This window comes from Cyanistes caeruleus, chromosome 12 (assembly GCF_971803275.1).
Source record: "Cyanistes caeruleus chromosome 12, bCyaCae1.hap1.1, whole genome shotgun sequence".
Lineage (NCBI taxonomy): Eukaryota > Metazoa > Chordata > Aves > Passeriformes > Paridae > Cyanistes > Cyanistes caeruleus.
In genome coordinates, this window is record NC_141712.1 from 2,319,115 (window position 1) to 2,458,946 (window position 139,832).

Consider the following 139,832-nt stretch of genomic DNA (forward strand, 5'->3'; position numbering starts at 1 on the left):
TGCTCGGTTGTTATTTTATTCCCAATGGCATCAAGGGCGCTGTCGGAACTTTGCAATAGCTCAGAACATTCGGCCTGTAATGACCTCTTCCATGCCCCCTCCCATGCAAGATATTCTGATGGGGTAAGGAGGCACGAAAATAAATCATGGAGGTCATACGGGACCGAGAGATTGGAGGAGAGAGTGGCCTTTAAAAGGCCCTTAAAATATTTGCTTCCCTTTCCAAACTCTTTCTGGGCTTTGCAGAGTTCTCTTTTGTTTTGAAATGAGAATGGCTCCCATTCCTGAAGCACATTCCCACATAATTGAACATAATTGGAGTGGCAAGAGGAAGGGTCTCCTGTTCTGGGTTCCAGTTCCTGGGCTCGGCACTTGTGGCTCGCGGGGTGTGGGAACCAGAAGGAGGGGTGTGGGATCTGAAAGTCAGAAGAGGGTTGGCGGTGCTGCAGGGGAAAGAGGAGGGCTCAGAGGAGGGGCCATTGTGAAAGGAAGGGGTGGGGAACTTTTCAGGAGGAGGAGCCCAAGTGGAGAAGGAGGGGTCCGAGGGGACAGGAAGGGGAGGGACAACTGGAGGAGGAGAGATAACAGGGGGAGGAGCATGAGGGAAGAAGGGGGTGGAAGTAGGAAGAAGGAAAGGATTTTGGGGAGGAGAAGTCCAAGGGAGGGGCCTGGCCATGCGGTCCCCACCATCTTGTGCTCTCCAGGAGCCATTCTGGGTACACCAGGGAGGAGAGGGTGAACAGAGTAACTGGAGACAGCTGGGGGGAACCTCAGAATGTACTAACTTGGGGGTTTGAACTGGGGTAGTGGGGTTTAAGGAAAGATCTCTGGCACCATGGCTAACAGTTAACAACTTATTAGCAAGTGTTTATTTACAGTTAACTGAAACTTAAGTTATTTAACAAATTAACAAACAATTATTTAATTAACAAAATTAATTAAAAGATGATGATGGCTGGAGCTGGGAAGGGCAGCTGCAGAGGTCGCATGTAAAGGGTGGGACACCATCAGCAGTAGGAAACAAGATGTTGCTGGCTCCTGCTGGATGCTCCAGCTGACACAAATGCTGTCACTGTGGTGTTGGTTGCCAGTGCAGCTGCTTCTTGTGTCCCTGGCCTTCCTCTGTCTGCTGTAAGGCAGAGCATTTCGGTTTTTCAAAACGCTTCCACTGCCGGGCTCTGCCTTTCAGAACCACCTGCACCGTCCTGTGAGTCTGCTCCAGGTTAGGAATGCTGGGGAGAAAGGGACTGGTATTAGCCAGAGAAACATTTCCAGCCAGACGCTTTTCTGCCTCCTTGCAGAGCACACAGCATTGCATCCTCCCTCTGTGCAAGCAGTGAGCAGCTCTGTGCCAGAAGCAGAGCTAGGGACTGGCTGGTCCCTGGGTCTCTCATTCAAGATCTTGCAACCCTCCAGGAGCTTAATGTTTCATACAGTGTCTTTTGCCAGTGTCTCCCTACCAAGGCCAGATGATCCCTCTGCGCTCCTGTGGGAGCTGCTGCCTCTCTGGGGCTGCTTGTCTCCAGGCCCACCTCCCCATCCCGGTCAGAGGGACTGAAGGGAGGGTGTTAGGGGATGAACCAGGCTGTGCTTTGGTGATGCCCAGCAATAGCACAAGAGGCAACGGGCAGAACCTGAACAGGAAATTGCACCTGAACCTGAGGAAGAACTTCTTCCCTTTGCGGGTGACAGGCTGCCCAGAGAGGGTGTGGAGTGTCCCTCACTGGAATTATTGCAGAGCCCTCTGGACACTGCTCTGTGCCATGTGCTCTGGGATGACCCGCTTGAGTAGGGAAGTGGGACCAGATGACCTCCTGTGGTCCCTTCCACCCTGTCCCACCCTGTGATTCAGTGATAGCCATCAGAAGTGTGAGTTGGCAAGTGTGTCCATGTTTCCCACCTGCACAGCATGGTGGTCTCAAAGTTCCCCACATCCTTTGGGGAGAAGAGCACATGAAAGGTCTTCTTCTGGCCAGGAGCGATGGTGCCGAAGTTGGGGTTGATGGAGAACAGTGACTGGTCATGGGTGACATCTGGGAGGACTTCCAGGGAGGAAGTGGCACGCTGCGGGGAGAGATTCCATTCCTTGGAGCGGCACCGCTTCTTGGAACGCTGCTTCTGCTTGGCATCCAGCTGCTCTTCCTCAGAAAGCTGCTCCTGGTCAGAATCTTGCTGTTCCTGCTCGGAATCCTGCAGCTGTTCCTGCTCGGAATCTTGCTGCTCCTCGGCAAGCCACTGTAGGTGCCGCAGCTCAGAAGGATGCGTCTCAAAAGGATGGTCCTGCTCCCCCCGGAAAAGAAGCACCAGCTTTCTGCGCTGCCTTACAACAGGAGCAGAGATGAGCCCACCTGCAGAGAGGAAGAGGACACCATTCAAAGACAAAATCTGTGTTGCCAGCAACGCTGCCTCCTGCAGCAGCACATAGGTGGAAGAGAGCTGGGATGCACTCGGAGCATCTCTGGCCAAGTTCCCAGCAGGGAACAGAGCTTCTGGGAGCAGGGTCTCTGCTGCAGCACACACTCCTGTGCCAAAGCAGGAGCTGGTTTTAGACAGTGACTTTGCAGCTGCCCTGGAGTGGGGAACTGCACACAGACAGTGGCTGCAGGGCAGCTCACTCGTTACACCATTGCTCTCCCCAGTCTCAGACTTCTCAAAGCAATGACCTGATGTCCCCCCTCCCAGTCCTGACCCAGCACGTGGCTCTCCCCAGAGCCTGGCTCAGCTCCTTTGCAGAGCTGAAGTGGCAGAGCAAGAACAAAAGGGGCTGAAAGGCAGAGGGGGCAAGGAGAAAACTCTCCAGCTGCAGCTGGGAAGATGCTGATGAAAGTGAACGTGTGGACAAGGAGGAAAAAGGAATTCAAGTTTTGGGGTGAAGGGGCAGGGTCTTCTCCCCAGGCCCTCAGCTACCAAGTGAAATGCCCTTACCCATCAGAGAGGTTGAATATGGCATCCTCACTGCTTCACTATCTGCAGGAGCAGCTTCCTCCCAGAAGTATTCCAGGGCCACCTTCCCTGTGTTGTGCATCCTGAAACTGAAAAGCAAGAAGGAGGAATTAAAAAAAAAGTCCAATAAATAGAAAGCAAATAGTACAGTAACATTGTCTGAGGGACTCCTGCTACCACTTTCTGCTGAGGAGCATCTTCTTCCCCAGGCAACCCTGCCATGCTCAGACTGCTGTCCTTCCTGGGTGGCCCAGAAAAGTATTTCAAAGTCTGGAAGTTGAAGAGGAAAGGGCCAACATGGTGCCCAGGACATTGAAGCTAAGGGGCTTACTTTGGACTTTCTTTAGGTCTTGCTTTGACTGCAAACTTATTCTTGAGCAGATGAGGACAGGTGACACGCAGTGAAAGCAAACCTGTGGCTGTTCTCAGCAGAAAATGGCAGCATTGAGCCTCTCCTGACCACCCTCTCCTGCTTGGCTTGGCATGCATGTGAACAAGCCTGTGCTGGTTTTGGCTGGGGTGGAGTTCTGGGAAGCAGGCACTGGGTCAGCCCTGGGCAAAGGTGTCACAGCATTGTCACAGTACAGCTGGTCTGGACTGGACACAGTGAATGTGGCCATAACACAAATCCAATTCTGCTGGCCTAGTTCATGCCTGAACGTGTTCCCAGGTAAGTTACAGGGGACCCTTGGCCAGCCCCATCCAAGCTGAGAAGTGAGCACAGCACTGGCCAGGAAGTTGGGCAGGAGAGAGATCTCAGCCAATGGCTGTCTAGCCCAGGAGATTTGCATTGGGTATTTCAGTGAGCTCTGAATAATGAACGAGGCTGTTTTGTCTCCTGAGCACCTGGAGCTCGAGTTGTGAGTTTTGTCTCCCCAGCCACGGCCAGCACAAAGTTCCACAAAGGCAGCTCCCGCTGGCAGGGCCCTGCCTGGCCTCAGCACTCACGTGGCTGTCCTTGTCTGGAAGGGCAAGGTGTCCTTGAGCTGAACCACGACTGTGTCCAGTTTGAACTGGGCGTAGGCAACCAAGGCACTGAGGCACAGCTCGGCCTCCTGGCCGCTCTTCTTCAGCACAGTGTGAGCCGGTTCCGGGACTGTCTCCACTGTCTGCAAAAGAGGAGAAAAGAATCGCTGAGCAGAGCCCAGAAAGTCAGGCTGAGAAGGGAATCTTTGGGCCTCCAACATCAGCCTCATAGAGGGACTAGAAAGGACCATTCACTTTTACTTCCCTGGAAAGATGACAGAATTGGGCCTGTTGTGCTGCAGTAGTTGTTTCTGCCCACTGATCAAAGCAGTCCTAGCACAGCTGTTAATGTACCCATGGAGACTACAGCGGCGTTCCAATCCCTGTACTTCAACCTTGGAGAGGGACTGACTTTTTCTCTGGTCCCCTAGAAATCCAGCAGGTCTCAAAATTAGGGTTAAGTTCCCCTGCTGGAGCTCTGTGGGTGGAGAACCCCGTGACTGCAGACTTCTAGGAAGCACCTTTTTCTTCTTGTCTTAGGAGAAAGTGCTCTCCAGATGTCACCTGTGGAGCAACAGCCACACTGCTGGCAGCTGGGGATGGGCATTTTGGGACGTGAAAGATCTCACTAGGAAAGTGTCCAACTGCAGATGTTCTGATAGAAAAGAGGATGGTTTAGAGGCCTTAAAATGGTCCAGAAACTTGGAAAGAGCCTTCACCCAAGCTGAGTGTGTTTGGCAATAATGACAATAAAAGCAAGAGTCTCCAGAGATGATCCTTCTTCAGACTCCTCCATACGGTCACACAGTGCCTGGGCTACTCCATGATGAGATAACCCTCCCAATACAGAGACCACAACCAAAATCTCTGGTATCCATGGAGACAAACCTTGGCGTTCACCCGCAGGTGCAGTAGAAGTGTATTTGTCTCCACTTCTAAAGAAGAGACAGAGTGCAGCAGACTTAACTCCTTGTTGGTGAAAAGGCACCAAATCATATGGAGAGATTTCAAACACCATAAAATGAGATAATCATAAAACATTGTCTCCCATTCAACATGGGCTGCAGCACTTGTGCTTGTGGCCCAGACTGATAGTGTGTGGCTAATGGTCTCGTCTAAAGGCTTCCCCTCTTGTGTGAGGGTCATGTGCATCCACCTCTCCCCTAGAATGCCCTGCTGGTGAACCTCAGGGCTGTCCAGTGTCCAGAGGAAGCAGGAGCTGCTCAGCCAGCAGTGATGGTGTTATGGTGGTTCTTTTTGGAAAAGCTGTGGTGGCTTTGTTTGCCATTTTGCTTCTTACCTTCTCTTTTTCAGGCCATTGGGCTGCTGGCTCCTGGTTCCCGGTGATGTCCTTCCACATGACAGTGCACATTTCGTCGTCCCAGTCCGGAACATTCCATAGTGGCAGCTCAAATTTGATCTTGGTCACCTTACATTTCACAAGGTGCCTCCTGAAGGTGGCTGGGACATCTGATTTCAAGGTCACTGTGATGGCCTTGGTGCAGCCAGGGTGGAGATGTCCCACCTAGGGAGAATCAGGGAATCAAGACCAAACTGGAAGCACTGCCAAGGGCAGGACTGATATAGCAAAGGGGACTGATGTGGTGAGCAGCTGTGCCAGGAACCTGCACCTCAGTGTGGATTTCTGTGAAGTTTGATAGACAAAAGTATGAAGAGAAGGTACCACCTCCCATAACGCGAAGCCTTTTCTGCAAGGCTGGCAGCCTTGGCCCAGCCAAGCCAGGGAGTGCATCTCCTGTGTGGCACTGGAATGGGCTAGCACTGGCATGTGAGGTCTCCCTGCCAGCTCCCAGGAACGCCAGGGCAGGGCTTGAGCAATGGGGAAAGGCAGAGCAGCCCCCACTCACCCTGGGGGAGAACTGGAATGGGACGTCTGCCTCCCACTCGAAGCGCATGAACATCATGCCGGTGTGGTTGGTGATGGTGAAGATCCTGTGGCAGGGCTTCCCAACAGGACAGTCCCCAAACTGGATGTGGTTCAGTCTGACAGCTGTTAAGGAGGAAAGCAAGGGATCTCAGCATGCAGGGAGTTCCACCCCACCCCCCTCACATGCACAGACTCCTGTATGTTCAATGCTTCCTTGCTCCAAGCCTTCCTCCCTCTGGCAGGGAGCTCCCCAGGCAGTTCCCCATCCCACCACTTTCAGGGAAACACCCTGGCACACCCCTGAGCCAGCGCCATGCAGCACAGCACACACTGCTCTGCATGCATGGCTGCCACACCCACAGGCCTCCATGTCCAGGGGTGACAGCCCAGGCCTGCCTAGAGAGAGGACACACATGATCAGATATTTTCTTCTTCCTTGTTCCACCTTGGCAGCCTCTCCTCTCTTACCATCAATGATGTCTTTGTTCAAACTGCTCTTATCATTCCTCAACTGTGGGTCTTCCTCTAGACAGTCGAAGCTGAATTCATCCTTGTGGCCTTCACCCACCAGCTCTATCAGGGTCTTGTCAGAGTAGGTGTCCCCCACTAAAACGCGGATCTTCCCTTCCACACGTTGAGCCAGGGTGGGATTGAAAATGACATCAAACTCTGCCGATTGTCCACGATGCAGAAGCAGGAGAGGCTTCCCTGGGGGCTTGCTCTCTGCACAGCAATGGAAATCAGAATTAAGTGATACAGTTGTACAGAGGAAATATTTCCATATATGAGGAACAGAAGGTTGAAACCAGCTGCCTTCTGAGCACAGGTTGTTCTACCCGCAGTGGTTCCCGACCCTCTTCCTGTGTTCACAAGACTGCCATCTCCAGACACATCACCACTTAAGCAGCTTAACCTCAGGTTGATGCCCAGCCCTCATTCCATCGCTTCCAGACAGCTCCAGCCACATGGAAAGCTGAGCCAAAGAGCACTTTGGGCTTCTGCTGGCTGCCTGTGTGCTCAAGGGCTGTGTCCGTTCAGGCTGGGACCTTGCCACATGCTGCAAATACCTCAGAGGCTGCACTGAGGCAGTGAGAGTCCCCCAGAACCCAGCCCACCACGTCTAGAAGAACACAAGAACTTCCTACTCCTTGCTAGGAGGAAACCCTGCAAAAGGTCCCCATGAAAAGCTCGGGGGACAGAGAGCCCAAGGAAAGAAAGTGTGTCCAACATCTGGCTGCAGCTCAGAGAAGCCAAGAGCAGGACACACGTTTTCCCTCTGTGCACCATCGCACTTCATGGTTAACGAATTTACCATTTTCAACAGAGTCCTCTCCCACATCTTCAGTGTGGAATCTCTCCAGTGTGGAGCGCCTGGCTTTCAAGAAGAATGCTCCATGCTCATCCTCCAGGTGTAACATAAACTGAGAAAAGGGAACACAGAGCACAGTGATACTGGTGTGAGTACAGGATGGCACAGGGACTGACACCACAGTGCTGCTGGTCCTGCATAGGAACCCAGCACCTCTCCCACTGCAAACAGCACTGAGCACAAAAGTTAAGTCAAACCAGCTGGGAAAAAGGGCTCTTTAGAGCCATTTGGATTGAACCAACACGGAACCAAACAGGACAGAAAGCAATAAGCAGAATATAATTAAACCACAACTAAGTTTGCTTAAAATATAGTAAACTGGGGAATACAACCTAATGGAACTGGAAAATCACACATTCCTTGAGAACAAACCTGAAAGATGGGGGGAAATACTCCACCACCTTCCTTGTGTTCAACTTAAAGAAGAAAGACTGGATGGAAAATTTTCAAGAACTCCCTTCTTAGAGAACAGATGTCAGTCCCTTGCTTAAAAAGAATTTGTGACACCTCTTGCCAGGTCTGCCATGGTTTTTGGGACCCTCCCCCTGTGCCACAAGCACTTATTCCCAAACCAGACCATTCCTTGAGCAGGTCCTCACCTTGACAGGTACGATGCCGTTGTTACGGACGACCAGGGGGAGCATCTCTAAATCCCCCAGCTGGAGCCTCTGGAAGCGCAGCACGGCATTTCCTCTCTTGCTGCGAGCTCTCGGGCACACGACTGTCACCTGCGGCTCGTGCCCCCTCCCACTGATGGTGAAGCTCAGGATTTGGGGCTTGATTTTCACAGAGCTGCAGGAGAGGCACACAAACAATTCCAGCTGGCACTAACCCATTTCTCACTGGGCAAGCCAAGCAGCAGGGGCAGTCCACACTGTTTTCCCTGCCTGGTGCTCCTGTAGCCCACAACACAGCCCCCCACCAGCCTCTTCCCAATCCCCTCAGGGCCATTCACAAGAGGAATCTGCTCCAAAGAGCCAGAGCCTTCCACAGTAACAGTTAAAAGTAATTTCACTTAATTCAATCATGCAGTACAGCAGATACATAATGAGGCACCAGATGAGGTATGGCAAATCCCCTGGCTGCAGTGAGATGAGACATAGGCAACAAGCAAAAAAAGCACAGCATGAAAGCAGTACAAAAGCAAGAAGGCAAAAAGAAATCATTGTCACCATCCACCAAGATCATTTCCAAGAACAATAGAAAAGCAATTGCTTATTAGCAATTAGACTTCCCTGGCTCCAATTCAGCCACTAAAGGCTTGAGGAAGGGCAGGTCAAAGCCCCTGTACACAGGTCCCAGTGCAGAGGAACAGGGCTCCTCTTTCATACCAGCTCCCATCACTCACATGAAATAGCTTCATGAATGCAGGGAATCACAGAGGATCACTTAATGTCACAGAAACCAAGAGGAAATTGTGACTGCTGACTTGCTGCCACAGAAACTGATCCATCTAAGCTTCTGTCCTTGGAAATGCCCAGCTCAGCTGTAGCACATCTCAGTAACTTCCAGTTGGCTACCTAATATTTCCCTGTCTTCCTATTTGCTCATACAGGCTAAACCTGTATGACAAATCTGCCTCATTTTTCTGCTCTATCCAACAGTGACTACCTCCCAGATCATCTCATGCCAAGTACTCTGCCTAAGGCTGCTGAGAGCATTAGAGCTAACAAGAGGTCTGTGCCTTCCCAGTGGAGAGGCAGCTGTCAGAGAGGCCTCCCCCAATATTTCTCAGGGTCAATTACCATTTGGGGATGACAAGGGAAGCCTTAAAAGTGCAGTCGTAGTTCTGCTCATCTGGAGGGGTGAAGGTCACTGTAGCAACAGCGTGGGATGAGCCGGGAATGGACATCTGGACTGGATGCAACTTGAAAACAGTGATAGGGCCTTTTTCCTTGGGGGAAGCCAGAGAGCAGTGTTAGGAGAAAACACCTTCCAGCACGACACAGTTTCATTCATAAAGGCATTACTGAAAACAGCATGTCTGTAGTGGTTTAGATTTGCTAATTGGAGTTTCTCAGTCAATGCACTAAATAATGTGGTGGGGTTTAGCACTGGCTAAAATCACCAGGGCACTTACGCATTTTTTGTTGTGAACTATGGATTAGGAGAAGGGTAAAACAGGTTTAAAACTTAAAAGGAATAAAGAAACTTTATCAACAGGACTACAGGAATAAGAAACATCAGAATAAAACCTCCAGAACACTTTTTCTCCCCCTACCCAACTTTTTCTTTTCCCACTTTTGACCACTGGGAGACAAAACCTGGGATGGTAAAGCAGTATCAACTCTACAATAGTCTTTGATCAGTCCTTGTAAGAAGAAGAGTTTTTTTCTTGTCATGCTATGGAGACTTTTCTACAAGAAGCAGTTTTCTCCTGGCTTCTCTTTTCCATGAATAGCAGCCAGCCAGGCAAAAATCTTTCATTGTGACAGCTCTTCCCATTTTCACAGCCCTCCTAGAGGTGTGTTTATGGGCTGTGAACTCAGGGGCTGTTGTTTTAAGGATGAGTTGTTCAAGCAGGGAATGCTGACCTTGTGCTAAAGCATTGTGTGTTCTGAGTGCTGGCAGCTGCCCTGCCATATGTGGGAGGTGGTCACTGCATGGAAAACCCTGCAAATAACCTACAACTGGCCTTCAAAGAGAGGAAAAGCCAGGGAGCCTGAGGAGATGCTCTGCTTTGAGCCCTGGCATGTCAGTTGATAACAGCCCCTCTCTGAGTGTGCTTCCAAGAGAGGTTCAGAAGGATTCACTTCTCCCACCAAAGACCCAGAGGTGTGAGCCAAAACCTTGCCCAAGACATGAGAATTCAACACAACTGTTCCCTGGCTCTGCTGCTCTGCCCTGAAGTTTGACCTACACTGAGCTAGTGTGGGCCACAGAAAGCAATCTGGAGAACAAAACAGCTTTCACACGGCCCTTAGAGGGCAACCATCTCCTTGGCCTCCTGTTCTTACCTGTCCTGGCAGGGGGCTGATGGAGAGGACCACGTCACACGGCAGAGCACTTGTGTTGTAGATGTTGAAGTGGGCTTCAGCCTCTTGCCCAACCAGAATCTTGTTGAAGATGAACTTGTTTTCATCTCTCACAAACAGGCCCACACCGTGCACAGAGAGCAGCTTGTGGCTGAGGTCAGTGCTGCTGCAGATCGGGTATTCTTCAAAGATTAACATCGCATCCTCAGCAAATGCTGTGGACAGACCAGAGGGATGAGCATGAAGAAGCCTCCATTCATCTGGGCCTTGCTGGCCTCTGAGAAGGCTTGGTAAGCTCTTTCTGCCCAGGTAAGTGCTAAACCCAGCTTTGGGTGGGGGAGCTGGCTATGAGCATGGAGCTCAGTCAACCTGAGTCTTAAAGAGCATTGCTTTCCTTTTATCCTTCCATGCATCCCTCTCAGCTGGGGAGGGATGAATCCACCAGTGGACTTAAGAGGGCTGGAAACTCTGAGGATTTCAAGGGGGGACACCAGGGCTAGCATGCCTCCCTATCCAAGCAGCAAGTTGAGGTGCTGATCAGCAGCAGGTCTGGCCAAGGGAACCTGTGGAGAGCACGTACCTGGCAGGCAGGACTCGGCAGTCAGGGTAAAGGGAATGCCGAGGGGATTGTCCCTGGGGTCTCTGCCCACGATGTCAATGTACAGCTGCTCCTCACAAGTCCCCTCCTGCCCTGCCAGGCACTCCACTGTGATCTGCTGCTGGCCCCACGGAGCGATGGAGCCGGAGCAAGGGGACACCGTGAACATGCCCACGTTGAGCTGACCCTGCAGAAGAAGTTCCAGGAGAGGCTGAAGGGTAATAGCTGTGCCTTGAGCACCCCAGCAAAGAGTATGTCCTGCCTTGGCCTCCAGCTGGGCCCAAGCAGCCAGTCCCAGGGCAGGGAAAGATGACTCCATGGCCCAAAGGCAGCTCCAGGTTGAGCCCAACAAGCCAAGAGGAGCTGCAAGCCTGTCTCAAGTGGCAGAGAGAAAGGAGATTGAGTGTAAAGAATGAAGGTGGTAGCTGTGATCCTCAGCCTCCAGAGGTAACAGGAGAGCAGAAACAGCTGTGAGAAATGATGGGAGAGAGGTAGGGCACTGGGAAGAAGAAAAAGAAGAAAAAAAAATGTGGACCGGGAGTTCAGGGGGGATGTTTTTGCTTCTGTGGTGTTCACAGACACATGCTGGCCAGCAGCTATCACACACAGGACCTGCTCCCCTCTGCTGAGCCCACAACTGCAGGTCAGAACCAGAGTACAGGACTGTCAATGGGACTGAGCAGATCCTGGACTCCATCCTGCAGACCACGTCCCACCCAATGGAGATGAGCCCCCAGCCTGGGCACAGCAGCATCTTCTCACATCCCCTGCAGCAGCTGCATTGTTGGGGAGCAGGAGTCACCCACCTGTGTCAAGCTTGATTTCCTTCCCGCTGAGCACTTCCTAGCTGATGGAACAGATTCCCCTTGCTTTGAACTGAGAGGAGAAAGCAGAGGTATCTGTCATGCTGAGCTCCCCTGCCTTTCTCTGAGGCCAAAGCTGGCCTTCCTCCTCACAGAGGAAAGCCTTCCTGCTCCAGATGGTTCCCAGAGAGCAGCCTGCAGCACCCATTGCTGGACAGAGCAGCTCGAGCACCAGCTTCCTACTACACATGGGGACACTGAGGCGTGTTTTGCTCCCTCTCCCCAAGGCAGGGATGCAAATGGGCGATAGCCCAGGTCTGGCTGCCTGCCACATCTCAGCCGTGGGCTGGTGCCTCCTCAGGCAGGAAGGGTGGTGCAGGGCTTCTCGTACCTTTTGCTTTCCAGTGAAGATGCATCCTCGGTTGCTGGCTGGATGTGGAATTTGAAGCTGATCGTGCCTGTGTTCTCCAGCACGACAGTCTGGGTCTTCTTGCTGCCCTTCATCATGGCACCGAAATTGATGGGTGAGGCGGGCTCAATACTGAACTTGCTGTACGCAGCTCTGGCCGACACCCTCACTGGGATGTTGGCGACAGTCTGGCCTCCTTCCCCTGCGATGGCATCTATCACCTGTGTCCACAGGAAGGGGTGGTAAACAAAGCAAAGAGGCCAGCCAGCCTCTACTCCAGTCCCCAGCCTCCACCCCAGGCCTCCATCAGTTCACCCACCCAGTTAAAGCACCTCCTCCAGAGTCAGATTCTCAGCTCCCTTAGGAAGCCTCCCAAATGGTTTTGAAGACTTTGTTTGTGTACGTAGGAGAGAGGATTCTCCAGTTAAAGCCCTCCTTCCATTAGACACCTGTCCTGTTTATGCTCCCAAAACACCGTGTGGTAACAGCCTGGCCCAGGCAGCTCACCTGGCAGTACAGGATGGGGCTGTTCTTGAGGAGCATTTCCCTTGTGGGGTGGAAGAATATCTCAATATTCACACCAGGCTGGGAGGCGATCAGCTTGCCCGACTGAGGCTTGACAGTGAAGTGGGATGCCAAGTCTCGCATCCTGGGACCTGCACCCTTCAGCATCAATCTGGGGAGAAAGGGAAGGAATGGAGATCTCTGCAGTTACAAGTAGAGGTGCTGCCAGCACAGCCAGGACTTTGCATAGGACCAGAAAAAGAAGAAAAGGGAGAGTGCAGCTCTGCTCAGGGAATCCTGGATGCTGACAGAGAGCACAGACAGTCATGAGGTTATTGCAAGAAGCCTTGACACTGAAATTTTTCATTCACTCTTTTACAGAGTCTCAGAAGGAGAAAGGAGGTGACCATCAAAGAAAGGCAATGAATCTCAGCATTTCAGTGCCTGAAATTCTTGGGGCTCTCCTTTGGGTTCCCTGCTGAACTGTGGAGAACTGCTAGTTTGTGGCTGGAATCTCTGGTGAAATAGCTGAGGGAGCCCAGGTTTTGTGTTTATTGTGAGGTAGCCAGCATGGAAACAGGTTCTAACCATTGACAGAGGGAGACTGCAGGCCTGGGAACCCAGGGAAATGCTCACCACCAGGCAGCTGGACTCACCTGTACTCAATGTTGTACAACCCTTTGTTCTTTAGAGTCAGGACGGTCTTCACATTATCCAGGACATGGATGGTTCCAAAATCCAAGGTTTCATCTGCAGACAACGCGCAGAGCGAGATCAGACATGGTATTTGTGAGCTGCTGCAGAATACACCAGGTCCCAAGCTACATGGAGGTCCCAGCACAAAACCCTTTTCAGCAAGTTGCTGTTCTTGGAAGGGTTTTCCAGCTACTTGTCTGCCCTTTCTCTTCTTACTCAAAATATCTGCAGGCTTAGTAGCTAAGGAGCTCGGCTTCCATTTCCTCGCTTCCAAGCACAAATCCCATCACTTTACATGCTGTGCTGTGCCTGTGGGAATTGCCAACTGCCTGTTCACGTCACTGGTGTTTCAAAGCCCCCAAATCCAACCTGCATGTGAAGCTGCACACTTCAAAGTTCAGAGGGGAGAGATTTTAGGCTGCCAGTGCCCTGACAGTGCTTTATTCCATGCAGCTTGCAGGGTATGTGCTTTATGTATCCATGCCATCCTTGCATCCCATCCCATCCCAAGTGCTTTGGTCACCCACCACCCAAGGTCAGGCAGTGCAGCTGGACTGCTGTGTTTGGGAGACATCCACTGACCTTCAGGCAGGACCATGCTCAGGAGAACATCATACACCTCTGCAGACAGTTTGATGTTTTCAACCTGAACAATCCCCAGGATGTTTTCTGTATCTGAAACCTGAGGAAGCAAGAAACAAACACTGTTCAGATTATTCTTTTGCTAGACAGCCTCTAAGTCCTTGTCTCTGCTGGCTGCTTCCCCTATGGCCTCCCCAGCTTCACAAGTGTTGGTGGACACCCAAGCTTTCCTAACCCGTTCATCTCATGGGCTGTCCCAGTGGGATTCTGCTGCAGTAAAAAACCCCATCAGCCCAACTCTGCATTCCTACAGCAGGGAATGCTGCTGCTAAAGCTTCCTTGAGAGGCACAGGGATGTAAGAACAACCACAGGAAGTGTAGGGTGTCTCAGAGCAGGTGGCATTGACAACCCTTTGCAATCACCTAGCACCCTCTCTGAAATGCAGCCCCTAAACCATGGGGAACAAAATGCCAGGGGCAGAGTTTGTTGCACGATGCCAGAGGTTTGGACAAGCTCCAGGAGAAATGTAGAGATCATGCTGCAGTCTGTACAACCAAACAACAACCTTCAACCATTCACAGGGCCAAGGTGCTTGTGCTACAGGCTCAGGGTGCAGTGTCTGCTTATCTGGGGGATGTGGATGCACTGCACGTTCTGGCAAACGCTGTGTAGAGGCACAAGTTGGGGTCACAGCACCCTTGTGTCTGTCAGGGGCAGCTCTTCCTGACTCTGTCCCTAAGAGCACGTGGCTGCTCACTGTGCCAGGCAGGGCACAGTCCCTCTCACCTCTAGTCGAAGGGTCTTCTCAATGGTGCCAATCTGCTGGGCCTTGAAATTCACTGTCACTTCAAACTCTGAGCGGGGATCAATGGTGCCGTTATCTTGTGACAGTGAGAAGTCCTCAGCAAGGTCATCCAGCCCACTGAGCTGCCAGGCCATGGGCAGTAGGGTGTTGTTTTTCAGGACCAAGGTCCTGCTGTCAGTCCTGCAGAGACAGGAGGCACTTGGCATCAGCTGCTGGCTGGTCACACCAGCCTCGCCACTGAATGCAACCTGGAGCAGCTCCATCCGAGCCCTGGAAAGCAGAGTCAAATGTTTTGTCTTTGTCACAAGTCTTGGAGTGCTTGTGGGATGACTGACCTGTGCAGAAGCAGCTTGTCAAAAGACAGCTCCAGGGGGCTGACCTCCAGCTTCACGTGCACCCCGTGGCAGCACACGCTGAAGACCACTGGCTCTGGGTTCTTGTCAATGCAGCAGATGAGTTTGTCTTCCAGGAAGCCAGGGGAAGTGGGGTATGCCCAAATGGTCAGCTCCTGGACCCGGCCCCACGGAAAGAAATAGAAAGAGCTCTGTGTGTGAGCAGGAGCAGCAGCTCCTGGGCACTTCTACGGTGCCTGCTCTACCTGCCCCTCTCCTACCTGCTTCTTCTTTGGTTTCAGGGTCATGCTGGGAGGGTCCAGAAGGAACGTCTCTGCTTTTCCATCATCCTCAAAGAAGAACTGGACCTCTACGTCCATGGGGGAGTTGTTGAGGATGGTTATATTCTCCGAGTTGGCAGGACAGTTCTGGGCCTTGTACCTGTCCACAAAAGGGGAAAAGGCTGCAGAGGAGACTGTTGCCTTTGCCACGCATCGAGGAAAGCACCGTGTGCAGCCGAGGAAGCGGTGCTGGAGGACCCTGCTCTAACAAACAAGTGAGGGAAGTGGATCCCAGCCAGGGGCGTGGGCATGTGCTCATCCTTGCCTGACTTTGATGCCTTCCCCTGTACTTGGGGCCTCCACCCCAGAAGCCTGATGATGCTCAGGCCACTTCAAGTGTTTTTAATACAATGTAAATTCAAAGGTGCCTAGAAAAATAACAGTACACCAGGCCCATGGGTTCTTTCCCCTTCTTTCTTGGGGTGCCTTCCCTGCAGGGTATAAAGAAAGGCTTTTGGAAAAAGAGTTTAGCTGATCTCTTTCCAAAAAGTCATGAAACTGCTTTGGATTTCATGGCTTATCACAAAATCTGAGAAAGAAATATAAAGCATCATTTCCCAAGATGAATGCAAAAAGATAACAAGTGACCCTTCTCTCAGGTGTGGAAATGACTTTGGAGTGAAAGGGTTAAAGAGGCAAACAGAAATCCCAGACCATCCCATAAACCTGGCTAAAGATTGTCTGGTTTTTGAAACTGTGTTGTCAAAATAGATTTAGCCCTCCAGAGCTCCCATGGAGACAAGAACTTAATGTTAAATACTATTTTTTAAAAAGTGACAGTAAAAGTAGAAATGCACAATGGCTTCAATGACAACGTTTTCAGGCAGACTTTATCCAGCAGTGATGATGCAATGTCATTACAGGCAAATGTAGTTCCTGCTGTACATACCCCCTGACACCCACTGGCAGGTCAGCCATAAAATCTTATTAATAATTACAGATCAATGATAGCTTTACAAAACCACCTACAGAATAATTGCTCACTCAGGCTAACTGCCGAGCTCAAAGCACTTCAAAAACCACCATACATTTCCTAAGGGGTGAAGCTGAGATGTGGAGGCAGACAAAAGTTGCCCCAAGTCCCCTCTGGACTGGCAGCAGCCTGGGGCTCTGGCCAAGGCACCCAGCAGGCAGGCAGAGCGGCACCCCCAAGGCTCATTTGCCTCTTGTATGCTCAGGTTCACACATCTGTGCTCCTTCAAACCCACGTGTGTGCCAGGACTCTGCCAGGGACTGCCCTGGATTGTGTCCATGTCCCCAAGCGTGTCCAGGAAAGTACAACACCCAGCAGGGAGCACATACCACTCTCTTGATTTCCCACACAGCAGCGGTCCAAAGTGGAATTGCTTGGTGCTCTCAACATATTCCTTGAAGATGATTTCACCTTCCTTCATGGTCCTCCTCCACTGTGGAAACACCAGCCTGGGCAGAGAAAGCAGGGAAGGAGGAGCTATGAGATGCTGCAGGTAGGAAATGCAGTCAGAAAGCCATAACCCATCCTGGTGGCTCAGGGACCATCTGCCTTCCCAGCTCCCAGCACAGAAAGAGATGCTGGGTGACGTCAGGCAGCACCATGTGCCCAGGCCAGAATGCCCAAGGAGCAGCCTGGCTGTGAGCTCGGGGGCAGCAGTGTGGGAGGCTGCCAGGGGCCAGCCTTACCGTGGGTTCTGGCTGATGCTGGGGTACAGGCCGGTGCCACTGCAGGGCAGCTCGTACTGCCGCTTTGTCCCCACCAGCTCAAACCTCAGCGTCTGCTCAAACTCCCCTGGCTTTTTGGTGGAGAAGTGGACCTTCAGTTCCACCTCACCGAGGGCAGGCACTATCCAGCGGTACCGTTTCAGCCTGGCAATTAAAGAGGAGGCTTCAGACATGGCTGAGGAGCAAATGAAACAAGGAGGGTGCACTGGCCATCCCATGGAGGCCCCGGCACAGGGTTCCTGTGCAGCTGGGGACGATGGACCTTGTTTGGCAAGAGGACCAAGAAGCAGAGGCATCACCTCCTCCTGTGCAGCTCACCTGAGGAATTCTGTGGGGACTGAGGCACTTTCCAGTGTACATTTGGACCTTGTGCTGGAGGATTCCCAGGGACTTTCTGTTCTCTGTGTAGATATTTGGCTCCCCTTTGGAAACTTGTCTCTGCTGGCTGCTTTACCCTTCTTTGGCTGGCCCTCAGCAGAACTGCCCATCTCATCTGGGGTCTTGGCCTAAAGGGAGAGAGAAAAGGGAGAGAGGGGTGAGCCCTGAGACATTCCCATCCTGGAAAGAAAAATGGGCCTTCGTTCACCAATGGAAGAGAGAATAAATAAGTGCACCTGCCCAGGAACTTGGTCTTCCTTACTGGGGTTTGTTTTGTCTAGGACACCCCTTCTAACTCAGGATCCTCTCCTCAAAGGAAGTTGGTGGTTTTAAGTGATTTTTCCCCTCTTACAGAACTGCTCTGTCTCCAGCAAAGCTGTCTCTTTTGCCCCATCCCTGACAGAAAGGAGACCTGCAGACGTGGGGCCCCATCACATCTTCACTACCTCTCCACAATGATCCTTTTCCATCCACCTGTCCCTCATGCCCCCATCTAGCCTGGTCCCTGCCCTGGCACCTTCAGTGCCAGCACCACTGCAGTACCCACCAGATTGTCTTCAGGTGTAACAATGGTGAAGGGCTTCACATGCTCTGCAGAGCCCAGCTGCTCCTCTGGGCTGTCAACTCTGGAGAGGACAGCAGCAGGGGGAAGGGGAGGCCCTTGGGGATGCAGTCCCAGATGCCTCAGCATCTAAAAGACGAGAGAAAATCCTGTTTATACTTCTGTCACCTTCATCCTCACAACTCCTTCTTTGAAGGCACTGAGCTTTTGGCAATGGGCTTTTTGATTTCCATCAAGTACAAGTATTTTGTTATGCCCAGTGGGGTGAGCAGGCTCCAGAGCAGAGGCAAGAGCTACAAGCAGGACTGGGAGAGAAACCCCTCCCAAGTGACTCATCTGAAGAAAACAATGACCATGAGCTGCTCACTGCCTGCAGCCACACTAGCCACACTAGCCAGGACTGCACTCTGCCAGCAAAGCCCTGAGAACCAGTGGAGTTTTCTGCCAGAGCACATGCCCAGCCCAAGTCATGCCCAGCCTGCCAGCAGGGAAGAGAAACCATATGCAAGATTCCTTTTCTCACCTTTCATCCCACAGATGCAATAAACCCATTTTCTGTCTCCTCCCTTCCTCCCAACAACACAAACTCTTTAAATCCTCCCACAGCACATCAGCAGAGCTGGCTTTGCCCTGGGCATTGCCTCCATCTCCCTGACACAAGCCTGGGAAGATTGGAGTGCTGTGAAGCTTGGGCAGCATGTACACGGGGACCAGACCTGCCTTCTCACCTTCTCCTCCTCCAGGTACTGCTCATCAAAATCCAGGGAGTAAAACTCGATGGGGAATTTGCATGGGTTCTTCACCACCACTGTGGCCTCCACCCCATTGCTGTCCACCAGCCCCCATCCCATCTTTAGTGCTGGGGGACTGAACTCCAACCGTGGCTCCAGACCTTGCCCCAAGAGGTGCAGACTTAAGTGATTGCTGCTCCCATGAATGTTAAGTTTCAGTTCATACTTGTAAGACCTCTGAAAAGAGAAAAGTGCAGAAAACTTATCCATGAAGCCCCAGGACCCCAAATACAGCGCTTGCCCCAAGGCCAGGGTGTTATCAGTCCCTCCAAGGTGAACAGAAACCAGATATTCACTTCTGCAAGGGACTACAGCGCCTGTGTCTGGGTGTGAGTAACTGGGATGAGTCCTGGTGTGCACTGTCACTGGGTATTGGGTACCAGATGGATGGACAGTGGACTGCCAGGCGTTTTCACCCAGGCATGCAGGAGTGCAGTGCTCAAGAGAAGGGCCCTTGGGGTTACAGTGTCCACACCCAGTCCTGGCACTGCTGCATCAGGCAAACGCCAGCTCCAGGAGAGAGGCAAATGAGCTCTGGGTGGCCAGAAATAAGGGTCACCATCTCTCCTTGGTGTTTGGCTCTGATCAAAGCCAGACACAAGATGTTTACATCTCTTGAGCAATTAAAAGGTCCCTGGGATTGTCTGTGGGCACAGAAGCACTTGTGTCCATACTGCTACACACTGTCAGTTTCCAAGACCCAGCGGCCCCAGGCAAAGTACTTTTGGGAATGCTGCATCCTTTTAAGTTGAATCCCCAGCTGTGTGGGAATGTGCAGGCAGGCCAGAGCCCCAGGGACTGACAGCTGGCAGCACACCACGACAGGTGACTGTCCTGCCATGCTCAGGAAGGTGTCTGGTGGCTGTTTTGCCAGTCAGTTGTGCAGCAGGATGGGCCTAGAGCGGCCATTCCAGGATTATCCTCTGCGAGTGTGCAGCTGCTCTGCACCGAGTGTCGCAGCTGCAAACAGGGCCAGGCAAGGGGGAAGCTGAGGGGAGCTGGGCACATCCCTCCCCTGTGCCGAGAGGCAGCCACAGAGCCCTGATGCTCTCTGTGCAAGCTCCCTGTGGGCATTTCAGAGCACATCTCCCGGGAGTGCTCTGTGGGCTGAACTGAGCCACGCTGAGCACGGCGCTTGCAGAAAGCCCCCTGTGAAGGCAGAGCTCGTCCCACACTCTCTGCACCAGGCCCTCATTTCCAGATAGCCCTGACAGGCCTCCTGGGCTGACAGCTGCCAATCTCACCTCCTCCTTGGGTGCAAACTGGATTTGCAAGTTCTGCCACGCTCCTGCATCAAGGGTTCCTTTGGAGGGCGTCACTTCAAAGGGACAGCGCCTTTCCTCCAGTGCCTGCTGCTTCTGACCTTGGGCTGGTGTCATGTATCTGAGTTGATTGCTCTGGACACAGAAACCAATGGGGTGAGGTCTCCTCAGCCTGTGAGGACAGAGCCTCAGTTCCTGTAGTGCTCTGAGACACTGATACAGCGCTGACAGCACCCACAGCCAAACCAAGTGTGGCCCCAAAGCCTAGAGCTGGAGGGAAAACCTGTAGACAGGGCAGGCTGAGGGAACTGCTGTCCTCAGAGGAGGAGGAATGGCTGAAGATGGCACAAAAGCAAAGCAGCAGCTAATGGAACAGGTCTAGGAAAACCAGCCTTGATCTACACCCTCAGAAACTTCTTCAAACACGCCATAGACCCAAGTGCTTGGGCAGCCACAGGAGCAGAAAGGGCAGGAGACACAAAGAAAACCCAGCCAGAAGTTGTGTGTTCAGTGCTGCCTGTGCTTTACCTTCGTAACAGGCTTGATGGCAGTGATGAACCATTTGCAGGGCACTTGGAACCCGTTGTAGAGCTGGACTGTCTCAACCTGGCACTGCCCAACGAGGATATTGGGGAACTGCAGTGTGTTCTGGGAGAGGTCGAGCGACAGTTCCAAGACAGTGGCACGGAGGCGGATGTGAGACGTGGGGCCTTTTGTTACCTGTAGAAGGACAGAGAATTCAGCAGAGGGTGCAGGTGACATCTGCTGCTGTGCCCAGCCTGCTGCCTGCCCCAAGAGCTGTGGTACCTGTATGGGCAGCAGCACATCCACGTCACCCTGTGGTTGCTGGGCACTTTCAAAGCACACATCAAACTTCAGGGTGTGCATGTGGGGCAGACTCTTCATCTGGCCCAGGTCCACGCTGAAACCTTGAACAGATGAAAACAAAGCAGCTGAGATACACAGGAAACACAAGCAATGTGTCAGAAGCACGTTAAGGCCTTACAGCTGTCCTGGTGAGAGGTCTGGGAAAAACCCCAGGCTGTGCTGTGACCTGGACAAAAACTCAGAGTGCACCTGAACGCCCCTCGACACAGCGAGCCACTGTGTGATGCAAGTGCAGCCTTGCCTCAAGGCCTCTTCTGGAAGCCTCTTTTGATCCACCAGAGGATCTCACAGGCTGTTTCCTCAAGAAAGGCTGAATACAAGTGCTGTGACAGTGTGAACTCCAAACAAAGCACTTCCAAAACACAGCAGACACCACTGGTTCACAAAACAAGGCCACAGAGTGCCCAAAGAAACTTGATGCTCGTGGGAGCCAAGGGCAGAAGATGCTGAGAGGTGACCAGGGTGATGAGCCCATCTGGCCCCACACTGGAGTGTCAGGGCACTTGTAGGCAGGCCAGGTCCCTGGGCATGGCTGGACAGGAGGATTCTGCCTCTGAAGCTCCCAGCAGGGGCAGGGAGAAGAAAAAGCTGAAAAACCTCCCCAAGTTCAGTGGCTTCAGCTAATCTGGGTGAGACACCTCCTCCATGCCCACAGGAAGTGTCTCCAGCACTGCTTACCTGTGTCCTGCAGGACAGATGCATCGACCCAGAAGGACACTGGGATCTGCCCAGGGTTGGTGATCTCCAGAGTGCGTCTCTCAGTGAAACCCTTCAGGACAGTGCCCATGTCCAGGACATACTCGGGCAGCTCAACTCTGCAAGGAGGAGTAAGGACAGTCCTTAAACCACAGCCTGCCTCCATGTCCAGGTGGATGGAGGATACAAATCAAGTGGCTATTTCTTTATTCACTGCTGCAAAAACTCAGCTCAAGCCCGTGAAACCCATGGCCTGACCACCTGGCAATGACTTTGGGAAGTCAGGAGGATTGCAGGTCCGAGGTTTTATCAGCTACTAATGGTACCTGGAAATAAAATTAGTTTAAAATGGAAACTGTCCACAGCTCCTCTGCCATGAAAAGCCAGTAGAGGTGAGTCCACTGGGCCTCCACTGGACTAAATGAAACTACTTAGGCTGGTGTACAGCCTGAGCCTGAAATTGCTTTGGGGCCTAGCAATAAGATTTGCCTGCACAGGAAATCTTCACTGCTCTGCAGCCAGATCACCTGATCTGTTCTGCAGAGCATCTTCCTGAATTGAAGCCTCCCTTGCTTGTGCTGCATCATGATGGTGCAAAGGGACAGACCAAGTTAATTAGATAAGCCCTGCCACCCCACCAGGATTCAAGCCATCTGATTTTGGGCTTTCAAGGGTTTGCTGACATGTGCAGTTCCCTCCTCCTTTTGTTTAGTGTGCTCTGTTAGTTGGAACCAAGACATCAGCCGGGAATTGTCTCTTTCAGAGCTAGTCAGCAGGGACAGAATTGATGCTGTCTGGAAGGGCTTGAAGGTCTGCAGTGGGTCCCCTCAGCTCTAGGGACAGAACCCCACAGCTGTGGGGAGCTGAGTCCAAAGCTCAGCGTGGTGCTGGGGAAGGGAGGGCACTCAGCTGCTCACACGCAGCGTGTCACAGCCACCGGGACAAGAGCCTCGCTGCAGTCCAGGCTATTCCCAGCTCTGCAGAAACAAGGAGCTCTCAGGAGAAGGGGACATTGCTGGCTGTTCCCCACGGGGCACCTGGAGATGGGGATGGGAGTCCCTACTCACTTGACAAGGCTCTGGCACAGCTTTTTGTCAGGGAACTCGGTCTTTGGGGGATGGCACGTGAGCTTCTTCTGCAGCTCCAGAGCAGCCTTCTCGATCATCTTTATCTGCAGCCGAGTGTTTGCCTGAGGAAACGGAAGACAGACAGTGTCTGGTTAGCAAAGGTCTTTCCCGAGGTTTGCACCTGAGAAAGGATCCCACCCTGCTCTTGTTGAGAGGGGTGTGGGGTTCTCCTGTCTGGCTGCTCGGTGTCTGACAAGCTGGTGCAAGCCAACCCCCAGAGAGACCATGGCCAGAGTGGCAGCCCTAGGGGCAATGCTGAGGTGACACATGGTTCTAAGTGGGCAGGGAGGTCCCAAGTGCCATCAGGGCACCGGGAAACTGCTGTGGGCTGCAAGGGGCTCAGGCGACATGGACACAGTGGCATGTGCCAAACGGGGCTGCAGCTGTTCTTACTACAATGTCAGAGCCTCCAGGCATGCAGGGCTGCAGCTTCCCAGTCTTCACATCTGGACTTTTTAAGGGCTGAGCTGCTGGGATCTGAATTTTCAGGGTCTCACTGTATTGCTGCCTGTGTTCTGCAAGCCGTAGTGGCTTTCCACGTTTCTCATTTCCTGAAGGAAGAAAACATCCACCAAGAGAAGTGTGAGCAAAGTGCCAATCCCACTTAAATTGGGAAGTCCCTAGCTCCCAAACACTGCTTTCTTCCAGAAAGAAATCCCTCAAGCCATCTATGGAAAGCGGATGCTGCTGCTCCTCTCGGAATGCTCACGTTCGCTCCTACCCATCTTCCTCCCCACAGAGGAACATCTCATCCCCTGCAATGTCACGCAAATCCAACCCTGCCAGAAGCCCTGCCAGCCTCTCTTACAGCTTTCCCAAGCCTTTCAGGCCAGCCATCATCCTTCAGGACCCTGCCAGATGTGCTGGCAAGCTCTGCAGGATGGTTCCTGGGACAAAGGCCACATGGGATCCTCTGCTCAAGACTCACAAAGCAGTCAGATGGCTTGAGTGGCTCTGGGAGTCCTGCAGCCCTCCAGGCTTGGTGCAGGTGGGCATGAGCTGCCCTGTGGGCATTTGGTAGGGAACAAAACCAGAGGGGCCCTTCCTGGGGGCACACAGGCAGTGCCCACCTTTGATGTTCCAGGGCAGGTTGACACTGATCATAGGAAAGGACGCTTCTCCTTTCAGGCAGATCTTTTCCGGCTCCAGGTCACCCACTTTAAGCTGGTATGTCCTGCTAAAGGCTCCTGGTACTCCTGGCATGTAAGAGAATCTCAGCACTTGCTTCCTGCCACATGCAATGGAGCCCTGCAGGAATGGCAGAGGAGGAAGGGAATACATCAGAGTGTTTGATGGGGGATGGCTCAGGGGACAGACAGGCTGACAAGACAGGTTCTCTATCTAGAAGAAACCATCAGACCACATCACCTTTGTGATAAATACATTATAGTGTTGCCTTGCACAGTTGTTAGAGTAAATACTGTGTGTTTTATAATGTTGGCTTTTGTCAAAGAATTTTTGCTAAAGTTTAGAATTTTTTTAAGGCAAATGTTTTGTGGTGATACCAGTGTTGGGGAAGAGTTGCTGTCATATTAACATTTAACCAATGAAGTTAATGGGAACCTGTTGAATGTGTCAAAAAGTACCAAATGACCAGGACTAGGGCAACTGTACATGCTCCAAAAAGGCAGGATGGAGGAGGAACTATGTTAAAATATTTGAATATGTGTAACCATTTGTGAATTTGTATTAGGCTGTTGCAGTACCCAGGGTCTATAATGGATGTGGTTGTGTTGACTGGTGTGCCTCTGGCTATGGCTAAGCACACGAGCCAAGCACCCACCACTGTTCCTTTTGCTTTATTGACTTTCAATAGCACTGGTTTGACTTTCTCTGCCCCCAGAAGAAATTGCTTACAGCCCTCTCTATCTCGTGGCTGAGTTTGGGGTTTTCCCCTCGGACCTTTTTCCCCCTTTTCCCCCTCCCCCTCTTTTGTCCCTTTAACACTCTCCTGGGCCACCTGACAGGGCTGGGGTCAGTCACTCGTGCTACTTACAGTGGTGGGCTTGACCAGAAACACACCAGGCAGGTCTTGGTCTGCAGTGCTGGGTTCTAGCACCCAGTTGAATTTAATCTTGCTGGTGTTTGCCAGGATGACCGTGCTGTGATGAACTTCGTTAAACATCTGCAGAGAAGGCAGAGAGCGGGAAGTTACAGAGCCAGGCCTGCTGCTGGGAATCTCCTTCCTCTCTCCTGGCCTTGAAAGCAGACACATGATGGGAGCAGGGACCAGAGAGGAGATGGGGGCACTTGGGAACCCGGGGAACCCCCAGGCACAGGGCACCTGCACAGGACCAGGGGGCTCTGGCAGCACCCAGAGGTGTGGCAACAACCATGGGAGGGCCAGTAATAAATGAACACATTTCATTGTGGGGACACAGGCCCTCTGAGGGGTCACCAGCAGCCAGGAGAAACAGAGACAGCACGGAGGCACTCCAAAAGAAAAGGCACCTGCATGCAAGTATTGGCAAGCAGCATACAGGCAACAAGGGAGTCACACAGAGCAACACCGACAGGGCCAGCAGCTGGAAATAGCTGTGGGCTTTCAACTGAAAAAGAGTGAAGTGGGGATCATTCTGGGACAGTGTCTCCAGCTATAGTGACTGGAAGCCCAAGATCTTCCCCTGATTATTGCATGGATTAAGAAGAGCGTTCGACAAGAGCATCTCCTTGGAGGTCAGGCTTTTGGAGTGGATCAGCAGAGGGACGTCCAGAGCATCCCCCTGCGGTGCCTCAGGAGGCAGTGTTAAGTCCCCTGAACAAGAGGTATTCCCAGCATTTTGGAGAGGGTTGGAGACGGCCATTTTACAGCTTGGATGCCAGATGTGTCCCACAAAGGTTGTACTTCCAAGCCCCAGAGACAACAAAGGGGCTGGGAAGGGAGCCCTGGAGCGAGGTGGGCAGGAAGGCAGCGAGGCGAGGAGCTGTGCCCGGGGACCCGTGGGGTACCTGGGAGCCGCAGTTGATCTCCCGGGCGCTCAGGGAGAAGCTGACACGTGAGGCCTCCCCGGTCAGCTTCACCTCGTAGGTGGGGCCTCCCTCCACGTGGCACAGCGCTGTGACTTGGGCCATAGTGTTGAGGTGGCCAGTGAAGGTGAAGAAGACCTCCTGTCTCTCTCCCGGCTGCAGCACACCCGACAGCGGCAGGATCCTGAAAACCTGCACGGAGAACAGGAGAGACTGAGGTGCTGAGCATGGAAATGGATGCACAAGAGCACCTTGGAGCAAAGTGCAGCTGTAGCCAGAGGGATCTATTCCTCAAACAACACAGCCAGAATCATCCTGATCTCATCCTGTATCCATGCCACTGACCAGTGGAGGCACCATGAGGAAAATCTTCTCCCATACTCACGGATCAATGCAGTAATACACTACATTGAAGTGAACTGGGATGTCTCCTGGCAGTAGAAATTCTCTCTGACACACAACTTGCCTTTAAAAAGCATTTATGACTGCTTTTAGAAAAGCGGGACACGCAGAGTGAGAGCTCTTGGAGCTCAGGGAAGGACCCCAGCCCAGCTCATCTGACTCCTGAGGCTTTTCCCCTCTCTCTCTCTCTGATTTATCTGCTGCTTTTTCAAGGTGCTGCAGCAAAAGCTCCTGCAAAACTTTCCTACGGACCACCTGATGATGTCCAGGGGGAGCAATGCCCTCCACAGGTGCTGCACAGCGTCCTTGGGCCTCCCTACAGCATGTCCTGCGTGGCCTCTCCAATAACCAGTTGCTTCAGCAGCACTTTGTGATGGGTCTGGAGGGATGCCAGGCCCCTCTGTGGGCAATGCTGAGGGCCACCAGTGGGGCTGGCAGCTACAGCCCTGCTTGCCACACTGAAAATGTGGAAGTGAGACAGATTCCCTCTTACCTTCTCCACTTTGAGGGGAATCCATGGTACATCCACGGAGTGACTGAATCCTGCCAGCCCCACTGGGATGTAATGCCTTCCACGAATATATGTTGGCAGCTGAAAAACAAGCCATTTTCTATGCTGAGAGGAAGAGAGAGACACTTGGCAAAGTCTCATTTTAGAAGACAGCTTCAGGGCCACCACTGCAATACCAGCTCTCAGGTGAAAGCAGACACCTGGAAACAGGTGGTCTGGCAGGGTTGGGAAGAGGGTACATGGAGATCAGGACTCATCACAGCTTGCTCTGGGAAGGAAGCTGGAGGTCTTAGCATCATGATGCAGATGAAAGCCTCATCTTACATTGTGAAGAGAACAAGGCCAAAAAATCCCACGCTCAACACAGATCTGTGTTGAGCTTAGATCTGTAGGATCTGAGCAGGCTTCTCCAAGGAAAACTCTCCTGCTCCTCCCTCCCACACAGCCCATGTCCATCCACAGGCCCCGCTGCCCAGCCCACTCTCAAGGCACAAACCAGCAGGGCAGCAAAAAGGGAGGTCAGCATGAGCATGACTTGGTGGTGGCAAGCTGGGGAGACAACACAGCACTGGGTGTACAACAAAATCTACCTCTGCTCTTGAAGATTGGCCAAGATCCTGTGGTTCTTGCAGGTCTGTGTCTGGCTCCTCCACATTTTTAATACTGCAGTGGCTCCATTGAGATGCTGAGCAATTCAAACAGGTACTCTTCAACTTTGGTGGTGAGGGTCTGAATTTAGGTGGGCAAAGTTCATACCTGGAAAAAAACATAACTGTGAGCAGGGACCTGCAGTGGGAGGGAAGGACACCTGCATGAGGAGCTCCTGGTCAGGATGCAGCCCCTGGCTGGGTGCTGGTGCACTGAACTCAGGAATGGTTTGATCCAGCCCTTCCCAATCCAGGCTGGAGCAGGTCTGTTCTAAACCAGCCCAGGGATGACACTGAGGTAGCAGTGGTGCAGGCAGCTGCAACTGCTTGCATTGAGGAACTACAGAGGACAGGGATTAACACCTTGTGAGGATGCAAAAAGCACAGTGGGAGAGGAAAAGACAGAGAAGGAGGAGAGCAAAAAGTGAGATTTGAGACACCAAGGGCACACCCAGGCAGTGATGAGCCAGCACAGCCCTGCCAATGCCCAATGCCAGAAACTCTGCAGCTCTCCCAGGTATTTATCAGGAATGTTTCCCTGACAGTGCAGGCAGGGGTGGTTGGCATTTCCCAACACTCCCAGCTGGCTCAGGTCACATTCCCCACTTTAGATTGAAGCAGGTGCTCAGGGTAACTCTGCTTGTGTTTCTAATGCCACGTGAGGACACAGTTGGGCTGTGCCTGCCTGTCACCCTGCTGAGCTGCAAGAGCTCCCCTACAGTCAAACACGGCCTGAATGCTCCATTCCCAGACAGGCATTCAGTGCCAATAATGACCTGCTCCCCAAAGAATAACTGTCTTTAGCTTTGTGGCTTCTTATCTAAGGCTGGGTTTCATTTCTGGATGAGAGGATCTCTCATCATAACCCCCAAGAGATCCCATATCATCTATTCCACTGCCTTTAGTTTGAATCAATGGTTTGAGGCAACTTCCCAGGACCATGGTGCCCAGACAATGGCATTTTTCACTCTAAAATAGAAACTCTCTGGGAGGCAGGGACAGGAGATGGTGTGATGAACAAGTCCTGCTGTCCAGCACTACAGAACCCATAAGGGACGTGTTGCAGTGGGGAAAAGTCAGAATGAGTAACAAGTGTCACCAAAAAAGGGAGTGAAGAATCCAAGGTGTCCACCAAGAGTTGAGCCTTGGGAAAGAAATCACCCTGGCACTAAAGGAGTTGTCTCAGAAAAGAAGGAAAGGTAACGAGATGTTCTGCATCAGCCCAGGTGCTGAGTAGCTCTTTCTCTGCTGTTGGGACTTTCTGGGCATCCTCCAGCACAAGGCAAGGGAGGAAGGCAAGGAGCAGAGAGCAGCTCCTGCACAGAGGACCCATCCCAAAGCAGAGGGGCCAAAAGGGCACCCCCAAAAGGGCCTCCAGCAGCACTGTGGGAGCTGGGATTAGGAGCCCTTCATCAAGGTGGACATCGCCTCAGGCCACAGAGCTCTGAGAAAGCAGCTTTGGCCCCAGCTTTCCATCCCAAGGGAAACCACTGTGGGGGCTACACAGCACCAAATTGGTGGAAAACCTATTCCCTGAGCATGCAGCCTGAGCACAGCTGGTCAGTGTTATTTGCACAAGGAGAAGTCAGAGCAGTCTGTCAGATCCTAGACAAACAGCTCTGTTCTTTGCAAAGCACAAACAGGACAGCAGGAAGAAGAGGAGAGGGCAAAGGTGCACATACCTGAACTTGTGCACCTGGCTGTCTGCCTGCAATGCCCAGTGGTACTCCACAGGAAGGGGGCTGCAGTTGCTCATCCTCAGAGAGCGCACTGCTTCCGTGCCAGCCACGATGCAGCCAAACTCCAGGCTGCTGGGCTGGATTCGGAGATTTGGGAAGTGGACTTCTCCCCAAAGCTCGATATACTCCACATAAGGATGGTCCCTAACCATGTCTATCTTCAGAATCTTCTGTTCTTTCCAGCTGTGAAGCTCCAGTTTGTAAGCTGGGTCAAATGCGATGTAGACATGGCAGGTCTCCTCTACACCCACTCTCACAGGCTGCAAGGAGATGGACAGTAATTAATGACATGCCAAGGTCTGACAGCATGAAACAGTAAATGCTCCAAGTGTGGCCCCAGCATGGGCTTCTCAGTTCATCGTTCACTTCTTTATAGCAAGGGTGTGACTGCAGGCACCACAGTCCAGTCCAGGATTCCCTCAGGCTCACGTTTCTGTGCTCAGCAGCAATACAAGGGGATGGCTGCTGGAGAGCTGGGATGCTTTCCAGGAGACACCTTTACTGCATGGCTTGCCCAGACCAAATTGCCTGCTCCCTCCTCCTTGTGCCTTAAAGCCAGGATGGAACTTCTCAATTCAGGTAATCTTTTGATTCCTTCAGCAGCTCTGCTGATGCAGCTCAGGCCAGCCCACTGCTGATGCTACACAATAAACTTGTTGACTCAAGGACCTCCCAAGAGAAAGGCACCAGCACATCCCTCCTCTTCCAGCCCCACTGGAGGAGTCCAGGGCTGCTCACCTGGCCATCTGGGAGGGGCTGCTGGTCCTCATCACACACCAGGAACGGCTGCTCCACGTCCAGCACGAGGTCGAGCGGCAGGGAGCAGGTGTTTGTTAAAGCCAAAGGCTGGTACTGCAGAGTTAGGACATCACTGGGTTTCTATGGAAACAAGGAAAAACAGCCTCAAGTAGCCAGAGACCTCCTCCTGCTTCTGTTGCATCTCACATTTTTCAGCCCCAGAAGTGCACACATGCTATTGATCCTTTCTATTTGTTTCTACTTTCCCAGGAGATGTTTCTTTATAGCAGATGCTTGTCATGTTTAGAAACCACAGCATCCTCTGGGGACAGGGCACCACTCCCATGTACAGATGAGGGAATAGGAGAGGAGGTGGCTGCTTGAACAAGACCTAAAGCAGAAAGTGAATCCAGACCATTTGTGTCCAGTTTTGTCTCTCTATTGGGCAGAACAGCACTGGAACATCTTCACTCACATGCTGTCATTTCTTACAACCTTATTGGCTCTAGCAGCCTCAAAAAAGCAGTTAGTCTGCAACAAGTGTCCTGCAGCTCCTGCTACAGGGACAAGGTGTGTATGGTCTCAAAGCTGTGATCAGCCTAGGCTCTTCCTTCCTGTCTGTGCATTGTGCTGGGCTTCCTGCATGCTTTAGAGAAACCAGAGAGTTTGGGAAACTGCTTCTGGATGTACTGATATCAAACAGGTGCTGTGCCATAGTATGCAATCAATCAGTTGGTGTGTGTGGCATTGAGCAGAACCCAGGCAGAATCAGGGAGAGCTGAAAGGCTTCTAATTACATCTGAACTGCCCATTCCAGGGATTCTGTACTTCAGTGGAAGCCTGGGAGCCAAACGAGAGGCCTGAAAGTACAGAAACCAAATCATGAAACATACTCTCTTTTTCAGACAACTTGCAGGAGAGGGAAAGATGATGCTGGAACTGGGATCCAGAGACTAAAGGGCACCTGCTCTGCCTCAGTGTTATCATCACTGCAGGATGTCTGGGGGTCTTTTGAAGCAGGTGAGGCCTAGGGAAATGCACAGAGCTATACCTTATAGCTATACCCTAAAGCATCCATGCCAACAGCAGAGAAGGCAGAGACACAGGAGATGATGGGTTTTTCCTCGTTAGCCTGAGGAATTCACAGAAATTTCCATTCTTCCCCCCAGCTTGCCTACAGCTTCAGTGTACAGACATCATCGTGCCTTGGAGGATCCTTAAAATCCTCCCTTTACAGTGTGCAGAGAAACTGGCATTTCTCTGCAAGTGGCCATGATCCCCACAGCAGTGCAGCTGTAACTGCAGTTTTACTTTGGGGCAGTTAAATACCAGTCTCATCTCTAAAAGCATCTTCACTCACTTGACCAAGTGCCTCAGGCAGAGCAAAGAGGGGCTTTAACACAAGGACACACCCCCCTCAGCCATGCTGCTAAATGCCAGGATGCAATCCAGAGACTTACCTTCTCCACCCGGAAAGAGAGTTTTCTGGCTGATACTTCTATAGAGGGATCTATGAACTTGCAGTTAATGATGGTTTCTATGATCTTCTTTGTCACCACGCTTGTGCCAACGACAGCTTCACACCTCATGTAATCCCTCACGTCCTGAATGCAAGAGTCACTTGTCACCAGTGGAGGGTGGCAGGGCACCAGCAAATGCCCTGCACTGGCTCAGCACCCAGCACAGCCCCTATTCCTGCCACACAGTTACAGTGGGCACTGCCTCCTTTTCTTGCCGTGATGCAGCTGATTTATTCTGCACTCAGTTGTCTGTAACACTGCACCCCAATGCCCACAAAAGGCACTTGTGAGAACTCCCCTCCCTTCACATGGCTTTTGTTTTATCTGTGCTTACCCCAGATAAACCACTTGGCACTTGTTGAATTCCCTTTCTTTTTGTGCTCCTAGTCTAAGTGTAACTTATTTGTCTGCCCTTCTTTGCCGACTCAGCGTGCAACACCGTTTGCCCCAAAAGAGCATTATTTCCTTCCAGCCCTGCTTTGGGATCAGCACTGGGTTTTGGTAGCTGTGGAATCCCAATAAAGCCTTGGCTGCTCTGATGGTGGCCAGCAAGGAAAGCAACTGGTGCTGCCACAGAAACGTGCGGCCTTAAAGCAGTTTCTTGAAGGGCCTTGCTCATTTCCCCAGGCAAATGTCAAGGCACTGTGGAACAAGGCCAGGGGAGGGGATGTGAGGGCTCCCCAGGCTCAGCCCTTGGTGGGGACCTCACCTGTGGCATGTGGGAGAAGCCTCGCAGCACCATGGCCACAGACTGGCCTGGCTGCAGGTGCCAGGAGCCTGGCTCCAGCCCGAACACGGCGCTCGTACGACTGCGGCTCTCGAAATCATCTTCAGCCTTGGGGCTGCTGAGGGCTGAGACGCTCTGGCCCTTCCTCTTGGCTGGCCTGTAGCATTCCACGCTCCAGAAGAGCCGATGGAAATGGTGGCCCCTGTTTGTTACTTGGAACTGGTGAGTACTGGGAAGGTGGCTACAAGAGAAGCCAGGATGGAAAATGGTGTGGGAGCAGCTGTTTCCCTGCTCATCAGATTGCTCCTGATGAGCCATCTGAGGTGTTCATAACTTGGGGACTGTCTTCATTTCCAGCTCTTAATGTGGGCCAGAAACTGTCTGACAAGCTGCCCTTCTGGTGTCATTATTGCAAAGAGAAATCTGCTTATAATGCTAATGTAGCATTTTCAAGGTGAGACTAACAGGACCTGATGTTTTCCTCCAAAATGTTTGTTCTGGGCTGATTCGTACTGTTACTGTATTTTGCATTGCTCTGTGCCCCACACTGTCCGTGAATCTTTGAGATGCTGCCCTTGAGGACCTTGTGTGTGGGGGATGATTGCAGGCATTTCTAAAAGCCAGCTCAGAGGCAGCTTCTGCACGATCCCAGCAAGCTGGTAAAAATCGTCTGCCTGCTCCAGGAGAGGAAACCAGGGCAGCAGGGCCCCTCTCCTTGGCAGCAGCTTTGGTTTTGCACTGAGAGCCATTTGTAGAACTTCATTTTGCAATTAGAAACTGTTTTGAAGTGAACTTTGCAAACTCTGCTGGCAGCAAAAAAGCCATCGAGGCCCTGGGCACAGCAGGGCAGCAGCAGGGCCCAGGAACAGCAGGAGGAAGCGGCAGTGGCACTGCGGGCCCCACACAAAGCAGCAGTTTCCATCTGGCCCTGGAACTGCTCTGGGGGCTCCTGCCTTCCTGGGGGGGTTGGTGCCCTCCTGTTTCTCTGTTCCCGGGCCCTGCTTGCCTGGGAAGTGCCATTTCAGAAGGGAAGGCTGTGAGGCCATCTGCCCTTGGTCCCTCAGCCCCACGGAGGGACCGCCTCACCCGGGCGCCCTTTTGGGAACCTTTTGTTCTGGGGCAGCTGTGACACCACTGCTTGATCAAGTGAGGACATAAATGTATTACAACTAAAGACAATTCAGTGGCCATTTAGCAACTGGTTTCCCTTCCAGTGGCTTTTGAGGGTATCTAACAACTCTCAACTGGCCACCACACGTTTCTGAAGGAATCTCTGCCTTCAGGGAAGGACTCAAGGATTGGAACACTGAAGAAGATCTTGCCTGAAGGACTACAGCAAAACTGCTCCTTGTTGAGCCAGGAGGAGAGGTGGGAGTGGGGAGATCTCCTACCTGAATTGGTATCCCAAGTTGAGCTCTGGGGCCAGTGGTTTGTCTGTGACAATTGTGGTGCCAGTGCCCATAGCCCTCAGTAAGAAGCTGAAGCAAAAGCTGTTCTCGATGAAGAGCTGGATGGAGTCAGCAAAATGCCCAGTGTCATCCAGGATGGCTGTGACAGTCACAGGAACCTCACCCCTAGCGGGGATCACTCCTTCTTGGGTTTCAAGAACAAAGCACTGGGGTTTATCAGCCTGTAAGACAAGCAGAAGATGCATTTAGGATGGAAACCATGCACCATGATCTCTTGTGGGATATAAGAAAAGGACAGACTGAAGAGGGGAGGATAAAAATCATAAAGGCTTCATTTCCCTAAATTTGAGCTGCAGTCTCAGGCAACAGCAGAGCTCATACAACCTGTATTTTCCTCTCCTTTAATAGACTCACCTAATGAACCCAGCTCTGCCCAACCCAAGGGATGTTTATCCTCAGGAGAGTGTTCCTTCCCCACTCTTGCTCTGGAGTGTGTGCCAAGGAAAGCTGCTTTCTCTCTCTCCTGCCTTCTCACAAAGGCTCAAGGCCAGAGGAAGCCAGGACTGCTCAAATCCCACTCCAGAAACCACACAGCTGGAGGACACTGCTGAGATCCTGAAGAATATCACTGCAATACCAGTTGCAACCCCAACACCAAACTATTCTTGCCCAAGGGGCCATCAGTGCTTCTCAAGATCCCCTGAAAGACTGAAGCCCTCACTTCCCACTGACCATCAGCTGTAGAGAGGTGCCCCAGTGCCCTCTGCTTTGGAAAAGCCACCTCAAAATGGTTACAGCAGAGCAGAAAAGCAAGAAGCAGAAAGGAACTGGATGATGTGTGCTCTGTGCACATGGCCCACTCTTCCTAAGAACTCTTGTCATCTGCTTTCTCATGGACTTCATGGATTGGGCAAGAGAGCTGGAAGCTGCTCAGAGCAGGGAGGAAAGGTCTGGCACCAGCACAGCTGTACAGACACAGCTCTGCAGGCCCAGCCCTGCTAGGAGCATGTGAAACCCATCATTTCCATGCCAGGCCCACCCAGCCAAGATGCACTGCTCCCTGCAAAGGCTGAAAGCAGAATTTCATTGTGGAGTTAGAGAAAGCTGTCCTGGAAAAACCCCTCACTTGAAGGTGGCATTTATCCCCCAAAGAGCTGGAAAAGCAGCAAGTTCAACTTCACAGCCCTCCTCCTTGGCCCACGAGGCTGTGGCTGGACTCTCCCACATGGCCTGATGCTTTAGCCACAAACACAAACAAGGCCATAGGATCAGGTTTGAAGCAGCTCCACAAGTTCAGCACATCCAGCATGAAGAAAAACAAACCTCAAGCCCCTCCCAGATCTCCCCCTCCAGCAGACAACCCAGCCAGCCCCAGCCCCAGCCTACAAGCCCTTCCTGGCTGTGCCAGCCCTGCTCTCCCTGCCAGGGGAGCAGCCCCAGCTCCTTCTGTCCTGTGCAACCTCCACATATGAAAACAGCCTTTCTCTGCAGCTGCTCCCCAAAGATGCTCTTCAACAGCACAAAGATCACAGGCTGGGGGGGTGCACAACCCCCACACATCTTCGTGTGCACAGCCCAACTGGCTTGAGCCACAGGAGCTGTGACAATTGCAGTCTGAGGACAGAGCTCACACCCTGCTCTCCACTACAAACAGCACTTGGGCACAAAGCAAATGCAGCTGGGACAGGGAAACCATAGGGAAATCCAGGCTCTCTGGGGAGCAAAGGAACACAGGTTTCTCTGATCTCAGAGCTCCAAAAATGTCACACGCACATCTGAAGACCTTCCAGAAAGTGAAGGGAGGACCTGTCACCACAATCCAGACTTGTTTCTGCTCCAACATCTCTGCACCTGATTTCACCGAGGGCCCCAGCTAAAACCACTCCAGAGCCAGGATCCTCTTGCCTCGCTCCGATGGAATATTGGAGTATCCTGCCACCTCTCACACCAGATGGGCCAGATGGAAATCTTGCATATCAAAACCAGTCATAAAAAGTCCTGGCTGCTACTGACCAGTCAATTCCCTGGAAAACAGCCCCACAGGTACTTACAATCTTGATCCTGAAGTCTACAGGGACGAGACCTGTGTTGAAGAGGGTAAGAGTTTGTGAGCTCGGCTGTAGCACTGGGATCATGCCAAAGTCTATCTTCTTTGGAGTTCCATAGATTTCTGCCAGCTCTCCAGAGCTCAGGAATTCTGCTCTCTGTTCCAGGAAGAAGCAGGAAAGAAAGATTTTTATAAAAGCCAAAACAAACCACAACAGGGAAACCTAAAAAAGCTTAAACAGCTCAACTCTACTCAAGTTATTTATTATTTATTATTTATTATTTATTATTTATTATTTATTATTTATTATTTAACCACTCTCCAGCTGAAATGCTGGGCTTTTGGGAAAAAAAAAATAAAGTTACATATTCACCTCCAAATTCAAAAGGATCAAGGTAAGAGAAACTTTCAAAATACAAATGATTGGCCCAAGGTAAAAGCTTTGCAAGAAATGTCTAGTTAAGACCAGGCTGACAGGTAAACAATTGGTTATTCTGGTGGGGAGAAACCCTCCTGCTTAAGGTAAGCAGCCTGATAGTTGAAAGCAACTGTTGTGTCAAACTTCAGGCTCCCTGGCACAGCCTGCACTGCCTGTCCTTCCTGCTGACTGATTTACATGCAGTGTCACAATGGCCCAGGGTCAGATACTTGGTGCCATCCAGGGAATTTGCCATCATCACTTCCATGTGTTTTAATGTAAGTTTAAATCCTTGCAACTACTCTTCAAATGCCAGCTTTCCTTTCTTTTCCACAAAGCTCAACCTTCCCAGAAGTCTTCTGACATCCTCTTTTGTGCTTAAAGAGATGACATTTGAAAACAGGTATTTCCAAAGTTACTAGCATTTTAAAGATTAATTTAACTAAAATTATCCTCAATTCCAGCTTAGGAACTACATTCAGAGTCAGACACTGAGATTACCACCTATAAGGCATAAGCTCTTTATGGCACCAGTCCCTTCTGTCCTTCTCCACAGCAGCCTGTGCCTGTTTTTCCCAGAAGAATCCCTGCACACTCTGCACCCTGCCAGGAGGAGCTGCACAAAGGCACACATCTCCCCTTGCACTCACCAGTGGGTTTCTTTCATCCCCAAACACGCCGATCAGAACATTGGTGTGATGATCGCCCAATGTTTGCACTTGGATTGTAACCGGAATCTCTGCAGTGCTGCGAGGCTGGACAATGCCACAGGGTTTGGGGCTGGAGTACAACACAGGAGAGTCCTCCTTGCGTTTCTAGAAGGGACACAATCAAATGCAGCTTCAGAGGGACCTCCAAATTCAGCTTGAAACTCCTTAACATCCACCGCCACAGCAACTCACACACGTTTTTCAAAATCCCCAGGACAAAGGTAAAAGGCCCAAAGAAGATGCAAGAATTGCAGGCTTAGCATTCTCAGGGGGTCCTGCAAGGAGGCTGCCAGCACAGCTGTTGGTGTCTGTGGCTGCAGCAGCTTTTCACAACCCTCTAAGATCTCCCACCAGAGAACACCCTGAAGACTAGAACATAAACTGTTTCCTCAGGAGGTTAAACTGCCTCCTAAAGTTTACATTCAGGTAGGATCCTGCTCTCAGCAGATTTTTAAGGCTGAACAGAAAACAGCAAGGTCTTATCCAAACCCTTTTTTCCCCTAATAATCTCCTCAGCAATATTTGAGAGGAGGAGGTGGATGCAATGACAAACCTGGGGAATGAGCCCGTAGCAGCCAGGAAGGTGAGTTTTATTGGTGATGATGAACTTCTTCTCGTATGGCTCCTTCAGGTGGCACTTATTGCAGTGCATGATTTGGGGGTACACTTGCAGCTCAGGAACCAGACATCTGGGCAAAGAGATGACCCCAAGGGAATCAGAGATACTGAGAGAACAGAGAACATTTACCCCCAAAGATAACCCATTTGTCACTGTCAAACAGACATTTAACAGCCCTGCAGTGAGAAATTGCCTTCAAAGCCTTCCCACTCCAACACGGCTTGTCAAGGAGGGGCAAACCCTGAGAGGCAGCAGCCAGAGGCTGCCAAGTGCCCCAGGCAGAGCACTTACTTTGTCCCACAGCTGCCTCAGCCTCTCCTTTAGCCCAGAAGGCTTGCAAGGACTCCTGTAACAGTCCCGGTGATCCATGAGCTCTGGGGGAGCATTCCCAACACGGATCAGTGCTCACTAAGGCTCAAGGAACACACGACTCCGGTGTCTCAGTAAAAATGACTCCCTTCTCTCCCACGGGGCTGTTGCCCTGCCTGAAAACTCAGCTGTTTGCCCCAGCTTTGGAGGGCATGGGACACCACCTGCCCTACAGAGTGGGTGATCACCCCCTCCCAGTTCCTACAGCTCCCTCGGTCCTTCACTCCACAGCTCCATGCACTGACTGTCCCCATTTGCACTTGCTTGACAAAACTGCAGCCCAGGCACTGACTGCATGGCTCTGCCTGCGAGAGGGAGCAGCACCAGGGAACTGCATCCCTCTCGTCATTAAACTGGCAGGATGGAATTCTGCTGCAGCAAGAGCAACTTTTGGTTTAAGTCTGAAAACATTCAAGCTCAAAATGGGAAGCAGAGGAAAGGAGAAAAACTAGAGCTGACTTGCCACATCAAGGGCTCTTTTCCCCTCGTAAGATCTTGCCCTCACCACTCTGGCTGTGAGCCACTTCCCCACTGTCACGTGCCCTCATGAACAGAACGAGACCCTGACTCTCAGCAGGCTGCTTGGTGTGTCCCAAACCAAAGCAGGGGGGTCTCAACCCAGCACAGCTCCATCTCTTGCAGGAAGAAGGAGAGCAGGTCCTCGGGAAATTTGTTCCAGCTCAAGCACCAAAAACCAGGCCAATAAATGATTTCATTCCTGGTCCCTCTAGAAAAAGGCCCAGGACTGTGCTGGGCTGTGAGCAGGGCTGCTTTTCACCACAGGCTGCTTTCCAAGCACTGCTGTTCTCGTGTCCAGCTGGTCACAACATGAGAACATTAAACAACACTTCCCTTGGGAGCTGCAGCCAGCAAACCCTGTGCCAGGCAGTGTGCTGGGAGAGGCCAGGGAAGTGCTGGTACCTGGCTGTGATGATCACTGATGCCACTTCCTTGCCAACACCCTCCAGGCCCACCAGGTCCACCAGCATTTTCCGGTAGTATTCCATCACCGTGTTGGAGCACAGGGTCACCTGGTGGAAGAGAAGAGCAGTAAATTCTTCCTTATAAAAGCTCATTACCCACACGTGGTATTCTCCAGTTCTTGTTTCATGGGAAGGAAAGGGAGGATTTTGCCTTAATTACTCTGCTGATCCATGTGTAGAGCACAGTCTCTGAGAGTAACAAAAGCCTTCTGGCAATACCAGATTTGTTAAACACACCTTGCTATCATGGCATAGGTCAGCTAAATTCAAACATTAGGCTAAAGCTCTACACACCACTGTACCCAAATTAAGGGGCCAATTTTTCATCTGACTACAATGACACAAATGCAGATGAAATCTGCTGACTTGGACAGAATGAGTTCAGCTTTACAACAGGAAGCTGAGGGCAAATGTGGCCCAGCAGGTGCTGGGCAGTTCATGGCTGCAGAGCTTTTTGTCTCCACTGGAGATCCCTGCAATGAACACAAATCATTCTGCTCCCCAGGAGAGGAGACATGAGACCAAGAAGAAAAGCAAACTGCTTTCTACAATGACACCTCTCATTCTGTCCTCATCCTTCCTCTGCCCACTTGCAATCAAAGAAACTGCTCTCAAAAACACAAGAATGGCTCCAGTACTTTACCATACGGTTTGTGATCTCAGCGTATGATTTTGGGAACAAAACAGTGCTGCTTCAGTTACATCCTGAGTAACCCAGCTAACAGAGGCCTCAGGCCAGTGCAGATCTCTCACTCACATGATCCTCAAAGCTGGCATCAGAGCTAAAGCCCTCGCACACTCCAGTGAAGCTTTAGCCCTGGGGCTGAAGCGTGTGTGGCTGGACTCTTCCCATACCTCGATATCCTGGTGTCCCTGGGGGAGGATGGTCCCTTGGCTGGGATTCATTGTAAACTCCCTTGGTTCCACATAAAAATGAATTCCCTTCCTCCAGGATGGGTCTCCTTCCTTGCAGATTTGATCCAAGCTGCTGACAGCAGGCTGCGTGCCATCGTCCGACATGCGGAGCTTGAATGTCACGGCCAGCGGGGAGGTGTTAGTGAGGCGACAGGTCATGGTGCGGGGAAAACCTGGGAAAAGGACACAAATATCCATTTAGGCACCAACTGTGTCATGACTCCTGGTGTGAACAGCCTGGTAGGATGAAAGGGTGACTGCAGTTTAGCTCTTTACTATGTGAACTACAGCTCACCGAGAAGCTACGTGAGGAATTAATGGAATCTGGAGCTAGAAGGTGATGCAAAGCACCCTAATGCAGTTTCTCTCTGCAGCATCCTTAAGGCATCTCCTGGTTTGGGCCAAACAGACTGAGCAGGTGACAGCTCAGAGCACATTCCACTGGAGGCAAACCTGAGCCTTGCTTCGAGAGCAGTGATTAGGAACCATGTCCCACCTCACCCAACAAAGGGGGCCATCACAGCCCTGCTGCTCCCTGTGATTGCTGCCTGCAAGGGTTTACCCCACTTGAGCTCTGAGATTTGCTTTCCATCCTGGAAAGCCAGAGCTCCAGCCACATATGGTGGGGATGTCCTGCAGAGCCCGGCCACCGGCCACCACTGCTCTGCACTGGACATCTGGCTTGGCTGGCCAGCTCTGTGGGGAGGAGACTTCTCCCAGGCCTGCTCACCAAGAGTCATTTGAACACAGATGGGGGGAAAAAACAACTGCAGGCACAGCCCAGAGCTTCTATTCCTTGGTTCTATTTGATCTGACAAGGGCAAAATGCTACCTGAGGCACCAGCAGCCCTGGAGTTCCCAGCCTGAAGAGGCTGCTGTGGCAGAAGACGAGTGATGGATGTTTTTATGTTCAAGTGGTTCATTGTGGAACGCACAGATCCCTCACGCTGTGCCCAAGCCCAGGGAACACTCACCGAAGGAGATGTCACCGAAGTGGAGCTCATGGAGGTCGAAGTGTAAAGCCGGCCCAGTGACACACCCCCTGCGATGACGAGCACAGAGCAGGAGGAAATGCCTCGGTTAAAGGGAGTCACAAAGCGTGTGGCAGCCCTGGCTCGGGGACATAAAGCCTGGGGTCAGGGGCACCGTGGGCTTCAAATCAACACAGCACCATGTGCTCAGCACAGTGTCCGTGTGGGCAGGAGGCAGCTAAAGCCAAGTGGCCGGCAGCCAACAGCCACTGGTGGGGATTTGGGCACAGGGCAGGCAGGAAAAGCCCCCAGTTGCTGGTGGTGCCATGAAGGACCCTGAACACACACCCAGACATGGCTCCATTGCCTCAGTTTCCCCATCTGTAATGTGATGGACATAAAAGTCCCCACAAACTTCTGTAACCAGCCTTTCCAGCCACGGGCTCCCTGCCTTGCTGCTTCTTAGCTCCAACTGGTGTTCCCATGGAGGAGCTTTCTCAGGAGATTTTGAGCCACACAATCATTACTGACAGACTTTAGAGACATGAAGCCAGGGGAGCCCCAAGCATCCTCTGAAAAGAGCAGCAACAGTTCTGCACAGTGGGCAGATGAATCCTAGAGGAAAGGACCAGCCTGGCACCAGTGCAGCAGCCGGCACAGCCAAGGGCAATGGCTTCAACAACCAAACACGGGTGTCCTGAATCTACCACGCCACCTCACCTGTCCTTGAACTCAGCAGACAGGCTCCAAAAGTCACCAACATCCACTGAAATCAGCACTTGAAGCTGCACAACACTCACGAGTTTATTTTGTGGGTGACACCAATCCATGCCCACTCTGCTTTTTGGTTAAAAATCAAGGACCAGTGAACTGTGCCTTCTCTTGTGTTCCCAGGACTGCCACTGGCTCTGCTCTACACATCTCTACAAGAGACACCTGCCCTTGCCCAAGGAGAAAGCTGCTTATGCAATAATGTCCCAGGAGCAGATTGGGGGGAGACAGAGGAGAATCAATTGATGGTGAAAGGTTCCCTCTTGATTTCCAAAATAACAGAGCAGCACTTTTCCTCCAAAAACAAAGCCAGCATAATTGTTTCTCCAATTATAATAATTGTTCTCCAGCGGGCAGACCTACTCACCACTTTCCTCTTGCTAAGTCCTAATTTTCTTATTCTTTTTTGATCCATCTCCCTTATCTCATTGGTATAATCAAGTGCAGGGTGCATTCATTTCTTTATTGCCTTGATCCAGTGCCTCCCAACAGCAGCAGCCTAGCTGCAAAGCTCCAGAGCAGCCAGCATCAGCTTTCCTGCTTGCAGGACATTATCCTATCAGCACATGGCTCAGGCTGGCAGGGACAATCCCTCGTGCTGCTGTGGAACTGAGGACTGAGCTCTGCCTTCCCTGTTATCACCCCTTCTCCCTTTGCTGGGCCAGGATTATCTCTTGCAGTGGCACCAGCCCATGGGATGATGCCCATGTCCTTGGCACATTCCTGCTGCACAGTTCCCTGTCTCCCAGCCCTTTCCTAGCTGTGGAAAGGAGGGACTGGAGCACTCTCTGCACAGGAGTTGGGAGCACAGCTTGTCCCCCACAGCATGGCCATGAGAGGTGAGGTGAGGCTGCTGCTGCCCATTTGGGATGGATTATGAGCAGAAGTTTTTAAAAACACTGCTGCTGCTGCAGAATCACCCAGGCTGCCCCATCTCCAAAGCCCTGGGAGCTTTGCTGGGTGTTGAGCTGGGACAGCCCAGAGCAGCTACTGCCCAAAGCTGATCCATCCCACTGCCTGCCATGGCCCAAGGCAGAGGGAGATCCCTGCAGGGAGGAGTCATTCCAGCCCCCGGGCACCCTACACTGGGGCAGTGCCAGGATCAGAGCAGAGATGAAGAGCTCAGGAAACTCCTTTTTCCTCTGCTCGACCCCAAAATGAGGGAGGTGGGGGATGTCCCAGAGACAGCTACAGATGTGCCCAGCAAGCTCCCAGAGTCCTTACCAGACTGTCAGGATCACAGGCGTAGGAGATGCAGCCACACGGAACTGGAATTGTTCCTCAAAGCTCCCCAGGACGGTGGCATTGAAGGAGATGTGAATCGTCTGGATCCCACCTGCTGCAATGACGCCCTCCTCGGGGGCAAACTTGAAGCAGCGGCCCACGGTTGTGGCTGAAGGGATGTAGGTGAAGGGAGCATCTATAGCTCCTCGGTTCATCAGTTTCACCTGCAGCAGCAAGAAAGCAAAAGGGAAATTCATGTGCAATCTTCCCTTCTTGTCAGTTATTTTCTAATGATGCAATTCCCACCCAGAAAAGGCAGAAGATGCTTTGTGCTGCTGAAAGGCAGAAGTCCAAAAATACAACAGGACAAGTTCTGCCTTTGGGTTTTCATGCAAAGCAGCAGTAATTGCACATAACCAGAGTCACCCTGGGCTTCTCCCATGGACACAGAGCACTCCAGCTCTGGCCAGCATCACCAAGCTCATTCAGAGCTGGCCCTGAGAGCAACGTGGGGCAGCTGCGTAGTCAATCACCAGAGAGCTGCCACTGCCCCACTTAGCACAGCTCCAACAGTTCCATCTACTCATTCACCTTTTCCCAAATCATGACAACAACACATTGATAACGAGGCATCACCACCAAATACAGAGACAGCACCATCTTTTGGTAAAAAAACCCAGGGTGTTTTTCCTTTCCACAGCCAAGCTTTTGAAAGAGTCTGGCATGATGCAGTGCCTTATTTTCTCCCTCTTTCAGTTGCTCTCTATTTTTTTTGCAAACTTGACACTATTTTGAGGGAGAGGCAAAGAGGTAGAAAGATCCTTAGCTTTATTCCTAGGAACACTTTTGTCTTTCTAGAGTCAGGGATGCAGCAAGGCTGGAGTGTGGTGAGGGAGTGGTCAGCAAAGGAAAGAATCCCAAGCCCTTTGCAAGGGCCAGCACTGAGCCAGGAGGCTGGATGGCTTTCCTGTGACTCCCAGGAATAAGCAGGAGACACTCCACTGAGAATTGTTTGCAGGGTACTGAAGCTCAACACAGCCAGTTTGTTCCAGCTGCTTCTGAACAGTCCAGTGCAAAGGTGCCTTGTGTCTGGGGCTGCCACAAAAGCCTCTGAACGTGCAGCTTTTTGACCCAGTCTGGGTTTCATATGCCAAGGGGTTGTTTTTCAGGAAGCTTCTGAGCTGACCCCCAAGGAAGGCTGCCAAAAATTGGCATTGCCAAGGGACTGGGGCTTCATGAACAGCAGACACACCTTTCTGACCCCACCAGATCTGCCCAGTACGTCCAATATTCCCTGCTCACAACTGCCCGTGTTGTCAGGAATTCCACAGGTCCACCAGGCTTGCTGCTGCCTCAGGAGCCATCAAGATCCATCCCAACCCCTGCTGCTCACCTCATAGACGTGGGAGGTGTTGACAAAAATGTTCCCAAGTTTCAGCATTTGACGGCTGAATTCAACCACGGGTCCTTGGCCTTCCCCTCGGAGGTGCAGGGGCAGCCTGCTCCCACGGCCTGGGGAGAGATGCTCATTTCAGTACAATAATTCCCACTGTTACACTCTATTTTCCAGCCTGCCTGAACGCTGGCCCCTGACTCTGAGCTGGATAAAACCAGCTCCTGATATTGCAAGAGAAGATTTGGACCCTTCTCTTCCCTCAGGACATTTCCCTTGGGGCTGACTTCCAATTTCTAACCCATTCCTTGGGCTGGTTTCCAATTTTAGCCACCAGTTTGCTGAGTTTTAAACATCTCTCATGTCTTGAAGTGACAGCCCAAGGAGTAATGGGTATCAATGGAAAGAAAGGAAATTTAGGTGAGGTATTAGGAAGAAATGTTTTACTGTGAGGCTGGTGAGACACTGGAGCAGGCTCCCCGGGGGAGTTGTGGAGGTTCCAGCCCTGAAAGTGTTCAAAGCCAGGCTGCTTGGGGCTTGGAGCTACCTGCTCTAGTGGGAGGTGTCCCTGCCCAGGGCAGGGCTCTTGGGACTGGACCATCTTTAAGGTCCATTCCATCCCTAACATACCATGATTCTATGGTTTCCTTCCCATGCACCTAGAGGAGCTTTGAAATCCATTCAGTGAAGGCACAAAGCTCATCAAGAGATTGGCAATTGTACCTGGCAGATTGCTGGGCAGCAATTGCCAAGCTACCTGGCCCAGTAGCACAAGACTTTGTTACCCAAGCCCTCAACTTCTGGCACTCAGCATTGTGTTCTATCTCCACAGACTGGGAGCTGCAAGGTGCCAATTCCCACACAGGGAGAGAAGCAGGTGCTGGCCAAGGCTGGTCCCTCTACAAAGACCCTGGGCTCAGTGGGGCTCAGCCACCTCTGGTCTGGTGGTGTGTGGGCAGTGGGAGGTGATCCAGGCTCAGGGAGCACATTTCTAACTCAGCTCCTGCTGCCTGATGATGGATCCATGCCAAATGGACCCATCCTGGAGGTCACTGGTCTAGAGGGGCTTAGTGCTTGTTCTCTCAAGCTGTTCTGCTCTGGCCTTTGAGGAAATGCTGGCAAAGCCGTGCCATGAAAACATCTCCCTGCAGTGCCTGGGTTGTTCTGGGATCAGTAACCCAGACCCAGGATTCTGACCCTGGCCTTGCACAGGAGACTCCCTGGAAGCTGCAGGGGCAGTGGCATGTGCCAGCACTGCCCTGCTGCCCAGGGACTCTTCCCAGCAGTTCCAGGGGAGCTCAGTGGGCTCAGGCTTGCACCATGGCTTCAGTAGGGCTGAGAGAAGCAGGGGAAAGGAGCTGTACCTGAGATGTTGCAGTAAGCCACACTCCGATACTCTCGGGCCTTTAGGGGTTTAAAGGTCACCTTGATTTGGACTGAACTATTTGGCCCGATCTCTCCCTCCTGAAACAGAAAGAGACAGCAAAACATTTCTCTTCAAACTTCCCATTTCTTGTGTACAACCACAGTCCTGCAAGCCTTTATTTAGAGCATCAGTGATGAGTGAACAACACAAGGAGCCCAAGGAAACGCTCCAAACCCAGCTCAATACACCACTGGAAGCTCTCAATGCTCAGCTGATCAGCTCCCACTCTCCACAACATTCCCACTGCTCTGACACAAGCTGTTGGTCACATCATGCTGCTGTCAGCTGCAGTATGTAACTGCCTCTGTGCACTGGTGCACTTGGCAAGAAGAGAACATGATCCCCTTCCCTGGAAATAAAAATATTAGTTTAACCTGTTTGGAAAGAAAGCAGGGGTTGGGATTATTCTGGGGTTTACTCCAAGATGAGAAGGGATTTTGCACTGTGCAGACTCCAGGCATTCATCATCTCTCACAATGCCAATCCTCAGAATCAGGGCTCTGGTTGATGGGAGAACGTGGGGGTTCACTTGCATAAACAGAAGAGGAGGAGGAGGAAAGGGAAGGGGAAGGGGAAGGGGATAGGGAAGAGTTAGAGTGTTAGAGTGTTAGGGAGTTAGAGAGTTAGAGTTAGAGGAAGAAAGTGAGGCTCTCAGCTATCACTTACCAGTGGCTCAAGGGAAAAAGCATCATTGGAGAATAGCATGGGGTCTTCTTTCACCATCATCATCTTCTCCCGGACGCTGCTCTTCAGGATGGCGCGGCGATCTTCACAGGAACCCTTCTTCTTCGCTCTTCTTCTCTCTCCCGTCGTGTTGTCCATGCAGGCCTCTCTCGGTGATCGCAGCAAGTAACACTGCCTGCAGCCACAGGGACAGACAAAGCCAGCAGATGGTTCAATGAGCCCGAGATTTGCAGAGAGAAGTGGAAGTGCAGGAGAGCAAAGCACCTGGGGAGGAGCAGCAGCAGCTCCCAGCAAGGGCTGACCCCAAGCCATGGCAATCCCAAGTGGATCAGAGCATAACTTGTTCACTGGTACAACAGGTAGTTTTACTGCACACTTGCACACACAGGAGAGGTTTGGAAAGCCAGCATCCCTTAAGAGAACCTCCGGCCTCAAAGCCTCTGCCAAAACTGAGGGACAATCCAGCAGCCACCTCAACTGGCTTTTCCTACCACTGAGATGCTCAGGGGAGGAGATAAAGATCATGGAGCAGGACTTCCCTGGGAAGGGGAGATGAAGCTGGGTCACAGCTCTGTGTTACCAGCATCACTCTTGGTTTCTTCTCTTTGGGACCTGCCCTGTTCCCTGCTCTGCCTTTCTCAAGAGCATCCCAGAGCACTTCCAAAGGAAATGGATGAATTCAGGCACTGCATCCCTTCAATGACATTCAAGGTTTTAAATGCATGAAAACAGAGGCTCTGAGAAGGGAAGGGACTTGGTTCTGCAGGAGGGGGACAGCAAACTCCTGGAGAGACCTTTTTGTGATCCAGAGCTTTATGGGTCCCATCCCAGTGCATGGTAGTAGAATCCTGTAGTAGTCCTGAGAAGAAAAGGATCCTACACTATCTCCTCTCATAAAAAAAAGTCTTCTCTGCTCCAAGACCTCAAAAGTTTCTCTGACAGCAGGACAGTGGCCTTGGAGCTAAAACCATCCCTAGGACTGGAAATAAGGAAGAATGAAATGTCATGGTGACAGTCTAGGACTGTCATAAAACTGGTGTGAAAACAGATGCTTTTGGAAAAAAACCCATGAAACCAAAACCAGGCTGAAGTTTCCTTTGGGGAAACCTTGTTGCTTCTGAGGGGAAAGTGGATCACCTGGGGTCCAGGCTGAGGCAGGCAAGTGGGAAAAATGGAAATAAACAGCCCAGGGAAGCAGCCAGAGAAGGTCACAGGATTTTCTTTTAACACACAGAGCTTGTATGAAAGTCAGACATCGTGTAAGCAGATAGAGAACAGTGGAAAACCAAGAAGCCCAGGGCACTAAAGGACCCTCTTGCCAGCCATTCAAGTGGGCCAGTGTTCATCTCCTGGTCCTTTGCAGGCAGCTTAAAATGGCTCTGAGGAGTGCAAATGACCTGGCCCACAGCAAGCAGGGGCTTTCCAGGGCAGTTTTGGCAGGGCAGTTCTGGCAGGGCAGTTTGCACAAGCAGGCTGAGCAGAAAGGATGCAGCCACCCACCCTCCTTCTGTAGTGGGTTGTGTCTTTTGGCTGGTTGTGAGGTGCTTGCCTTTTATTTTCTTTTTGCTTTCTTCCCTTTTTTTCCCCCCCAGCAATGGTTTACAAATGACCAAAAGCCATTGCTGCTGCTGCCCCGTTAGAACTTGAGGAAATCCAGTCATTGCCATCAACCTTTCCTTCCCAAAATGCCATCCCTGGCTGGGGTATAAATGGAACTGGAATGTCAAGTGCTGAGCTCCTGAAGCCCAGGGACACACCCCCTAATGCCAGGGATGCTTTACTTGGCCTGAGCCATTCCAAAGCACCAACACCCTCCTGAGGCCGTACGTTAGTTTTAGTCTTGGCCCATGGATCTCACTGAAATGCATCTTTCAAACCAACCTCCTCTTCTCTTCATTCTCATCTTCCTCACTAGGAAAAGTCTTCCACTGGAACTGGGCTCTGATGTTACTCCTGTTCTCGATGAACATTGCTGTGTGGCTTGACGTGGTGATGAAAGTCTTCTTCAGCTCCACAGAATACGTCCTCAACCCGATGCTGACATCTACAGCTTCTCCCTGAAGGTTTGTGTGGATCCTTTCTTCACCTGGAACAAAGCAAAGGGGAGCCTTTGCTCAGCTCAGTTGCTGATGAAAGCCCAAGGAACAGAGCAAACCACAGGTGACAGAAGAAAGGGTCACAGCTTTTAGCTCTATTTGCAGTTCTAGGGGTCAGCACATTTATAACGTCCTGACAGCTGTGTGTGTGCAGCGTGAGGGTGTCCTGGGCACCTCCTAAAACAGCTCATTTTGGAGTGTGTTTGTGGAGATTTGGCCCCAAGGTACAATGAGGTTTGTCAGGTGTGCTCAGGTGACCCACTCAGATCACCAGGATTTCTGCATCCAAGTCCTTCAGGTGATGCTAAGGAGCCCTGTTCAGTCCTGGCTTGCCTGGGGTTCCCCCTGGGCATCCCATGAGATTCCTGTCTCTCCTGATCCCTTGGATCCCTTGCTGCTGACAAGCAAATCCACCTGGGGGCATGTGAGCAGAAAAAGGAGGCCCAGAGGAACAAGTGAGGTGAAGCCCACAGCAGGAGGGGACCCAGGTGAGGAAACACAACCAGCCTGGCTCTGCAATATGACAAACCACTACAAAATGAACACCATGAAAATCATCAGCAGCAGCAGCTCCCTGTCCAAACACACAGCCACATCAGTCTTGAAATATTTGATATTGTTCTGATCTCAAAAACCAAACGGGAGCATTTCAAATTGAATAAAAAAGGGACCAAGGAAAGATCAGTAAGTACAGAGCAGCTTCTACATGAAGCCTGAATGGGATTCCTCAGTCAAGAAATCAAATGGGAGATAGATGTGAGAGGTGTGCAACAGCATGAATGGCCTGGGAAATGGGGACAAGGAAAAAATTGTCTTGATTTGTCACCAAAAAGTACTTGAGGATTTGAAAATGTTATTAGACAGAAACTATATATATGTGTAGAGGGCAACACAGTACAAGGGTCTGTGACAAGCCAGTGGAGCAGCAGCCTATGGGACAGAGGTGTGCAAGAAATACACTGCATTGGAGAGAGTCTGATGGAGACCTCACACCTCACACACAGCACTGGCCAGAATAAAACAAAACTTCAGCCAGGCATAGCCACATGGCAGTGGAGAATCAGGGCTCCTCCTTCCTCCACTCAGCAACTCTCAGCAAAACAGGAGCCCAAAAATCTTAGTCCTGTTAGAGGGGATGCACTTTATCAGCCCCCTAAGCACCAACTGGTTCTCAGTTTTCTTTGGGGTTGAGCTGGAACAGGGGAGGTACATCTAGAAGGAATTGAGGTGGCTGGCACAACAGGGAGTGGTGCTGGAGAAGTGTCCTGTGCCCCGTGCAGTGCCCAGCACTCACCTGTGTTGTAGCACACCACCATGGACCCAAAATGGGCACCAGTGGTCAGCGGGTGAAATCCCACTGTCACCTGCACGCTGTCACCAGCACCCAGAGCTCCCATGGCCGGAACCACGGAGAAAGGACTGCAACACAAAGAGAGAGATCAGGACTCAGGGGACATCTGGGGATGATATTCCTTCTGCAGTGCAGGTCACTTCGGCTCCCTTGGGCAAGCAGGGAGCACAGAAACCTCAGGCAACAGAAAAGAGACAAAACAGGATCAGAAACAGCTGCTGACCTACTTCTGAGGGGATACAGACCTCAGGAGATCCTGTGGGATAAAATGACCTCATCTGCCCCATACTCTGCATCCAGCTCTCTGCAATGAGACCCAAGGATCCCACTGCCAGCAATCCCATCAGAGAATGGTTTGTGAAACCACTGAAAGCAAGAGCAGATGCCATCCATCCTGCTCACTTCCAGCCAGAGCTGCAGTGCAGCCCTGATGCTCAGCTTCCTTTTGTTGCTCTTTGCCAAGCCTATTATCACCCAAAGGTGTTTTGCACAAGGACAGAGGAGCTGCCTCACCTCTGGGTGCTGATGTAGTAATGAGCCTCCAGGTTGCCAGTGTTGCGAAGCAGCAGAGTCTTCTTGGTGCTGCTCTTGACCGGACACTCCGAGAAGTTCAGCTGGTCTGGGATGGTCAGGATAGCTCGGGCAGCAATGGCCCGAATTGGCACAACTATCCTTTCTGTTTTAGTGATGCAGACCAGCTCATGGGAATAATCCTGCAGGAAAAGAAACTAGCTCAGCATGGGGCATTTAGTGCCATTCCCATGGCAGAAGAAAACAATGGCCTAGAACCCTTCAAGGGCATCTATTCTATTCTATTCTATTCTATTCTATTCTATTCTATTCTATTCTATTCTATTCTATTCTATTCTACTCTACTCTACTCTACTCTACTCTACTCTACTCTACTCTACTCTATTCCACCCCAAAATGAACACTAAGTTCTACCAATAATATTATTATTATTAAAGGCACCAGTTCACTTTGCAAAACCTATCTCAGTGGCATTAAGCTCTCATGTCATTAGGGTCATACAGAGAACTGCCCTAGGCCACAACTTCTACTCTAAAGTTTAATGATGTTAAATAATTTCCAAGTCCCTTCTAAGGAACATGGAGCTAGGGAACACAGGCCATTCCTCTTTAGGTTCCTGTATTCCTGCTGTTTGAGAATAGGACCAAGTGTTAAACTGACTCTAAGCAGCAAAAGGAAAGGAAGGTGAGAAAACAGCTGCACCCAAAAAGGTCCTGCACCTCTGGTCTAGTGTAGAAACATGAGTTGGCTCACAACTCCCCTCTAACTTTGCCTCTCCAAGCAAGTCAGGAGAAGAACAGTGCTAAGAGGTAGCAGGATGCTGTTGGATGTTGTTTGTTTCCCTTCCTCCCTTCCCTGCCATGTCCTAAACCCTTCTGTATGAACAAACCTCCAGATCCCAGCACTGAGATCAGAGCTCCAGGGCCTCGGCACTGCTGCTCAAATCTCCCCAGCAAAGCACGTTTGGCACGGAATGGGGGCCAGTGGACAGAGCAGCCCCAGTGACAGGCATGAAGACAGAGCCACAGCAGTGTCACTGCCACAGGCTCTGGGCTCACAGCTCTGCCTGCAGGTTGTACCTGCCCTACAGCAGCTCTTTCAGCAGGTGTCCAAGTCCCCTTGCAGCTCACCAACCTCCTGCTAAGGGCACCTAGAGCTCAGTGTGCCTGTGCCAGGCTGGGCTCACAGGCACAGCACATCCTCTGCCCTGGCCTTGCAGCTGTACTTTGGTCACTTGTGCTGTGGCACAGCACAGCTGCAAGGCTGGAGAACAGAGGGGGCAGAAATCACCACTTTGCTCCAGCCCAGGCTGAGGCAGGGAAGCTGTTGCCAGTCAGGAAGGAGGAAAGCTCTCTGAGCTCTTCATTCTTCCAGTGTTTTCCATAAGAATGAAACCCCTTCCACCGTACCTAGAGATGGCTGAACATCTCTCAACAGCCCTCTGTCATTTTCATCCTGTTCCCTGTGCATCTTCCCTTGGGAATGCTCAGGAATGTGCAGGGAGGGGAAGCAGGGCCTGTCAGGCCTGGCTGCAGCCCCTGACAGCACGTGCCAAGGTGAGCCTGGCTGCAGGCTGCCTGCCCCCAGCCTGGAGCCAAGCTCACAGCATGGAATGGGCTGTCCCAGAGCGCAGGGAGAACAATGGCTCTGGAGATAATGGTGTGTTTTGGCTCAGTCTCACCTTGCTCTCGCTGGGGGTGAACTGAATGCGCACACGGGCAGTCGCACCTCGTGGCACAGCACGGTACGCGTCGTTGGGGCACACCAGCCTGAAATAAGGCGAGCTCTGCATGGAGACCTGCACCAGCTGAACACACTGCAGGGAAGACATGAAACAATGATTGTGCCACTTGTGCAAACAGGCTGACAGGAGACCTGTCCGTGCCCTGCTGACATCCTTCCTTGATCCCTTTCCCAAAGCACTTTCAGCTGTGCAGGTACAGGCACATCATTCACAAGGGACAACTTGAATCCCTTCTGTCTGGCTCATTTTGGCCAGGGGCACTAGGGCAGTGCCCCGTGGGAAGGAAGGGCCCAGCAGGTCAGCACCAGCAGGATGGAGACAGAGCACCTGCACCAAGTCATCTGCACATTCAACAAGGCCAAAAAACCTGCTGGCTGCTGCCTGCACACAGCCATGCAGTGGTGTTCCAGACAGGGGATGTGCTACCTGAAAGCAAAGCAGCACATTATCCTGGGGGAAGGAAGAAATTCCCTTCTAGCAGATCAGGTTTGCCTAGGGCAGGTCTGGGGATACAGTCAGGCAGGCAGACCAGCAAGAGAGGAGACCAAACACTGTGGCCTCCCTGGGAATAAAAGCAAACCTGAAAAGGCAAAGAAGGAACACAGCAAAACAATCCCTAAAACGTGGACATGGCGAAAGAGAATTTAAATGAGCAACTACAGCAGCAAGGAAGAATCATAAAACCAGGACAGCAATCACTTTGCCAAAAGTGATGGAAATACAGACAGGCTGTGCCTATTGACTGTGGGCTTCAAAGGCATTTTCTGCCTGGACAAACATGACCAGTGTTGACTCACATTGCAGCATTAAAGCAATCTTGGCTCCCCAGGGGCTCTTGCTGCCTGTGCAGGTGAGCTGGGCTGCTGGGCATTCCTGCCTGCAGCCAGCAGGCCAGGTTCTGCCCTCTGGGATACACAGACACAGCAAATGTGCATTTTCTAGCACATAGATATCAACCCCTGAGCACCCAAATGCTCTCAAAAAGTCTAAACCAGATGATTTTGACTCCCTCCTGGCTCTTCCCACCAGTCCACTCTCGGCACAAGCCTCACTTGAGAAAATGTTTCCCTGACTGAAATTCAAATGGTTTCGATTTTCCTCTTTACAGTGGAACACAACTGCTGACATTTTTCAACTTTTTCCCCTCTCAGTTCTCTTGGGAAACTGAAAAATAATCACAATTGCCTCAAGTGAAGGTGAAATCCTCCAGAAGCACATGACTTTGGATGTGCTGTGGTTCTCCAAAGGGAAAGCAGAGCACCACGTTGCTTTTGGAAAACCTGAGCAGAGCTGGATGAAGCTTAGCAGGAGCCTGAAGTGGCACCTAAAGGCCTCTCACTGCTTCTGCTGCATCAGTCTGACTCCAGGGCTGTTTCAGAACACATTTCCTGCAGTACCAATGCCATCAGTGCTAAGTGATTCCAGCATAAAGAGGAGAAGTCTCAGCCCATGAGCTTTGACTGTGAGCTGCTCAAAGGGAGCCAAACAGGCTGAGAGAGGCAGAGATTCCTACCAGGATTCCTACCAAGATTAACCAGGGAGACACAGCATGTGGTATAGACCCAAGGCAAAGCATGAAAGCAGGTTGGAACTGTACAGCCCTCAACATTCCTATCAATCCAGAGCTTTCAAGAGAAAGCAAATCCTTTAGGATAGATACCATCAATGCATAGCCAAACTCAGGGGAGAATTCCCAGCACAGCAAGATTTCCAGCATCCTGCAGAACAAAGGTGCTGAGACATTTTCTTCTGGATGTGCTGCAGCAGGGAACTTGCTTTGCTGCACACCATGGGAATGACACCCCTCTCCTCTTCCAGCACAGTGTTAATGCTCCAGGCCCCAGCACTCACCTTGCTCTCATTTGTGAGAGACAGTTCTATTTCAGAGACTTCATGAGCCACGAAGTTCTGAAACACCACCTCTGGTGGGGAAACACGAAACGAGCTCTGTTTCGGGAGAACTGGCAACAACTGGAGAGACAAGAGAGAGCAGGGAGAGGTTCAGCTGCTGGGAGGAATGTTCATGAGGGAGACTCTTCCTCTGATCCCCAGTGAAGTACAGACTCTGGGAGAGCACGTCTGCCCAGGCCACACTTGGGAAACAGTAGCTCAGCCACCTCTGCTCTGAGCTGCTCAAGAGCTGCTGGGCCACACAGGGCAGGGTATAAAAGAAGCCATATAAAAGGGTATAAAGGGTATAAAAGAAGCCATATAAAAGGATATAAAGGGTATAAAAGAAGCCATATAAAAGGGTATAAAGGGTATAAAAAAAGCCATTTTGGTGAAGGGTGTGTGTGTGCTCAGCTCTCAGGGAGGGAGACACACACCCAGCTCAGCTGAATTGTCACTAATGAACAGTTTTCTTTTGCTTCCACAACTTTGTCCCCTTTAATTGTATTTAAAAGTTAGTGTGTTTCTAACAGAGGTAAAGGCAAAAATACAATAACACAGAAATTAGGAAAAAGACAAATGAGGTGAATGCTGAATGAGGATATGGGTCAGTTCTTTTCTCAGTAACTTGGGTAAGAGTAGAGTTAGTATCTCCTTTTCCCATGAGCTTTAAATGGGTGCTTTCTTGTATATCTCTATTATTGCTGTCTTATTTGATACCATTCTAGAGGCATGTCTGAAATGACACAACAGCAGCAAATGCTTCTGGAGCAGAGACATTGCTTTGAGAAAACTCTCCCCTGTTGTCTGCCTTCTCCAGCCACACTGCTGCCACTCCAGACACACCAGCAGCTCTCCTGTGGGACTGCACTGCTGAAGGGAGTGGCTGCAGCACACTGTCCCTTGGTTGTGCCCTTCTCTGAGCTGCCCCTGACCTCCCTCTCCAGGGCAATCCTTCACCACTTTGTTACTGTCTCTTGCTGCCAATTTCCTGCTCAGCACCCACCTCGGCCACCTACCACATCTGGACTGTGCAATGTACCCAGCCAGTCCTGCAGGAAAAGCAGCTTTAAACACACCTCTAAGTAGGCACTGATCCAGAGAAAGCACATCCATTCCCCCTGCCCAGGGCGAGTCCCCTGTACACCTGGCAGCCTGCAGAATCTCTCAGGCTCCCAACACATTGTTCCAACCCAAAGCATTCATGCAATTAGTTTTGTTAAATCTGCAGTCATTCCTGCAGCTCCTTGGCCTTCAGAGGCCAGCACTGCCACTGTGGATGAAATCCTATGACCCCAAGCATTTGATGGTGACCACAGCAAAGCAAGAGGTGGCTATTTCAGCAGGAGAATGGCAAATGGCAAATTTGTGCCTTTGTGTCCCCACCCTTCCCCCCACTGTTTTAGCAATGGCAGCTCCACTCCAGCAAACCCCAGCAGTTTCAGCAGAAGTTATTTGTGTTGGCTTGGTGCAGACCAGGACTCCAAGTCCACCACTACCAGCAGTTTGCAATGACAACAGCACCTGGACACTGAGGGATTTTGCTGGAGGCGAGCCTGTCACAAGCACACACCCTCTTCAAACCTTGCATCAGACAGAAAGGAAAAGAGCAGAAAAAGGCTACCTTCTGACCAGTCTCACTCGTGTGTAGAAATGGGCCAATTCTGGGCAGACTACTCTCCCCAGCACTGGCCTCATTCTTGTTGAACTTCTCTCTCGAGAATCTAGAGGGAAGCAGCTGAAAGGCAAAAAAAAACCCAGCAAAAGCATCAGAGATGTGCTTGTTCAGAAAGGCTTTTCTTGAACAAGTGGCACTGGTGACTAATTGGTGATCACATCATCTAGGACAGTCCTGGAAGCTCCCTAAGTTACTTGTTGAGATACTTAGCATCAGTAAATTAATAACAGAGCAGAATAGACATACTCCAAACACATGTCTGTGTCCCTCAGCTTCTCCATGATTTGATGGGACATGTTTGGGGATTTCTGCTCTTTGGGCATTTCTTTCCTCTTTAGGTTCACTGGATTGAGGCAGTGATCTTTTCAGAGAGTGGGGAGGAGCTGTCAGAACTCTCTAACTCCATCCCTGCACAACACTCAAAGCTCACAGCGAGGAGATAGCGCTGCTGGGTGAGTCCAGGAGATGCAAGAAAGCAAAGTGGTACCAAGAGTGAGGGGCACAGGAAAGTGCCCAGGTTTTAGTTCTCTCTGTTAATTAGCATTTGCTTGCTCTGTCTGGGCTCCCACAGCCCTCCACAGAAGAAAACACAGGGATCTCCTGGACAGAGCCTCAGCAGCAGGGCATCTTCAGTCAAGCGAGCTCCAGACAGCCAAGGGACCTTTGTGGCCCTGACTCCAGTGCTGTCTGCAGGGCTGGATCTGTGCCCCACGCAGGAGATGAGAGAGAACAGCTGCTCTGGAACCTCTGCTGCTGGGACCAGCCGTGTCTCTCAAGGCTTTGGGCAGAGTTGGAGCTGCCCAGGTGCTCAAGGGCAGCTTTGTGAGAGCAGCACAGTGAGTGCCCAGCCTGGCAGAAGGAATTGCTGTGACAAGGGCAGGGAGAGAAGCGCATGCTCAGGGCTCCAGCTGGACATTGGTTTCACTTGGCCCCGCTGGCACAGCCAGGGAAGACACTGGAGTGTCCCTGGAGCAACACACGCTGTTCCCAAGTGCACCAGGACAGCCCCCAGCAACAGGAGCACGGCACAGAGAGCTGGGGAGGGCTCTGCAGCCTCACAGTGCTGCTGGACAACAGGAGGGGCACGGAGAGGAGGGACACCAGGGGCATTTCCAGCCTTAACACAGCCCCAGAGGCTACTTACACTAAAAGACTTCAGTCTTTCCCTGAGCAAAAGCCGAGGAGGTGTCGTTGTCTCTTCTGGGAATCCAGAAGGCATTTTGAAAGCAGGAAGTCGCAGAAGATCAACAATGCCTCAAGAAAACTGCAAGGAGCAAGAATGGAACTGTGAAAATCCAGAATCCAATTCACGGCAGACTCAAGAGATACACTGATGCTAAAAAATTTATATTACTTAAAAGTAGCCAAGTGCTTGTTTGGTGTGAGTAGCTAGGACTGTTAGGCCTCTAGTTGAACTATATGGCTATGTTGTGCAATTCCAAAATGAATCACACTGAAACCTGGAGCTAAAAATCTGAATAACATTAATAATAGTTAGAGCAGACTGTAAAAGCTGTAGCTTTAATATTATTAGATTCAGTATTATACTACTACTACTACTACTATTATTATTATTATTATTATTATTATTATTATTAATTTAAATATTAATATTATTTAAAAATAGCTAGAATGGACTTCCTCTTCTTTAGGCTAAACACCCCTTGCTCTCTCAGCTGCTCCTCACAGGACGTGTGAGAGACTGGAATGTTATGGCTAATGGCTTAAATCTTGTTATAAAGCATTTTTTGCCCATTGTGACAAATTTGTATAAAGAAGCTGTGACCACCAAAGCCCAGCCTTCCCTGGAAATGCCTGCTGACTGGAACTTTGGACTGTGAGTTAAGCCACCTCTCAGGAACTTGTCCTATGATCTCAGGTCTGGGGAGAAGTCAACAACACTGAGGGAGAAAAATGTATCCACACCAAAGCCAAAGGCAGCAGCTGTCCTGAGAATCAGCTCTGTGTGGCTTCAGGCTGGGGAAGTCGCAGGCACAGACTCATCTGCTGAGGCCAGGTTTGCACACAAACCTCCCCTCAACAGAGGGGCAAGGAGGAAATTTTGGCCGTGTGGCATAGGCTCTGGTAAGAGGCAGTGCACACCCATCCTCCCTCCCACAAAGCGGCTCAGCTCTAAAACCTCCCCCCACAAGAAGGCCACATGCAGGGGACATTGCCATGAGGAGCAGCTGAGGGGGTGTCACAACCCATCCAAGGCCTCCAGCGCGCCCCCAGAGCCCTGCCTGAGGCCTTGCACCAGATGAGTGCAGGGGATGCAGAGTAACACACCAGATCCGAACATCCACAACACAATTCGGGGCACAGATGTGACAAAACCAAAAAGTACAACTTTAGTCCATCTCTGACTTCAAACAAAATTCGGCACTCCCTCCCAGAGACCAAAGCCCCGCGAATTCGGGAGTCCCTGGCAGAAAGCAAAGCCCCGCGAACTCGGGACTCCCTGTGAGAGCAATGCAGCACGAAGTGCCCCGCACAGCCCCATTCCCTGTGAACAATTCCCCTGGCGAGTGGCCCAGGGGAGCCGTGTGCCCGTGCCCAGGCTGCGCACACCCACCGAGGATCGCGGTCTCCACGCAACTGAGCCTGGAGCAGCAGCGCCGCGGCCGCTGCGGCCGCGGTTCCCCGGCAACCCCGAGCCCTGCCCGTGCCCCTGGCTTCCATCTCGGCCTCCGCTCGAGGCCTGTTCCGCCCTCGGAGCTCCCTCGGGCCCCGCCACGAGCCGAAGGAATCCGCTGCGGGGCCCGGAACGTGCCGGGCACGTTTCTCGCTATCGCCAGAGCCCCGCACCCAGCTCCTGCTGCTGCTGCTGCTGCTGCTGCTTCCAGCAGGAAAAATCCCAGCGTCTGCAGAGCTCGTGTTCAGCGCTGCCTACACGTGGCAATGAGCGAGCTGCAGCTCCTGGCACTAACGGGGAGCTTCTCCTGCTGCTCAGGGACACGCAAGTAGCAAAAGTCATTTCCTGATGGCATGCTTTAGATCACCTCAGCAGCAGCCAGAAATCAGTGCTCCAGAAGACTGAGATTATCACATCCTGTATTTCTCTTTGGCCTTCTCTTTCAAAATACAGATGTGCTACAAGAAAAAATAAAAAGTACAATATTTATCCATCTCTATCTTCCAATGAAGTGTAAGACTGATTTGCAGCTGTATTCCCAGCACTGCACTCAAAACACACTACAACCCTAATAGTTGGAAGTTTCCTACTTGCAGTAAACTCCAGCTCTTAGTATTCCTTGCAAGTTTATTTGCAATATATAGGTTGATATATTTGAAAGAACTTAGGTTTCTTAAATTACTGCATGCTCCTTAATGCTGCTGAGCAATGGCACAGACTGTTTGTGTCTTCAGCAGGACTGGTTTGTCTTAGGAAAAAGGCTTTGAAGTAAAAAACTTTCCCAGTTAAACAGAATTAAGGAAGTACTTTGGAAAACAAAGGAGGGAAAAATGATCAACCCTATCAGTTTATGATGTTTCCAAGGCCACTACTCTGTGCAGCCTGAAGAAGCTGTAATGGAATAAGGGAAGAGTTCTTACAGACATGTAAGATGTAAGACATGTTATCCCTAAGTGTATGGAAGACCTTCACACAGAGTCCCTGCAGGGCTGCTTTAAAGACCTGGTGACTGAAGAGCAACATACGGTTGAACTAAGTCAGACAAATATCCAATCAAAGTCAAATGACAAGTTATTTTCAGATGGGGTCACAGATTGTGTGCTGCTCACCATCTTGGGGGCCCAGAATGTTCTGCAGCACGGCTGAGCCGTGAGACTTGTGGAGTAGAATTATAAAAAGGTGAAGCACAAACATTTCTCATGCACCTACACTGCATTACCAACTCGGCACCTTAAAAATGGTTTTGCTCCTTTATTGGAAGTTTCTAGCTGGAGTTGAAGGTTTTTTAATTGTTGAGAAGCTCTGAGTAGAAGCAAATCTTCTTGCTGGGTACCTGATACTTGGCAGTAGAGGAATGTGCATGTACTTACATTTAGATCTCTGAAGTATTCATTGTAGTCAAGAGCATATCCAACCACAAATTGATCTGGGATTTCAAAGCCTGTATCTATAAGAAAATACAGTTCTTTTTATCCTTCAGTGGTGTAAGCAGCTTTTAAATGCAGAGTTTGTATTCAACACACACTTGAGCTAAGAGTAAAAGACATCATCTCTTTCAGGGTGCTTCCTTAAGAATCTGAGCTATAAATTGATGACAGAGGTTAGAATCTAAACCATTCCCATCAGTCAGTAATATAATTAAGGTTGTTAAGAGAATTCTGTTTATTAACAAAATAATTGTTTAACACCTGGTTATGAGTTAGTCCTGGGAGAAGAGACAAGGAATGAGATTTTACTTGAGTGAAAGTAGATGAACCGTGATTCAGTAGGACTTTTCAGTTTGGAAACAAGGCAAGTTTAATAATGCAGAGTCAAAACAAATGTCCTCCAGGGCCAAAGCAAAGCAACACACAGTTAAGGTTTGATTCATTTCTGCTATCTAAATAGTTAAATTTGTGTATCAAATAGCTAAACCTGCACTGAGGCCAGCCAGGGGAAAAACAGAAGGTGGTCATGAGGCCTCAGGATGCCATAGCTGGACATCAGTTCACAAGTTTTTATGTAGTTTCTCCCCATTTCTCTTGGCCTTCATGAAACTTCTGTGCAGTTGTCAGATGTGCTTGCCTGAAGGGAAATGGTAAGACTGTGTTTTGGAAAATACTAGAAAAACATGGTACTTACAGTCTGGTCTGTAACCTGGACTCTGACATGTCCTTTTGACGAGCAGGCTGTAAGGCAGAGCAGAGAAGGTTGGTTTTTAAAATATGTCTAAGCTGTAGACTTCCCTTCTGCCACACCTCCCCATAAGCTTCTAAAATCATGCCATTAAATTAAGGCAGTGAGATTATTTCACAGAAAGCAGTAGTGTTCAGCCTTGTCGTGGAGGGAGAAGCAAAGGCTCTGATCTAGGTTCATTCTTTATGTCCAAGTGGCTCTAGTTTGTATTCAGTTCCCTCCAATCCTGGGTCTCAGGTCATTGCCCTTCCATGGAGCAATGCCTCAGGACACTGGAACAGCACAGAGGGGGAAGCATGTCCAAGTGGCTGGGAATGATTTTAGTGGGGAGGGAGGGAGAAAAGGACATTTCTTCTGCAAAATCTTATCTAGTCTTGGTTTGCCTGTGCCCTTCAGAAGAAACTGAGAACCTCCTGGACAGTCCCTAGAAGGCCTGTCTGAATAACTGGTGCATAAAGCAACTGTTTTTATAAAGCATTGTGATTACTTGACAGACACAGGGATATTCCACAAAATTTCCTTTTAGAGACCTACTACAAGCAGATCTAGAATGCTGCTTGAAGTCATCTTCCAAGTGCTGACAGACTCTTAGATTCTGGAAACTTCTAGAGTTGAGGATAGTAAGGGATATTCTGAGTGTTGTCATTCCAGCATTGAGGCAACTGAGGCGACGTTAGAAAACTTATGGAAAGACATCAATTTCCTTCAGCCATAAAGTAAGAAACAGGGAATCCATCAGACTTTATGGACACCATAGAAAGAGCCATCAAACCTTCCTTTATTAATTTGAGCAGTGAAGATGGTAGTGCACAGGGAAATTTCCCAGTTTAAGAAACACTTAATTTTCCCACAGCTGGGTAAGGATTGCTTCCTGCGTTTGCTTTCTCCCCCCCAAACTTCAAGCCAAACAAGCACTTGGCAGCATACAATGACTATTCACCCAAATGATTTGAATATGTTAGTTAGCAGCTATATCCTTGTACCTTACAACTTTTACCATCCTTGGTTTCTTGTCTTTTAGTTTTGAAAGCAGTGCTTTCATTGTTCTACCAGTCTCAATAATGTCCTGAAAGTGATAAAAAAAATGAATTATCCTTCAAGTTTGAAAGGAAAATCAGACTGTCAGTGGATTAAATTAGAGTATACCAACCTGGCAGCCCAGTAACTTCAGTAATTATTATTTTATATCTAATATGTATTCATTTGAAAAGAAGGGAGAAAAGAATCTGTGTCATTCCACCCCTCCTTCAGTCATTACTTACCTCTACTACTAACACATTCTGGAAGAGATTACATAGGGAAGGAAGGAAAAGAAAAAAAAAATACTTAAATGGCAATTTTCAGCAAACCAAACAGCCAAGAAAAGCACACTAAAACCCTCAGTTACAAGGAATTTGCCTTGATTTTCAAAGGAGATTGTCACTTGAACTACTGACTTGACTTTGGTGCTTACTGAAGAGTCTTTTTGTAAGTATTTCTGAAAGCTTAAATATGGTGCTAAAGGCACCTGTGTCAGGTCTGTATATTGCTCTGTGTACAGCACCAGTACTCCAGAGGCACTGAATGAGTCAGGTGAGTGTGGTTCATTTCTGGGGGTTCTGGGATAAAATGGGGAATAGGACCTTTGGGAGCACTCATTGCTGATCACTCCAAGTTTCCACTGAGATCAGTGGGAATTATTCACTGCTTCAAAGCCCAGCATTTTAAATCAGTGTTAAGAGACTGGAAGTATGCAGTATCAAAATCTTCAATAAAGATGGATTTCCTGGAAAACACACAAGAAGAGTTGTTTTCCATTAAAAGCTGAAGATGCCAATTCATACCTTCCCACTTAGTGTAGACAGCTCCTCACCAATAAAACTGATTTTTTTCTGCAGGTGACTCATTCTAGAAGGAGAAAGAAGAGATGGAAGTCACATAAAGCATGCCCCCCAAAGTGTTGTCCTGGATTTGTTTGAAAGGTGAGCTGCTCTTGCTTCTTGCAAGAGGAAGGAGTTGGAGATCTGCCCCTGGCTTTGTCATCTTGAGTGTTCTGCTATGTTTATCCCAGTGAATATATAATATCCACCCTTTGGGGCAGATCAGTAAATCAGTTCCTTTTTAGTATGTAATTTGAAGAGAATGTACACATAAACTCCATTTTTGGGGGGTTCTCACACAAACCACCAGTATTTAGAATGCCAGTCTATGGAGAGAGTCAATTTTCCAAAGAAAAGAAAGTCACTCACACAGTAGCTTTTTATTCTGACAAAATCCACGGTAACGGGCACAGATTTATCACCATTTTGATTCAGTGCTTTTATATGGTCCAGCAAATCAGCAAAGAATTTATAGCCTCCTTTAAGGACACAGAGTGCAACAATGTGATGACTTCCCATGTCTTGCATGATATCTCCAGCCAAACGCTCTGTCCTGGGAGAAAGAAGGAAAAAAAAGGCAATTCTGGAAAGTGTTCTGTATATCAGAGCTGTTTGTGCATATATTAAGCAATGTTCAAGTAAAAATTCTGATCTTGCTGTTAGGTTTTTCTAACTAGCAAATTGTGAGCACAGCAAGTCGTAGGAAAATAAATTAGGTATTTGCACAGCATAAGCAAATTTAACCCATAAACACAAATATTGCAGGATAGGTGGGCTTCAAGAGAGGTGATGGAACATGGAAGCTTGACTGGGCTTGCAGAGGAATCCTCTCCATAAACCCCCTCTTATCCCAGACTTTAGGACAGAAGTGTTAGGGCTGCAGAGTTTCCCCGTTTCCCATGGACTGCACAGGGCAGGACCTCAGGCTTTTTTCATTTGGAGGGACAAAAATGGGCATCACTGTCCCTGTTCTCTCCTGTTTACCCTCATACCTGTCCAGGATGAGTCCGTGAGGAATGAAGACTCTTTCTAAATCCTCTTCATAATGCTTAGGAATGCAAAACAGATTTTTGTTGTAGCCGCTGTCCTCATCTCTTATCTGCAAGGAAAAGGGAAATACATCTAAAACTAGCAACCAAGTCATTCAAGAAAAAGCTTCCAGTCTGTGACAGTGTGAAGAAAAAATTCCTCCCCTCCAATAATGTGTCAAAATAAAAATATTTCTGAGAGTTTTTGATCTTTCTGCTAGAACAATTCACAATCTGATAACTGGAGCTGGTGGCTGAGTTGTGAATGGAGTTGTGAATGCATAACAAGTACTTTGCCCCAGTCATGATGAAATCAATTCTTGGCTATCATCAACTCATTCAAAAAGCCACCCAAAATAGTAACAACCTTCCCCTCTTGTTCCATTTGCCCTTCTGCAGAGCTCAGTAGCTTGCTCGTGTGGTAGACAAGCGAAAATTAAAATGTAAGGCAAGGAGATTGGGATTCCAGGTCAGCATGTCACTTTGGGGTGCTGCTCTACTGTGACCATCGTTCTCCACTGGGTAAAAGAGAAAGCTTTGCCTTCTAAGCATGATTTCACAGCTGAACCTTTGACATTCCAGCCATTAACTCTCTCAGAGGACAGGGGAGATGGCTCACCCAAAAGGAGAAGCTTTGGGATGGCAGTGAGAAGAGGGGAAGCTGCAGAGGGTGCCCATGGATGGGAAGAAGTTGTGCTGTTTGCCCTTGGATCAGAGTGCTCCTCATCGTGGCTGGGGACTGGCCATGGCTACATCCCATAGATTTGGCCTTTAGCCCTTCTGCCTCCAGGATTTAGGGTTACAGTTCTTTATCCAACGTGCTGCTTTCAGGTGGTTGCACCCAGAGGTGTCTGCATGTCTAGAAGCTCCATAATCCCCATTTGGGTTTCTCTTCTGGCCCCAAACAAATCTGTGTCTTTGGATTCTATCTCCCTTCAACACCGTGATGGATGCTTTGTTCATTTATAAAGTGGTGGTACAAAACCAGGCAAGGAAAAATAGAAGGAAGTAGAAAGAATTGTGAGTAAGATTAATATGTAAGTTTTAGAAATAAATTAAGAAAACCCCCCACAAATTCCTGAGATTTTTGTCATGCTGATACTGCCCTGCTGTTGTTAGAAATACAGAACTAACTGAAAGAAAAATTCAGAGCTGGCTCAAAGCTTCTCTAGTGAAAAACAGGTTATCTACATACCAGTTACATTCCACAGAACTCAGTAAAACATCTTGCTAAAAGTGCAGACCTGTGGATTCAGCAGTAATAGCATAAAGTATTGCTAACACCAAGTTAACACCTGCAAACTCTTTACACAGATGAATTGTTTTTAATTCTCCTTTTCTTTGGCACAGGAGAGATGAGTGCTTAGGAAGAAAAGACAAATGGACTGTAGGAAACAGTAGTACGTTACTACTTGCAAAACTCACAGCAGCCAAAAGGAAATAACCAAATACTGCCATTTATTTTAAATTGGCCACAAATTGTTGCCGCCTGTTAGTTTACCTTCATTAAGTATGTTTGTTCACCTTTGTTGAGCTTAGAGTTGGTTTGCCCCAGTTACTCCCCACTATCCCGATATGGTTTGTTCCCAGTTGCCTGTCATTGTAAACCTCTCCCCTCTTTCCAGATTGTTCCCCATCCATCACTTTGGTCCTACCCCCAAGCCCTATCAATCTATGTACACCACACCTTTTGTTCTGGTTCCTTCCCTGCTCATCATCCCTTACTCGATGCCCTATTGGTTGTATAGCTATCCTCCCTCCCCCAAGTCCCTACCATTGGATTTGTGTATTGTAACCCCTTCCCACAACACCTCCCCTGCTGCCATATCATTGGTTGTTGTATGAGCCGCCCACGGGCTTTAAAACCTGGCGCACAGAGGTGCCCAGGGTCTCGGCTCGGACTTTCTCCTCGAGATCCCAGCCCTGTCCCTCATCGCCTTCTCCCTGCACCTGCTGGAATAAACTTGTTCCTGGGAAATTGGAGGACTCCGAGCACTCTCTCTCCCTTTACTGCACCTCATGTCGCCCTGCATACTACAGAGCCCAAGCCCAAAGGAGCTCTAGAGGTTCCAGGTCGAGCCACACAGTGCTCACCTGGTTCCCCACTCCTGCCGCCGACGCTTGGCACAAGCTAGCCGGGGCGTGAAGGGCCGAGCGGGCAGCAACAGCTGGCGCCCAACGTGGGGCCTCTCGCGAGGCGTGGAGACCCCCGGAGAGGTTGGTGGATCTACAAATTCCAGTGGATTTCACAGAGACCGTGAGCGGCAGCTGCTCTCGTAGTAGCAGACTCGTTTTTGCCGAGTTGCGCTCCCAGAGGTCGAGGCGGCAGCCGTCAGACGTGCAGACGGTCGCCTCGGGAGGTGTGGACGTCGCCTGCAACAGTCGTCCGGACTTGGGTGTGTGGTCCCTGTGTGTGGGACGAGGGGGCGCCCAGTGTGTGAAAACTCCCTCGGGGGGGAGTGTGTGTGTGTAGCCCGGTCCGGACCCGTGTTTTTATTTCGTTGATTTGTCGTTTGGTTGCAGGGGGCGGTGGGATTGCTGTGCCAGGGCTGACAAGATGGGAGCACGTCTTTCGGCACAGCAAAAGAGAGTCTTTTACCAAGTTGTGGGTACCCTTGAGGGGGGGAATAAGAAGTTTTCTCGTGGGAGGGTAAAGAGGTTTGTGAGATGGCTGTTCCTGCATTTCCCAAATGTGACCCCAGACAAAGCAAATTCTGTAGAATTCTGGAATGCAGTTGGATCAAAATTAACGGAGATAGTTAATGGAGGTGATAATTCGGTTGAAAAGTTTGTAACATTATTTATTTTAATTCGGTCTGCTGTAATAGAGGAAAAGAAAATGCAGAAGCAGCCGCCACAAAACTCCCCAGTTTCCCCAGTTTCCCTATCCCCATGTTCCTCTCCCCCTGATCCCGAGTTGAGGGAGACCTGCAGAGCGACCTGCAGGGCAAGTTGTCCTGTTCAGGGATCCCCCAAGGGTAACAGGATCCCTGGCTCCCCACGTCTCTCCCAGAACCCTTGCCCTGGCAGCCCTGGCCAAGCTGCCAGAGTGTCTTCCCATTCCTCAGTTTCCCCAGTTAGCAACCCTCAGTTAAACGTTTCCCAGGTTACAAGTCCCCAGTTTTTACCCTCAGACCCCCATGTCTCAGTTTCCCCCAGTCTCCAAGGCTCCTCCATGTTCCCTGATTCCTCTTCTAACCCCCGTGCCTCAGTTTCCCCCAGTTTTCAATGCTCCCCTATATCCCCTGACCCCTTTCCTAACCCTCAAAATGGCCTCCAAAGGGCACAAGATGGTGGGGACCGCATGGTCGGACCCCCCCCTTGTGCTCCTTCTTCCAAGAACCCCTTTCTTCCCTCAATGACCAACCCTTTCCTCTCTAGCCCCTCCCTTCCATCCTACCCTGACTCCTCCCACCTCCCCTTGGGTGGTTCCTCCTCCTCAGGGGCGTGTCTCCAAAGTGTGACCTCCCAAAACCCCACCCCTTCCGGCCGCTGCTCCTCCCTTCAGCCCTCCTCCTCAGTCGGTCCTCCAGCCCCGCCTCTTCCGGCTTCTGGTTCCCACGCCCCTCCTCCCGGTTCCCACGCCCCTCCTCCCGGTTCCCACGCCCCTCTTCCTGGTTCCCACGCCCCTCTTCCTGGTTCCCACGTCCCTCCTCCCAGCTCCCACACTGTCCCATCCGGTTCCCACGCTTCGGGGACAGGAAGTGACAGGCCTGAGGACCAGAACCCGGAACAGGTAGTGATTCCCTTTGCCGCACCGGTCAGTTTTAGAGGAAGGGGAGGGAGGTACCGAGAATGGGAACCCTTCTCCTTCCAGACAAAGAGGGAGCTGTGCAAAGCCCAGAAAGAGTTCGGCAGGAGAAGTGAATACTTTAAGGGTTTATTAAAAGCCACCTTCTCCGCGAACGAGATGGTCCCCCACGACTTAAAAGAGTTGTTTGCCTGCCTCCTTTCCCCAGCTGATTATAGGCTGTGGAAACTGAGGTGGAAGAAGTCGTTAGAGGCCATCCTTCCTGAGCTGTTGCGCAGCGAGGAGTCCGCGGTTGACGCGGATGAAAACCCCCTCTCGATAGATCACTTGTGTGGTGAAGGGAATTGGGGGAAGCCGGAAGAACAGGCAAGGGTTTTACCACGGCCTGTCTTAGCTAAGATCACGGAGGCCGCAGAGAAGGTATTTAACATCCTGCCAGGGGGGGAACCCCTGGCCAACTTCTCAAATATTAAACAGTTCCCCGATGAGCCATTTACCGTGTTTATTAACCGTTTACAGGAGCAAATAGAAAGACAAGTTGATAAACCTGAGCTACAAGAGCAGCTTGTCTCAGAAATGGCTAAGGCGAACTGTAATGACATCTGCAAACAGGTTATATTTAGTTTGCCCATGTATCCACCGCCAACCTTGGACGTCCTCATTGATGCATGTGAGAAGAAAGTTCCGTTAGTGGGGGCGTCCAGGGTACCACCACCACCACAGGCGGCCAGGAGAACACCAACAGCGGCAGTGACCCAACACCCGTCGGGCCAGTTCATCCTTCCACCAGCAAGAACTACTCAGTGTTACCGATGTGGACAACTGGGTCACATGGCGAGGGACTGTCCCACCGCCCACCCACGCCAGGGGCTCGTGGGAAATGGATCTGGGGAGAGGGTACTGGAGGGAACAGCTAATAAAAAACAAAAAAACTGAGAGCGCGGCGCGAACCTGCCCCGCGCGATGCAAAAAATGGGGCAGGTATCGCGGAGGTGGGGGGAAAGAATCATCGGACGCGGCAAATTTACCGGACGCGACACCTTATCACCGTCAAAGACATCCTCTTCCGGTCCCAGCACTGGACGGTGGTAGCTGTGGACCCACTGGAGGAGAACCAGCCAGGGAATGGACACGACTGTAAGTATATTGCCATCGGGGACACCAAGCACACACCCCCGGAGATTGAGATTTCTCCGATCACCTTCCCAGGTGGTCCGGAGAACCTCATTCTCCTGGCGCGCTGCACTCACCCACCATACTTCCTCCCTAAAGGCCAGATCATCGCCCAGTTTATCCCCATTCCCGAGGGTATCCCAGTAGACGACCACGCACCAGGCGTCTACTGGGCAGAAGTAGTGGGTGAGGATAAACCCATCATAGACTGCAGCGTCAAGCAGGGTGCAGAATCCTTACAGATGAAAGGTCTGCTTGACACAGGAGCGGATGTGACGATCATCCCCGAAAGGAGATGGCCGTCACATTGGGAGTTGCAACCCGTGGCAGGGAAGATACAGGGTATAGGGGGTACCCAATTGGCTCGCATTTCAAAGAGTGTGGTACAAATTGCGGGGCCGGATGGGCAATTGGCAAACTTACGCCCATTCGTTGCGGATTATCAGGTTCCCTTGTGGGGGAGGGATCTCATGTCTCAGTGGGGGGTGAAGATTGAAATCCCGAAAACCCCTCGGGATTTTTAGAAGCGGCCACTGTGGAGCGCCCTTTCCAGAAGTTAGATTGGACCACTAACGAAGCGGTCTGGATTGATCAGTGGCCGCTCAGGAAAGATAAATTGAAGGCGCTCAACGAACTCGTGGAGGAGCAGTTAGCGAAGGGTAATATAGTCGAGACCACCAGCCCTTGGAACTCCCCGGTATTTGTAATCCGTAAGCCGGGGAAAGACAAGTGGCGGCTCCTTCACGATCTTCGTGAAATCAACAAGATCACTGTAGACATGGGACCTCTTCAACCAGGGATGCCTTCCCCAACCATGCTCCCTCGAAATTGGCAATTGGCAGTAGTTGACATCAAAGATTGCTTCTTCCAAATTCCTCTACACCCTGAAGATGCCCCACGGTTTGCCTTCTCGGTGCCTACCCTTAACCGAGAAGCCCCAGTGAGGAGGTTCCACTGGCGGGTATTGCCCCAGGGCATGAAAAACTCGCCGACTATCTGCCAGTGGTATGTCTCCTCATTGCTGTCTCCTGTACGTGCCGAAATGGGGGAGGTCATCATCCATCACTACATGGATGATGTCCTAGTGTGCGCCCCCCATGACGATTTACTCACACGCTCTCTTGACCGAGTGGTTAAAGTTTTAACATCCGCAGGTTTTCAACTCCAGGAGGATAAAGTTCAACGGATGCCACCCTGGAAGTATCTGGGTCTGCGGATTGCTGAGAGGACTGTTGTGCCTCAAAAATTGGCAATAAACAGCAATCCGAAAACCTTAGCGGACCTTCACTCGCTGTGTGGGACCTTAAACTGGGTCAGGCCTTGGCTGGGCCTTTCCACGGAAGACCTAGCCCCCCTCTTCACACTTTTGAAGGGGGAGAAAGAGCTGAGTTCTCCCAGGACTCTGACCCCAGAGGCGAGGAAAGCCCTAGAGAAAGTGGAGGATGCGCTTGTCGAAAGGCAAGCACATCGGTACGAGCCGACCCTGCCTTTTGAATTCATCATACTCGGGAGAATGCCACACCTCAGTGGGCTGATTTTTCAGTGGGACCAGGGCTCTAAGGATCCCCTCTTAATCATAGAGTGGGTTTTCTTGAGCCATCAAAGGTCCAAAAGTATCATCCGGCCACAGGAGCTGATGGCTCAGCTCATCGGGAGAGCTCGAGCTCGGCTTCGGGAGATGGCTGGATGTGATTTTGCATGCGTTCGAGTACCAGTCAGCTTGTCTCGGGACAAAGCGTCTCCAGATAGGCTGACAAAAGAAATGTTTAATCAACTACTTCGGGAGAATGAGACACTCCAGATTGCTTTAGATAGTTTTGAAGGCCAAGTTTTGGTCCATGCCCCTGCCCACAAATTTTTCAATTCTAAATTTGAACCGATTCCAAAAGAAATGCGGAGCAGAAAGCCCCTCAAAGCTTTGACTGTGTTCACAGACGCATCCGGGGCATCTCACAAGTCTGTAGTGACTTGGCGAGATCCCGAAACTCAGCAGTGGGAAGCAGATATTCAATATGTGGAAGGGTCTCCACAAGTTGCTGAGTTGGATGCAGTCATCAGAGCCTTTGAGAGGTTTCCTGAACCTTTCAATTTAATCACTGATTCGGCCTATGTTGCAGGGGTAGTTGCCAGAGCAGAGCACGCTGCTCTGAAGGAGGTCTCAAACCCGAAATTGTTTGAGTTGCTTTCTAAGCTAATATATGCTGTTTCCCACAGAAAGCAACCATTTTTTGTAATGCATGTAGGGTCACATACGGATCTCCCTGGCCCGGTAGCCGAGGGAAACCAGGTAGCTGATTCCCTCGCTGCCCCTGTTTCCATGGCTCAGCTCCCAGATCTGTTCCAACAAGCTAAGCTGAGCCATCAGATGTTCCATCAAAATGTGCCTGGTCTGGTCCGCCAATTCCACCTGCGGTGAGATCAAGCCAGAGCCATTGTGGCCACATGCCCACATTGCCAATCCACCGCAATGCCCTCCTTGGGATCGGGGGTCAACCCTCGAGGTCTGGGAAGCTGCGAAGTGTGGCAGATGGACGTAACACACGTCCCTGAGTTTGGCAGGTTTCGGTTCGTACACCTTTCCATCGATACCTTCTCAGGTGCTGTCTTTGCTTCTGCCCACACAGGAGAGAAAGCCGAGCATGTCTGTAAGCATCTAATGCAGGCTTTCTCTGTACTGGGGGTCCCCAAAGAAATAAAAACAGACAATGGCCCAGCATACACCTCCAGGAAACTGGAGGAATTCCTGCAGGAGTGGGGAGTGGAACATAAGAGAGGCATCCCACACTCCCCCACCGGCCAAGCGATCGTTGAGCGAGCCCATCAGTCGCTCAAGCGTGTCCTTTCTCATCAAAGGGAGACTGTGAAGGGCTGCACGCCACAAGAGCGGTTGTGCAAAGCCCTTTACACGCTAAACTTTCTCAATTGTTCCGAACAGGACCCTAGCCCTCCAGTGGCCCGGTATTTCAAGACCAACAAGAACTACCAGTTGCAGCAGCGCCCTCCAGTGCTGGTCCGGGACCCTGAGACCCAGAAGATCTTGGGTCCTTTTGATCTGGTGACCTGGGGGCGGGGGTACGCTTGCATATCCTCGCCCCAGGGACTAAGGTGGATCCCACAAAGATGGGTGAAACCTTACGTCCCCAGACATCCAAGCAGGCCACCAGATAGGGTCGAGGATGTCAATGACGTCGCGTCCGGATGAGCCATCCCCCATCCCGAGGAGGAGGAGGAAACAACCCAAGCCCCTTTTTGTTACGTCAACCTACCTTTTTCAGTTAAAGCTATGCTTTTCGTATGTTTTGTTTTCAGAAAGAGCCATCGGAAAGATGACCACCCCGATCGTTGCGCCAACCACTGCACTCCTGATGATGCTGGTGGCCCAGAGACTAATGACTGGGTCACCAGTCTTTTTTCGGGATGGGGGGTCTCCGGATGGCTCTCGTCCATTTTAAAGACTGTTTTATGGATTGTTTTCATCGTTTTCATCGTTTTAATAGCGTTTGCAGTTTTAAAGAGATGTTTAGTTCAATCGGTTTTACATCTTGTATCCCCCGCCCCTCAAGTCAATTTTGTTAGCGCTCCTTCTCCTCCCTCTTCACCTCCTCCTTCTCCCGTACCCCAAGACTGGTTTGTTGAACCCTCTGCACCTCCTGCCGATGCAACCTCCTCTTTCTAAAAAAGAAAGGGGGAGATGTTGCCGCCTGTTAGTTTATCTTCATTAAGTATGTTTGTTCACCTTCGTTGAGCTTAGAGTTGGTTTGACCCAGTTACTCCCCCACTATCCCATATATAGTTTGTTCCCAGTTGCCTGTCATTGTAAACCTCTCCCCTCTTTCCAGATTGTTCCCCATCCATCACTTTGGTCCTACCCCCAAGCCCTATCAATCTATGTACACCACACCTTTTGTTCTGGTTCCTTCCCTGCTCATCATCCCTTACTCGATGCCCTATTGGTTGTATAGCTATCCTCCCTCCCCCAAGTCCCTACCATTGGATTTGTGTATTGTAACCCCTTCCTACAACACCTCCCCTGCTGCCATATCATTGGTTGTTGTATGAGCCGCCCACGGGCTTTAAAACCTGGCGCACAGAGGTGCCCAGGGTCTCGGCTCGGACTTTCTCCTCGAGATCCCAGCCCTGTCCCTCATCGCCTTCTCCCTGCAGCTGCTGGAATAAACTTGTTCCTGGGAAATTGGAGGACTCCGAGCACTCTCTCTCCCTTTACTGCACCTCGTGTCGCCCTGCACACTATAGAGCCCGAGCCCAAAGGAGCTCTAGAGGTTCCAGGTCGAGCCACACAGTGCTCGCCTGGTTCCCCACTCCTGCCGCTGCCCGCTTGGCACGAGCTAGCCGGGGCGTGAAGGGCCAAGCGGGCAGCGACAGTATTGCAATGCCATCGTGTTGCGGCATGTGTTCATTTTAATAGTTTCTTAATTTCTGGTTGTACAGCTAATGGTTTGTTCCTATATTCCTGTGTTCCCCCAAAGTTGGATTGCCCCTAAGTTGTATCCTCCCCTACGCTGCCTATCATTGTGACCCAAGCCCTTACCCCAAACCTTCCCTGCCTGTCACTGCCCCTTCCTTCCAGACCCTTCCCTGTCAATGCCCAGTTGGGCCAATCCCTGATTGCCCCACCCCCCTGTCAATCCCCCAATCCTCGAGGCCCCATTGGCCCGTGTGACCTGTTCTCTCCTCCCCCTTATCCTTATTGGTCCCTGTGCTGTTAATCCCGCCTGATGCTCCTGCCCTGTTGGCTCCTCATTGGTTGACAGGTTGTAGCCACTCTTTCTATTTAATCCCCAGCACAGAGTGCTTGTGGCTTTGTCCGTGACCCGTTCAGAGCATGTGCTCGTTCCTGGGTGCCGTTCAGAGAGCCTTCTCCTCGTCCTTTCCCTCTTCCTTGTGCTGACAGCTCTAACGTGCTGTAGGGCAGCGGCTCGAAGGTTCAGCTCCTGCTGTGAAATTCAGGAGCTGTTCCCCACACTTGTCAGGGTGCCTTGGTGGTGGTGAGCTGGCCTGGGACTGTGGCACCGCATCACTATCCCTGAGTTTAAACAGGTTTCAGATACTATTTGTAGCTTATTCTTTTACATAATTTGTAGCAAAAGTGAAAAAATGACTGTGCATGTTGAGTTTTCCTTTGTAAACTCTGGTTAGTGACTGGACTGTTAGGTGTATGGGGATGCACATGATGATTTATGTACTTGTTCACTCTGTGTGGCTCCAGGCTTTGAGAAAGAATAATCCCACTTGGCATTTTGACTCAATTAGGTCTCAGGAATGATGAATCCAGAGTAACTTGTTGAAAGCTGCTGAAAAAATGTCTCTGAAGTTTACAGCACAGTTGAAGTGTTCAGAAGAATGAGAATTCAGTGATTGAATATCCAGTTATCCTACTGGCTATGTCTAATTGTTACCCACTGTTACAGTACACTGCACAATATCACCAGGAAAATCGTGAATGTCATCTTCAGACTGCTCTATTAACCCACTGTATTTTTGATCAAAGTTACTTTCTACAAATTACCAAGCTCTTTTGCCTTTTTGACACTCTTGCTCTTTTCTTGTGAAGTATTTATATATATAATACAGGTAGCTCCTGAATCTGCTCAAGGAAAACAAAGTTAGCTTTTAGGTCTTCTAAGCTGAGGTCTGTTTGTTTCACCTGTTTGTGAAGCTGCAGTCCGAGAGCAGTGACAGAAGGGTTGCTGCTCTGGGAGCAGGGGTGCTTCTGGCTTGAATTTAAACCCAAAGGCATTGTACTAATTTACAGTTCTTACAAGGGCTCTGTCAGTGCACAGAATTTCCGTATCTCTTAACAACATCTCTTAAAAATAGAAAAGATAACAAGAACAAGCTCCCCCCATGCCCTGTATGGTGCCTGCCATGGTTTCAATTCCCAGTGTGACGGCCAACTCTTCTCAAAAATGCTGGTGCAGAATGATTGTGGAACTCGCTTGGGGTTCTCTGGATGGTAACGTGAGGAACGCTTTCTCTGCAGCTGTTTTGATCTTTTCAAGGACCGGCCTTGGCAAAACCCGGGCCTGGTCCTTCGCCTGTGCCCATTCCCCATCGCCGCTCAAGTGCTCGGTTGTTATTTTATTCCCAATGGCATCAAGGGCGCTGTCGGAACTTTGCAATAGCTCAGAACATTCGGCCTGTAATGACCTCTTCCATGCCCCCTCCCATGCAAGATATTCTGATGGGGTAAGGAGGCACGAAAATAAATCATGGAGGTCATACGGGACCGAGAGATTGGAGGAGAGGGTGGCCTTTAAAAGGCCCTTAAAATATTTGCTTCCCTTTCCAAACTCTTTCTGGGCTTTGCAGAGTTCTCTTTTGTTTTGAAATGAGAATGGCTCTCATTCCAGAAGCACACTCCCACATAATTGAACATAATTGGAGTGGCAAGAGGAAGGGTCTCCTGTTCTGGGTTCCAGTTCCTGGGCTCGGCACTTGTGGCTCACAGGGTGTGGGAACCAGAAGGAGGGGTGTGGGATCTGAAAGTCAGAAGAGGGTTGGCGGTGCTGCAGGGGAAAGAGGAGGGCTCAGAGGAGGGGCCATTGTGAAAGGAAGGGGTGGGGACCTTTTCAGGAGGAGGAGCCCAAGTGGAGAAGGAGGGGTCCGCGGGGACAGGAAGGGGAGGGACAACTGGAGGAGGAGAGATAACAGGGGGAGGAGCATCAGGGAAGAAGGGGTTGGAAGTAGGAAGAAGGAAAGGATTTTGGGGAGGAGAAGTACAAGGGAGGGGCCTGGCCATGCGGTCCCCATCATCTTGTGCTCTCCAGGAGCCATTCTGGGTACACCAGGGAGGAGAGGGTGAACGGAGTAACTGGAGACAACTGGGGGGAACCTCAGAATGTACTAACTTGGGGGTTTGAACTGGGGTAGTGGGGTTTAAGGAAAGATCTCTGGCACCATGGCTAACAGTTAACAACTTATTAGCAAGTGTTTATTTACAGTTAACTGAAACTTAAGTTATTTAACAAATTAACAAACAATTATTTAATTAACAAAATTAATTAAAAGATGATGATGGCTGGAGCTGGGAAGGGCAGCTGCAGAGGTCGCATGTAAAGGGTGGGACACCATCAGCAGTAGGAAACAAGATGTTGCTGGCTCCTGCTGGATGCTCCAGCTGACACAAATGCTGTCACTGTGGTGTTGGTTGCCAGTGCAGCTGCTTCTTGTGTCCCTGGCCTTCCTCTGTCTGCTGTAAGGCAGAGCATTTCGGTTTTTCAAAACGCTTCCACTGCCGGGCTCTGCCTTTCAGAACCACCTGCACCGTCCTGTGAGTCTGCTCCAGGTTAGGAATGCTGGGGAGAAAGGGACTGGTATTAGCCAGAGAAACATTTCCAGCCAGACGCTTTTCTGCCTCCTTGCAGAGCACACAGCATTGCATCCTCCCTCTGTGCAAGCAGTGAGCAGCTCTGTGCCAGAAGCAGAGCTAGGGACTGGCTGGTCCCTGGGTCTCTCATTCAAGATCTTGCAACCCTCCAGGAGCTTAATGTTTCATACAGTGTCTTTTGCCAGTGTCTCCCTACCAAGGCCAGATGATCTCTCTGCGCTCCTGTGGGAGCTGCTGCCTCTCTGGGACTGCTTGTCTCCAGGCCCACCTCCCCATCCCGGTCAGAGGGACTGAAGGGAGGGTGTTAGGGGATGAACCAGGCTGTGCTTGGTGATGCCCAGCAATAGCACAAGAGGCAACGGGCAGAACCTGAACAGGAAGTTGCACCTGAACCTGAGGAAGAACTTCTTCCCTTTGCGGGTGACAGGCTGCCCAGAGAGGGTGTGGAGTGTCCCTCACTGGAATTATTGCAGAGCCCTCTGGACACTGCTCTGTGCCATGTGCTCTGGGATGACCCCGCTTGAGTAGGGAAGTGGGACCAGATGACCTCCTGTGGTCCCTTCCACCCTGTCCCACCCTGTGATTCAGTGATAGCCATCAGAAGTGTGAGTTGGCAAGTGTGTCCATGTTTCCCACCTGCACAGCATGGTGGCCTCAAAGTTCCCCACATCCTTTGGGGAGAAGAGCACATGAAAGGTCTTCTTCTGGCCAGGAGCGATGGTGCCGAAGTTGGGGTTGATGGAGAACAGTGACTGGTCATGGGTGACATCTGGGAGGACTTCCAGGGAGGAAGTGGCACGCTGCGGGGAGAGATTCCATTCCTTGGAGCGGCACCACTTCTTGGAACTCTTCTTCTGCTTGGCATCCAGCTGCTCTTCCTCAGAAAGCTGCTCCTGGTCAGAATCTTGCTGTTCCTGCTCGGAATCCTGCAGCTGTTCCTGCTCGGAATCTTGCTGCTCCTCGGCAAGCCACTGTAGGTGCCGCAGCTCAGAAGGATGCGTCTCAAAAGGATGGTCCTGCTCCCCCCGGAAAAGAAGCACCAGCTTTCTGCGCTGCCTTACAACAGGAGCAGAGATGAGCCCACCTGCAGAGAGGAAGAGGACACCATTCAAAGACAAAATCTGTGTTGCCAGCAACGCTGCCTCCTGCAGCAGCACATAGGTGGAAGAGAGCTGGGATGCACTCGGAGCATCTCTGGCCAAGTTCCCAGCAGGGAACAGAGCTTCTGGGAGCAGGGTCTCTGCTGCAGCACACACTCCTGTGCCAAAGCAGGAGCTGGTTTTAGACAGTGACTTTGCAGCTGCCCTGGAGTGGGGAACTGCACACAGACAGTGGCTGCAGGGCAGCTCACTCGTTACACCATTGCTCTCCCCAGTCTCAGACTTCTCAAAGCAATGACCTGATGTCCCCCCTCCCAGTCCTGACCCAGCACGTGGCTCTCCCCAGAGCCTGGCTCAGCTCCTTTGCAGAGCTGAAGTGGCAGAGCAAGAACAAAAGGGGCTGAAAGGCAGAGGGGGCAAGGAGAAAACTCTCCAGCTGCAGCTGGGAAGATGCTGATGAAAGTGAACGTGTGGACAAGGAGGAAAAAGGAATTCAAGTTTTGGGGTGAAGGGGCAGGGTCTTCTCCCCAGGCCCTCAGCTACCAAGTGAAATGCCCTTACCCATCAGAGAGGTTGAATATGGCATCCTCACTGCTTCACTATCTGCAGGAGCAGCTTCCTCCCAGAAGTATTCCAGGGCCACCTTCCCTGTGTTGTGCATCCTGAAACTGAAAAGCAAGAAGGAGGAATTAAAAAAAAAATGTCCAATAAATAGAAAGCAAATAGTACAGTAACATTGTCTGAGGGACTCCTGCTACCACTTTCTGCTGAGGAGCATCTTCTTCCCCAGGCAACCCTGCCATGCTCAGACTGCTGTCCTTCCTGGGTGGCCCAGAAAAGTATTTCGAAGTCTGGAAGTTGAAGAGGAAAGGGCCAACATGGTGCCCAGGACATTGAAGCTAAGGGGCTTACTTTGGACTTTCTTTAGGTCTTGTTTGACTGCAAACTTATTCTTGAGCAGATGAGGACAGGTGACACGCAGTGAAAGCAAACCCGTGGCTGTTCTCAGCAGAAAATGGCAGCATTGAGCCTCTCCTGACCACCCTCTCCTGCTTGGCTTGGCATGCATGTGAACAAGCCTGTGCTGGTTTTGGCTGGGGTGGAGTTCTGGGAAGCAGGCACTGGGTCAGCCCTGGGCAAAGGTGTCACAGCATTGTCACAGTACAGCTGGTCTGGACTGGACACAGTGAATGTGGCCATAACACAAATCCAATTCAGCTGGCCTAGTTCATGCCTGAACGTGTTCCCAGGTAAGTTACAGGGGACCCTTGGCCAGCCCCATCCAAGCTGAGAAGTGAGCACAGCACTGGCCAGGAAGTTGGGCAGGAGAGAGATCTCAGCCAATGGCTGTCTAGCTCAGGAGATTTGCATTGGGTATTTCAGTGAGCTCTGAATAATGAACGAGGCTGTTTTGTCTCCTGAGCACCTGGAGCTCGAGTTGTGAGTTTTGTCTCCCCAGCCACGGCCAGCACAAAGTTCCACAAAGGCAGCTCCCGCTGGCAGGGCCCTGCCTGGCCTCAGCACTCACGTGGCTGTCCTTGTCTGGAAGGGCAAGGTGTCCTTGAGCTGAACCACGACTGTGTCCAGTTTGAACTGGGCGTAGGCAACCAAGGCACTGAGGCACAGCTCGGCCTCCTGGCCGCTCTTCTTCAGCACAGTGTGAGCCGGTTCCGGGACTGTCTCCACTGTCTGCAAAAGAGGAGAAAAGAATCGCTGAGCAGAGCCCAGAAAGTCAGGCTGAGAAGGGAATCTTTGGGCCTCCAACATCAGCCTCATAGAGGGACTAGAAAGGACCATTCACTTTTACTTCCCTGGAAAGATGACAGAATTGGGACTGTTGTGCTGCAGTAGTTGTTTCTGCCCACTGATCAAAGCAGTCCTAGCACAGCTGTTAATGTACCCATGGAGACTACAGCGGCGTTCCAATCCCTGTACTTCAACCTTGGAGAGGGACTGACTTTTTCCCTGGTCCCCTAGAAATCCAGCAGGTCTCAAAATTAGGGTTAAGTTCCCCTGCTGGAGCTCTGTGGGTGGAGAACCCCATGACTGCAGACTTCTAGGAAGCACCTTTTTCTTCTTGTCTTAGGAGAAAGTGCTCTCCAGATGTCACCTGTGGAGCAACAGCCACACTGCTGGCAGCTGGGGATGGGCATTTTGGGATGTGAAAGATCTCACTAGGAAAGTGTCCAACTGCAGATGTTCTGATAGAAAAGAGGATGGTTTAGAGGCCTTAAAATGGTCCAGAAACTTGGAAAGAGCCTTCACCCAAGCTGAGTGTGTTTGGCAATAATGACAATAAAAGCAAGAGTCTCCAGAGATGATCCTTCTCCGGACTCCTCCATACGGTCACACAGTGCCTGGGCTACTCCATGATGAGATAACCCTCCCAATACAGAGACCACAACCAAAATCTCTGGTATCCATGGAGACAAACCTTGGCATTCACCAGCAGGTGCAATAGAAGTGTATTTGTCTCCACTTCTAAAGAAGAGACAGAGTGCAGCAGACTTAACTCCTTGTTGGTGAAAAGGCACCAAATCATATGGAGAGATTTCAAACACCATAAAATGAGATAATCATAAAACATTGTCTCCCATTCAACATGGGCTGCAGCACTTGTGCTTGTGGCCCAGACTGATAGTGTGTGGCTAATGGTCTCTTGTCTAAAGGCTTTCCCTCTTGTGTGAGGGTCATGTGCATCCACCTCTCCCCTAGAATGCCCTGCTGGTGAACCTCAGGGCTGTCCAGTGTCCAGAGGAAGCAGGAGCTGCTCAGCCAGCAGTGATGGTGTTATGGTGGTTCTTTTTGGAAAAGCTGTGGTGGCTTTGTTTGCCATTTTGCTTCTTACCTTCTCTTTTTCAGGCCATTGGGCTGCTGGCTCCTGGTTCCCGGTGATGTCCTTCCACATGACAGTGCGCATTTCGTCGTCCCAGTCCGGAACATTCCATAGTGGCAGCTCAAATTTGATCTTGGTCACCTTACATTTCACAAGGTGCCTCCTGAAGGTGGCTGGGACATCTGATTTCAAGGTCACTGTGATGGCCTTGGTGCAGCCAGGGTGGAGATGTCCCACCTAGGGAGAATCAGGGAATCAAGACCAAACTGGAAGCACTGCCAAGGGCAGGACTGATATAGCAAAGGGGACTGATGTGGTGAGCAGCTGTGCCAGGAACCTGCACCTCAGTGTGGATTTCTGTGAAGTTTGATAGACAAAAGTATGAAGAGAAGGTACCACCTCCCATAACGCGAAGCCTTTTCTGCAAGGCTGGCAGCCTTGGCCCAGCCAAGCCAGGGAGTGCATCTCCTGTGTGGCACTGGAATGGGCTAGCACTGGCATGTGAGGTCTCCCTGCCAGCTCCCAGGAATGCCAGGGCAGGGCTTGAGCAATGGGGAAAGGCAGAGCAGCCCCCACTCACCCTGGGGGAGAACTGGAATGGGACGTCTGCCTCCCACTCGAAGCGCATGAACATCATGCCGGTGTGGTTGGTGATGGTGAAGATCCTGTGGCAGGGCTTCCCAACAGGACAGTCCCCAAACTGGATGTGGTTCAGTCTGACAGCTGTTAAGGAGGAAAGCAAGGGATCTCAGCATGCAGGGAGTTCCACCCCACCCCCCTCACATGCACAGACTCCTGTATGTTCAATGCTTCCTTGCTCCAAGCCTTCCTCCCTCTGGCAGGGAGCTCCCCAGGCAGTTCCCCATCCCACCACTTTCAGGGAAACACCCTGGCACACCCCTGAGCCAGCGCCATGCAGCACAGCACACACTGCTCTGCATGCATGGCTGCCACACCCACAGGCCTCCATGTCCAGGGGTGACAGCCCAGGCCTGCCTAGAGAGAGGACACACATGATCAGATATTTTCTTCTTCCTTGTTCCACCTTGGCAGCCTCTCCTCTCTTACCATCAATGATGTCTTTGTTCAAACTGCTCTTATCATTCCTCAACTGTGGGTCTTCCTCTAGACAGTCAAAGCTGAATTCATCCTTGTGGCCTTCACCCACCAGCTCTATCAGGGTCTTGTCAGAGTAGGTGTCCCCCACTAAAACGCGGATCTTCCCTTCCACACGTTGAGCCAGGGTGGGATTGAAAATGACATCAAACTCTGCCGATTGTCCACGATGCAGAAGCAGGAGAGGCTTCCCTGGGGGCTTGCTCTCTGCACAGCAATGGAAATCAGAATTAAGTGATACAGTTGTACAGAGGAAATATTTCCATATATGAGGAACAGAAGGTTGAAACCAGCTGCCTTCTGAGCACAGGTTGTTCTACCCGCAGTGGTTCCCGACCCTCTTCCTGTGTTCACAAGACTGCCATCTCCAGACACATCACCACTTAAGCAGCTTAACCTCAGGTTGATGCCCAGCCCTCATTCCATCGCTTCCAGACAGCTCCAGCCACATGGAAAGCTGAGCCAAAGAGCACTTTGGGCTTCTGCTGGCTGCCTGTGTGCTGAAGGGCTGTGTCCGTTCAGGCTGGGACCTTGCCACATGCTGCAAATACCTCAGAGGCTGCACTGAGGCAGTGAGAGTCCCCCAGAACCCAGCCCACCACGTCTAGAAGAACACAAGAACTTCCTACTCCTTGCTAGGAGGAAACCCTGGAAAAGGTCCCCATGAAAAGCTCGGGGGACAGAGAGCCCAAGGAAAGAAAGTGTGTCCAACATCTGGCTGCAGCTCAGAGAAGCCAAGAGCAGGGCACACGTTTTCCCTCTGTGCACCATCGCACTTCATGGTTAACGAATTTACCATTTTCAACAGAGTCCTCTCCCACATCTTCAGTGTGGAATCTCTCCAGTGTGGAGCGCCTGGCTTTCAAGAAGAATGCTCCATGCTCATCCTCCAGGTGTAACATAAACTGAGAAAAGGGAACACAGAGCACAATGATACTGGTGTGAGTACAGGATGGCACAGGGACTGACACCACAGTGCTGCTGGTCCTGCATAGGAACCCAGCACCTCTCCCACTGCAAACAGCACTGAGCACAAAAGTTAAGTCAAACCAGCTGGGAAAAAGGGCTCTTTAGAGCCATTTGGATTGAACCAACACGGAACCAAACAGGACAGAAAGCAATAAGCAGAATATAATTAAACCACAACTAAGTTTGCTTAAAATATAGTAAACTGGGGAATACAACCTAATGGAACTGGAAAATCACACATTCCTTGAGAACAAACCTGAAAGACGGGGAAAAAATACTCCACCACCTTTCTTGTGTTCAACTTAAAGAAGAAAGACTGGATGGAAATTTTTTAAGAACTCCCTTCTTGGAGAACAGATGTCAGTCCCTTGCTTAAAAAGAATTTGTGACACCTCTTGCCAGGTCTGCCATGGTTTTTGGGACCCTCCCCCTGTGCCACAAGCACTTATTCCCAAACCAGCCCATTCCTTGAGCAGGTCCTCACCTTGACAGGTACGATGCCGTTGTTACGGACGACCAGGGGGAGCATCTCTAAATCCCCCAGCTGGAGCCTCTGGAAGCGCAGCACGGCATTTCCTCTCTTGCTGCGAGCTCTCGGGCACACGACTGTCACCTGCGGCTCGTGCCCCCTCCCACTGATGGTGAAGCTCAGGATTTGGGGCTTGATTTTCACAGAGCTGCAGGAGAGGCACACAAACAATTCCAGCTGGCACTAACCCATTTCTCACTGGGCAAGCCAAGCAGCAGGGGCAGTCCACACTGTTTTCCCTGCCTGGTGCTCCTGTAGCCCACAACACAGCCCCCCACCAGCCTCTTCCCAATCCCCTCAGGGCCATTCACAAGAGGAACCTGTCCAAAGAGCCAGAGCCTTCCACAGTAACAGTTAAAAGTAATTCCACTTAATTGAGTCATGCAGTACAGCAGATACATAATGAGGCACCAGATGAGATATGGCAAATCCCCTGGCTGCAGTGAGATGAGACATAGGCAACAAGCAAAAAAAGCACAGCATGAAAGCAGTACAAAAGCAAGAAGGCAAAAAGAAATCATTGTCACCATCCACCAAGATCATTTCCAAGAACAATAGAAAAGCAATTGCTTATTAGCAATTAGACTTCCCTGGCTCCAATTCAGCCACTAAAGGCTTGAGGAAGGGCAGGTCAAAGCCCCTGTACACAGGTCCCAGTGCAGAGGAACAGGGCTCCTCTTTCATACCAGCTCCCATCACTCACATGAAATAGCTTCATGAATGCAGGGAATCACAGAGGATCACTTAATGTCACAGAAACCAAGAGGAAATTGTGACTGCTGACTTGCTGCCACAGAAACTGATCCATCTAAGCTTCTGTCCTTGGAAATGCCCAGCTCAGCTGTAGCACATCTCAGTAACTTCCAGTTGGCTACCTAATATTTCTCTGTCTTCCTATTTGCTCATACAGGCTAAACCTGTATGACAAATCTGCCTCATTTTTCTGCTCTATCCAACAGTGACTGCCTCCCAGATCATCTCATGCCAAGTACTCTGCCTAAGGCTGCTGAGAGCATTAGAGCTAACAAGAGGTCTGTGCCTTCCCAGTGGAGAGGCAGCTGTCAGAGAGGCTTCCCCCAATATTTCTCAGGGTCAATTACCATTTGGGGATGACAAGGGAAGCCTTAAAAGTGCAGTCGTAGTTCTGCTCATCTGGAGGGGTGAAGGTCACTGTAGCAACAGCGTGGGATGAGCCGGGAATGGACATCTGGACTGGATGCAACTTGAAAACGGTGATAGGGCCTTTTTCCTTGGGGGAAGCCAGAGAGCAGTGTTAGGAGAAAACACCTTCCAGCACGACACAGTTTCATTCATAAAGGCATTACTGAAAACAGCATGTCTGTAGTGGTTTAGATTTGCTAATTGGAGTTTCTCAGTCAATGCACTAAATAATGTGGTGGGGTTTAGCACTGGCTAAAATCACCAGGGCACTTACGCATTTTTTGTTGTGAACTATGGATTAGGAGAAGGGTAAAACAGGTTTAAAACTTAAAAGGAATAAAGAAACTTTATCAACAGGACTACAGGAATAAGAAATATCAGAATAAAACCTCCAGAACACTTTTTCTCCCCCTACCCAACTTTTTCTTTTCCCAGCTGACCACTGGGAGACAAAACCTGGGATGGTAAAGCAGTATCAACTCTACAATAGTCTTTGATCAGTCCTTGTAAGAAGAAGAGTTTTTTCTTGTCATGCTATGGAGACTTTTCTACAAGAAGCAGTTTTCTCCTGGCTTCTCTTTTCCATGAATAGCAGCCAGCCAGGCAAAAATCTTGCATTGTGACAGCTCTTCCCATTTTCACAGCCCTCCTAGAGGTGTGTTTATGGGCTGTGAACTCAGGGGTATTGTTTTAAGGATGAGTTGTTCAAGCAGGGAATGCTGACCTTGTGCTAAAGCATTGTGTGTTCTGAGTGCTGGCAGCTGCCCTGCCCTATGTGGGAGGTGGTCACTGCATGGAAAACCCTGCAAATAACCTACAACTGGCCTTCAGAGAGAGGAAAAGCCAGGGAGCCTGAGGAGATGCTCTGCTTTGAGCCCTGGCATGTCAGTTGATAACAGCCCCTCTCTGAGTGTGCTTCCAAGAGAGGTTCAGAAGGATTCACTTCTCCCACCAAAGACCCAGAGGTGTGAGCCAAAACCTTGCCCAAGACATGAGAATTCAACACAACTGTTCCCTGGCTCTGCTGCTCTGCCCTGAAGTTTGACCTACACTGAGCTAGTGTGGGCCACAGGAAGCAATCTGGAGAACAAAACAGCTTTCACATGGCCCTTAGAGGGCAACCATCTCCTTGGCCTCCTGTTCTTACCTGTCCTGGCAGGGGGCTGATGGAGAGGACCACGTCACACGGCAGAGCACTTGTGTTGTACATGTTGAAGTGGGCTTCAGCCTCTTGCCCAACCAGAATCTTGTTGAAGATGAAGTTGTTCTCATCTCTCACAAACAGGCCCACACCGTGCACAGAGAGCAGCTTGTGGCTGAGGTCAGTGCTGCTGCAGATCGGGTATTCTTCAAAGATTAACATTGCATCCTCAGCAAATGCTGTGGACAGACCAGAGGGATGAGCATGAAGAAGCCTCCATTCATCTGGGCCTTGCTGGCCTCTGAGAAGGCTTGGTAAGCTCCTTCTGCCCAGGTAACTGCTAAACCCAGCTTTGGGTCGGGGAGCTGGCTATGAGGATGGAGCTCAGTCAACCTGAGTCTTAAAGAGCATTGCTTTCCTTTTATCCTTCCATGCATCCCTCTCAGCTGGGGAGGGATGAATCCACCAGTGGACTTAAGAGGGCTGGAAACTCTGAGGATTTCAAGGGGGGACACCAGGGCTAGCATGCCTCCCTATCCAAGCAGCAAGTTGAGGTGCTGATCAGCAGCAGGTCTGGCCAAGGGAACCTGTGGAGAGCACGTACCTGGCAGGCAGGACTCGGCAGTCAGGGTAAAGGGAATGCCGAGGGGATTGTCCCTGGGGTCTCTGCCCACGATGTCAATGTACAGCTGCTCCTCACAAGTCCCCTCCTGCCCTGCCAGGCACTCCACCGTGATCTGCTGCTGGCCCCACGGAGCGATGGAGCCGGAGCAAGGGGACACCGTGAACATGCCCACATTGAGCTGACCCTGCAGAAGAAGTTCCAGGAGAGGCTGAAGGGTAATAGCTGTGCCTTGAGCACCCCAGCAAAGAGTATGTCCTGCCTTGGCCTCCAGCTGGGCCCAAGCAGCCAGTCCCAGGGCAGGGAAAGATGACTCCATGGCCCAAAGGCAGCTCCAGGTTGAGCCCAACAAGCCAAGAGGAGCTGCAAGCCTGTCTCAAGTGGCAGAGAGAAAGGAGATTGAGTGTAAAGAATGAAGGTGGTAGCTGTGATCCTCAGCCTCCAGAGGTAACAGGAGAGCAGAAACAGCTGTGAGAAATGATGGGAGAGAGGTAGGGGAATGAGATGAAGAAAAGGAAGAAAAAAAAATGTTGTCTGAGCTCTGTGGACTGGGAGTTCAGGAGGGATGTTTTTGCTTCTGTGGTGTTCACAGACACATGCTGGCCAGCAGCTATCACACACAGGACCTGCTCCCCTCTGCTGACCCCACAACTGCAGGTTAGAGCTAGAGTACAGGACTGTCAGTGGGACTGAGCAGATCCTGGACTCCATCCTGCAGACCACGTCCCACCCAATGGAGATGAGCCCCCAGCCTGGGCACAGCAGCATCTTCTCACATCCCCTGCAGCAGCTGCATTGTTGGGGAGCAGGAGTCACCCACCTGTGTCAAGCTTGATTTCCTTCCCGCTGAGCACTTCCTAGCTGATGGAACAGATTCCCCTTGCTTTGAACTGAGAGGAGAAAGCAGAGGTATCTGTCATGCTGAGCTCCCCTGCCTTTCTCTGAGGCCAAAGCTGGCCTTCCTCCTCACAGAGGAAAGCCTTCCTGCTCCAGATGGTTCCCAGAGAGCAGCCTGCAGCACCCATTGCTGGACAGAGCAGCTCGAGCACCAGCTTCCTACTACACATGGGGACACTGAGGCGTGTTTTGCTCCCTCTCCCCAAGGCAGGGCTGCAAATGGGCGATAGCCCAGGTCTGGCTGCCTGCCTCATCTCAGCCGTGGGCTGGTGCCTCCTCAGGCAGGAAGGGTGGTGCAGGGCTTCTCGTACCTTTTGCTTTCCAGTGAAGATGCATCCTCGGTTGCTGGCTGGATGTGGAATTTGAAGCTGATCGTGCCTGTGTTCTCCAGCACGACAGTCTGGGTCTTCTTGCTGCCCTTCATCATGGCACCGAAATTGATGGGTGAGGCAGGCTCAATACTGAACTTGCTGTACGCAGCTCTGGCCGACACCCTCACTGGGATGTTGGCGACAGTCTGGCCTCCTTCCCCTGCGATGGCATCTATCACCTGTGTCCACAGGAAGGGGTGGTAAACAAAGCAAAGAGGCCAGCCAGCCTCTACCCCAGTCCCCAGCCTCCACCCCAGGCCTCCATCAGTTCACCCATCCCTGTTAATGCACCTCCTCCAGAGTCAGATTCTCAGCTCCCTTAGGAAGCCTCCCAAATGGTTTTGAAGACTTTGTTTGTGTACGTAGGAGAGAGGATTCTCCAGTTAAAGCCCTCCTTCCATTAGACACCTGTCCTGTTTATGCTCCCAAAACACCGTGTGGTAACAGCCTGGCCCAGGCAGCTCACCTGGCAGTACAGGATGGGGCTGTTCTTGAGGAGCATTTCCCTTGTGGGGTGGAAGAATATCTCAATATTCACACCAGGCTGGGAGGCGATCAGCTTGCCCGACTGAGGCTTGACAGTGAAGTGGGATGCCAAGTCTCGCATCCTGGGACCTGCACCCTTCAGCATCAATCTGGGGAGAAAGGGAAGGAATGGAGATCTCTGCAGTTACAAGTAGAGGTGCTGCCAGCACAGCCAGGACTTTGCATAGGACCAGAAAAAGAAGAAAAGGGAGAGTGCAGCTCTGCTCAGGGAATCCTGGATTCTGACAGAGAGCACAGACAGTCATGAGGTTATTGCAAGAAGCCTTGACACTGAAATTTTTCATTCACTCTTTTACAGAGTCTCAGAAGGAGAAAGGAGGTGACCATCAAAGAAAGGCAATGAATCTCAGCATTTCAGTGCCTGAAATTCTTGGGGCTCTCCTTTGGGTTCCCTGCTGAACTGTGGAGAACTGCTAGTTTGTGGCTGGAATCTCTGGTGAAATAGCTGAGGGAGCCCAGGTTTTGTGTTTATTGTGAGGTAGCCAGCATGGAAACAGGTTCTAACCATTGACAGAGGGAGACTGCAGGCCTGGGAACCCAGGGAAATGCTCACCACCAGGCAGCTGGACTCACCTGTACTCAATGTTGTACAACCCTTTGTTCTTTAGAGTCAGGACGGTCTTCACATTATCCAGGACATGGATGGTTCCAAAATCCAAGGTTTCATCTGCAGACAACGCGCAGAGCGAGATCAGACATGGTATTTGTGAGCTGCTGCAGAATACACCAGGTCCCAAGCTACATGGAGGTCCCAGCACAAAACCCTTTTCAGCAAGTTGCTGTTCTTGGAAGGGTTTTCCAGCTACTTGTCTGCCCTTTCTCTTCTTACTCAAAATATCTGCAGGCTTAGTAGCTAAGGAGCTCGGCTTCCATTTCCTCGCTTCCAAGCACAAATCCCATCACTTTACATGCTGTGCTGAGCCTGTGGGAATTGCCAACTGCCTGTTCACGTCACTGGTGTTTCAAAGCCCCCAAATCCAACCTGCACGTGAAGCTGCACACTTCAAAGTTCAGAGGGGAGAGACTTAAGGCTGCCAGTGCCCTGACAGTGCTTTATTCCATGCAGCTTGCAGGGTATGTGCTTTATGTATCCATGCCATCCTTGCATCCCATCCCATCCCAAGTGCTTTGGTCACCCACCACCCAAGGTAAGGCAGTGCAGCTGGACTGCTTTGTTTGGGAGACATCCACTGACCTTCAGGCAGGACCATGCTCAGGAGAACATCATACACCTCTGCAGACAGTTTGATGTTTTCAACCTGAACAATCCCCAGGATGTTTTCTGTATCTGAAACCTGAGGAAGCAAGAAACAAACACTGTTCAGATTATTCTTTTGCTAGACAGCCTCTAAGTCCTTGTCTCTGCTGGCTGCTTCCCCTATGGCCTCCCCAGCTTCACAAGTGTTGGTGGACACCCAAGCTTTCCTAACCCGTTCATCTCATGGGCTGTCCCAGTGGGATTCTGCTGCAGTAAAAAACCCCATCAGCCCAACTCTGCATTCCTACAGCAGGGAATGCTGCTGCTAAAGCTTCCTTGAGAGGCACAGGGATGTAAGAACAACCACAGGAAGTGTAGGGTGTCTCAGAGCAGGTGGCATTGACAACCCTTTGCAATCACCTAGCACCCTCTCTGAAATGCAGCCCCTAAACCATGGGGAACAAAATGCCAGGGGCAGAGTTTGTTGCACGATGCCAGAGGTTTGGACAAGCTCCAGGAGAAATGCAGAGATCACGCTGCAGTCTGTACAACCAAACAACAACCTTCAACCATTCACAGGGCCAAGCTGCTTGTGCTACAGGCTCAGGGTGCAGTGTCTGCTTATCTGGGGGATGTGGATGCACTGCACGTTCTGGCAAACGCTGTGTAGAGGCACAAGTTGGGGTCACAGCACCCTTGTGTCTGTCAGGGGCAGCTCTTCCTGACTCTGTCCCTAAGAGCACGTGGCTGCTCACTGTGCCAGGCAGGGCACAGTCCCTCTCACCTCTAGTCGAAGGGTCTTCTCAATGGTGCCAATCTGCTGGGCCTTGAAATTCACTGTCACTTCAAACTCTGAGCGGGGATCAATGGTGCCGTTATCTTGTGACAGTGAGAAGTCCTCAGCAAGGTCATCCAGCCCACTGAGCTGCCAGGCCATGGGCAGTAGGGTGTTGTTTTTCAGGACCAAGGTCCTGCTGTCAGTCCTGCAGAGACAGGAGGCACTTGGCATCAGCTGCTGGCTGGTCACACCAGCCTCGCCACTGAATGCAACCTGGAGCAGCTCCATCCGAGCCCTGGAAAGCAGAGTCAAATGTTTTGTCTTTGTCACAAGTCTTGGAGTGCTTGTGGGATGACTGACCTGTGCAGAAGCAGCTTGTCAAAGGACAGCTCCAGGGGGCTGACCTCCAGCTTCACGTGCACCCCATGGCAGCACACACTGAAGACCACTGGCTCTGGGTTCTTGTCAATGCAGCAGATGAGTTTGTCTTCCAGGAAGCCAGGGGAAGTGGGGTATGCCCAAATGGTCAGCTCCTGGACCCGGCCCCACGGAAAGAAATAGAAAGAGCTCTGTGTGTGAGCAGGAGCAGCAGCTCCTGGGCACTTCTACGGTGCCTGCTCTCCCTGCCCCTCTCCTACCTGCTTCTTCTTTGGTTTCAGGGTCATGCTGGGAGGGTCCAGAAGGAACGTCTCTGCTTTTTCATCATCCTCAAAGAAGAACTGGACCTCTACGTCCATGGGGGAGTTGTTGAGGATGGTTATATTCTCCGAGTTGGCAGGACAGTTCTGGGCCTTGTACCTGTCCACAAAAGGGGAAAAGGCTGCAGAGGAGACTGTTGCCTTTGCCACGCATCGAGGAAAGCACCGTGTGCAGCCGAGGAAGCGGTGCTGGAGGACCCTGCTCTAACAAACAAGTGAGGGAAGTGGATCCCAGCCAGGGGCGTGGGCATGTGCTCATCTTTGCCTGACTTTGATGCCTTCCCCTGTACTTGGGCCTCCACCCCAGAAGCCTGATGATGCTCAGGCCACTTCAAGTGTTTTTAATACAATGTAAATTCAAAGGTGCCTAGAAAAATAACAATACACCAGGCCCATGGGTTCTTTCCCCTTCTTTCTTGGGGTGCCTTCCCTGCAGGGTATAAAGAAAGGCTTTTGGAAAAAGAGTTTAGCTGATCTCTTTCCAAAAAGTCATGAAACTGCTTTGGATTTCATGGCTTATCACAAAATCTGAGAAAGAAATATAAAGCATCATTTCCCAAGAGGAATGCAAAACGATAACAAGTGACCCTTCTCTCAGGTGTGGAAATGACTTTGGAGTGAAAGGGTTAAAGAGGCAAACAGAAATCCCAGACCATCCCATAAACCTGGCTAAAGATTGTCTGGTTTTTGAAACTGTGTTGTCAAAATAGATTTAGCCCTCCAGAGCTCCCATGGAGACAAGAACTTAATGTTAAATACTATTTTTTAAAAAGTGACAGTAAAAGTAGAAATGCACAATGGCTTCAATGACAACGTTTTCAGGCAGACTTTATCCAGCAGTGATGATGCAATGTCATTACAGGCAAATGTAGTTCCTGCTGTACATACCCCCTGACACCCACTGGCAGGTCAGCCATAAAATCTTATTAATAATTACAGATCAATGATAGCTTTACAAAACCACCTACAGAATAATTGCTCACTCAGGCTAACTGCCGAGCTCAAAGCACTTCAAAAACCACCATACATTTCCTAAGGGGTGAAGCTGAGATGTGGAGGCAGACAAAAGTTGCCCCAAGTCCCCTTTGGACTGGCAGCAGCCTGGGGCTCTGGCCAAGGCACCCAGCAGGCAGGCAGAGCGGCTCCCCCAAGGCTCATTTGCCTCTTGTATGCTCAGGTTCACACATCTGTGCTCCTTCAAACCCAGGTGTGTGCCAGGACTCTGCCAGGGACTGCCCTGGATTGTGTCCATGTCCCCAAGCGTGTCCAGGAAAGAAAGTACAACACCCAGCAGGGAGCACATACCACTCTCTTGATTTCCCACACAGCAGCGGTCCAAAGTGGAATTGCTTGGTGCTCTCAACATATTCCTTGAAGATGATTTCACCTTCCTTCATGGTCCTCCTCCACTGTGGAAACACCAGCCTGGGCAGAGAAAGCAGGGAAGGAGGAGCTATGAGATGCTGCAGGTAGGAAATGCAGTCAGAAAGCCATAACCCATCCTGGTGGCTCAGGGACCATCTGCCTTCCCAGCTCCCAGCACAGAAAGAGATGCTGGGTGACGTCAGGCAGCACCATGTGCCCAGGCCAGAATGCCCAAGGAGCAGCCTGGCTGTGAGCTCGGGGGCAGCAGTGTGGGAGGCTGCCAGGGGCCAGCCTTACCGTGGGTTCTGGCTGATGCTGGGGTACAGGCCGGTGCCACTGCAGGGCAGCTCGTACTGCCGCTTTGTCCCCACCAGCTCAAACCTCAGCGTCTGCTCAAACTCCCCTGGCTTTTTGGTGGAGAAGTGGACCTTCAGTTCCACCTCACCGAGGGCAGGCACTATCCAGCGGTACCGTTTCAGCCTGGCAATTAAAGAGGAGGCTTCAGACATGGCTGAGGAGCAAATGAAACAAGGAGGGTGCACTGGCCATCCCATGGAGGCCCTGGCACAGGGTCCCTGTGCAGCTGGGGACGATGGACCTTGTTTGGCAAGAGGACCAAGAAGCAGAGGCATCACCTCCTCCTGTGCAGCTCACCTGAGGAATTCTGTGGGGACTGAGGCACTTTCCAGTGTACATTTGGACCTTGTGCTGGAGGATTCCCAGGGACTTTCTGTTCTCTGTGTAGATATTTGGCTCCCCTTTGGAGACTTGTCTCTGCTGGCTGCTTTACCCTTCTTTGGCTGGCCCTCAGCAGAACTGCCCATCTCATCTGGGGTCTTGGCCTAAAGGGAGAGAGAAAAGGGAGAGAGGGGTGAGCCCTGAGACATTCCCATCCTGGAAAGAAAAATGGGCCTTCGTTCACCGATGGAAGAGAGAATAAATAAGTGCACCTGCCCAGGAACTTGGTCTTCCTTACTGGGGTTTGTTTTGTCTAGGACACCCCTTCTAATTCAGGATCCTCTCCTCAAAGGAAGTTGGTGGTTTTAAGTGATTTTTCCCCTCTTACAGAACTGCTCTGTCTCCAGCAAAGCTGTCTCTTTTGCCCCATCCCTGACAGAAAGGAGACCTGCAGACGTGGGGCCCCATCACATCTTCACTACCTCTCCACAATGATCCTTTTCCATCCACCTGTCCCTCATGCCCCCATCTAGCCTGGTCCCTGCCCTGGCACCTTCAGTGCCAGCACCACTGCAGTACCCACCAGATTGTCTTCAGGTGTAACAATGGTGAAGGGCTTCACATGCTCTGCAGAGCCCAGCCGCTCCTCTGGGCAGTCAACTCTGGAGAGGACAGCAGCAGGGGGAAGGGGAGGCCCTTGGGGATGCAGTCCCAGATGCCTCAGCATCTAAAAGACGAGAGAAAATCCTGTTTATACATCTGTCACCTTCATCCTCACAACTCCTTCTTTGAAGGCACTGAGCTTTTGGCAATGGGCTTTTTGATTTCCATCAAGTACAAGTATTTTGTTATGCCCAGTGGGGTGAGCAGGCTCCAGAGCAGAGGCAAGAGCTACAAGCAGGACTGGGAGAGAAACCCCTCCCAAGTGACTCATCTGAAGAAAACAATGACCATGAGCTGCTCACTGCCTGCAGCCACACTAGCCACACTAGCCAGGACTGCACTCTGCCAGCAAAGCCCTGAGAACCAGTGGAGTTTTCTGCCAGAGCACATGCCCAGCCCAAGTCATGCCCAGCCTGCCAGCAGGGAAGAGAAACCATATGCAAGATTCCTTTTCTCACCTTTCATCCCACAGATGCAATAAACCCATTTTCTGTCTCCTCCCTTCCTCCCAACAACACAAACTCTTTAAATCCTCCCACAGCACATCAGCAGAGCTGGCTTTGCCCTGGGCATTGCCTCCATCTCCCTGACACAAGCCTGGGAAGATTGGAGTGCTGTGAAGCTTGGGCAGCATGTACACGGGGACCAGACCTGCCTTCTCACCTTCTCCTCCTCCAGGTACTGCTCATCAAAATCCAGGGAGTAAAACTCGATGGGGAATTTGCATGGGTTCTTCACCACCACTGTGGCCTCCACCCCATCGCTGTCCACCAGCCCCCATCCCATCTTTAGTGCTGGGGGACTGAACTCCAACCGTGGCTCCAGACCTTGCCCCGAGAGGTGCAGACTTAAGTGATTGCTGCTCCCATGAATGTTAAGTTTCAGTTCATACTTGTAAGACCTCTGAAAAGAGAAAAGTGCAGAAAACTTATCCATGAAGCCCCAGGACCCCAAATACAGCGCTTGCCCCAAGGCCAGGGTGTTATCAGTCCCTCCAAGGTGAACAGAAACCAGATATTCACTTCTGCGAGGGACTACAGCGCCTGTGTCTGGGTGTGAGTAACTGGGATGAGTCCTGGTGTGCACTGTCACTGGGTATTGGGTACCAGATGGATGGACAGTGGACTGCCAGGCGTTTTCACCCAGGCATGCAGGAGTGCAGTGCTCAAGAGAAGGGCCCTTGGGGTTACAGTGTCCACACCCAGTCCTGGCACTGCTGCATCAGGCAAACGCCAGCTCCAGGAGAGAGGCAAATGAGCTCTGGCTGGCCAGAAATAAGGGTCACCTTCTCTGCTTGGTGATCGGCTCTGATCAAAGCCAGACACAAGATGTTTACATCTCTTGAGCAATTAAAAGGTCCCTGGGACTGTCTGTGGGCACAGAAGCACTTGTGTCCATACTGCTACACACTGTCAGTTTCCAAGACCCAGCGGCCCCAGGCAAAGTACTTTTGGGAATGCTGCATCCTTTTCAGTTGAATCCCCAGCTGTGTGGGAATGTGCAGGCAGGCCAGAGCCCCAGGGACTGACTGCTGGCAGCACACCACGACAGGTGACTGTCCTGCCATGCTCAGGAAGGTGTCTGGTGGCTGTTTTGCCAGTCAGTTGTGCAGCAGGATGGGCCTAGAGCGGCCATTCCAGGATTATCCTCTGCGAGTGTGCAGCTGCTCTGCACCGAGTGTCGCAGCTGCAAACATGGCCAGGCAAGGGGGAGGCTGAGGGGAGCTGGGCACATCCCTCCCCTGTGCCGAGAGGCAGCCACAGAGCCCTGATGCTCTCTGTGCAAGCTCCCTGTGGGCATTTCAGAGCACATCTCCCGGGAGTGCTCTGTGGGCTGAACTGAGCCACGCTGAGCACGGCGCTTGCAGAAAGCCCCCTGTGAAGGCAGAGCTCGTCCCACACTCTCTGCACCAGGCCCTCATTTCCAGATAGCCCTGACAGGCCTCCTGGGCTGACAGCTGCCAATCTCACCTCCTCCTTGGGTGCAAACTGGATTTGCAAGTTCTGCCACGCTCCTGCATCAAGGGTTCCTTCGGAGGGCGTCACTTCAAAGGGACAGCGCCTTTCCTCCAGCGCCTGCTGCTTCTGACCTTGGGCTGGTGTCATGTATCTGAGTTGATTGCTCTGGACACAGAAACCAATGGGGTGAGGTCTCCTCAGCCTGTGAGGACAGAGCCTCAGTTCCTGTAGTGCTCTGAGACACTGATACAGCGCTGACAGCACCCACAGCCAAACCAAGTGTGGCCCCAAAGCCTAGAGCTGGAGGGAAAACCTGTAGACAGGGCAGGCCGAGGGAACTGCTGTCCTCAGAGGAGGAGGAATGGCTGAAGATGGCACAAAAGCAAAGCAGCAGCTAATGGAACAGGTCTAGGAAAACCAGCCTTGATCTAGACCCTCAGAAACTTCTTCAAACACACCACAGACCCAAGTGCTCGGGCAGCCACAGGAGCAGAAAGGGCAGGAGACACAAAGAAAACCCAGCCAGGAAGTTGTGTGTTCAGTGCTGCCTGTGCTTTACCTTCGTAACAGGCTTGATGGCAGTGATGAACCATTTGCAGGGCACTTGGAACCCGTTGTAGAGCTGGACTGTCTCAACCTGGCACTGCCCAACGAGGATACTGGGGAACTGCAGTGTGCTCTGGGAGAGGTCGAGCGACAGTTCCAAGACAGTGGCACGGAGGCGGATGTGAGACGTGGGGCCTTTTGTTACCTGTAGAAGGACAGAGAATTCAGCAGAGGGTGCAGGTGACATCTGCTGCTGTGCCCAGCCTGCTGCCTGCCCCAAGAGCTGTGGTACCTGTATGGGCAGCAGCACATCCACGTCACCCTGTGGTTGCTGGGCACTTTCAAAGCACACATCAAACCTCAGGGTGTGCATGTGGGGCAGACTCTTCATCTGGCCCAGGTCCACGCTGAAACCTTGAACAGATGAAAACAAAGCAGCTGAGATACACAGGAAACACAAGCAATGTGTCAGAAGCACGTTAAGGCCTTACAGCTGTCCTGGTGAGAGGTCTGGGAAAAACCCCAGGCTGTGCTGTGACCTGGACAAAAACTCAGAGTGCACCTGAACGCCCCTCGACACAGCGAGCCACTGTGTGATGCAAGTGCAGCCTTGCCTCAAGGCCTCTTCTGGAAGCCTCTTTTGATCCACCAGAGGATCTCACAGGCTGTTTCCTCAAGAAAGGCTGAATACAAGTGCTGTGACAGTGTGAACTCCAAACAAAGCACTTCCAAAACACAGCAGACACCACTGGTTCACAAAACAAGGCCACAGAGTGCCCAAAGAAACTTGATGCTCGTGGGAGCCAAGGGCAGAAGATGCTGAGAGGTGACCAGGGTGATGAGCCCATCTGGCCCCACACTGGAGTGTCAGGGCACTTGTAGGCAGGCCAGGTCCCTGGGCATGGCTGGACAGGAGGATTCTGCCTCTGAAGCTCCCAGCAGGGGCAGGGAGAAGAAAAAGCTGAAAAACCTCCCCAAGTTCAGTGGCTTCAGCTAATCTGGGTGAGACACCTCCTCCATGCCCACAGGAAGTGTCTCCAGCACTGCTTACCTGTGTCCTGCAGGACAGATGCATCGACCCAGAAGGACACTGGGATCTGCCCAGGGTTGGTGATCTCCAGAGTGCGTCTCTCAGTGAAACCCTTCAGGACAGTGCCCATGTCCAGGACATACTCGGGCAGCTCAACTCTGCAAGGAGGAGTAAGGACAGTCCTTAAACCACAGCCTGCCTACATGTCCAGGTGGATGGAGGATACAAATCAAGTGGCTATTTCTTTATTCACTGCTGCAAAAACTCAGCTCAAGCCCGTGAAACCCATGGCCTGACCACCTGGCAATGACTTTGGGAAGTCAGGAGGAGTGCAGGTCCTAGGTTTTATCAGCTACTAATGGTACCTGGAAATAAAATTAGTTTAAAATGGAAACTGTCCACAGCTCCTCTGCCATGAAAAGCCAGTAGAGGTGAGTCCACTGGGCCTCCACTGGACTAAATGAAACCACTTAGGCTGGTGTACAGCCTGAGCCTGAAATTGCTTTGGGGCCTAGCAATAAGATTTGCCTGCACAGGAAATCTTCACTGCTCTGCAGCCAGATCACCTGATCTGTTCTGCAGAGCATCTTCCTGAATTGAAGCCTCCCTTGCTTGTGCTGCATCATGATGGTGCAAAGGGACAGACCAAGTTAATTAGATAAGCCCTGCCACCCCACCAGGATTCAAGCCATCTGATTTTGGGCTTTCAAGGGTTTGCTGACATGTGCAGTTCCCTCCTCCTTTTGTTTAGTGTGCTCTGTTAGTTGGAACCAAGACATCAGCTGGGAATTGTCTCTTTCAGAGCTAGTCAGCAGGGACAGAATTGAAGCTGTCTGGAAGGGCTTGAAGGTCTGCAGTGGGTCCCCTCAGCTCTAGGGACAGAACCCCACAGCTGTGGGGAGCTGAGTCCAAAGCTCAGCGTGGTGCTGGGGAAGGGAGGGCACTCAGCTGCTCACACGCAGCGTGTCACAGCCACCGGGACAAGAGCCTCGCTGCAGTCCAGGCTATTCCCAGCTCTGCAGAAACAAGGAGCTCTCAGGAGAAGGGGACATTGCTGGCTGTTCCCCACGGGGCACCTGGAGATGGGGATGGGAGTCCCTACTCACTTGACAAGGCTCTGGCACAGCTTTTTGTCAGGGAACTCGGTCTTTGGGGGATGGCACGTGAGCTTCTTCTGCAGCTCCAGAGCAGCCTTCTCGATCATCTTTATCTGCAGCCGAGTGTTTGCCTGAGGAAACGGAAGACAGACAGTGTCTGGTTAGCAAAGGTCTTTCCCGAGGTTTGCACCTGAGAAAGGATCCCACCCTGCTCTTGTTGAGAGGGGTGTGGGGTTCTCCTGTCTGGCTGCTCGGTGTCTGACAAGCTGGTGCAAGCCAACCCCCAGAGAGACCATGGCCAGAGTGGCAGCCCTAGGGGCAATGCTGAGGTGACACATGGTTCTAAGTGGGCAGGGAGGTCCCAGTTGCCATCAGGGCACCGGGAAACTGCTGTGGGCTGCAAGGGGCTCAGGCGACATGGAGACAGTGGCATGTGCCAAACGGGGCTGCAGCTGTTCTTACTACAATGTCAGAGCCTCCAGGCATGCAGGGCTGCAGCTTCCCAGTCTTCACATCTGGACTTTTTAAGGGCTGAGCTGCTGGGATCTGAATTTTCAGGGTCTCACTGTATTGCTGCCTGTGTTCTGCAAGCCGTAGTGGCTTTCCACATTTCTCATTTCCTGAAGGAAGAAAACATCCACCAAGAGAAGTGTGAGCAAAGTGCCAATCCCACTTAAATTGGGAAGTCCCTAGCTCCCAAACACTGCTTTCTTCCAGAAAGAAATCCCTCAAGCCATCTATGGAAAGCGGATGCTGCTGCTCCTCTCGGAATGCTCACGTTCGCTCCTACCCATCTTCCTCCCCACAGAGGAACATCTCATCCCCTGCAATGTCACGCAAATCCAACCCTGCCAGAAGCCCTGCCAGCCTCTCTTACAGCTTTCCCAAGCCTTTCAGGCCAGCCATCATCCTTCAGGACCCTGCCAGATGTGCTGGCAAGCTCTGCAGGATGGTTCCTGGGACAAAGGCCACATGGGATCCTCTGCTCAAGACTCACAAAGCAGTCAGATGGCTTGAGTGGCTCTGGGAGTCCTGCAGCCCTCCAGGCTTGGTGCAGGTGGGCATGAGCTGCCCTGTGGGCATTTGGTAGGGAACAAAACCAGAGGGGCCCTTCCTGGGGGCACACAGGCAGTGCCCACCTTTGATGTTCCAGGGCAGGTTGACACTGATCATAGGAAAGGACGCTTCTCCTTTCAGGCAGATCTTTTCTGGCTCCAGGTCACCCACTTTAAGCTGGTATGTCCTGCTAAAGGCTCCTGGTACTCCTGGCATGTAAGAGAATCTCAACACTTGCTTCCTGCCACATGCAATGGAGCCCTGCAGGAATGGCAGAGGAGGAAGGGAATACATCAGAGTGTTTGATGGGGGATGGCTCAGGGGACAGACAGGCTGACAAGACAGGTTCTCTATCTAGAAGAAACCATCAGACCACATCACCTTTGTGATAAATACATTATAGTGTTGCCTTGCACAGTTGTTAGAGTAAATACTGTGTGTTTTATAATGTTGGCTTTTGTCAAAGAATTTTTGCTAAAGTTTAGAATTTTTTTAAGGCAAATGTTTTGTGGTGATACCAGTGTTGGGGAAGAGTTGCTGTAATATTAACATTTAACCAATGAAGTTAATGGGAACCTGTTGAATGTGTCAAAAAGTACCAAATGACCAGGACTAGGGCAACTGTACATGCTCCAAAAAGGTAGGATGGAGGAAGAACTATGTTAAAATATTTGAATATGTGTAACCATTTGTGAATTTGTATTAGGCTGTTGCAGTACCCAGGGTCTATAATGGATGTGGTTGTGTTGACTGGTGTGCCTCTGGCTATGGCTAAGCACACGAGCCAAGCACCCACCACTGTTCCTTTTGCTTTATTGACTTTCAATAGCACTGGTTTGACTTTCTCTGCCCCCAGAAGAAATTGCTTACAGCCCTCTCTATCTCGTGGCTGAGTTTGGGGTTTTCCCCTCGGACCTTTTTCCCCCTTTTCCCCCTCCCCCTCTTTTGTCCCTTTAACACTCTCCTGGGCCACCTGACAGGGCTGGGGTCAGTCACTCGTGCTACTTACAGTGGTGGGCTTGACCAGAAACACACCAGGCAGGTCTTGGTCTGCAGTGCTGGGTTCTAGCACCCAGTTGAATTTAATCTTGCTGGTGTTTGCCAGGATGACCGTGCTGTGATGAACTTCGTTAAACATCTGCAGAGAAGGCAGAGAGCGGGAAGTTACAGAGCCAGGCCTGCTGCTGGGAATCTCCTTCCTCTCTCCTGGCCTTGAAAGCAGACACCTGATGGGAGCAGGGACCAGAGAGGAGATGGGGGCACTTGGGAACCCGGGGAACCCCCAGGCACAGGGCACCTGCACAGGACCAGGGAGCTCTGGCAGCACCCAGAGGTGTGGCAACAACCATGGGAGGGCCAGTAATAAATGAACACATTTCATTGTGGGGACACAGGCCCTCTGAGGGGTCACCAGCAGCCAGGAGAAACAGAGACAGCACGGAGGCACTCCAAAAGAAAAGGCACCTGCATGCAAGTATTGGCAAGCAGCATACAGGCAACAAGGGAGTCACACAGAGCAACACCGACAGGGCCAGCAGCTGGAAATAGCTGTGGGCTTTCAACTGAAAAAGAGTGAAGTGGGGATCATTCTGGGACAGTGTCTCCAGCTATAGTGACTGGAAGCCCAAGATCTTCCCCTGATTATTGCATGGATTAAGAAGAGCGTTCGACAAGAGCATCTCCTTGGAGGTCAGGCTTTTGGAGTGGATCAGCAGAGGGACGTCCAGAGCATCCCCCTGCGGTGCCTCAGGAGGCAGTGTTAAGTCCCCTGAACAAGAGGCATTCCCAGCATTTTGGAGAGGGTTGGAGACGGCCATTTTACAGCTTGGATGCCAGATGTGTCCCACAAAGGTTGTACTTCCAAGCCCCAGAGACAACAAAGGGGCTGGGAAGGGAGCCCTGGAGCGAGGTGGGCAGGAAGGCAGCGAGGCGAGGAGCTGTGCCCGGGAACCCGTGGGGTACCTGGGAGCCGCAGTTGATCTCCCGGGCGCTCAGGGAGAAGCTGACACGTGAGGCCTCCCCCGTCAGCTTCACCTCGTAGGTGGGGCCTCCCTCCACATGGCACAGCGCTGTGACTTGGGCCATGGTGTTGAGGTGGCCAGTGAAGGTGAAGAAGACCTCCTGTCTCTCTCCCGGCTGCAGCACACCCGACAGCGGCAGGATCCTGAAAACCTGCACGGAGAACAGGAGAGACTGAGGTGCTGAGCATGGAAATGGATGCACAAGAGCACCTTGGAGCAAAGTGCAGCTGTAGCCAGAGGGATCTATTCCTCAGACAACACAGCCAGAATCATCCTGATCTCATCCTGTATCCATGCCACTGACCAGTGGAGGCACCATGAGGAAAATCTTCTCCCATACTCACGGATCAGTGCAGTAATACACTACATTGAAGTGAACTGGGATGTCTCCTGGCAGTAGAAATTCTCTCTGACACACAACTTGCCTTTAAAAAGCATTTATGACTGCTTTTAGAAAAGCGGGACACGCAGAGTGAGAGCTCTTGGAGCTCAGGGAAGGACCCCAGCCCAGCTCATCTGACTCCTGAGGCTTTTCCCCTCTCTCTCTCTCTCTGATTTATCTGCTGCTTTTTCAAGGTGCTACAGCAAAAGCTCCTGCAAAACTTTCCTACGGACCACCTGATGATGTCCAGGGGGAGCAATGCCCTCCACAGGTGCTGCACAGCGTCCTTGGGCCTCCCTACAGCATGTCCTGCGTGGCCTCTCCAATAACCAGTTGCTTCAGCAGCACTTTGTGATGGGTCTGGAGGGATGCCAGGCCCCTCTGTGGGCAATGCTGAGGGCCACCAGTGGGGCTGGCAGCTACAGCCCTGCTTGCCACACTGAAAACGTGGAAGTGAGACAGATTCCCTCTTACCTTCTCCACTTTGAGGGGAATCCATGGTACATCCACGGAGTGACTGAATCCTGCCAGCCCCACTGGGATGTAATGCCTTCCACGAATATATGTTGGCAGCTGAAAAACAAGCCATTTTCTATGCTGAGAGGAAGAGAGAGACACTTGGCAAAGTCTCATTTTAGAAGACAGCTTCAGGGCCACCACTGCAATACCAGCTCTCAGGTGAAAGCAGACACCTGGAAACAGGTGGTCTGGCAGGGTTGGGAAGAGGGTACATGGAGATCAGGACTCATCACAGCTTGCTCTGGGAAGGAAGCTGGAGGTCTTAGCATCATGATGCAGATGAAAGCCTCATCTTACATTGTGAAGAGAACAAGGCCAAAAAATCCCACACTCAACACAGATCTGTGTTGAGCTTAGATCTGTAGGATCTGAGCAGGCTTCTCCAAGGAAAACTCTCCTGCTCCTCCCTCCCACACAGCCCATGTCCATCCACAGGCCCCGCTGCCCAGCCCACTCTCAAGGCACAAACCAGCAGGGCAGCAAAAAGGGAGGTCAGCATGAGCATGACTTGGTGGTGGCAAGCTGGGGAGACAACACAGCACTGGGTGTACAAGAAAATCTACCTCTGCTCTTGAAGATTGGCCAAGATCCTGTGGTTCTTGCAGGTCTGTGTCTGGCTCCTCAACATTTTTAATACTGCAGTGGCTCCATTGAGATGCTGAGCAATTCAAACAGGTACTCTTCAGCTTTGGTGGTGAGGGTCTGAATTTAGGTGGGCAAAGTTCATACCTGGAAAAGAACATAACTGTGAGCAGGGACCTGCAGTGGGAGGGAGGGACACCTGCATGAGGAGCTCCTGGTCAGGATGCAGCCCCTGGCTGGGTGCTGGTGCACTGAACTCAGGAATGGTTTGATCCAGCCCTTCCCAATCCAGGCTGGAGCAGGTCTGTTCTAAACCAGCCCAGGGATGACACTGAGGTAGCAGTGGTGCAGGCAGCTGCAACTGCTTGCATTGAGGAACTACAGAGGACAGGGATTAACACCTTGTGAGGATGCAAAAAGCACAGTGGGACAGGAGAAGACAGGGAAGGAGGAGAGCAAAAAGTGAGATTTGAGACACCAAGGGCACACCCAGGCAGTGATGAGCCAGCACAGCCCTGCCAATGCCCAATGCCAGAAACTCTGCAGCTCTCCCAGGTATTTATCAGGAATGTTTCCCTGACAGTGCAGGCAGGGGTGGTTGGCATTTCCCAACACTCCCAGCTGGCTCAGGTCACATTCCCCACTTTAGATTGAAGCAGGTGCTCAGGGTAACTCTGCTTGTGTTTCTAATGCCACGTGAGGACACAGTTGGGCTGTGCCTGCCTGTCACCCTGCTGAGCTGCAAGAGCTCCCCTACAGTCAAACACGGCCTGAATGCTCCATTCCCAGACAGGCATTCAGTGCCAATAATGACCTGCTCCCCAAAGAATAACTGTCTTTAGCTTTGTGGCTTCTTATCTAAGGCTGGGTTTCATTTCTGGATGAGAGGATCTCTCATCATAACCCCCAAGAGATCCCGTATCATCTATTCCACTGCCTTTAGTTTGAATCAATGGTTTGAGGCAACTTCCCAGGACCATGGTGCCCAGACAATGGCATTTTTCACTCTAAAATAGAAACTCTCTGGGAGGCAGGGACAGGAGATGGTGTGATGAACAAATCCTGCTGTCCAGCACTACAGAACCCATAAGGGACGTGTTGCAGTGGGGAAAAGTCAGAATGAGTAACAAGTGTCACCAAAAAAGGGAGTGAAGAATCCAAGGTGTCCACCAAGAGTTGAGCCTTGGGAAAGAAATCACCCTGGCACTAAAGGAGTTGTCTCAGAAAAGAAGGAAAGGTAACGAGATGTTCTGCATCAGCCCAGGTGCTGAGTAGCTCTTTCTCTGCTGTTGGGACTTTCTGGGCATCCTCCAGCACAAGGCAAGGGAGGAAGGCAAGGAGCAGAGAGCAGCTCCTGCACAGAGGACCCATCCCAAAGCAGAGGGGCCAAAAGGGCACCCCCAAAAGGGCCTCCAGCAGCACTGTGGGAGCTGGGATTAGGAGCCCTTCATCAAGGTGGACATCGCCTCAGGCCACAGAGCTCTGAGAAAGCAGCTTTGGCCCCAGCTTTCCTTCCCAAGGGAAACCACTGTGGGGGCTACACAGCACCAAATTGGTGGAAAACCTATTCCCTGAGCGTGCAGCCTGAGCACAGCTGGTCAGTGTTATTTGCACAAGGAGAAGTCAGAGCAGTCTGTCAGATCCTAGACAAACAGCTCTGTTCTTTGCAAAGCACAAACAGGACAGCAGGAAGAAGAGGAGAGGGCAAAGGTGCACATACCTGAACTTGTGCACCTGGCTGTCTGCCTGCAATGCCCAGTGGTACTCCACAGGAAGGGGGCTGCAGTTGCTCATCCTCAGAGAGCGCACTGCTTCCGTGCCAGCCACGATGCAGCCAAACTCCAGGCTGCTGGGCTGGATTCGGAGATTTGGGAAGTGGACTTCTCCCCAAAGCTCGATATACTCCACATAAGGATGGTCCCTAACCATGTCTATCTTCAGAATCTTCTGTTCTTTCCAGCTGTGAAGCTCCAGTTTGTAAGCTGGGTCAAATGCGATGTAGACATGGCAGGTCTCCTCTACACCCACTGTCACAGGCTGCAAGGAGATGGACAGTAATTAATGACATGCCAAGGTCTGACAGCATGAAACAGTAAATGCTCCAAGTGTGGCCCCAGCATGGGCTTCTCAGTTTATCATTCACTTCTTTATAGCAAGGGTGTGACTGCAGGCACCACAGTCCAGTCCAGGATTCCCTCAGGCTCACGTTTCTGTGCTCAGCAGCAATACAAGGGGATGGCTGCTGGAGAGCTGGGATGCTTTCCAGGAGACACCTTTACTGCATGGCTTGCCCAGACCAAATTGCCTGCTCCCTCCTCCTTGTGCCTTAAAGCCAGGATGGAACTTCTCAATTCAGGTAATCTTTTGATTCCTTCAGCAGCTCTGCTGATGCAGCTCAGGCCAGCCCACTGCTGATGCTACACAATAAACTTGTTGACTCAAGGACCTCCCAAGAGAAAGGCACCAGCACATCCCTCCTCTTCCAGCCCCACTGAAGGAGTCCAGGGCTGCTCACCTGGCCATCTGGGAGGGGCTGCTGGTCCTCATCACACACCAGGAACGGCTGCTCCACGTCCAGCACGAGGTCGAGCGGCAGGGAGCAGGTGTTTGTTAAAGCCAAAGGCTGGTACTGCAGAGTTAGGACATCACTGGGTTTCTATGGAAACAAGGAAAAACAGCCTCAAGTAGCCAGAGACCTCCTCCTGCTTCTGTTGCATCTCACATTTTTCAGCCCCAGAAGTGCACACATGCTATTGATCCTTTCTATTTGTTTCTACTTTCCCAGGAGATGTTTCTTTATAGCAGATGCTTGTCATGTTTAGAAACCACAGCATCCCCTGGGGACAGGGCACCACTCCCATGTACAGATGAGGGAATAGGAGAGGAGGTGGCTGCTTGAACAAGACCTAAAGCAGAAAGTGAATCCAGACCATTTGTGTCCAGTTTTGTCTCTCTATTGGGCAGAACAGCACTGGATGATCTTCACTCACATGCTGTCATTTCTTACAACCTTATTGGCTCTAGCAGCCTCAAAAAAGCAGTTAGTCTGCAACAAGTGTCCTGCAGCCCCTGCTACAGGGACAAGGTGTGTGTGGTCTCTAAGCTGTGATCAGCCTAGGCTCTTCCTTCCTGTCTGTGCATTGTGCTGGGCTTCCTGCATGCTTTAGAGAAACCAGAGAGTTTGGGAAACTGCTTCTGGATGTACTGATATCAAACAGGTGCTGTGCCATAGTATGCAATCAATCAGTTGGTGTGTGTGGCATTGAGCAGAACCCAGGCAGAATCAGGGAGAGCTGAAAGGCTTCTAATTACATCTGAACTGCCTGTTCCAGGGATTCTGTACTTCAGTGGAAGCCTGGGAGCCAAAGGAGAGGCCTGACACTACAGAAACCAAATCATGAAACATATTCTCTTTTTCAGACAACTTGCAGGAGAGGGAAAGATGATGCTGGAGCTGGGATCCAGAGACTAAAGGGCACCTGCTCTGCCTCAGTGTTATCATCACTGCAGGATGTCTGGGGGTCTTTTGAAGCAGATGAAGCCTAGGGAAATGCACAGAGCTATACCTTATAGCTATACCCTAAAGCATCCATGCCAACAGCAGAGAAGGCAAAGAGACACAGGAGATGATGGGTTTTTCCTCGTTAGCCTGAGGAATTCACAGAAATTTCCATTCTTCCCCCCAGCTTGCCTACAGCTTCAGTGTACAGACATCAACGTGCCTTGAAGGATCCTTAAAATCCTCCCTTTACAGTGTGCAGAGAAACTGGCATTTCTCTGCAAGTGGCCATGATCCCCACAGCAGTGCAGCTGTAACTGCAGTTTTACTTTGGGGCAGTTAAATACCAGTCTCATCTCTAAAAGCATCTTCACTCACTTGACCAAGTGCCTCAGGCAGAGCAAAGAGGGGCTTTAACACAAGGACACACCCCCCTCAGCCATGCTGCTAAATGCCAGGATGCAATCCAGAGACTTACCTTCTCCACCCGGAAAGAGAGTTTTCTGGCTGATACTTCTATAGAGGGATCTATGAACTTGCAGCTAATGATGGTTTCTATGATCTTCTTTGTCACCACGCTTGTGCCAACGACAGCTTCACACCTCATGTAATCCCTCACCTCCTGCATGCAAGAGTCACTTGTCACCAGTGGAGGGTGGCAGGGCACCAGCAAATGCCCTGCACTGGCTCAGCACCCAGCACAGCCCCTATTCCTGCCACACAGTTACAGTGGGCACTGCCTCCTTTTCTTGCCGTGATGCAGCTGATTTATTCTGCACTCAGCTGTCTGTAACACTGCACCCCAATGCCCACAAAAGGCACTTGTGAGAACTCCCCTCCCTTCACATGGCTTTTGTTTTATCTGTGCTTACCCCAGATAAACCACTTGGCACTTGTTGAATTCCCTTTCTTTTTGTGCTCCTAGTCTAAGTGTAACTTATTTGTCTGCCCTTCTTTGCTGACTCAGCGTGCAACACCGTTTGCCCCAAAAGAGCATTATTTCCTTCCAGCCCTGCTTTGGGATCAGCACTGGGTTTTGGTAGCTGTGGAATCCCAATAAAGCCTTGGCTGCTCTGATGGTGGCCAGCAAGGAAAGCAACTGGTGCTGCCACAGAAACGTGCGGCCTTAAAGCAGTTTCTTGAAGGCCCTTGCTCATTTCCCCAGGCAAATGTCAAGGCACTGTGGAACAAGGCCAGGGGAGGGGATGTGAGGGCTCCCCAGGCTCAGCCCTTGGTGGGGACCTCACCTGTGGCATGTGGGAGAAGCCTCGCAGCACCATGGCCACAGACTGGCCTGGCTGCAGGTGCCAGGAGCCTGGCTCCAGCCTGAACACGGCGCTCGTACGACTGCGGCTCTCGAAATCATCTTCGGCCTTGGGGCTGCTGAGGGCTGAGACGCTCTGGCCCTTCCTCTTGGCTGGCCTGTAGCATTCCACGCTCCAGAAGAGCCGATGGAAATGGTGGCCCCTGTTTGTTACTTGGAACTGGTGAGTACTGGGAAGGTGGCTACAAGAGAAGCCAGGATGGAAAATGGTGTGGGAGCAGCTGTTTCCCTGCTCATCAGATTGCTCCTGATGAGCAATCTGAGGTGTTCATAACTTGGGGACTGTCTTCATTTCCAGCTCTTAATGTGGGCCAGAAACTGTCTGACAAGCTGCCCTTCTGGTGTCATTATTGCAAAGAGAAATCTGCTTTTAATGCTAATGTAGCATTTTCAAGGTGAGACTAACAGGACCTGATGTTTTCCTCCAAAATGTTTGTTCTGGGCTGATTCGTACTGTTACTGTATTTTGCATTGCTCTGTGCCCCACACTGTCCGTGAATCTTTGAGATGCTGCCCTTGAGGACCTTGTGTGTGGGGTATGATTGCAGGCATTTCTAAAAGCCAGCTCAGAGGCAGCTTCTGCACGATCCCAGCAAGCTGGTAAAAATCGTCTGCCTGCTCCAGGAGAGGAAACCAGGGCAGCAGGGCCCCTCTCCTTGGTAGCAGCTTTGGTTTTGCACTGAGAGCCATTTGTAGAACTTCATTTTGCAGTTAGAAACTGTTTTGAAGTGAACTTTGCAAACTCTGCTGGCAGCAAAAAAGCCATCGAGGCCCTGGGCACAGCAGGGCAGCAGCAGGGCCCAGGAACAGCAGGAGGAAGCGGCAGTGGCACTGCGGTCCCCACACAAAGCAGCAGTTTCCATTTGGCCCTGGAACTGCTCTGGGGGCTCCTGCCTTCCTGGGGGGGTTGGTGCCCTCCTGTCTCTCTGTTCCCAGGCCCTGCTTGCCTGGGAAGTGCCATTTCAGAAGGGAAGGCTGTGAGGCCATCTGCCCTTGGTCCCTCAGCCCCACGGAGGGACCGCCTCACCCGGGCGCCCTTTTGGGAACCTTTTGTTCTGGGGCAGCTGTGACACCACTGCTTGATCAAGTGAGGACATAAATGTATTACAACTAAAGACAATTCAGTGGCCATTTAGCAACTGGTTTCCCTTCCAGTGGCTTTTGAGGGTATCTAACAACTCTCAACTGGCCACCACACGTTTCTGAAGGAATCTCTGCCTTCAGGGAAGGACTCAGGGATTGGAACACTGAAGAAGATCTTGCCTGAAGGACTACAGCAAAACTGCTCCTTGTTGAGCCAGGAGGAGAGGTGGGAGTGGGGAGATCTCCTACCTGAATTGGTATCCCAAGTTGAGCTCTGGGGCCAGTGGTTTGTCTGTGACAATTGTGGTGCCAGTGCCCATAGCCCTCAGTAAGAAGCTGAAGCAAAAGCTGTTCTCGATGAAGAGCTGGATGGAGTCAGCAAAATGCCCAGTGTCATCCAGGATGGCTGTGACAGTCACAGGAACCTCACCCCTAGCGGGGATCACTCCTTCTTGGGTTTCAAGAACAAAGCACTGGGGTTTATCAGCCTGTAAGACAAGCAGAAGATGCATTTAGGATGGAAACCATGCACCGTGATCTCTTGTGGGATATAAGAAAAGGACAGACTAAAGAGGGGAGGATAAAAATCATAAAGGCTTCATTTCCCTAAATTTGAGCTGCAGTCTCAGGCAACAGCAGAGCTCATACAACCTGTATTTTCCTCTCCTTTAACAGACTCACCTAATGACCCCAGCTCTGCCCAACCCAAGGGATGTTTATCCTCAGGAGAGTGTTCCTTCCCCACTCTTGCTCTGGAGTGTGTGCCAAGGAAAGCTGCTTTCTCTCTCTCCTGCCTTCTCACAAAGGCTCAAGGCCAGAGGAAGCCAGGACTGCTCAAATCCCACTCCAGAAACCACACAGCTGGAGGACACTGCTGAGATCCTGAAGAATATCACTGCAATACCAGTTGCAACCCCAACACCAAACTATTCTTGCTCAAGGGGCCATCAGTGCTTCTCAAGATCCCCTGAAGGACTGAAGCCCTCACTTCCCACTGACCATCAGCTGTAGAGAGGTGCCCCAGTGCCCTCTGCTTTGGAAAAGCCACCTCAAAATGGTTACAGCAGAGCAGAAAAGCAAGAAGCAGAAAGGAAACTGGATGATGTGTGCTCTGTGCACATGGCCCACTCTTCCCAAGAACTCTTGTCATCTGCTTTCTCATGGACTCCATGGATTGGGCAAGAGAGCTGGAAGCTGCTCAGAGCAGGGAGGAGAGGTCTGGCACCAGCACAGCTGTACAGACACAGCTCTGCAGGCCCAGCCCTGCTAGGAGCATGTGAAACCCATCATTTCCATGCCAGGCCCACCCAGCCAAGATGCACTGCTCCCTGCAAAGGCTGAAAGCAGAATTTCATTGTGGAGTTAGAGAAAGCTGTCCTGGAAAAAACCCTCACTTGAAGGTGGCATTTATCCCCCAAAGAGCTGGAAAAGCAGCAAGTTCAACTTCACAGCCCTCCTCCTTGGCCCACGAGGCTGTGGCTGGACTCTCCCACATGGCCTGATGCTTTAGCCACAAACACAAACAAGGCCATAGGATCAGGTTTGAAGCAGCTCCACAAGTTCAACACATCCAGCATGAAGAAAAACAAACCTCAAGCCCCTCCCAGATCTCCCCCTCCAGCAGACAACCCAGCCAGCCCCAGCCCCAGCCTACAAGCCCTTCCTGGCTGTGCCAGCCCTGCTCTCCCTGCCAGGGGAGCAGCCCCAGCTCCTTCTGCCCTGTGCAACCTCCACATATGAAAACAGCCTTTCTCTGCAGCTGCTCCCCAAAGATGCTCTTCAACAGCACAAAGATCACAGGCTGGGGGGGTGCACAACCCCCACACATCTTCGTGTGCACAGCCCAACTGGCTTGAGCCACAGGAGCTGTGACAATTGCAGTCTGAGGACAGAGCTCACACCCTGCTCTCCACTACAAACAGCACTTGGGCACAAAGCAAATGCAGCTGGGACAGGGAAACCATAGGGAAATCCAGGCTCTCTGGGGAGCAAAGGAACACAGGTTTCTCTGATCTCAGAGCTCCAAAAATGTCACACGCACATCTGAAGACCTTCCAGAAAGTGAAGGGAGGACCTGTCACCACAATCCAGACTTGTTTCTGCTCCAACATCTCTGCACCTGATTTCACCGAGGGCCCCAGCTAAAACCACTCCAGAGCCAGGTTCCTCTTGCCTCGCTCCGATGGAATATTGGAGTATCCTGCCACCTCTCACACCAGATGGGCCAGATGGAAATCTTGCATATCAAAACCAGTCATAAAAAGTCCTGGCTGCTACTGACCAGTCAATTCCCTGGAAAACAGCCCCACAGGTACTTACAATCTTGATCCTGAAGTCTACAGGGACGAGACCTGTGTTGAAGAGGGTAAGAGTTTGTGAGCTCGGCTGTAGCACTGGGATCATGCCAAAGTCTATCTTCTTTGGAGTTCCATAGATTTCTGCCAGCTCTCCAGAGCTCAGGAATTCTGCTCTCTGTTCCAGGAAGAAGCAGGAAAGAAAGATTTTTATAAAAGCCAAAACAAACCACAACAGGGAAACCTAAAAAAGCTTAAACAGCTCAACTCTACTCAAGTTATTTATTATTTATTATTTATTATTTATTATTTATTATTTAACCACTCTCCAGCTGAAATGCTGGGCTTTTGGGAAAAAAAAAATAAAGTTACATATTCACCTCCAAATTCAAAAGGATCAAGGTAAGAGAAACTTTCAAAATACAAATGATTGGCCCAAGGTAAAAGCTTTGCAAGAAATGTCTAGTTAAGACCAGGCTGACAGGTAAACAATTGGTTATTCTGGTGGGGAGAAACCCTCCTGCTTAAGGTAAGCAGCCTGATAGTTGAAAGCAACTGTTGTGTCAAACTTCAGGCTCCCTGGCACAGCCTGCACTGCCTGTCCTTCCTGCTGACTGATTTACATGCAGTGTCACAATGGCCCAGGGTCAGATACTTGGTGCCATCCAGGGAATTTGCCATCATCACTTCCATGTGTTTTAATGTAAGTTTAAATCCTTGCAACTACTCTTCAAATGCCAGCTTTCCTTTCTTTTCCACAAAGCTCAACCTTCCCAGAAGTCTTCTGACATCCTCTTTTGTGCTTAAAGAGATGACATTTGAAAACAGGTATTTCCAAAGTTACTAGCATTTTAAAGATTAATTTAACTAAAATTATCCTCAATTCCAGCTTAGGAACTACATTCAGAGTCAGACACTGAGATTACCACCTATAAGGCATAAGCTCTTTATGGCACCAGTCCCTTCTGTCCTTCTCCACAGCAGCCTGTGCCTGTTTTTCCCAGAAGAATCCCTGCACACTCTGCACCCTGCCAGGAGGAGCTGCACAAAGGCACACATCTCCCCTTGCACTCACCAGTGGGTTTCTTTCATCCCCAAACACGCCGATCAGAACATTGGTGCGATGATCGCCCAATGTTTGCACTTGGATTGTAACCGGAATCTCTGCAGTGCTGCGAGGCTGGACAATGCCACAGGGTTTGGGGCTGGAGTACAACACAGGAGAGTCCTCCTTGCGTTTCTAGAAGGGACACAATCAAATGCAGCTTCAGAGGGACCTCCAAATTCAGCTTGAAACTCCTTAACATCCACCGCCACAGCAACTCACACACGTTTTTCAAAATCCCCAGGACAAAGGTAAAAGGCCCAAAGAAGATGCAAGAATTGCAGGCTTAGCATTCTCAGGGGGTCCTGCAAGGAGGCTGCCAGCACAGCTGTTGGTGTCTGTGGCTGCAGCAGCTTTTCACAACCCTCTAAGATCTCCCACCAGAGAACACCCTGAAGACTAGAACATAAACTGTTTCCTCAGGAGGTTAAACTGCCTCCTAAAGTTTACATTCAGGTAGGATCCTGCTCTCAGCAGATTTTTAAGGCTGAACAGAAAACAGCAAGGTCTTATCCAAACCCTTTTTTCCCCTAATAATCTCCTCAGCAATATTTGAGAGGAGGAGGTGGATGCAATGGCAAACCTGGGGAATGAGCCCGTAGCAGCCAGGAAGGTGAGTTTTATTGGTGATGATGAACTTCTTCTCGTATGGCTCCTTCAGGTGGCACTTATTGCAGTGCATGATTTGGGGGTACACTTGCAGCTCAGGAACCAGACATCTGGGCAAAGAGATGACCCCAAGGGAATCAGAGATACTGAGAGAACAGAGAACATTTACCCCCAAAGATAACCCATTTGTCACTGTCAAACAGACATTTAACAGCCCTGCAGTGAGAAATTGCCTTCAAAGCCTTCCCACTCCAACACGGCTTGTCAAGGAGGGGCAAACCCTGAGAGGCAGCAGCCAGAGGCTGCCAAGTGCCCCAGGCAGAGCACTTACTTTGTCCCACAGCTGCCTCAGCCTCTCCTTTACCCCAGAAGGCTTGCAAGGACTCCTGTAACAGTCCCGGTGATCCATGAGCTCTGGGGGAGCATTCCCAACACGGATCAGTGCTCACTAAGGCTCAAGGAACACACGACTCCGGTGTCTCAGTAAAAATGACTCCCTTCTCTCCCACGGGGCTGTTGCCCTGCCTGAAAACTCAGCTGTTTGCCCCAGCTTTGGAGGGCATGGGACACCACCTGCCCTACAGAGTGGGTGATCACCCCCTCCCAGTTCCTACAGCTCCCTCGGTCCTTCACTCCACAGCTCCATGCACTGACTGTCCCCATTTGCACTTGCTTGACAAAACTGCAGCCCAGGCACTGACTGCATGGCTCTGCCTGCGAGAGGGAGCAGCACCAGGGAACTGCATCCCTCTCGACATTAAACTGGCAGGATGGCATTCTGCTGCAGCAAGAGCAACTTTTGGTTTAAGTCTGAAAACATTCAAGCTCAAAATGGGAAGCAGAGGAAAGGAGAAAAACTAGAGCTGACTTGCCACATCAAGGGCTCTTTTCCCCTCGTAAGATCTTGCCCTCACCACTCTGGCTGTGAGCCACTTCCCCACTGTCACGTGCCCTCATGAACAGAACGAGACCCTGACTCTCAGCAGGCTGCTTGGTGTGTCCCAAACCAAAGCAGGGGGGTCTCAACCCAGCACAGCTCCATCTCTTGCAGGAAGAAGGAGAGCAGGTCCTCGGGAAATTTGTTCCAGCTCAAGCACCAAAAACCAGGCCAATAAATGATTTCATTCCTGGTCCCTCTAGAAAAAGGCCCAGGACTGTGCTGGGCTGTGAGCAGGGCTGCTTTTCACCACAGGCTGCTTTCCAAGCACTGCTGTTCTCGTGTCCAGCTGGTCACAACATGAGAACATTAAACAACACTTCCCTTGGGAGCTGCAGCCAGCAAACCCTGTGCCAGGCAGTGTGCTGGGAGAGGCCAGGGAAGTGCTGGTACCTGGCTGTGATGATCACTGATGCCACTTCCTTGCCAACACCCTCCAGGCCCACCAGGTCCACCAGCATTTTCCGGTAGTATTCCATCACCGTGTTGGAGCACAGGGTCACCTGGTGGAAGAGAAGAGCAGTAAATTCTTCCTTATAAAAGCTCATTACCCACACGTGGTATTCTCCAGTTCTTGTTTCATGGGAAGGAAAGGGAGGATTTTGCCTTAATTACTCTGCTGATCCATGTGTAGAGCACAGTCTCTGAGAGTAACAAAAGCCTTCTGGCAATACCAGATTTGTTAAACACACCTTGCTATCATGGCATAGGTCAGCTAAATTCAAACATTAGGCTAAAGCTCTACACACCACTGTACCCAAATTAAGGGGCCAATTTTTCATCTGACTACAATGACACAAATGCAGATGAAATCTGCTGACTTGGACAGAATGAGTTCAGCTTTACAGCAGGAAGCTGAGGGCAAATGTGGCCCAGCAGGTGCTAGGCAGTTCATGGCTGCAGAGCTTTTTGTCTCCACTGGAGATCCCTGCAATGAACACAAATCATTCTGCTCCCCAGGAGAGGAGACATGAGACCAAGAAGAAAAGCAAACTGCTTTCTACAATGACACCTCTCATTCTGTCCTCATCCTTCCTCTGCCCACTTGCAATCAAAGAAACTGCTCTCAAAAACACAAGAATGGCTCCAGTACTTTACCATACGGTTTGTGATCTCAGCGTATGATTTTGGGAACAAAACAGTGCTGCTTCAGTTACATCCTGAGTAACCCAGCTAACAGAGGCCTCAGGCCAGTGCAGATCTCTCACTCACATGATCCTCAAAGCTGGCATCAGAGCTAAAGCCCTCGCACACTCCAGTGAAGCTTTAGCCCTGGGGCTGAAGCGTGTGTGGCTGGACTCTTCCCATACCTCGATATCCTGGTGTCCCTGGGGGAGGATGGTCCCTTGGCTGGGATTCATTGTAAACTCCCTTGGTTCCACATAAAAATGAATTCCCTTCCTCCAGGATGGGTCTCCTTCCTTGCAGATTTGATCCAAGCTGCTGACAGCAGGCTGCGTGCCATCGTCCGACATGCGGAGCTTGAATGTCACGGCCAGCGGGGAGGTGTTAGTGAGGCGACAGGTCATGGTGCGGGGAAAACCTGGGAAAAGGACACAAATATCCATTTAGGCACCAACTGTGTCATGACTCCTGGTGTGAACAGCCTGGTAGGATGAAAGGGTGACTGCAGTTTAGCTCTTTACTATGTGAACTACAGCTCACCGAGAAGCTACGTGAGGAATTAATGGAATCTGGAGCTAGAAGGTGATGCAAAGCACCCTAATGCAGTTTCTCTCTGCAGCATCCTTAAGGCATCTCCTGGTTTGGGCCAAACAGACTGAGCAGGTGACAGCTCAGAGCACATTCCACTGGAGGCAAACCTGAGCCTTGCTTCGAGAGCAGTGATTAGGAACCATGTCCCACCTCACCCAACAAAGGGGGCCATCACAGCCCTGCTGCTCCCTGTGATTGCTGCCTGCAAGGGTTTACCCCACTTGAGCTCTGAGATTTGCTTTCCATCCTGGAAAGCCAGAGCTCCAGCCACACATGGTGGGGATGTCCTGCAGAGCCCGGCCACCGGCCACCACTGCTCTGCACTGGACATCTGGCTTGGCTGGCCAGCTCTGTGGGGAGGAGACTTCTCCCAGGCCTGCTCACCAAGAGTCATTTGAACACAGATGGGGGGAAAAAACAACTGCAGGCACAGCCCAGAGCTTCTATTCCTTGGTTCTATTTGATCTGACAAGGGCAAAATGCTACCTGAGGCACCAGCAGCCCTGGAGTTCCCAGCCTGAAGAGGCTGCTGTGGCAGAAGACGAGTGATGGATGTTTTTATGTTCAAGTGGTTCATTGTGGAACGCACAGATCCCTCACGCTGTGCCCAAGCCCAGGGAACACTCACCGAAGGAGATGTCACCGTAGTGGAGCTCATGGAGGTCGAAGTGTAAAGCCGGCCCAGTGACACACCCCCTGCGATGACGAGCACAGAGCAGGAGGAAATGCCTCGGTTAAAGGGAGTCACAAAGTGTGTGGCAGCCCTGGCTCGGGGACATAAAGCCTGGGGTCAGGGGCACCGTGGGCTTCAAATCAACACAGCACCATGTGCTCAGCACAGTGTCCGTGTGGGCAGGAGGCAGCTAAAGCCAAGTGGCCGGCAGCCAACAGCCACTGGTGGGGATTTGGGCACAGGGCAGGCAGGAAAAGCCCCCAGTTGCTGGTGGTGCCATGAAGGACCCTGAACACACACCCACACATGGCTCCATTGCCTCAGTTTCCCCATCTGTAATGTGATGGACATAGAAGTCCCCACAAACTTCTGTAACCAGCCTTTCCAGCCACGGGCTCCCTGCCTTGCTGCTTCTTAGCTCCAACAGGTGTTCCCATGGAGGAGCTTTCTCAGCAGATTTTGAGCCACACAATCATTACTGACAGACTTTAGAGACATGAAGCCAGGGGAGCCCCAAGCATCCTCTGAAAAGAGCAGCAACAGTTCTGCACAGTGGGCAGATGAATCCTAGAGGAAAGGACCAGCCTGGCACCAGTGCAGCAGCCGGCACAGCCAAGGGCAATGGCTTCAACAACCAAACATGGGTGTCCTGAATCTACCACGCCACCTCACCTGTCCTTGAACTCAGCAGACAGGCTCCAAAAGTCACCAACATCCACTGAAATCAGCACTTGAAGCTGCACAACACTCACGAGTTTATTTTGTGGGTGACACCAATCCATGCCCACTCTGCTTTTTGGTTAAAAATCAAGGACCAGTGAACTGTGCCTTCTCTTGTGTTCCCAGGACTGCCACTGGCTCTGCTCTACACATCTCTACAAGAGACACCTGCCCTTGCCCAAGGAGAAAGCTGCTTATGCAATAATGTCCCAGGAGCAGATTGGGGGGAGACAGAGGAGAATCAATTGATGGTGAAAGGTTCCCTCTTGATTTCCAAAATAACAGAGCAGCACTTTTCCTCCAAAAACAAAGCCAGCATAATTGTTTCTCCAATTATAATAATTGTTCTCCAGCGGGCAGACCTACTCACCACTTTCCTCTTGCTAAGTCCTAATTTTCTTATTCTTTTTTGATCCATCTCCCTTATCTCATTGGTATAATCAAGTGCAGGGTGCATTCATTTCTTTATTGCCTTGATCCAGTGCCTCCCAACAGCAGCAGCCTAGCTGCAAAGCTCCAGAGCAGCCAGCATCAGCTTTCCTGCTTGCAGGACATTATCCTACCAGCACATGGCTCAGGCTGGCAGGGACAATCCCTCGTGCTGCTGTGGAACTGAGGACTGAGCTCTGCCTTCCCTGTTATCACCCCTTCTCCCTTTGCTGGGCCAGGATTATCTCTTGCAGTGGCACCAGCCCATGGGATGATGCCCATGTCCTTGGCACATTCCTGCTGCACAGTTCCCTGTCTCCCAGCCCTTTCCTAGCTGTGGAAAGGAGGGACTGGAGCACTCTCTGCACAGGAGTTGGGAGCACAGCTTGTCCCCCACAGCATGGCCATGAGAGGTGAGGTGAGGCTGCTGCTGCCCATTTGGGATGGATTATGAGCAGAAGTTTTTAAAAACACTGCTGCTGCTGCAGAATCACCCAGGCTGCCCCATCTCCAAAGCCCTGGGAGCTTTGCTGGGTGTTGAGCTGGGACAGCCCAGAGCAGCTACTGCCCAAAGCTGATCCATCCCACTGCCTGCCATGGCCCAAGGCAGAGGGAGATCCCTGCAGGGAGGAGTCATTCCAGCCCCCGGGCACCCTACACTGGGGCAGTGCCAGGATCAGAGCAGAGATGAAGAGCTCAGGAAACTCCTTTTTCCTCTGCTCGACCCCAAAATGAGGGAGGTGGGGGATGTCCCAGAGACAGCTACAGATGTGCCCAGCAAGCTCCCAGAGTCCTTACCAGACTGTCAGGATCACAGGCGTAGGAGATGCAGCCACACGGAACTGGAATTGTTCCTCAAAGCTCCCCAGGACGGTGGCATTGAAGGAGATGTGAATCGTCTGGATCCCACCTGCTGCAATGACGCCCTCCTCGGGGGCAAACTTGAAGCAGCGGCCCACGGTTGTGGCTGAAGGGATGTAGGTGAAGGGAGCATCTATAGCTCCTCGGTTCATCAGTTTCACCTGCAGCAGCAAGAAAGCAAAAGGGAAATTCATGTGCAATCTTCCCTTCTTGTCAGTTATTTTCTAATGATGCAATTCCCACCCAGAAAAGGCAGAAGATGCTTTGTGCTGCTGAAAGGCAGAAGTCCAAAAATACAACAGGACAAGTTCTGCCTTTGGGTTTTCATGCAAAGCAGCAGTAATTGCACATAACCAGAGTCACCCTGGGCTTCTCCCATGGACACAGAGCACTCCAGCTCTGGCCAGCATCACCAAGCTCATTCAGAGCTGGCCCTGAGAGCAACGTGGGGCAGCTGCGTAGTCAATCACCAGAGAGCTGCCACTGCCCCACTTAGCACAGCTCCAACAGTTCCATCTACTCATTCACCTTTTCCCAAATCATGACAACAACACATTGATAACGAGGCATCACCACCAAATACAGAGACAGCACCATCTTTTGGTAAAAAAACCCAGGGTGTTTTTCCTTTCCACAGCCAAGCTTTTGAAAGAGTCTGGCATGATGCAGTGCCTTATTTTCTCCCTCTTTCAGTTGCTCTCTATTTTTTTTGCAAACTTGACACTATTTTGAGGGAGAGGCAAAGAGGTAGAAAGATCCTTAGCTTTATTCCTAGGAACACTTTTGTCTTTCTAGAGTCAGGGATGCAGCAAGGCTGGAGTGTGGTGAGGGAGTGGTCAGCAAAGGAAAGAATCCCAAGCCCTTTGCAAGGGCCAGCACTGAGCCAGGAGGCTGGATGGCTTTCCTGTGACTCCCAGGAATAAGCAGGAGACACTCCACTGAGAATTGTTTGCAGGGTACTGAAGCTCAACACAGCCAGTTTGTTCCAGCTGCTTCTGAACAGTCCAGTGCAAAGGTGCCTTGTGTCTGGGGCTGCCACAAAAGCCTCTGAACGTGCAGCTTTTTGACCCAGTCTGGGTTTCATATGCCAAGGGGTTGTTTTTCAGGAAGCTTCTGAGCTGACCCCCAAGGAAGGCTGCCAAAAATTGGCATTACCAAGGGACTGGGGCTTCATGAACAGCAGACACACCTTTCTGACCCCACCAGATCTGCCCAGTACGTCCAATATTCCCTGCTCACAACTGCCCGTGTTGTCAGGAATTCCACAGGTCCACCAGGCTTGCTGCTGCCTCAGGAGCCATCAAGATCCATCCCAACCCCTGCTGCTCACCTCATAGACGTGGGAGGTGTTGACAAAAATGTTCCCAAGTTTCAGCATTTGACGGCTGAATTCAACCACGGGTCCTTGGCCTTCCCCTCGGAGGTGCAGGGGCAGCCTGCTCCCACGGCCTGGGGAGAGATGCTCATTTCAGTACAATAATTCCCACTGTTACACTCTATTTTCCAGCCTGCCTGAACGCTGGCCCCTGACTCTGAGCTGGATAAAACCAGCTCCTGATATTGCAAGAGAAGATTTGGACCCTTCTCTTCCCTCAGGACATTTCCCTTGGGGCTGACTTCCAATTTCTAACCCATTCCTTGGGCTGGTTTCCAATTTTAGCCACCAGTTTGCTGAGTTTTAAACATTTCTCATGTCCTGAAATGACAGCCCATGGAGTAATGGGTATCAATGGAAAGAAAGGAAATTAAAGTGAGGTATTAGGAAGAAATGTTTTACTGTGAGGCTGGTGAGACACTGGAGCAGGCTCCCCAGGGGAATTGTGGAGGTTCCAGCCCTGAAAGTGTTCAAAGCCAGGCTGCTTGGGGCTTGGAGCTACCTGCTCTAGTGGGAGGTGTCCCTGCCCAGGGCAGGGCTCTTGGGACTGGACCATCTTTAAGGTCCATTCCATCCCTAACATACCATGATTCTATGGTTTCCTTCCCATGCACCTAGAGGAGCTTTGAAATCCATTCAGTGAAGGCACAAAGCTCATCAAGAGATTGGCAATTGTACCTGGCAGATTGCTGGGCAGCAATTGCCAAGCTACCTGGCCCAGTAGCACAAGACTTTGTTACCCAAGCCCTCAACTTCTGGCACTCAGCATTGTGTTCTATCTCCACAGACTGGGAGCTGCAAGGTGCCAATTCCCACACAGGGAGAGAAGCAGGTGCTGGCCAAGGCTGGTCCCTCTACAAAGACCCTGGGCTCAGTGGGGCTCAGCCACCTCTGGTCTGGTGGTGTGTGGGCAGTGGGAGGTGATCCAGGCTCAGGGAGCACATTTCTAACTCAGCTCCTGCTGCCTGATGATGGATCCATGCCAAATGGACCCATCCTGGAGGTCACTGGTCTAGAGGGGCTTAGTGCTTGTTCTCTCAAGCTGTTCTGCTCTGGCCTTTGAGGAAATGCTGGCAAAGCCGTGCCATGAAAACTTCTCCCTGCAGTGCCTGGGTTGTTCTGGGATCAGTAACCCAGACCCAGGATTCTGACCCTGGCCTTGCACAGGAGACTCCCTGGAAGCTGCAGGGGCAGTGGCATGTGCCAGCACTGCCCTGCTGCCCAGGGACTCTTCCCAGCAGTTCCAGGGGAGCTCAGTGGGCTCAGGCTTGCACCATGGCTTCAGTAGGGCTGAGAGAAGCAGGGGAAAGGAGCTGTACCTGAGATGTTGCAGTAAGCCACACTCCGATACTCTCGGGCCTTTAGGGGTTTAAAGGTCACCTTGATTTGGACTGAACTATTTGGCCCGATCTCTCCCTCCTGAAACAGAAAGAGACAGCAAAACATTTCTCTTCAAACTTCCCATTTCTTGTGTACAACCACAGTCCTGCAAGCCTTTATTTAGAGCATCAGTGATGAGTGAACAACACAAGGAGCCCAAGGAAACGCTCCAAACCCAGCTCAATACACCACTGGAAGCTCTCAATGCTCAGCTGATCAGCTCCCACTCTCCACAACATTCCCACTGCTCTGACACAAGCTGTTGGTCACATCATGCTGCTGTCAGCTGCAGTATGTAACTGCCTCTGTGCACTGGTGCACTTGGCAAGAAGAGAACATGATCCCCTTCCCTGGAAATAAAAATATTAGTTTAACCTGTTTGGAAAGAAAGCAGGGGTTGGGATTATTCTGGGGTTTACTCCAAGATGAGAAGGGATTTTGCACTGTGCAGACTCCAGGCATTCATCATCTCTCACAATGCCAATCCTCAGAATCAGGGCTCTGGTTGATGGGAGAACGTGGGGGTTCACTTGCATAAACAGAAGAGGAGGAGGAGGAAAGGGAAGGGGAAGGGGAAGGGGATAGGGAAGAGTTAGAGTGTTAGAGTGTTAGGGAGTTAGAGAGTTAGAGTTAGAGGAAGAAAGTGAGGCTCTCAGCTATCACTTACCAGTGGCTCAAGGGAAAAAGCATCATTGGAGAATAGCATGGGGTCTTCTTTCACCATCATCATCTTCTCCCGGACGCTGCTCTTCAGGATGGCGCGGCGATCTTCACAGGAACCCTTCTTCTTCGCTCTTCTTCTCTCTCCCGTCGTGTTGTCCACGCAGGCCTCTCTCGGTGATCGCAGCAAGTAACACTGCCTGCAGCCACAGGGACAGACAAAGCCAGCAGATGGTTCAATGAGCCCGAGATTTGCAGAGAGAAGTGGAAGTGCAGGAGAGCAAAGCACCTGGGGAGGAGCAGCAGCAGCTCCCAGCAAGGGCTGACCCCAAGCCATGGCAATCCCAAGTGGATCAGAGCATAACTTGTTCACTGGTACAACAGGTAGTTTTACAGCACACTTGCACACACAGGAGAGGTTTGGAAAGCCAGCATCCCTTAAGAGAACCTCCGGCCTCAAAGCCTCTGCCAAAACTGAGGGACAATCCAGCAGCCACCTCAACTGGCTTTTCCTACCACTGAGATGCTCAGGGGAGGAGATAAAGATCATGGAGCAGGACTTCCCTGGGAAGGGGAGATGAAGCTGGGTCACAGCTCTGTGTTACCAGCATCACTCTTGGTTTCTTCTCTTTGGGACCTGCCCTGTTCCCTGCTCTGCCTTTCTCAAGAGCATCCCAGAGCACTTCCAAAGGAAATGGATGAATTCAGGCACTGCATCCCTTCAATGACATTCAAGGTTTTAAATGCATGAAAACAGAGGCTCTGAGAAGGGAAGGGACTTGGTTCTGCAGGAGGGGGACAGCAAACTCCTGGAGAGACCTTTTTGTGATCCAGAGCTTTATGGGTCCCATCCCAGTGCATGGTAGTAGAATCCTGTAGTAGTCCTGAGAAGAAAAGGATCCTACACTATCTCCTCTCATAAAAAAAAGTCTTCTCTGCTCCAAGACCTCAAAAGTTTCTCTGACAGCAGGACAGTGGCCTTGGAGCTAAAACCATCCCTAGGACTGGAAATAAGGAAGAATGAAATGTCATGGTGACAGTCTAGGACTGTCATAAAACTGGTGTGAAAACAGATGCTTTTGGAAAAAAACCCATGAAACCAAAACCAGGCTGAAGTTTCCTTTGGGGAAACCTTGTTGCTTCTGAGGGGAAAGTGGATCACCTGGGGTCCAGGCTGAGGCAGGCAAGTGGGAAAAATGGAAATAAACAGCCCAGGGAAGCAGCCAGAGAAGGTCACAGGATTTTCTTTTAACACACAGAGCTTGTATGAAAGTCAGACATCGTGTAAGCAGATAGAGAACAGTGGAAAACCAAGAAGCCCAGGGCACTAAAGGACCCTCTTGCCAGCCATTCAAGTGGGCCAGTGTTCATCTCCTGGTCCTTTGCAGGCAGCTTAAAATGGCTCTGAGGAGTGCAAATGACCTGGCCCACAGCAAGCAGGGGCTTTCCAGGGCAGTTTTGGCAGGGCAGTTCTGGCAGGGCAGTTTGCACAAGCAGGCTGAGCAGAAAGGATGCAGCCACCCACCCTCCTTCTGTAGTGGGTTGTGTCTTTTGGCTGGTTGTGAGGTGCTTGCCTTTTATTTTCTTTTTGCTTTCTTCCCTTTTTTTCCCCCCCAGCAATGGTTTACAAATGACCAAAAGCCATTGCTGCTGCTGCCCCGTTAGAACTTGAGGAAATCCAGTCATTGCCATCAACCTTTCCTTCCCAAAATGCCATCCCTGGCTGGGGTATAAATGGAACTGGAATGTCAAGTGCTGAGCTCCTGAAGCCCAGGGACACACCCCCTAATGCCAGGGATGCTTTACTTGGCCTGAGCCATTCCAAAGCACCAACACCCTCCTGAGGCCGTACGTTAGTTTTAGTCTTGGCCCATGGATCTCACTGAAATGCATCTTTCAAACCAACCTCCTCTTCTCTTCATTCTCATCTTCCTCACTAGGAAAAGTCTTCCACTGGAACTGGGCTCTGATGTTACTCCTGTTCTCGATGAACATTGCTGTGTGGCTTGACGTGGTGATGAAAGTCTTCTTCAGCTCCACGGAATACGTCCTCAACCCGATGCTGACATCTACAGCTTCTCCCTGAAGGTTTGTGTGGATCCTTTCTTCACCTGGAACAAAGCAAAGGGGAGCCTTTGCTCAGCTCAGTTGCTGATGAAAGCCCAAGGAACAGAGCAAACCACAGGTGACAGAAGAAAGGGTCACAGCTTTAAGCTCTATTTGCAGTTCTAGGGGTCAGCACATTTATAACGTCCTGACAGCTGTGTGTGTGCAGCGTGAGGGTGTCCTGGGCACCTCCTAAAACAGCTCATTTTGGAGTGTGTTTGTGGAGATTTGGCCCCAAGGTACAATGAGGTTTGTCAGGTGTGCTCAGGTGACCCACTCAGATCACCAGGATTTCTGCATCCAAGTCCTTCAGGTGATGCTAAGGAGCCCTGTTCAGTCCTGGCTTGCCTGGGGTTCCCCCTGGGCATCCCATGAGATTCCTGTCTCTCCTGATCCCTTGGATCCCTTGCTGCTGACAAGCAAATCCACCTGGGGGCATGTGAGCAGAAAAAGGAGGCCCAGAGGAACAAGTGAGGTGAAGCCCACAGCAGGAGGGGACCCAGGTGAGGAAACACAACCAGCCTGGCTCTGCAATATGACAAACCACTACAAAATGAACACCATGAAAATCATCAGCAGCAGCAGCTCCCTGTCCAAACACACAGCCACATCAGTCTTGAAATATTTGATATTGTTCTGATCTCAAAAACCAAACGGGATCATTTCAAATTGAATAAAAAAGGGACCAAGGAAAGATCAGTAAGTACAGAGCAGCTTCTACATGAAGCCTGAATGGGATTCCTCAGTCAAGAAATCAAATGGGAGATAGATGTGAGAGGTGTGCAACAGCATGAATGGCCTGGGAAATGGGGACAAGGAAAAAATTGTCTTGATTTGTCACCAAAAAGTACTTGAGGATTTGAAAATGTTATTAGACAGAAACTATATATATGTGTAGAGGGCAACACAGTACAAGGGTCTGTGACAAGCCAGTGGAGCAGCAGCCTATGGGACAGAGGTGTGCAAGAAATACACTGCATTGGAGAGAGTCTGATGGAGACCTCACACCTCACACACAGCACTGGCCAGAATAAAACAAAACTTCAGCCAGGCATAGCCACATGGCAGTGGAGAATCAGGGCTCCTCCTTCCTCCACTCAGCAACTCTCAGCAAAACAGGAGCCCAAAAATCTTAGTCCTGTTAGAGGGGATGCACTTTATCAGCCCCCTAAGCACCAACTGGTTCTCAGTTTTCTTTGGGGTTGAGCTGGAACAGGGGAGGTACATCTAGAAGGAATTGAGGTGGCTGGCACAACAGGGAGTGGTGCTGGAGAAGTGTCCTGTGCCCCGTGCAGTGCCCAGCACTCACCTGTGTTGTAGCACACCACCATGGACCCAAAATGGGCACCAGTGGTCAGCGGGTGAAATCCCACTGTCACCTGCACGCTGTCACCAGCACCCAGAGCTCCCATGGCCGGAACCACGGAGAAAGGACTGCAACACAAAGAGAGAGATCAGGACTCAGGGGACATCTGGGGATGATATTCCTTCTGCAGTGCAGGTCACTTCGGCTCCCTTGGGCAAGCAGGGAGCACAGAAACCTCAGGCAACAGAAAAGAGACAAAACAGGATCAGAAACAGCTGCTGACCTACTTCTGAGGGGATACAGACCTCAGGAGATCCTGTGGGATAAAATGACCTCATCTGCCCCATACTCTGCATCCAGCTCTCTGCAATGAGACCCAAGGATCCCACTGCCAGCAATCCCATCAGAGAATGGTTTGTGAAACCACTGAAAGCAAGAGCAGATGCCATCCATCCTGCTCACTTCCAGCCAGAGCTGCAGTGCAGCCCTGATGCTCAGCTTCCTTTTGTTGCTCTTTGCCAAGCCTATTATCACCCAAAGGTGTTTTGCACAAGGACAGAGGAGCTGCCTCACCTCTGGGTGCTGATGTAGTAATGAGCCTCCAGGTTGCCAGTGTTGCGAAGCAACAGAGTCTTCTTGGTGCTGCTCTTGACCGGACACTCCGAGAAGTTCAGCTGGTCTGGGATGGTCAGGATAGCTCGGGCAGCAATGGCCCGAATTGGCACAACTATCCTTTCTGTTTTAGTGATGCAGACCAGCTCATGGGAATAATCCTGCAGGAAAAGAAACTAGCTCAGCATGGGGCATTTAGTGCCATTCCCATGGCAGAAGAAAACAATGGCCTAGAACCCTTCAAGGGCATCTATTCTATTCTATTCTATTCTATTCTATTCTATTCTATTCTATTCTATTCTATTCTATTCTATTCTATTCTATTCTACTCTACTCTACTCTACTCTACTCTACTCTACTCTACTCTACTCTACTCTATTCCACCCCAAAATGAACACTAAGTTCTACCAATAATATTATTATTATTAAAGGCACCAGTTCACTTTGCAAAACCTATCTCAGTGGCATTAAGCTCTCATGTCATTAGGGTCATACAGAGAACTGCCCTAGGCCACAACTTCTACTCTAAAGTTTAATGATGTTAAATAATTTCCAAGTCCCTTCTAAGGAACATGGAGCTAGGGAACACAGGCCATTCCTCTTTAGGTTCCTGTATTCCTGCTGTTTGAGAATAGGACCAAGTGTTAAACTGACTCTAAGCAGCAAAAGGAAAGGAAGGTGAGAAAACAGCTGCACCCAAAATGGTCCTGCACCTCTGGTCTAGTGTAGAAACATGAGTTGGCTCACAACTCCCCTCTAACTTTGCCTCTCCAAGCAAGTCAGGAGAAGAACAGTGCTAAGAGGTAGCAGGATGCTGTTGGATGTTGTTTGTTTCCCTTCCTCCCTTCCCTGCCATGTCCTAAACCCTTCTGTATGAACAAACCTCCAGATCCCAGCACTGAGATCAGAGCTCCAGGGCCTCGGCACTGCTGCTCAAATCTCCCCAGCAAAGCACGTTTGGCACGGAATGGGGGCCAGTGGACAGAGCAGCCCCAGTGACAGGCATGAAGACAGAGCCACAGCAGTGTCACTGCCACAGGCTCTGGGCTCACAGCTCTGCCTGCAGGTTGTACCTGCCCTACAGCAGCTCTTTCAGCAGGTGTCCAAGTCCCCTTGCAGCTCACCAACCTCCTGCTAAGGGCACCTAGAGCTCAGTGTGCCTGTGCCAGGCTGGGCTCACAGGCACAGCACATCCTCTGCCCTGGCCTTGCAGCTGTACTTTGGTCACTTGTGCTGTGGCACAGCACAGCTGCAAGGCTGGAGAACAGAGGGGGCAGAAATCACCACTTTGCTCCAGCCCAGGCTGAGGCAGGGAAGCTGTTGCCAGTCAGGAAGGAGGAAAGCTCTCTGAGCTCTTCATTCTTCCAGTGTTTTCCATAAGAATGAAACCCCTTCCACCGTACCTAGAGATGGCTGAACATCTCTCAACAGCCCTCTGTCATTTTCATCCTGTTCCCTGTGCATCTTCCCTTGGGAATGCTCAGGAATGTGCAGGGAGGGGAAGCAGGGCCTGTCAGGCCTGGCTGCAGCCCCTGACAGCACGTGCCAAGGTGAGCCTGGCTGCAGGCTGCCTGCCCCCAGCCTGGAGCCAAGCTCACAGCATGGAATGGGCTGTCCCAGAGTGCAGGGAGAACAATGGCTCTGGAGATAATGGTGTGTTTTGGCTCAGTCTCACCTTGCTCTCGCTGGGGGTGAACTGAATGCGCACACGGGCAGTCGCACCTCGTGGCACAGCACGGTACGCGTCGTTGGGGCACACCAGCCTGAAATAAGGCGAGCTCTGCATGGAGACCTGCACCAGCTGAACACACTGCAGGGAAGACATGAAACAATGATTGTGCCACTTGTGCAAACAGGCTGACAGGAGACCTGTCCGTGCCCTGCTGACATCCTTCCTTGATCCCTTTCCCAAAGCACTTTCAGCTGTGCAGGTACAGGCACATCATTCACAAGGGACAACTTGAATCCCTTCTGTCTGGCTCATTTTGGCCAGGGGCACTAGGGCAGTGCCCCGTGGGAAGGAAGGGCCCAGCAGGTCAGCACCAGCAGGATGGAGACAGAGCACCTGCACCAAGTCATCTGCACATTCAACAAGGCCAAAAAACCTGCTGGCTGCTGCCTGCACACAGCCATGCAGTGGTGTTCCAGACAGGGGATGTGCTACCTGAAAGCAAAGCAGCACATTATCCTGGGGGAAGGAAGAAATTCCCTTCTAGCAGATCAGGTTTGCCTAGGGCAGGTCTGGGGATACAGTCAGGCAGGCAGACCAGCAAGAGAGGAGACCAAACACTGTGGCCTCCCTGGGAATAAAAGCAAACCTGAAAAGGCAAAGAAGGAACACAGCAAGAAAATCCCTAAATCATGGAGATGGCAAAAGAGAATTTAAATGAGCAACTACAGCAGCAAGGAAGAATCATAAAACCAGGACAGCAATCACTTTGCCAAAAGTGATGGAAATACAGACAGGCTGTGCCTATTGACTGTGGGCTTCAAAGGCATTTTCTGCCTGGACAAACATGACCAGTGTTGACTCACATTGCAGCATTAAAGCAATCTTGGCTCCCCAGGGGCTCTTGCTGCCTGTGCAGGCGAGCTGGGCTGCTGGGCATTCCTGCCTGCAGCCAGCAGGCCAGGTTCTGCCCTCTGGGATACACAGACACAGCAAATGTGCATTTTCTAGCACATAGATATCAACCCCTGAGCACCCAAATGCTCTCAAAAAGTCTAAACCAGATGATTTTGACTCCCTCCTGGCTCTTCCCACCAGTCCACTCTCGGCACAAGCCTCATTTGAGAAAATGTTTCCCTGACTGAAATTCAAATGGTTTCGATTTTCCTCTTTACAGTGGAACACAACTGCTGACATTTTTCAACTTTTTCCCCTCTCAGCTCTCTTGGGAAACTGAAAAATAATCACAATTGCCTCAAGTGAAGGTGAAATCCTCCAGGAGCACATGACTTTGGATGTGCTGTGGTTCTCCAAAGGGAAAGCAGAGCACCACGTTGCTTTTGGAAAACCTGAGCAGAGCTGGATGAAGCTTAGCAGGAGCCTGAAGTGGCACCTAAAGGCCTCTCACTGCTTCTGCTGCATCAGTCTGACTCCAGGGCTGTTTCAGAACACATTTCCTGCAGTACCAATGCCATCAGTGCTAAGTGATTCCAGCATAAAGAGGAGAAGTCTCAGCCCATGAGCTTTGACTGTGAGCTGCTCAAAGGGAGCCAAACAGGCTGAGAGGCAGAGATTCCTACCAGGATTCCTACCAAGATTAACCAGGGAGACACAGCATGTGGTATAGACCCAAGGCAAAGCATGAAAGCAGGTTGGAACTGTACAGCCCTCAACATTCCTATCAATCCAGAGCTTTCAAGAGAAAGCAAATCCTTTAGGATAGATACCATCAATGCATAGCCAAACTCAGGGGAGAATTCCCAGCACAGCAAGATTTCCAGCATCCTGCAGAACAAAGGTGCTGAGACATTTTCTTCTGGATGTGCTGCAGCAGGGAACTTGCTTTGCTGCACACCATGGGAATGACACCCCCCTCCTCTTCCAGCACAGTGTTAAAGCTCCAGGCCCCAGCACTCACCTTGCTCTCATTTGTGAGAGACAGTTCCATTTCAGAGACTTCATGAGCCACGAAGTTCTGAAACACCACCTCTGGTGGGGAAACACGAAACGAGCTCTGTTTCGGGAGAACTGGCAACAACTGGAGAGACAAGAGAGAGCAGGGAGAGGTTCAGCTGCTGGGAGGAATGTTCATGAGGGAGACTCTTCCTCTGATCCCCAGTGAAGTACAGACTCTGGGAGAGCACGTCTGCCCAGGCCACACTTGGGAAACAGTAGCTCAGCCACCTCTGCTCTGAGCTACTCAAGAGCTGCTGGGCCACACAGGGCAGGGTATAAAAGAAGCCATATAAAAGGGTATAAAGGGTATAAAAGAAGCCATATAAAAGGGTATAAAGGGTATAAAAAAAGCCATTTTGGTGAAGGGGGTGTGTGTGCTCAGCTCTCAGGGAGGGAGACACACACCCAGCTCAGCTGAATTGTCACTAATGAACAGTTTTCTTTTGCTTCCACAACTTTGTCCCCTTTAATTGTATTTAAAAGTTAGTGTGTTTCTAACAGAGGTAAAGGCAAAAATAAAATAACACAGAAATTAGGAAAAAGACAAATGAGGTGAATGCTAAATGAGGATAAGGGTCAGTTCTTTTCTCAGTAACTTGGGTAAGAGTAGAGTTAGTATCTCCTTTTCCCATGAGCTTTAAATGGGTGCTTTCTTGTATATCTCTATTATTGCTGTCTTATTTGATACCATTCTAGAGGCATGTCTGAAATGACACAACAGCAGCAAATGCTTCTGGAGCAGAGACATTGCTTTGAGAAAACTCTCCCCTGTTGTCTGCCTTCTCCAGCCACACTGCTGCCACTCCAGACACACCAGCAGCTCTCCTGTGGGACTGCACTGCTGAAGGGAGTGGCTGCAGCACACTGGCCCTTGGTTGTGCCCTTCTCTGAGCTGTCCCTGACCTCCCTCTCCAGGGCAATGCTTCACCACTTTGTTACTGTCTCTTGCTGCCAATTTCCTGCTCAGCACCCACCTCGGCCACCTACCACATCTGGACTGTGCAATGTACCCAGCCAGTCCTGCAGGAAAAGCAGCTTTAAACACACCTCTAAGTAGGCACTGATCCAGAGAAAGCACATCCATTCCCCCTGCCCAGGGCGAGTCCCCTGTACACCTGGCAGCCTGCAGAATCTCTCAGGCTCCCAACACATTGTTCCAACCCAAAGCATTCATGCAGTTAGTTTTGTTAAATCTGCAGTCATTCCTGCAGCTCCTTGGCCTTCAGAGGCCAGCACTGCCACTGTGGATGGAATCCTATGACCCCAAGCATTTGATGGTGACCACAGCAAAGCAAGAGGTGGTTATTTCAGCAGGAGAATGGCAAATGGCAAATTTGTGCCTTTGTGTCCCCACCCTTCCCCCCACTGTTTTAGCAATGGCAGCTCCACTCCAGCAAACCCCAGCAGTTTCAGCAGAAGTTATTTGTGTTGGCTTGGTGCAGACCAGGACTCCAAGTCCACCACTACCAGCAGTTTGCAATGACAACAGCACCTGGACACTGAGGGATTTTGCTGGAGGCGAGCCTGTCACAAGCACACACCCTCCTCAAACCTTGCATCAGACAGAAAGGAAAAGAGCAGGAAAAGGCTACCTTCTGACCAGTCTCACTCGTGTGTAGAAATGGGCCAATTCTGGGCAGACTACTCTCCCCAGCACTGGCCTCATTCTTGTTGAACTTCTCTCTCGAGAATCTAGAGGGAAGCAGCTGAAAGGAAAAAAAACCCAGCAAAAGCATCAGAGATGTGCTTGTTCAGAAAGGCTTTTCTTGAACAAGTGGCACTGGTGACTAATTGGTGATCACATCATCTAGGACAGTCCTGGAAGCTCCCTAAGTTACTTGTTGAGATACTTAGCATCAGTAAATTAATAACAGAGCAGAATAGACATACTCCAACCACATGGCTGTGTCCCTCAGCTTCTCCATGATTTGATGGGACATGTTTGGGGATTTCTGCTCTTTGGGCATTTGTTTCCTCTTTAGGTTCACTGGATTGAGGCAGTGATCTTTTCAGAGAGTGGGGAGGAGCTGTCAGAACTCCCTAACTCCATCCCTGCACGACACTCAAAGCTCACAGCGAGGAGATAGCGCTGCTGGGTGAGTCCAGGAGATGCAAGAAAGCAAAGTGGTACCAAGAGTGAGGGGCACAGGAAAGTGCCCAGGTTTTAGTTCTCTCTGTTAATTAGCATTTGCTTGCTCTGTCTGGGCTCCCACAGCCCTCCACAGAAGAAAACACAGGGATCTCCTGGACAGAGCCTCAGCAGCAGGGCATCTTCAGTCAAGCGAGCTCCAGACAGCCAAGGGACCTTTGTGGCCCTGACTCCAGTGCTGTCTGCAGGGCTGGATCTGTGCCCCACGCAGGAGATGAGAGAGAACAGCTGCTCTGGAACCTCTGCTGCTGGGACCAGCCGTGTCTCTCAAGGCTTTGGGCAGAGTTGGAGCTGCCCAGGTGCTCAAGGGCAGCTTTGTGAGAGCAGCACAGTGAGTGCCCAGCCTGGCAGAAGGAATTGCTGTGACAAGGGCAGGGAGAGAAGCGCATGCTCAGGGCTCCAGCTGGACATTGGTTTCACTTGGCCCCGCTGGCACAGCCAGGGAAGACACTGGAGTGTCCCTGGAGCAACACACGCTGTTCCCAAGTGCACCAGGACAGCCCCCAGCAACAGGAGCACGGCACAGAGAGCTGGGGAGGGCTCTGCAGCCTCACAGTGCTGCTGGACAACAGGAGGGGCACGGAGAGGAGGGACACCAGGGGCATTTCCAGCCTTAACACAGCCCCAGAGGCTACTTACACTAAAAGACTTCAGTCTTTCCCTGAGCAAAAGCCGAGGAGGTGTCGTTGTCTTTTCTGGGAATCCAGAAGGCATTTTGAAAGCAGGAAGTCGCAGAAGATCAACAATGCCTCAAGAAAACTGCAAGGAGCAAGAATGGAACTGTGAAAATCCAGAATCCAATTCACGGCAGACTCAAGAGATACACTGATGCTAAAAAATTTATATTACTTAAAAGTAGCCAAGTGCTTGTTTGGTGTGAGTAGCTAGGACTGTTAGGCCTCTAGTTGAACTATATGGCTATGTTGTGCAATTCCAAAATGAATCACACTGAAACCTGGAGCTAAAAATCTGAATAACATTAATAATAGTTAGAACAGACTGTAAAAGCTGTAGCTTTAATATTATTAGATTCAATATTATACTACTACTACTACTATTATTATTATTATTATTATTAATTGAAATATTAATATTATTTTAAAATAGCTAGAATGGACTTCCTCTTCTTTAGGCTAAACACCCCTTGCTCTCTCAGCTGCTCCTCACAAGACGTGTGAGAGACTGGAATGTTATGGCTAATGGCTTAAATCTTGTTATAAAGCATTTTTTGCCCGTTGTGACAAATTTGTATAAAGAAGCTGTGACCACCAAAGCCCAGCCTTCCCTGGAAATGCCTGCTGACTGGAACTTTGGACTGTGAGTTAAGCCACCTCTCAGGAACTTGAGACAAACTAGAGGTGACACTATTGTCCTATGATCTCAGGTCTGGGGAGAAGTCAACAACACTGAGGGAGAAAAATGTATCCACACCAAAGCCAAAGGCAGCAGCTGTCCTGAGAATCAGCTCTGTGTGGCTTCAGGCTGGGGAAGTCGCAGGCACAGACTCATCTGCTGAGGCCAGGTTTGCACACAAACCTCCCCTCAACAGAGGGGCAAGGAGGAAATTTTGGCTGTGTGGCATAGGCTCTGGTAAGAGGCAGTGCACACCCATCCTCCCTCCCACAAAGCGGCTCAGCTCTAAAACCTCCCCCCACAAGAAGGCCACATGCAGGGGACATTGCCATGAGGAGCAGCTGAGGGGGTGTCACAACCCATCCAAGGCCTCCAGCGCGCCCCCAGAGCCCTGCCTGAGGCCTTGCACCAGATGAGTGCAGGGGATGCAGAGTAACACACCAGATCCGAACATCCACAACACAATTCGGGGCACAGATGTGACAAAACCAAAAAGTACAACTTTAGTCCATCTCTGACTTCAAACAAAATTCGGCACTCCCTCCCAGAGACCAAAGCCCCGCGAATTCGGGAGTCCCTGGCAGAAAGCAAAGCCCCGCGAACTCGGGACTCCCTGTGAGAGCAATGCAGCACGAAGTGCCCCGCACAGCCCCATTCCCTGTGAACAATTCCCCTGGCGAGTGGCCCAGGGGAGCCGTGTGCCCGTGCCCAGGCTGCGCACACCCACCGAGGATCGCGGTCTCCACGCAACTGAGCCTGGAGCAGCAGCGCCGCGGCCGCTGCGGCCGCGGTTCCCCGGCAACCCCGAGCCCTGCCCGTGCCCCTGGCTTCCATCTCGGCCTCCGCTCGAGGCCTGTTCCGCCCTCGGAGCTCCCTCGGGCCCCGCCACGAGCCGAAGGAATCCGCTGCGGGGCCCGGAACGTGCCGGGCACGTTTCTCGCTATCGCCAGAGCCCCGCACCCAGCTCCTGCTGCTGCTGCTGCTTCCAGCAGGAAAAATCCCAGCGTCTGCAGAGCTCGTGTTCAGCGCTGCCTACACGTGGCAATGAGCGAGCTGCAGCTCCTGGCACTAACGGGGAGCTTCTCCTGCTGCTCAGGGACACGCAAGTAGCAAAAGTCATTTCCTGATGGCATGCTTTAGATCACCTCAGCAGCAGCCAGAAATCAGTGCTCCAGAAGACTGAGATTATCACATCCTGTATTTCTCTTTGGCCTTCTCTTTCAAAATACAGATGTGCTACAAGAAAAAATAAAAAGTACAATATTTATCCATCTCTATCTTCGAATGAAGTGTAAGACTGATTTGCAGCTGTATTCCCAGCACTGCACTAAAAACACACTACAACCCTAATAGTTGGAAGTTTCCTACTTGCAGTAAACTCCAGCTCTTAGTATTCCTTGCAAGTTTATTTGTAATATATAGGTTTATATATTCGAAAGAACTTAGGTTTCTTAAATTACTGCATGCTCCTTAATGCTGCTGAGCAATGGCACAGACTGTTTGTGTCTTCAGCAGGACTGGTTTGTCTTAGGAAAAAGGCTTTGAAGTAAAAAACTTTCCCAGTTAAACAGAATTAAGGAAGTACTTTGGAAAACAAAGGAGGGAGAATGATCAACCCTATCAGTTTATGATGTTTCCAAGGCCACTACTCTGAGCAGCCTGAAGAAGCTGTAATGGAATAAGGGAAGAGTTCTTACAGACATGTAAGATGTAAGACATGTTATCCCTAAGTGTATGGAAGACCTTCACACAGAGTCCCTGCAGGGCTGCTTTAAAGACCTGGTGACTGAAGAGCAACATAGGGTTGAACTAAGTCAGACAAATATCCAATCAAAGTCAAATGACAAGTTATTTTCAGATGGGGTCACAGATTGTGTGCTGCTCACCATCCTGGGGGCCCAGAATGTTCTGCAGCACGGCTGAGCCGTGAGACTTGTGGAGTAGAATTATAAAAAGGTGAAGCACAAACATTTCTCATGCACCTACACTGCATTACCAACTCGGCACCTTAAAAATGGTTTTGCTCCTTTATTGGAAGTTTCTAGCTGGAGTTGAAGGTTTTTTAATTGTTGAGAAGCTCTGAGTAGAAGCAAATCTTCTTGCTGGGTACCTGATACTTGGCAGTGGAGGAATGTGCATGTACTTACATTTAGATCTCTGAAGTATTCATTGTAGTCAAGAGCATATCCAACCACAAATTGATCTGGGATTTCAAAGCCTGTATCTGTAAGAAAATACAGTTCTTTTTATCCTTCAGTGGTGTAAGCAGCTTTTAAATGCAGAGTTTGTATTCAACACACACTTGAGCTAAGAGTAAAAGGCATCATCTCTTTCAGGGTGCTTCCTTAAGAATCTGAGCTATAAATTGATGACAGAGGTTAGAATCTAAACCATTCCCATCAGTCAGTAATATAATTAAGGTGTTAAGAGAATTCTGTTTATTAACAAAATAATTGTTTAACACCTGGTTATGAGTTAGTCCTGGGAGAAGAGACAAGGAATGAGATTTTACTTGAGTGAAAGTAGATGAACCGTGATTCAGTAGGACTTTTCAGTTTGGAAACAAGGCAAGTTTAATAATGCAGAGTCAAAACAAATGTCCTCCAGGGCCAAAGCAAAGCAACACCCAGTTAAGGTTTGATTCATTTCTGCTATCTAAATAGTTAAATTTGTGTATCAAATAGCTAAACCTGCACTGAGGCCAGCCAGGGGAAAAACAGAAGGTGGTCATGAGGCCTCAGGATGCCATAGCTGGACATCAGTTCACAAGTTTTTATGTAGTTTCTCCCCATTTCTCTTGGCCTTCATGAAACTTCTGTGCAGTTGTCAGATGTGCTGCCTGAAGGGAAATGGTAAGACTGTGTTTTGGAAAATACTAGAAAAACATGGTACTTACAGTCTGGTCTGTAACCTGGACTCTGACATGTCCTTTTGACGAGCAGGCTGTAAGGCAGAGCAGAGAAGGTTGGTTTTTAAAATATGTCTAAGCTGTAGACTTCCCTTCTGCCACGCCTCCCCATAAGCTTCTAAAATCATGCCATTAAATTAAGGCAGTGAGATTATTTCACAGAAAGCAGTAGTGTTCAGCCTTGTCGTGGAGGGAGAAGCAAAGGCTCTGATCTAGGTTCATTCTTTATGTCCAAGTGGCTCTAGTTTGTATTCAGTTCCCTCCAATCCTGGGTCTCAGGTCATTGCCCTTCCATGGAGCAATGCCTCAGGACACTGGAACAGCACAGAGGGGGAAGCATGTCCAAGTGGCTGGGAATGATTTTTGTGGGGAGGGAGGGAGGGAGAAAAGGACATTTCTTCTGCAAAATCTTATCTAGTCTTGGTTTGCCTGTGCCCTTCAGAAGAAACTGAGAACCTCCTGGACAGTCCCTAGAAGGCCTGTCTGAATAACTGGTGCATAAAGCAACTGTTTTTATAAAGCATTGTGATTACTTGACAGACACAGGGATATTCCACAAAATTTCCTTTTAGAGACCTACTACAAGCAGATCTAGAATGCTGCTTGAAGTCATCTTCCAAGTGCTGACAGACTCTTAGATTCTGGAAACTTCTAGAGTTGAGGATAGTAAGGGATATTCTGAGTGTTGTCATTCCAGCATTGAGGCAACTGAAGGCGACGTTAGAAAACTTACGGAAGGACATCAATTTCCTTCAGCCATAAAGTAAGAAACAGGGAATCCATCAGACTTTATGGACACCATAGAAAGAGCCATCAAACCTTCCTTTATTAATTTGAGCAGTGAAGATGGTAGTGCACAGGGAAATTTCCCAGTTTAAGAAACACTTAATTTTCCAGCAGCTGGGTAAGGATTGCTTCCTGCATTTGCTTTCTCCCCCCCAAACTTCAAGCCAAACAAGCACTTGGCAGCATACAATGACTATTCACCCAAATGATTTGAATATGTTAGTTAGCAGCTATATCCTTGTACCTTACAACTTTTACCATCCTTGGTTTCTTGTCTTTTAGTTTTGAAAGCAGTGCTTTCATTGTTCTACCAGTCTCAATAATGTCCTGAACGTGATAAAAAAAATAAATTATCCTTCAAGTTTGAAAGGAAAATCAGACTGTCAGTGGATTAAATTAGAGCATACCAAGCTGGCAGCCCAGTAACTTCAGTAATTATTATTTTATATCTAATATGTATTCATTTGAAAAGAAGGGAGAAAAGAATCTGTGTCATTCCACCCCTCCTTCAGTCATTACTTACCTCAACTACTAACACATTCTGGAAGAGATTACATAGGGAAGGAAGGGAAAGAAAAAAAAAATACTTAAATGGCAATTTTCAGCAAACCAAACAGCCAAGAAAAGCACGCTAAAACCCTCAGTTACAAGGAATTTGCCTTGATTTTCAAAGGAGATTGTCACTTGAACTACTGACTTGACTTTGGTGCTTACTGAAGAGTCTTTTTGTAAGTATTTCTGAAAGCTTAAATATGGTGCTAAAGGCACCTGTGTCAGGTCTGTATATTGCTCTGTGTACAGCACCAGTATTCCAGAGGCACTGAATGAGTCAGGTGAGTGTGGTTCATTTCTGGGGGTTCTGGGATAAAATGGGGAATAGGACCTTTGGGAGCATTCATTGCTGATCACTCCAAGTTTCCACTGAGATCAGTGGGAATTATTCACTGCTTCAAAGCCCAGCATTTTAAATCAGTGTTAAGAGGCTGGAAGTATGCAGTATCAAAATCTTCAATAAAGATGGATTTCCTGGAAAACACACAAGAAGAGTTGTTTTCCTTTAAAAGCTGAAGATGCCAATTCATACCTGCCCACTTAGTGTAGACAGCTCCTCACCAATAAAACTGATTTTTTCTGCAGGTGACTCATTCTAGAAGGAGAAAGAAGAGATGGAAGTCACATAAAGCATGCCCCAAAGTGTTGTCCTGGATTTGTTTGAAAGGTGAGCTGCTCTTGCTTCTTACAAGAGGAAGGAGTTGGAGATCTGCCCCTGGCTTTGTCATCTTGAGTGTTCTGCTATGTTTATCCCAGTGAATATATAATATCCACCCTTTGGGGCAGATCAGTAAATCAGTTCCTTTTTAGTATGTAATTTGAAGAGAATGTACACATAAACTCAATTTTTGGGGGGTTCTCACACAAACCACCAGTATTTAGAATGCCAGTCTATGGAGAGAGTCAATTTTCCAAAGAAAAGAAAGTCACTCACACAGTAGCTTTTTATTCTGACAAAATCCACGGTAACGGGCACAGATTTATCACCATTTTGATTCAGTGCTTTTATATGGTCCAGCAAATCAGCAAAGAATTTATAGCCTCCTTTAAGGACACAGAGTGCAACAATGTGATGACTTCCCATGTCTTGCATGATATCTCTAGCCAAACGCTCTGTCCTGGGAGAAAGAAGGAAAAAAAAGGCAATTCTAGAAAGTGTTCTGTATATCAGAGCTGTTTGTGTATATATTAAGCAATGTTCAAGTAAAAATTCTGATCTTGCTGTTAGGTTTTTCTAACTAGCAAATTGTGAGCACAGCAAGTCGTAGGAAAATAAATTAGGTATTTGCACAGCATAAGCAGATTTAACCCATAAACACAAATATTGCAGGATAGGTGGGCTTCAAGAGAGTTGATGGAACATGGAAGCTTGACTGGGCTTGCAGAGGAATCCTCTCCATAAACCCCCTCTTATCCCAGACTTTAGGACAGAAGTGTTAGGGCTGCAGGGTTTCCCCGTTTCTCATGGGCTGCACAGGGCAGGACCTCAGGCTTTTTTCATTTGGAGGGACAAAAATGGGCATCACTGTTCCTGTTCTTTCCTGTTTACCCTCATACCTGTCCAGGATGAGTCCGTGAGGAATGAAGACTCTTTCTAAATCCTCTTCATAATGCTTAGGAATGCAAAACAGATTTTTGTTGTAGCCGCTGTCCTCATCTCTTATCTGCAAGGAAAAGGGAAATACATCTAAAACTAGCAACCAAGGCATTCAAGAAAAAGCTTCCAGTCTGTGACAGTGTGAAGAAAAAATTCCTCCCCTCCAATAATGTGTCAAAATAAAAATATTTCTGAGAGTTTTTGATCTTTCTGCTAGAACAATTCACAATCTGATAACTGGAGCTGGTGGCTGAGTTGTGAATGGAGTTGTGAATGCATAACAAGTACTTTGCCCCAGTCATGATGAAATCAATTCTTGGCTATCATCAACTCATTCAAAAAGCCACCCAAAATAGTAACAACCTTCCCTCTTGTTCCATTTGCCCTTCTGCAGAGCTCAATAGCTTGCTCGTGTGGTAGACAAGCGAAAATTAAAATGTAAGGCAAGGAGATTGGGATTCCAGGTCAGCATGTCACTTTGGGGTGCTGCTCTACTTTGACCATCGTTCTCCACTGGGTAAAAGAGAAAGCTTTGCCTTCTAAGCATGATTTCACAGCTGAACCTTTGACATTCCAGCCATTAACTCTCTCAGAGGACAGGGGAGATGGCTCACCCAAAAGGAGAAGCTTTGGGATGGCAGTGAGAAGAGGGGAAGCTGCAGAGGGTGCCCATGGATGGGAAGAAGTTGTGCTGTTTGCCCTTGGATCAGAGTGCTCCTCATCGTGGCTGGGGACTGGCCATGGCTACATCCCATAGATTTGGCCTTTAGCCCTTCTGCCTCCAGGATTTAGGGTTACAGTTCTTTATCCAACGTGCTGCTTTCAGGTGGTTGCACCCAGAGGTGTCTGCATGTCTAGAAGCTCCATAATCCCCATTTGGGTTTCTCTTCTGGCCCCAAACAAATCTGTGTCTTTGGATTCTACCTCCCTTCAACACCTTGATGGATGCTTTGTTCATTTATAAAGTGGTGGTACAAAACCAGGCAAGGAAAAATAGAAGGAAGTAGAAAGAATTGTGAATAAGATTAATATGTAAGTTTTAGAAATAAATTAAGAAAACCCCCTCAAATTCCTGAGATTTTGTCACGCTGATACTGCCCCTGCTGTTGTTAGAAATACAGAACTAACTGAAAGAAAAATTCAGAACTGGCTCAAAGCTTCTCTAGTGAAAAACAGGTTATCTACATACCAGTTACATTCCACAGAACTCAGTAAAACATCTTGCTAAAAGTGCAGACCTGTGGATTCAGCAGTAATAGCATAAAGTATTGCTAACACCAAGTTAACACCTGCAAACTCTTTACACAGATGAATTGTTTTTAATTCTCCTTTTCTTTGGCACAGGAGAGATGAGTGCTTAGGAAGAAAAGACAAATGGACTGTAGGAAACAGTAGTACGTTACTACTTGCAAAACTCACAGCAGCCAAAAGGAAATAACCAAATACTGCCATTTATTTTAAATTGGCCACAAATTGTTGCTGCCTGTTAGTTTACCTTCATTAAGTATGTTTGTTCACCTTCGTTGAGTTTAGAGTTGGTTTGCCCCAGTTACTCCCCACTATCCCGATATGGTTTGTTCCCAGTTGCCTGTCATTGTAAACCTCTCCCCTCTTTCCAGATTGTTCCCCATCCATCACTTTGGTCCTACCCCCAAGCCCTATCAATCTATGTACACCACACCTTTTGTTCTGGTTCCTTCCCTGCTCATCATCCCTTACTCGATGCCCTATTGGTTGTATAGCTATCCTCCCTCCCCCAAGTCCCTACCATTGGATTTGTGTATTGTAACCCCTTCCCACAACACCTCCCCTGCTGCCATATCATTGGTTGTTGTATGAGCCGCCCACGGGCTTTAAAACCTGGCGCACAGAGGTGCCCAGGGTCTCGGCTCGGACTTTCTCCTCGAGATCCCAGCCCTGTCCCTCATCGCCTTCTCCCTGCAGCTGCTGGAATAAACTTGTTCCTGGGAAATTGGAGGACTCTGAGCACTCTCTCTCCCTTTACTGCACCTCATGTCGCCCTGCATACTATAGAGCCCGAGCCCAAAGGAGCTCTAGAGGTTCCAGGTCGAGCCACACAGTGCTCACCTGGTTCCCCACTCCTGCCGCCGACGCTTGGCACAAGCTAGCCGGGGCGTGAAGGGCCGAGCGGGCAGCGACAGCTGGCGCCCAACGTGGGGCCTCTTGCGAGGCGTGGAGACCCCCGGAGAGGTTGGTGGATCTACAAATTCCAGTGGATTTCACAGAGACTGTGAGCGGCAGCTGCTCTGGTAGTAGTAGACTCGTTTTTGCCGAGTTGCGCTCCCAGAGGTCGAGGCGGCAGCCGTCAGACGTGCAGACGGTCGCCTCGGGAGGTGTGGACGTCGCCTGCAACAGTCGTCCGGACTTGGGTGAGTGGTCCCTGTGTGTGGGACGAGGGGGCGCCCAGTGTGTGAAAACTCCCTCGGGGGGGAGTGTGTGTGTGTAGCCCGGTCCGGACCCGTGTTTTTATTTCGTTGATTTGTCGTTTGGTTGCAGGGGGCGGTGGGATTGCTGTGCCAGGGCTGACAAGATGGGAGCACGTCTTTCGGCACAGCAAAAGAGAGTCTTTTACCAAGTTGTGGGTACCCTTGAGGGGGGGAATAAGAAGTTTTCTCGTGGGAGGGTAAAGAGGTTTGTGAGATGGCTGTTCCTGCATTTCCCAAATGTGACCCCAGACAAAGCAAATTCTGTAGAATTCTGGAATGCAGTTGGATCAAAATTAACGGAGATAGTTAATGGAGGTGATAATTCGGTTGAAAAATTTGTAACATTATTTTTTTTAATTCGGTCTGCTGTAATAGAGGAAAAGAAAATGCAGAAGCAGCCGCCACAAAACTCCCCAGTTTCCCCAGTTTCCCTATCCCCATGTTCCTCTCCCCCTGATCCCGAGTTGAGGGAGACCTGCAGAGCGACCTGCAGGGCAAGTTGTCCTGTTCAGGGATCCCCCAAGGGTAACAGGATCCCTGGCTCCCCACGTCTCTCCCAGAACCCTTGCCCTGGCAGCCCTGGCCAAGCTGCCAGAGTGTCTTCCCATTCCTCAGTTTCCCCAGTTAGCAACCCTCAGTTAAACGTTTCCCAGGTTACAAGTCCCCAGTTTTTACCCTCAGACCCCCATGTCTCAGTTTCCCCCAGTCTCCAAGGCTCCTCCATGTTCCCTGATTCCTCTTCTAACCCCCGTGCCTCAGTTTCCCCCAGTTTTCAATGCTCCCCTATATCCCCTGACCCCTCTC

General features: G+C 50.6%; 3 protein-coding genes and 1 pseudogene across 4 annotated transcripts; all 4 read right to left on the reverse strand.

Annotated features, from left to right (window-relative positions):
- Window positions 1-840: 840 nt before the first annotated feature.
- Window positions 841-57,858, reverse strand: LOC147650797 (axonemal central pair apparatus protein HYDIN-like). 2 transcript variants are annotated; one of them, XM_086847709.1, is made up of 59 exons: window positions 57,670-57,858; window positions 56,239-56,358; window positions 55,041-55,154; window positions 53,378-53,497; window positions 51,464-51,598; window positions 49,765-49,964; window positions 49,195-49,319; window positions 47,686-47,890; window positions 45,787-45,979; window positions 45,059-45,158; window positions 43,695-43,813; window positions 42,302-42,525; window positions 40,310-40,377; window positions 39,276-39,508; window positions 38,359-38,468; window positions 37,003-37,138; window positions 36,390-36,554; window positions 35,326-35,478; window positions 33,257-33,495; window positions 31,848-32,106; window positions 31,079-31,222; window positions 29,619-29,759; window positions 28,824-29,140; window positions 27,085-27,250; window positions 26,477-26,575; window positions 25,564-25,773; window positions 24,611-24,739; window positions 23,685-23,862; window positions 23,008-23,165; window positions 22,555-22,676; window positions 21,470-21,606; window positions 20,711-20,832; window positions 20,432-20,623; window positions 19,886-20,038; window positions 18,579-18,818; window positions 17,836-17,979; window positions 17,229-17,416; window positions 16,872-17,054; window positions 16,515-16,634; window positions 15,153-15,312; window positions 14,875-15,047; window positions 14,521-14,719; window positions 13,734-13,833; window positions 13,112-13,205; window positions 12,459-12,627; window positions 11,934-12,172; window positions 11,546-11,615; window positions 10,722-10,926; window positions 10,124-10,356; window positions 8,912-9,060; window positions 7,766-7,958; window positions 7,110-7,218; window positions 6,266-6,520; window positions 5,778-5,920; window positions 5,210-5,434; window positions 3,892-4,052; window positions 2,926-3,032; window positions 1,901-2,348; window positions 841-1,232 (listed from the first exon to the last, which is right to left on the reverse strand). In XM_086847709.1, the coding sequence occupies exons 2-59, from the start codon at window positions 56,311-56,313 to the stop codon at window positions 1,070-1,072; spliced, it is 9,711 nt and encodes a 3,236-aa protein (XP_086703835.1). In that variant the 5' UTR covers window positions 56,314-56,358; window positions 57,670-57,858; the 3' UTR covers window positions 841-1,069. The 2 variants fall into 2 exon arrangements, with proteins under 2 accessions (XP_086703835.1, XP_086703836.1); XM_086847710.1 differs by lacking the exon at window positions 57,670-57,858 and adding an exon at window positions 57,384-57,667.
- Window positions 57,859-58,055: 197 nt separating this feature from the next.
- Window positions 58,056-62,993, reverse strand: LOC147650798 (hypoxanthine-guanine phosphoribosyltransferase-like; annotated as a pseudogene).
- Window positions 62,994-74,639: 11,646 nt separating this feature from the next.
- On the reverse strand, window positions 74,640-131,473 carry LOC147650799 (axonemal central pair apparatus protein HYDIN-like). Its single transcript, XM_086847723.1, has 59 exons — window positions 131,180-131,473; window positions 130,025-130,144; window positions 128,829-128,942; window positions 127,199-127,318; window positions 125,287-125,421; window positions 123,573-123,772; window positions 123,003-123,127; window positions 121,494-121,698; window positions 119,595-119,787; window positions 118,867-118,966; window positions 117,503-117,621; window positions 116,110-116,333; window positions 114,118-114,185; window positions 113,084-113,316; window positions 112,167-112,276; window positions 110,811-110,946; window positions 110,198-110,362; window positions 109,148-109,300; window positions 107,078-107,316; window positions 105,669-105,927; window positions 104,900-105,043; window positions 103,438-103,578; window positions 102,643-102,959; window positions 100,904-101,069; window positions 100,296-100,394; window positions 99,381-99,590; window positions 98,428-98,556; window positions 97,502-97,679; window positions 96,825-96,982; window positions 96,372-96,493; window positions 95,287-95,423; window positions 94,528-94,649; window positions 94,249-94,440; window positions 93,702-93,854; window positions 92,395-92,634; window positions 91,652-91,795; window positions 91,045-91,232; window positions 90,688-90,870; window positions 90,331-90,450; window positions 88,966-89,125; window positions 88,688-88,860; window positions 88,334-88,532; window positions 87,547-87,646; window positions 86,925-87,018; window positions 86,272-86,440; window positions 85,746-85,984; window positions 85,358-85,427; window positions 84,520-84,724; window positions 83,922-84,154; window positions 82,714-82,862; window positions 81,569-81,761; window positions 80,912-81,020; window positions 80,068-80,322; window positions 79,580-79,722; window positions 79,012-79,236; window positions 77,692-77,852; window positions 76,725-76,831; window positions 75,700-76,147; window positions 74,640-75,031 (listed from the first exon to the last, which is right to left on the reverse strand). Exons 2-59 carry the CDS (start codon window positions 130,097-130,099, stop codon window positions 74,869-74,871), a joined length of 9,711 nt encoding a protein of 3,236 aa, XP_086703849.1. The 5' UTR covers window positions 130,100-130,144; window positions 131,180-131,473; the 3' UTR covers window positions 74,640-74,868.
- Window positions 131,474-131,842: 369 nt separating this feature from the next.
- LOC147650800 (hypoxanthine-guanine phosphoribosyltransferase-like) lies at window positions 131,843-136,789 on the reverse strand. Its single transcript, XM_086847751.1, has 8 exons — window positions 136,542-136,789; window positions 135,919-136,102; window positions 135,517-135,579; window positions 134,956-134,973; window positions 134,677-134,759; window positions 133,635-133,681; window positions 132,886-132,962; window positions 131,843-131,974 (listed from the first exon to the last, which is right to left on the reverse strand). The coding sequence occupies exons 1-8, from the start codon at window positions 136,691-136,693 to the stop codon at window positions 131,927-131,929; spliced, it is 672 nt and encodes a 223-aa protein (XP_086703877.1). The 5' UTR covers window positions 136,694-136,789; the 3' UTR covers window positions 131,843-131,926.
- Window positions 136,790-139,832: the final 3,043 nt, after the last annotated feature.

Coding starts and splice junctions, on each gene's coding strand:
- LOC147650797 (XM_086847709.1), bottom strand. CDS start 56,313: ATGCCTTCTGGATTCCCAGAAGAGACAACGACACCTCCTCGGCTTTTG. Junction 33,496..35,325: donor TAGACTTCAGGATCAAGATT/GTAAGTACCTGT, acceptor CTTGTCTTACAG/GCTGATAAACCCCAGTGCTT. Junction 23,166..23,684: donor CCTGCCCTGGAACATCAAAG/GTGGGCACTGCC, acceptor TTCTTCCTTCAG/GAAATGAGAAACGTGGAAAG.
- LOC147650799 (XM_086847723.1), bottom strand. CDS start 130,099: ATGCCTTCTGGATTCCCAGAAAAGACAACGACACCTCCTCGGCTTTTG. Junction 103,579..104,899: donor TCTCTTTCCGGGTGGAGAAG/GTAAGTCTCTGG, acceptor TTGTTTCCATAG/AAACCCAGTGATGTCCTAAC. Junction 91,233..91,651: donor TTACACCTGAAGACAATCTG/GTGGGTACTGCA, acceptor CTCTCCCTTTAG/GCCAAGACCCCAGATGAGAT.
- LOC147650800 (XM_086847751.1), bottom strand. CDS start 136,693: ATGCCTTGGTTGCTAGTTTTAGATGTATTTCCCTTTTCCTTGCAGATA. Junction 135,580..135,918: donor TCAGAATAAAAAGCTACTGT/GTGAGTGACTTT, acceptor TTCTCCTTCTAG/AATGAGTCACCTGCAGAAAA. Junction 131,975..132,885: donor AATACTTCAGAGATCTAAAT/GTAAGTACATGC, acceptor TTTTTCTTGTAG/CACATCTGTATTTTGAAAGA.